This window comes from Condylostylus longicornis, unplaced genomic scaffold (assembly GCF_029603195.1).
Source record: "Condylostylus longicornis isolate FDR11 unplaced genomic scaffold, ASM2960319v2 ptg000038l, whole genome shotgun sequence".
Lineage (NCBI taxonomy): Eukaryota > Metazoa > Arthropoda > Insecta > Diptera > Dolichopodidae > Condylostylus > Condylostylus longicornis.
In genome coordinates, this window is record NW_026578007.1 from 14,432,314 (window position 1) to 14,576,492 (window position 144,179).

A 144,179-nucleotide genomic window follows, 5' to 3' on the forward strand; every position below is an offset into this window, starting at 1 on the left:
AAACACTGAGCAGGGAAGTCCGTAATCGATACACAAATAAATTGAAATTGGTAATGGTTAACACTCAACGCGATTTTTTGCTAATTTTTTGAAGAGAAGAGGGTGATTCAGTAATCAGTGACATATGCCATCGTCTAGAACCGTCGGCAAACTTTTATAAGTTATAAGCAAATATGTGAGTATAAGTATAGGCCACTCGAGTTTCTTACGCTACCTACTTATAAGATGAAGTGATATTTTAAATTTAAGAAGAAGTGACTTTATTGAATGTCTTGTTTTGACAAAAAATAAATTTGCATGAAGTTTTATAGCCCTATATATCTATATTATTAGCATTAAGTTCTTAAAATTTTTATAAAAATTCGGATCCATTTTTTCTAATAGAATGATGATGAATTTCTACATGCTCAAGTTGTTTTGCTTATAATTTACCTTTCGAAAAAGACAAAAGATTCAAACAAACCATGTGTGATATTTTTTTGAAGTTTTATTGTAAATATTAGTGAAATTGAAAGTGATTTTGTGCATAAATTATGCATTTATTTCAGTTTTTATATGGTAACACTATGTATATGAAAGAACAAAGGAACTAGATAAGATTAACTTTTTAACTCTATAATTGTATATAAAGAAACAAATTCAATAAACACATAATATGGAAGAGAAATTTTCGTGTCATGAAGAGGCGTTAAATAAGTATATAATCAGTATATAATAATATTAACATAAATAAACGAAACCATATTGGTATATATGAATTAATTAAATAAAATTCCTAGAATTAAATTCTATAAGTAATAATAGGGATAGTTAGTTTTGTTGAAAGAGAGAATATTTTCATATTATTTGACAAACTACTGACGTTTCTAATAAAAAACCAGTAATATTAAGGAATATTAATGTTAAGTATAATGGTAAGTCCTAAAATATGCAAAATTTATTTAAATAACAGCAATTGAAGATGTAATCCTATGGTTGGTTGAGATTATTCTAAAAATGCCTTGTTTTTCAAAATTTAAATACCTTAGTCAGTTTTTAGTATAAATATCAGTGGAGATACGTTTGAGATTCGGTTCAAAAATTGTATAATTTTGGTTTTAAACACATTCAATTTTAGATTTTAAATTTGACTCCGATTGAATTTCAATCACAAATTAAGCCTTATCTCTGTTTAATTTCGACTACATTAATTGAAAAACTTGAAAATTTCGCTCTCGGACTCTGAATTTAATAATCTTGAATGTGTTACTCTTAATAAAAAATAATTTTACGCATTAATCTTGATTCCTATTTAAGTACTTATATAAAATTATTACAAATTTTCATAAATTATGTTTTCATTCCAACCTATTGCTTAAAATCAATATGACGTTTATTAGAGCACAAAACATGATTAATTTGAAATTAACTTTAGAAATTTTATATACAAATTTGAATAAATGGAAAATTATTGGATTTTATATATGTATGTATATATATTTGTATTTCATATATTATGTAGATGTACGATAGATCCTTGAAAGAAGATCATATACAAATTATAATTGAATAAAAACAAAACCAAAAAGAGATTTAATTTATTTATTCAAACTTCTTAATGCAAAAAAAAATTATTCTTTTCGAATAACAAAATTATAAATTAATTTCTCATTTATATTTTGTTTGTATTAATACAATATATATACATACAAACATGTATACGCATATAGAATTGCAAAGATAATTAACCGGAGCGTTAAATGAGGATTACATAAATTTCTATATATGCATAAGGGGTGTACAATATTTAGGAAATTTGAAGGGAGACACTTGAGGAACGAAATAATATTTTACTTAATATTTACGACATTGATTTTCAACATGAATTTTCGGGGAACCTTATGGTATGTTGTAAAGTTAGAATTTAATCGTTCATTTACTTATTATTTTGTTACTAAGTGTGGCTTGATAATTTTCAATTTGGATCGCTAAAACTCAGCTATAAATTGATTTTGGGAGGGCTGACTAGTAGGAGCTCAATCGTATTGTTATAAAATCGAAATTAAGAAATGCAAATTATAGTTTGCAGCGTATCATTATTGCGTCTTAATTAAAACGTCAATGAAATATTCATAATAGAAAAATTTTTCAATGTAAATGTCGGGCAGGATGACATCAAGAGAGGAAGGTATATTTTTAACAATTTTAGACTATAATTTATTTATTATAATTTATTTGTTGTTTATATTCTTAGAGATGGACACGAATTTGTACAGAAATAATATTGTTAGAATGTATTCATACAACATTTCGTTGAAAATTAATTAAATTATTCCTGATTCGTTCACAATTCATTCGCAATCCTATATTATTGCTTTTGGAGAAGTGAATTAGGTTTTATTTTATTAATTACTTATACGTTAATCAGCATTTCGATGCCTTCTGATGAACTTTGTTTTAGGCTTAATTAAAAATAAAAGGTTGAGGAATTCTGATTTAAAGTATTTGCAAATTCGAAAAGTATTCATAAACGGATTTAAAATTTTTAATTGTATAGTGTGTTTCCTTTAGTACTTAAATTCTTTTTAATTGTTTAATTAATTTATAAGAAATTTGGATATCTTGTCTTTAAATAGAGATTTAAATGTAATGTAATAGAAAATGTAATATTTTTTTATACATGTAAATGAAAATGTAATATTTGTACTTACTTCTTTCGACACATTCTGTTCTTTTGTAAAATTCAAATTTGGTGCAATTTACTTAAAGATGTTAAAAATTTTTCTTGATATATAAAAATATAAAAATGTTCAAGACAAATGGAATATATTATGTTTAAGTATCTACATTAGCCCGGTTATAGCACTAAGTATATGCAAATTTTGGAATATTAGGTGTAGTTTTTGAATTTAATTCTATATTAAAATAATGAACTCTCTCTTAATTTCTAATTACCTAAATGATGTCCTTGTTTTAGCCTAAATTACAGAAAATGGCATTTAAATTTTAATAAAATTTTATATTATAATTCTTAAACGGAGTATTGAAATATGATTATTTAAGAAAAAATTGAGTTAACCGCTTTCACTTAAAAAAAATGCTTAATTTAAGTAGAACAAATGGAAAGCAAGAAAAACTGTTGAATTGGAAGTTGAACAGTTCCTTATTAATTAAAAAATATTTTATAAAACATAAGTATTCAATTCATTTTCATCTTTATATCTATACTTCTCTATACTATCTAAACAAATATTTATGGAGGAATATAGATTTTTTTTCTACGTTAGAATAGAAGGAGATTGAATGAAAAATAATCAAGAGAATTTTCCGCTAAAGTAAATTATTTCTCCTTTTTTTAATTTATTGGTATAAAAAAGCATTCTTAAAGTGATGAATTTATGCTCAAATAATTTTAATTGAGACAAAAGATTTAATATTTTGCCAAATTAATTATGGGTCTAAATTTTAATTCAAAATTAATTAGTTAACGAAAACAATTACACAAATTGTCCAAAACTAGATGGTAGAAAATGTTATTGGACAACATAGCATATAACACAAATGACGCACTAGGGATGCAAGTAGGAAAACTTCAAAAGCTTGAAAATAAAAGAACACAATGAGGGTTTTACTTATCATATTTCCTGAGGTATAAGCAAAAATGTAATTGGATGGTTTTTAAAAAACAAAATTTTATGGCCTCATAATTTGAGAAGTAGCACCAAAAAAGATAAATGCCGGTTAGTGTTTTTGTTCGTTTGAACCCAGAATACCACTAGAAGTGCACTACTAAGTGATCGTGCTTGAATATTAACAGGTGTAAGTTTTGAAATCATCAAATACATCATTGGGATATAATTTCAATTTTCACTTTTTAATCTTAAAATTCAGCGAATTGGGAACTTTTTTAATCACTACCCCAAAATATTTTCGTGTAAGTTAATATTACCCCATCGCGAAGAGCATGGCATAGTAATATAAGAACATATACATAACAAATTGAAACCCATTTGGGTACAATTGACATTTGGCAATTTAGGGTACTGTTACAAATTATTATAATAATAATGAAGGTATAAACAAAAATTAGAATTAAAAAAAATGGAATAATTGAAAACATTCGCGTTTTAGAGAAATGATGTTGTTTAATGTTCAAATTGGGACTTTTTGATGTAAGAGCGATTTGAATACAGTTTTCGGCGTTTAATCGATTTCTGTGTTTCGTTTTTAGATTCCTTAGAGTGGAAAAGCCTTGTTAGCATAAATTTGTTGTTCCAAATGGCAGCAATTTTTTAAACGCCTATTCGTGTGCAATTTTAAAAACTTTTGTGACAGATTTGGTTTACTCTCAAACTGAATACGTGCTTCAGTATTAGATCGAAGTTCAAGAATTGCTTCTGCCAAACATGAAGGTTCTTCTGGTAATATATCAATTTCACAATTAAAAGGATCTACAATCCAACTGATAAATTATCCCATTTGGGGTAATTTACCCCGGTTTCCCGACCGCTGTTCTAAGTGTTCTCCATGATATAGGTACAATTATTATAAATGAAATACCTATTTTATCTAGTATTAAAGTTCTATACAAAGAAAATAGGATTTATTCAAATAATTTCATAAATTTATTAACTTACGTAAATAATACTTAATCGATAATTAAATTATATTAAAAATATAGTTGTATATCTTCTGTTTCAACTTTTAAATGCCCGCGTTATAGTCTATCGAGTACACATACTTAAACTTTTTCCAACTTGTGAATTTTCAATATTTGTTTAAACTTATGTTTTAAAATTTATAATTAATTTTGTAAAAAATTTTCTAAAAGAAATTCAAAAAAAAATTCAAAGTTGCTTGAATTTTCTTTCAAAAAAAAAAAGGAATTCTTTTAAGGGTATAGACACGGCTAAATTGTTAAAATATTCCCAAAATACATAATATTCCTGAATATCTTCAAAACTAATAAAAATACAAGAAATTTTTGTGAAAAACAATGTTTTTAGATTAAAATTAAAATAAAAATGTCAAAAAAGCAATAAAGCTATTAAAACTTTTCTGAAATTTTTCAAAAAAAATAAAAAAATTCTTTTATAAAACTTAAAGATACGCTCTTATGTTTTTCCCCTTTTTTTAAGTTTAAAAATAAAAGACAAAATTACAAACTTGTTTATAAGAGAAACTTGACAGTTGTTCAATTTTATTATAGGATATTTTTAAAATAACTGGTTCCTATTCTCTTAAAACTATAGTTTATTTCTGCAAAAAATTCTTTCTGGCGATATAGATTTCAATTAATTTTTTGGGAGCTTTACATTTAATTTCGTATTCTCTTTCTATTAATGAATTCAACGAAAGGGACAATGTTTCTGCAGGAAAGAGAGTGAAATGTTATAGTTTTAACCCGTTTAATAATGTGAAAGATTAGATTAATTCAAGCAGATTAATTTGAATATTTTATGTGGTCTAATGAATTTTTTTGAGTTTAACTTAAAATTATTATAAATTACAAAACTTACCACCAAATGCTTGAACAATTTTAAAAATATCAAAACTAACTACTAGTACTACTGAAACTAGATTTCGTTTTTATAGATAAAATCAAGGAGACTTTAATTAGTGAGTATAATTACATTGTAATTTTTATAACACAATTTTTTTATTCATTGCTTAATTTAATACTATTATTTTATTATTATCTGATTAAAAAAATTAACTCAATTTTTTTTTACTTATCGACCTCAATATCATTTATGTATATACATACATATATGCTTCGAAATTAGGGCAGTTTAAAGTATTGATTTGATTTTCTAGAATTTTAAAGATTCTTAACATTTTTCTCATTTAAAACTGTTATACTTCGCATTTTATAATTGAAAATTCATCATTATATGTAAGAAAATATAAGAGCTCTGTACTATAATACATACTTGAAAATATAGAAAATTTTGTTTTTATATACAAAATTTTTACAGCGCTGTTTATAATATTAAATGAATAATAATTAGAATTACTTTTCATTCACACCCCTAGAATAATACTAAACCATATATATGTCAGAAACTTTAATTTTGAATATTTTTAAATATATAGAAATAAGAATTCATATTTTTTCAATTGAATAAACATTACCATATTTTGAGATATTGTTTGAAAATTATGAGTTTGTAGCAGTTATAGTAGGAAAAAAATTTTTTTATTTTTGAACTCTTGTTCATTACTTTCGAACTAAAGTTGATTGGGCATTGATCTGAATTCAAATTTTTGAAATTTAAATTAATACTAAATTCAAATTTTAATAAATTTTTACTTAATTCAGCTAAGAAAATTAAGTTTGTATTTTGAATTTAATTTTAAAAAACAATATTTGCAACTTTTTACTTGTTCGGTCAAAAAATTTGGATTTCATTTGTGTGCATTATGGAAATTTTTGCCAAAATATTATATTAAGCTATAATTAAATTCGAATTTGAAATAAAATGAAAAACCATCAAATTAGATTTGAACCGTTTTTAACATATTAATATACAGAAATATTTGGATCAAATTTATTATATAATGTATAGAAATATGTAAATAAATATATCGGAGAATAATAATAATAATATGGAAAATATTAAACGTATTCAAGGGCCCTTGATCTAAAAACCATTTAGACAATATTTCTTTTATGTACACATTGCAAGTATCGTTATTCATAATAACAATAAACACTCTATTATTGTAAGCAAATATAAGAGTTTATAAAATAAGTATATACTAAGAAATTCAACATAATAACCATATTTTAAAGTAAAATTTCTATATGTTTGTGCTATAATCTCCATGAAAAATCTACCAACAAAATCCTTATTATTATCTTTTATTGTTGTGGATTTTATAATAAGTTTATGGAAAATTGTCTTAAAAAAATGAAAGGGTTAAAATTCTAAATAAATTCTCTAATATTTTCAATGACAAAAAAAAAATCGTCTTAAATCTCATTTTTCTTTTCAGATTTTTACCATAATTTTTCTTTTATTTTTCTCTGGTTTTTCTTTTGTTTTAAAAGTGTCTAATTCTTTTCTATATACACGTATATGCACATAGGGAGGGAATGTGGAATGGTGGACCTTGTATTTATTTTTAGGCTTTTAATTTTATTATTCATAACTATTATTTTCTCTAATTTTCTTACATTATTTTTTGCTATACTTTTAGTTTTAAACTAATTTTCTTTGTTCGAACAAAAATTATTCTTTAGAATTACAAAAACAAGAAAAAGAAAAGAAAGAGAAAAATAAGTTTTAAGTGAAATGAAAGACAAAACTGAAAAGTGTCACTTTCTTTAACATCTATTAAAAAAATAACAAGAAAAACATAAGAACCAAAAAGAAAAATAAAAATAAGAAAAAGTTTTTCTACTTTAAAGTTTTTTATTTGACATGACAAGAAAAGTTTTTGTTTTGGTTTTAATTTTCTTTTTTATTCATTTTGGTTGATTACTTATTTGGTTCCCCTATGTCTCGACCCTCTGCTCATTTCATATTAAGAATCAGTTTTCCAAAAAAAAATTAAAATACCTAAAAAGCAAAGTAAACTTTTTAATAATTTTAATTTTTATTTTCTTTTTAATGAAATTTTTTTTCTGATATTAGAAAGTTCTTGTGAATCAAATGATATTTTTATTAAAAAAAAAAATTTGAGAAAAATTTAATTTTTCCTTACTCTTATACAATGATTTGCTCTTTTTATAAGCTCTTTTTTTACTTAAAATTCCTAAAATACAATAAAAATGAGAAAAAACGAAACCAATTTTAAACAAATTAAAATTTTCTTATTACTAAAATAAAAATGCTTTTTCGAAGAAAATAATTTTGAAAATTAAAAAAATAAAAAAAAAAATGTGAATAGCATGAGTGCATTTCACTCACTTGACATGCCTATTTGGTTTTTCTATTTGAAAAAATGAAAAAAAAAAAAGAAAAATAAGTCTGGGACAAGAAAAATGAAAAAAAAATTAAAAATCACAAACAATTTTTTCTCTTTTTTCTCAGTGTAGTACTAACCTTTATTAAACGTTTCTCTGATATTGGTATAGTAAAGCAGGGACGTCACGCATAAGGGTTAAATTTATTATTTAAATTGATTAAATACTATTTTCTTTATTGAATGCGTTCGAATCAGAAATTTCGAAATTTCGAAATTTAAATTAAGTAATTGTTACCTTTCTGCTTTGCTGTTTTTATGCAACTGCAGCTTTAGGTACCAGCTAAATAAATTTAATTTATCTAATGCTAGTCATTTTAAAATTTATTTTCGTTTGATACTCTCTGAACTTTAAATTTAAGCTAACGAAAACCGCTATAAGAAAAACTTTTGTTCTTATTCGTTTATATTTTCGATATTAAAACAATTAAATTACGAGTAATATTAGATTTCAGCAAAATAATTTATGTAATTTTAAAATTTTCTTTAAAATATAGGAAAACAATATAAATCTTATATAGGTTGTAATTTTGAGATTGTCTAAATTTAACACGTATTGAATAACTGTATTAAATCAAGGAAGATTTATTTCAAAAGTTAAGGACCCTGTTTGGTTGTCACTTTCATAATAAACGATTCTTAAATACGGCAGGCTAGTCACCTACCTAGTTAAACCCTATGACGCTATGAAACTAGTGCATGAGAAATCATGCACTAGCCCTATGCTCCTTCTAGGAGTGAACAAAGGAAAAAAAAATAAACAAATAACTGAGAATGAGATGTTCTAATTAATATTGGTTTGTACCTAATATGGCCTCAGGTCGACATGGAATTTTTAGTTTTTCAATTATTGTTTGATTGTAAAATTGTTGAGCGCACATCTAATCAATTAGGCTTTTGAGTCAATTCAAATTAATTGCGTTAACTATAAATTGAAACAATTTTCTTTTTTTAAATTATACAAACTGTTTGATTGCTTAATTCCTTGCGATTATACTGTTGCACGTGTGTGCGCTTGAATATTGAGTACAAAAAAGTAGTCAAACAGTTCCAAAACTTTAGTTTTTAGTCTGTCTGAGCCCTAATAACTATAGTGATTGTATTATCCAATTTCGAATATTTTAATAATTTTAATTATAACAATAATTTATACTAAAATTGTTACTTCCATAATTTTTGCATCATGTTACATCCCTGATAACTTGCAACCCTAAATTTAATTCGTTCAATACACACAAGTATGTAAGTAATTTTAAAATTATACTCTCTAACTAAAGAACGAAAAAAATGCTTTTTTAATAATTTGAGAATAAAAACAAGCAATAATTTTGTAATAATTTGTTTTCTTGCCTTTTATTAGGAAGAGAAAATTACACAATAAAAGAGAGAGAGAGAGAGAGAGAGAGAGAGAAAAGTAATTATGCATACAAGTAATACAAGAAGAATAAAACAAATTTTACAAAAACATGAAAACAAGTAAAAATTTAATTATGTATAACAATAGGTGGAAATGTTATTACATAAAAATAAGTACGTACATAATCACATATGTACAAACATATGTAGATATATATATGCATATCTACACAATGTTTATATCTAGTTGCGTTCACATACTATACAAACATACTTAATGAAATTTTTTTTTAACACAATAATGAGGAAAAATTATTGTTAAACTGAAAAAAAAAACGAATTTTTTTTTAACGGTATGCGGTGGGTAATATGAGATATTTAGGTTATAAGACCATAGTCTAAAAAATCGGTAAGTATTATTGAAAATAATAAGAAATAGAATAAAAAAAACACACATCATAAGCGTAAAATAAAGAATCATAAAAAAAAAATTGGAAAATTTTCTTTTGTTCTTTAAAAAATGACGACGACCTTACCCTCAATTTTTTCTTAAGTAAAAATTTCTTTAAAAAATCGAAAGAAAATTGAGTTCAAATTCATTTTTTTTTTTTTTTTTTAAATTTTATTTATTATCTTTGATTTGCTTAAGTATTTTTAAGATGGTGTCAATTTCTTTTGTTTTTTTTTTTGTATTTTTAGATTTGAAAATGTGGTAGATAAGTATGTTCTGATCTAATATGTGCACGTTACGATAATATCAATTTAATATCGTAATAAATTTATTGTTATCATGTCAAAATGGAAAAAAAATTATGTGCCTGTAAATGGGGGACTGATAAAATTGCTTAATACGTTGGGAGACGAAATTCTAAATCGAGGAAAAAATAAAATTTCCTTAACATTCATTTGAATAAGTTCCATCAGCGGAAAGCCAAGAATTATTTGGACTTAAAAAATTTTAAATGTCATTTGTAGCAGTTGTAACCACAAAATTTATATACGAAACGGAGAATGAAATTAAAATATTACCAAAATGCTATACTGTTAATATCACTAAAATCATTAAAATTTAGCAATAAGTAAATAACTAGGCTGCAAGAGGTGACACAAGAGTGTAATAGGATGCAACTAACTACTGATCATAATACGGTACACATTAACATTTTATAAAGATCCGGGGTCACAATATATGATTAATTAATGTGTTTCAGAAATATTATATAGAAAAATTTTTTTCAACTTTGTCAACCTTAAGATTCTTAACAGTAAATAACCATAATACAAATCTTAATCCATAATTTATTTATTATCGGTATTTGCATATTTTATAAAATGAAATGATAATAAATTTTGAAGAGAAGAATTTATTAGACACGTGTTGCAAGGCTTTCGATTTGAAGTAATTCTAACGAAGATTTTATCCCATACTTACGTTATTAACTTCAAGTCAAGTTTATTTTATTATACAAATTATATTAACAGAAACTCTAACATTTTCAAATAAGGTGACCTTGTTGTTATTGAATATTTGGTGGAAATTTTTTATAAAATTAAAAACGGCATGATATCCCTGATTTAAGCAGAATCATTCAATTATTTTAAAGTTGAATTCACAAAAGTAACCTGTCTAAATGAAAGTGCTCTTTGAAGTTGATTTTCTCTATAGCGAGGGAATAAAATCACAAGCAATTCAAGATAAAAACAATATTGAGACTTTGTGATGTTACCTTTACAATTTACACGGAATTAAAGAACAACACAGGAGTTTAAATTGTATATATACACATATATATTTGTAAGCCTAACGTAGTCATACTTAATAAATAATATACACATATACATTTGTCTATGTATATGTATAAATATTCATAAACAATTTTCAATTAAATCGCTGTTAATGATTGTAATTGAAAACGTCTTTAAAAATGAAATTTTAATTAATTGCTTTCATTTTCCTTCGTGACTTCTGTTCTGTCATTAAAAAAAATATTTTTCTTTAATAATTTTTCAAAGTTTTCCTTGTGATTTTTATGCGTTTCTTATTTTCAATTTTTTGTTTTGTTTTTTTTTTCTTTTTGGTTATTTATGAGAAAAAATTGTTACTTCTAAATTTTCCAAGATAAACAAGCAAAAACAGAAACAAAAAAAAAATAATTTATCTCGGTAATAAATTTTTTGTATATTCTTTTGACAGAATATCAGTGACAAAATATAAACAGGAATAAAAAATGTAAGTAAACAAGCAAAGAAAAATTTTATTCAAAAATTACAGAGTTGGCTTTAAGTGAAAACTTTTATTGTAAGTGAGGCAAACAATTTACAATTAAATTTTTGGAATTTTTTTTAAATTTTTATTATTTAATGTGATGAGTTGACTAATTCTATGAAAGGATCTATCACATACAGTAACTTTTAACGCTAAAAAAAAGAATGTGAAATTTAATGCTAGAATGCACGATTTCACCCGTGACATTTTATCTTATTACTTTCCATATTATTACATAAATTTAAGAATTTCTCTACTATTGCGGGTAATATTTAAAAAATATGAAATTCATTTGCTTAGCGTCGAATCTTAAATTGATTTAATCACGTCCGTCTCTCTCTACGGATGATTAAAATAGTCTCATCATTTCAATGTTATTTGTAATTTAGAGTCAAAAGAGAAAAAGCACAAAAACATATATGTAGGTTTACAAACAATTTTAAAGACTATTGAGGCGGCTCATGTAAAAAAAATTTAGGTTAAGAGATTTCTTAGTGAAAAATTACATTTTTGCACAACAAAGCTTCCAAAAATAATACGTAAATTAAAAACAATCAATGAATTTTTCCGACATCTATTAAAAAAATTAATCAAAATTTTTCGTAAATCACGTATACAACTCCGATTTTATGTAAATTAGAAAATAAAGAGTATAGTTTGTTTTTTTTTTAGTAAAAATAAAACATTTTACTTGGCTTCTTTATTTCTCAATACCTTCAGTCTATAATGGAAGAACTATGACTGTAACGATGATTTTAACAAGTTAGAGTTTGTATAAGTCCTTTTGGAATTTTCTATGCTCAAATTTTCATTGGTGCTGTTCAAATTTTCAATAAATGAATTTGGAAATTTGATGAATATTAGTACTAATTGTGTTAGTGTCGATTTGGTACTAATTCTGTATAGTACATGCATGTATTTACATTCCCTAAGGGCGAGTATTGACGCTAAACAGTAGTTTGCAAAATCATATATATTTTTAATTTGTTTTTGAATAAAATTTTTATTACTTCAAAATCATTGAAGTATTTCCACATTTCTAGAGTCAGTAATTCCAAATTTTTAGAACCAGTAATTTTGAGTTCTTCAGTCCTCAATAATTGTTAAATGAAGATGTTTTATTTACAATTTACAATCCTTAGAGCCGATCTAGTAAATTTTAAAAATAAAATAAAAAAAAAAATCCTGTGAAAATTTCTTGGGAAATGTTGTTTTTTTTCCTTTTCCCCCCTTATAAAAGAAAATTAACATTGAAAATTTCTCACCTATTTTTCACCAACACCCACAATTTTCGTTTTTGTTTTTCTTTTTACTGCTTTGGTTCAGTTAAAAGTGTATAAGTGTTTAATTTGATTCGTTAAAATTAACAATTTTTCTCCTTTATGAAAAAAAACCAAAACCGTAAAATAGTGTTAAAAAAAAATGTTGTTATAAAAATTGAGGTCAATTATTCTTTTTTTTTTTTATTAAAAAAAAAAATTATTATATTTTAACTTTCGTATTTGGTCGTTATGCTAGTTTAGATTTAAAATTTTCTCTTCTAATTTTTTTTTTATAATTGGTAAATGTTTCCTGAATTCCAGAGAGTAAGATGACAGCGCGTTCTATGTATGTATGTATGTATGTATGTATTTGAAATTCACATAGTTATGAGCAGTAATTATTGACATCGAGGTTATCATTTCTTTTTTTTTTTATTCTGAGGTATGGTGACAAACTAATTAAAAAGGACGATAGAAAAATAAAGTTTTTTTTTTTGAAAAAATGGGAAAATTTACTTTAAAATTAAAAAAAATTATTCAGGACACAATCACCACCTGTAATTATCATGAATATTGTATTGTGTATAAGGAAATGGTGTTGAATGTTGATGATAAAGTAAATGGGTAAATTGGGTCTTAAAAATTCATAATTTGTTTTTATTTTTTTTTTTCGTAATTACCTGTCACTAAGTTTTAAAAAGTAAATTTAGAATACTTAATTTTAAAAATAAAATTGTAATTGGAAAGAGTAAAAGAAGAAAGAAAATATTGTCATGCCATTGGTATGTTCAGGTTTAGGCCTGAACTTAGTATGGTTAGTTTGTAAATGTTTATGAAATGTGGATGAGAATTATAGCACGTTTTCGGTTGAATGTGAATGCGGAATTCTTTTTTTATTTGAAATTTTCGATATTATGCTAGAAAGTGCATATTTTAAGGTTCGAAGAGGGATTGCTTTGCGGATTTTCGTTTGAATCATATTTATAATAAAATTGAATTTTTATACCATAACTAAAAATTAAAATTATTAAAGGTCCTTAGAATGTAAATAATTTATTATTTTAATTTGTTAAATAAATTATATATAATTTTACTATCCTCAATGGTTTTTTGATTAAGAATAAAAAAAAATTGGTTTTTGAAATGAAATAAAGTTCTATATAGTCAAAACATAAAGACTTTCAATTACATCATGACTGAATATAGCTGCCTAACTCGTTTAAAGCATAAAAACACAGGTATCTCCTGGCCATTGAGACTGAATCATTTGAGTTAAATTCACATTTCAAATGACTTGAGTGAATATATACAAAATATTAGTGATGACCGAAATGCAGTTGGCTGTATGAGGCTTACTACATATACCAAAATGATTTGTCGTTTGTGTTGGTAAAGACATTCGAATTTTGTTTTGTTCAAAATTTTGCCCCGTTTTTGAGTTTTGATTTTATAATGATTGATTGATATTTTCTCTACTTACAATAAAATTTCACAATTTCTAAACCTTAACTAATTACAATTTTTATCCGAATTACTTTTTTGCGATTTGAACCAGAAAAAATTTGACTAAAAAGATTTTCGAGAAAAAGATCTAGTGCTCCAGATACAATAGTTTCTAACATTATAATATTTATTAAGTTTTGAATAGAAAAAGATTTAGGCAATTTCGGGTTATTTCGTGCTGTTTCGAGTTAATTTTCGAGCAAGCAATTTCAAACAAACTAGTTTTTCAAATGTGTTTTTTTTTTCATAATAAACTGTACCAAAATTTTTTCGTAATTTTATTAAGGCCGAGTCAATTGTTACCGCATTTATATACGGTTAACATTTACGTATACACAGATTTTTATTTGAACATATTCAAAATTAAAAAAAATTGAGCTAAAAAACTTAATTAGAACTCAAGTTTCAGAGATTTTTAAAAGCATTTATAAAAGTTTATTGAACTATATACCGAAATAATAGCTTAAATCTCAGGAAATTTTTCATTAGAAATCTTTCAAAGGATTGCTGCAGAAATCTTTAAAGGATTGTTGCAGTATTATGTTGGAAAAAAACGTATAATAGAAATGCAATAATTATAAAATATTAAAAAAAAAATTCCAATTATTCCTTTTTAAATTTGAGCACAAATACAAAATCTATGGAGAATCTTCAAATATTAATTGTTTGTTTTTCTAATAAGTGCTGTTATTGTGGTCTAATCTTCAAAGAAGTCCTGCAAGTAGAGTACCTACGTAATTAGCAAAAAAAAATTTTTTTATCTAAATAAAGCAGCCGCCTTTGTAATTTAAAATATTAAATTTTTTTTGTATAGCTTTTTCTAAAATTATATTACCTTCTTCTCTGTTAATGATTAAAAAGGACTGTAGAAGACAAAAATTTTGTTTGAAATATTTGGAGAGGGTACAGGTAATTTTTTATGATTAAAAACAAAATTTCTAATATTTTTTTTAATTAATTTGAAATTTTAAAAAAAGAAGACGCTTTTATCTTAAAAAAAAAATCTTTTTTCATTTTTCTCATTGTTTCACTCTTTTAAGTGTTCTCGGAATAAAAAATTCATTATAGCTTGGTATTGAAATTCGAAGATTTTTTTTGTTAAATTTTTGTTTTGCTAATAAAAGTTTTAAAGTACTTTTCTATCGTCAGATTATAAGAATTTTTGGTTTTTTTAATTTTTTAATAAATATTTTGTATTAGGTGGGCACATAGATATTATGCTAAGGAAATTGTTCTATTGATTAATCTAGCAGAAAAAATACTTTCAATTTAAGTGACCCATAGATTTTTAAATGTTAAATTTTTTATAGAGCTAACACAAGAAAAAACTACAGCAGGCTGATCGTCGTCTATCTAACATAATGAATCGCCTATTTTTGAAACTGAAGCTTGAGTTTAAAAAAATTAGGTGGAAGACTCTAAATGCTCCCAAATAAAATTGGGAAATAAAAAACAAATTATTATAGAGTTCAAAGTGAACACCAATAAGCGTTTTTGTAATTATGGATCTTTTCATCTTACAATGATTTCATAGTATGCTCTCAATCTCTGCGAGTGTCCTGTTTTGGGAGGGATCAAACTGGTCTCGTGAGGAAGAGCTAGAGTGACGGGTCTAGACGAGATATCGAAAATGGGCTTCGGAGATTTATATAGATTACTTTAGAGAACCAGGTAGTTTAGATAGGTCAATGACCCTATCGATTACGGGGTAGCTCATTTATGCTAATTGGAATGCGGTGAACCTGCTACACCGGCCACGTCAAACAACTAACTAACCATGAACTTTTGTTTTCTCAAAATTAAAATTTTTTTTAAATTAATTTTCCTTTTGAACAAGTGAGTTTTGAACAAATAGTTTGACTCTTAAACTAATAAGGACCTGAATTAGGAACATATATTTATAATTTAAAATAAATGAGCATTGGTGTTGTCACAAGGTTCTGTTCTCAAGTTGCCATAATAATCACATTTATTATAAAAAATTTTATTAAATTTTCTTAGCACGGTTTTTTCTTACTGATTTGGAAGAGATTTTGCGTTGAAAGAAATTGTGTTGCCAAATTAATTAGTGTGACAAAAACATTGTTTTCTTAATTTTCCCTATCTCCTATCATCCAACCTCCACAAATTCAATATCATTTTTCATAGCTTTGTTTTTACAGTTTAAATGTCAAAACAAGAATATTAAATAAAAATTTATTTGAAATTTTTTTTTTTTTGAATACCTCACAAATTTTTTTGTGTTTTGAAGGGACATATTCCGCATAAAAACAACTTAGAACAATAAAATCATTTAATTTCCAAATTTATACTTGATTGATTTCAAATTACGTAGATAAATTTATATAGAATTTAGAAGTGTAAGGGATTGGAAATATTCTTTGAATTTTAAAAATATTTTACAAGTTTGACCATGAACTTTATTTATAAAATTGGTTTTGTTTTTCATCTAATGTGATTTTAAGTAAAATTGTGGAAGACATTTGGCATATTTAATGAACTTGAAGAGAAGAATTTTATATGGAAGATTGGAAAATAAATTAAAAAGTAATTTTTTTCCGTATATTTTTTAAATAGAACTTTTGTTTTTGAAATTTACAATGTTATTCAAATTGTTTTGGAAAAATTAATTAACCCTATACTGGCGTTATTTTTTTTTATTAGAAAATCCAAATTTTTTTTTAGTTTTTATTGAGATTATTTTGTACTGTAGCAGGTCACATATTCATTTTATGTTATTTTTAATTGATTATACATTATATACCATACTAAGAATTTCACACTATTTAGGGGGATAACTAGAAGCAGAAACTTAGTAGATCTTCGGATGCTTGAATTTACGGATAAAATCTTCCTTAAATTCTCTTATATTTCCTTTACTTTTATGCTCTTTTCTCTTTCTTTTCTCATTATTCCTCTTTCAGTTTACTTTATTCCCTTTACCTTCCCATCTCTTTCAATCGTTCCTGTAACCCTTGCTTTCCATGTTTTATAACTAACAATATTTTTTGATCATAAATAAAATTTTTTAAATTTTTATTTTGAAATTGTTAAAATTTGAGTTAAAATTTAAATTATTTTACCTTAGTTAACTAAAAACTTTAGATTCATTTTGATTTTTATCTGGATCTTTTGAAAAATTGGGTTTGCTTAATGGTTATTATTTTTATGCTGTAATTTTTTCATCCAAAAAATATCACATTAATTACAATTAAAAGTGTTTAAAAAGACTTACCTGAAATGAAAAAGAAAATAAAAATATAAAAAATTAATTTTAATTTATTGTAATAAAATTTTATGTAAAGGTTAAAATTTTCTATAAATATTTTAACATTTTTAATAAAAAATTAAAGAAAAAATATTATGAAACTCACTACAATGAAATTTTCTTAAAATTTAATTGAGTACTAAATTCAATTTTAATTAAACCCAAAAACCAATTAGTGGGAAATCTTTTCCAAAAACCAAACCAAAAGAAATAAGAGTTCACTACTGTATATGTTAAGGTTTAATTTATAAAATTAATTTTGATAAATCATTAACAATAACTATTTGCGTTATTTGTTTGAATCACCGGTAACAATGTGCGTTGGAAAATGTTGGCTCTACGCACACAATATGTAAAAAAATTTATGTTCAACATTATTTGGGTTCATACTAATTTGCCAAAAATTACATAAAATGATTGAATAAAATTTGCAATTCGAAAATTTTAGGGACGACGAATATAAGCGGCAACATAGTGTACAGAACGTGATCTCTAGGGCAATTGTGAAAAATATTTTTAATTTAATTTAACTTTAACATGAATTGAAGATTGAAGTATACCCAATTACCGTCCCAATAATTACATTTGCATTGCGAATTTGATTCATCTGATTTATGAAATTTCCTAATAAAAGGAGCCAAAAACGTATTTTTAGATTAGAAAATTGGGGAAACAAATGTTTATAGCATTATTTTTCACAGAATTTTCAAGGTGTTTTCCGGATCGGATGTAGAATTCCAAATTTTTCAACCTCAGTTCTAAGAAATAAAGAAGCAGAGTTGTGCATAAACGAGCTTTTCAATTGGATTACTCTATCATTTCAGGAGGAAAAATTATAGAATTTTCTGGACAAACATTTTAAATTATTTACACACTTATCAATTTTAATTTTTTCGTTAAATTCCCTTTGATATAAAATAGAATTTTATCCAAGTCTTATACTAAACAATATTCAAATAATGTTAGAATTTAATTTTGGGTCAATATTTTTTTAAAAAAAATAAATTCCTAGAAAAACATGTTTACTTTGTCCGAATTAGGAAAATAATCTATTTTTATTATTATTTTTCCTTTATAAAGGACATTTTTTAATTTTCACTTCATTAATTTTGCAATTTTCTTCTCTCTGTGTTTTTTTTTTGGAAAGTATTGTCAATTTAGGAAGGAAATATACAATTTTATCTCTTATATAAATTACAATTACATATTTTATATGTTTGTCGGTTTATCGTTCGTATGTTTATGTATATATACAATATATACATATATCAATTTAATAAATATTAAAAGTCATTTACTTTCGATTATACAAATAAATTCAAAATCCTTGGAAAATATTTTCAAAAAATATTTACTAAAAACAGAATTTTTTAAAATTACATGCAACAAAATAAACTTTTTTTCACATAAAATTTAATTTCCTATAAATTTTATATTTAAAGTTTGATATTTCTCACATTTATTATAAGGAAAGTAGGAATCTTAAATGGAAATGTCAAGAATACTTCTTGGAATCAGGAGATATACATACATATTAACCCAATTTTTTTCTCAGTGTCTAATTTGCGCACAGGCTTTTAAGGTTGCATCCAACAATTGAGTGATCACTTTTTGAATCAATTTTGTTCAATGTAATTCTAAAAATCAGTTTTTTTTATTGATTGTTCTAAAATTTAAAATATAATTCCGTGAAACTTTAAGATATCTGTTCATTGAAGAGTTGAATTTTATTAAAAATATTTTGTAGGTGTCTTAGAAACTGAGGTCATTGTACGTATAATATGATGATAAGTCCTTTTCTTTCTTTACTTAATATTTTAATTATTTTAATATTTTGCAATATTGTCTAAAATAAAAATTTTGAATATCAATTGTAAAGCATTGGTCACAAAAATACAATATCGTGTAATGTAAATTATTTGGACATCTTTAAGGTTCACATATGTTAAAAATATCTGTGGCAGAAAGCCAACACTGCATTTTGTCGCCTTAGTACATAAAAGAAATATTTATATTACAATTTTTGAATTCTAGATGTTGAAATTTTCAATAAAGTAAAAATTTGTTCGAACCGGAGTATTAAACAGATAAAACAGTAATCTTTTGGGTAGGTAATAATTTTTTTGACATAGGGGTTCTATAAGGTATTAATCTCACAAGATATTTGCGTATTTATTCGAAGGACAGGTCGCGGAAAAATATTTTTAGCATCATCACTTCTGATACGTCTAATTGCAATACAGGGCCTATAATCTAATACATCTAAATCTGTAAGTGTTCCAAATTAAAGTATGATAAAAGCATCTCTTATAAAATATGACTTTAAATCTTAATTCACGATTTATAGAAGATTTTTCTTAATTGTCACATAATACACAAAATTTCAAAATTCGGACAACATTTCATATTCTTTGTCTTTTAAATGTTATGAAGGCATTAATTGATTTACAATTCACTTTGAATATTTGTTAAATCCATTTAGAACTATATGTACTTATAATTTATATATAGGGGCTTAAATTATGTGCGTCGTATTAAGAGAACCGGAAATTGAAAATATTGGGTAAGCCTTAACTTCCATACAAACAAACAGCAACAAATGTTGGAAATACTTGAATATCTACATTTATGGTGCATATTACATAATATGATCATATGCATGTAAATTGTACAATAACCATGTTTGTATCTACATACATATATAAAAATATGGAAGTAAAGGTAAACTAAATACATATAGGGATTTGAATTCATAAATATATTAGGAGAAGATAGTCTACTGCTGAATTACATGCTGAAGAATGAAATTCATATATAAAAATACAAACTATGTAGGTACTCGTATGTACATTGTACATAATAAAAATGCTCCTTCTCACCCCTATGTGTATGTAAAACATAACCTCCTTTATTATTGCTCAAAATTCGTAATCTAAATTAATATTTTGTTTTTCTTTTTCTCATATCCGTTTCTGATTATGTTTTAAAGAAAAAAAAAATTTTTTTTTTTTTGGTAGGTCTTATATAGGTGGAATTCCGAGTAAAATAAAAATATAGAATAAGTACAGGAAGAAATAACAATATGGATGAATTAAATTACACATCCTTGTACAATAATAAATTTATTTATATATATACTTAATTCTAATTTTGGTTACTGAATAATTGATAGGCTATAAATACAATAGGGAGAAAAAATAAAAATATAAGTAAATATGAAATTTTATTTTCATTTACATTTGGCACGCATATTATGTACAAAAATAAATCCTTATGAACTTAATATGATGATGGTCAGTTATATATATATATACTTATATATTTAGGACGTTGAAAATATATAATTTAATTTAGAGAGATCTAACACGAAAACAGTAAAATTACTAAATTTCAAATATGAATATTTCAAATAAATTTTAATTATAGGGATAGTGGCGAATTTGCCACTCAGAAATATTTTATAAGGACTAAGGCATTAATTTCGGCATTGACCTATTGTGAACATTATTGTGGAAAAAACCATATATTTAAAAATTTAATGTGATCAACATAATTAGAATCTACTGGCTTGTGTACTTTAACCGAGTAATACAAGTATGTAATACAAATCATAATTAATGAGGGTCTATGGCAGTAGATTCTCGCATGGCTAGGTAAAATTCTTGCATGGAGACAATGTTCACAGCTTAAAACCGCTCACTCTTGACTTTTTTCTTCTTATTTTTTGAAATTTAAACTATGATTCCAGCGTCCAATAGCTGCGTTATTAAATATGGTTTGATAACCCCAAAACAAATATCTCATAAACATTATTTATAATCAAAAAGTTTAATTTTTTTTTTGGGTATCGTAATATTGCAGCTTTCTCTATAAATTTAGTATACAATTTAGAGTGTTTTATATATTAATTATATTAAGGTATTTCTAATTTTAGTCTTTCGTAAAGCTGCAGATGTTCTTAACTTCTAAGAATATAAAGTAGTGATAATGGTAGACCTTCTTTCAAAACGCTATTGTCTTAAAATAATCTTACTCTGATATATTTTGGATATGGATCTGCCATATATCAAAAAATTTTCTAAAAATATTCATAAGAAAATGTCTATATACTCGTAAATTGATCTAATTTTTAAAATTGTTCGTCGGAATTAATGTCTCATGTATGTTTATCGTAATAAGCAATAAGGTAATGAAAAATTTCATTATGAATTTCTGGTTTCATATTCACAATGTTATTTAATTAATTATTTATCTATAATTATAATAATTATAATGTCAAATTTTTAATGTCTACCGTATTACCGTTTATTTACCGTATAGAAGCAATTTCTATTAAATACACAAGCTAATATAGGTTTACTTATCTTCCCCTTAAGTTATTGCTACCATTCAAATACAATGAGAGTTCCGGTGGTCTTCATTGTAGGTCGTTCTTTTTAGGTATATTATTATACCGTGCACTTCGTGAAGGGTATATTTACTTTGGTATGGAGTTTGTAACTACTTGAAGGAGTCATCTGCGGTATGGACATATATATATATATATTCTTGCTCAGCATAAAAATTCTGCGTTGATTAAGATATGTCCGTCCTTCCGTCCGATCGCACGATAACTCAAAAACGAATAATGCAATCGACACCAAACTTTCACAAGTTATTTCTTTTGTGCCAAGGACGAACCCTATTGTAATTGGACTAATTCGGACTACGGGTTCAGGTAGCTGCCATACAACTCAAAGAATTTATTTTAAGTATTTTAAAAGTAAGTATAAAGGTATAAATAAAAAATTATATTCTAAATATGCTCTAAAAATTTCAACGGGATAGCTATACCGGTTCGGGTGGCTGCCACACAACTCCAAAAGCAAATTTTTTATATTAGGAAAATAATAAAGTCAGATTCATGAAACTTGGCAGTTGTGTCCAGTTATTGGTCAGACATATCCATGAAGTTTCTATAGAACGGTTTCACAGGTTCGAGTAACTGCTATACAACAACGAAAGGTGCAGGGTATAATTCAATCGGGTTATATTGACTGAAAAGTTTTTACTTTTTAAAATTTATTTTTACTATACTTTGCGTTTTGTTATACTTGTGTTTTTCATAAATATTTAAATTTTCTATTACTTACACTTTAAAAATATGAAATTATTATATATGTATATATAGTATATATATTTCTGTATCTATATTGAGTAAGGACAAAAACTGAAATACTAATAATATAATGTCCTTAAAATAGAGAACAAAATTTTTTATTCCTATAGGTACACATAAAGTGTTAGAATCCTTAAACATGTTATACTGATTATATGAGTGTGTCTACTATACAGACTTTCATATTGTGAACGATTTACAAGGTTCAACAAATTTAGTTTCAAAACACGAAATTTTCATTTTTCTCTTTTTTTATAATTTGACCATTTCAAATTCTTTAAAATTGTAGTTTTGTTGTTACCATTACGTTTTATCAGGGCCAAAAAAAAAAAATTTTTTTTTTGATAATAAAAATTAATTTTTTTTATTATAGAGAAATTATTAAGGATTTCCTTTAGGCATTATTCTCATGGGGTCGTGATTATTTTATTTTTTAAAGTACATTTTGTGTAAAATTAGGAAAAAAATTTACTTATGTGTTTTATTGTTTTTGCTTATGTGCACTTTTGAGTAAAGTTTGGCCCGATTATTGATATTCGATTGCGACTATTAAAATTTTTCAAAAAATTTTTAAGAACTCAATCAATGATAAAATGCTACTTTTTCTTGTAAGGAGGAAATGTATAAGAAACTCGAGTGGGCCATCCCCGTACTCGCACAGTACGTATTTGCCTATAATCAACAAAATTTTGCCGACGGTAGGGTTCTGAAATCTTAGATAATTTAGATTATTAAAATGGGCTTCATAAATAATTCGTTTCGATTTTGTCAGAAAAAATTATTTTATTTTACCTTCCTCCTACTTCTGAATTCAAATTAAAGAAATTTCGATTTTTATTCAATTAACTCCCTAATTTCAACTTTCTACGGCTTTTGATTCTGTTTTCATTCTAATGGTATGCAATATTGCGTCGCTTAATTGTTTTACGCGCGATAAATTAACACTGAGTAAGAGAGCATAAAACAGTATCAGAAAGGAATATGACAGAGAATATGACAGTGTGAGAGAATAATATAAGGGAGTGATTACAAAAGAAAAAGCAGAAGGTTTAAAATAAAGTGGTTTTACTTAAAAATGTGCTGCTTTGCATACCTTTTGTTTGAATTTCGAACTCATTCGCTTTGGTTATAATTAAGTATTCCATGATTTGAATTCAGCGATTTACAAATGTAAATGTAAAATATTATCTTTTTGTAATTTAAATGCGAATATCAGAAACCTGTACACAAAATTTTCGCTTGTCATATTTCTGTTATATTGGTAAATTTTGTTAGAGTTTGCCATTATTTATGAAATCAAATCAAAGTTAAATGAGTTCCTTTTTAAATTTTTTTTTTGTTTTTGGAAAACGATTGTTTTAAACACGTACATACATATATAAAAATTTCAAATTTAAGAACAAGAACAAAGGAAGGTATAAAAATAATTTTTGGAAAGACCAAAATTGGAAAAAAAAGTTCACAAGAATAAAAAGGAAGGAAGAAAAGGATTTCACTAAAGGAATATTAAATTTTTAAGGATAAAAACGTACAAATTTTTTCTGTTAGTTTCAGATTTTTTTTTTGCTTTTTTCTTTTTATTTTATTCTTGCAATAAATCTTTTGTCATCATTTCATTCTTTTTGTTTTAATTTGAGTTTCTTTTTTTTTGGCTTTCTTTTCTCAAAATCAATCGATTAAAAAAGTTGATCGTATTTTTTTTTTCAAGTCTCTGAAAATAGTTCTCAATATTGTGTTCCAAAAATGGAAGAATGGAAAAATTTTGTAAAAAAAGAAAAAGTACAATGATAAATTTATTTTGGACGGGAAGAATATTCGATTTTTTATAATTGGATTTTATTCGAAATTTATTGTTATTTATTATCGTATTTTATACTCGATTTTAAGGTTATAAATTGTGTACATAGTATTTTAATAGTAAGTAAAAGGGATTAAGAATGAAACCAGACTAGAAAAGGGAAATTTTATGCAAGCATTACTGGTGTCACAATTTTGGTTACCTAATTATGGTCTTGCTTGATTTGATTTCAAAAATTCATTCAAATCAAACGACAAAGCCGCTAGTATAGTTACGCCAAAAAAAACATTTAAAAATTTTTAAAATTTTTCGTATCACGGACGGTAAGGTAAATGCATTAACAGAATATTAATATTTAATTTAAAATTTAAAAAAAATTACTTAAAAACGCTTCATTTCTTCTAGTCAAGTCGTAAAATGCATCTGAAAATATTGATCACTTAAAGCAAATTGTCTAAAATTAATTAAATCATAAAGGGCCAAAATTATTTTCAAAAATTTTTGTTTATTTGGTTTCGTTACTTTTCTTCGCAGTGAACTTATCATTTGAATTTATTTTAAGATATACATAACAGTAGTTCTACCCCTGAACTGGAAAAAAATTAAAAATTTTATGATTCGTTGCTAGAAATTATTAAACGGCAAAGATCTTAATATAAGACGACTCTTCTTACAATTAATGTATTTTGCTCAGAGTGTTGTCTTTCATGCTTTCTCAATACCTAACTCTATATAATTGGACTGCAATTATTTTTAGCACAGCAAAATAGAAAATTTGCAGCCTAAGTCTTTTTGTATATTTATTTATAATTCATTTGAAATGCAAGGTAAGATTAAGACTTCAAACATTGTTCATGCATTTTGTATGATGTGGTTTGATTGAATATTATTTTCATCTAATCAAACATACATTTTTCCCCCTAATCAAACATTTTATCAAATTTTAATCGAACCAAACATAGTGTTTGATCTAAAACCTTCTTTTAACAATTTGTTCACTAATATTCAAAAAATGAGAAAATGCACCTGGTCTAGTTCGATTTTAAAAATATGCGTACTCTGATTTCGCTTTATTTAATAGTTACGTAAGTATGCACGCGTTTTAATGGAACACTTAAGAAATTTTCACCTTTTTTTTTTTAAATAAATTTCCGCTTTTTTTGCTTAACTGAGTGATTCACAATACTTAAGGCACTTATCGTATACGAATCTAATTAAAATGTGTTACTTTTAAATAAAAATTTCATCTTTATACCTACTTCCTTTTAACTATTATCTTTTTGCAACCCCTCATATACGAGCAAACATAAATAAATTTTCGTATTTCATATTATGGAATATAATTGTCTGTCATGGGCACTTTATAATATACATACTTAAAAATAATCCTTAAAAAAAAATAAAATATACCAGGTGAACATAAAAAATGTATTTAAAAATGTTTTTCATACTATATTAAACTTTAATAATTTTTTTTTTACGATTAAATACGGTAAACACACACGTATGTACATAAAATGTGAGCGCGTATGAGGATTGTGTGTGTGATGGTGATGTCGAACATATTTATAAACATAAGATTTTATTTTTTGTATAGTGCGTGCTGTTTATATTCATCTGACATATTTCATTTAATTCGAATGAATCCATCACATACTTATATGATGGATTCATTAAGACAACAATATATGAAAAAATAAATTACAACAAAAAAAAATAGAAAAGATTTTTGATTTTGTTATTGTGGATTTTTTTTTTTTTTTGGCAGTGTAGCAGATGTTAACAATTTTTTCTTAAGGATCTCTAAATAAGGAATGCTGTAAGTCTACTCATATATATTTTGTATTTTTATATTTAATATGCACATTTCTCATATTTATAGTTTTATAGCCCATATGCTATATAAAATATTTCTTAATGCTTAAGATACCAAAAAAAAATTTCTTTTTTTGTTAAGTAAAGATATTTTTAGTTTTTTTTCTATTTATGAATTAATTTCGTTAAAAGAGATTTCTCATATATTGATTTTTAGTTAATCACTTCAATGGTATCAACTGTGTTTTGTGGAATACTTATATTCAAATCCAATGAACAGAATGAAGCAAAAACTTTCGAATCTGTAAATAGGAATTGTTGAATTTCTTTAATTTTATAAGAGAAAGTGTTATAATTTGAGCACATGAATTGCCGAGTAAGGCGTAGCAATGAGTTTTTCTTTGCTACCTTCAATATGATAAAACGCTTATGACGGAATTTGTTTCATGACTTCCTTTGTCAAACTGATTGAACGGATTTCATTTGAGAACTTTCGACAGTCGGCTTGGGATACGATACTGGGAATAATATTTGGAACAGCATGCATTTAAGCTTTAAAATTTTACAGTTTTTTCAAATTCATTCCTAATGATTTTCCTGATGAGACAGGAAACTTGTTCATTAATTAGCATTTAAGACTAGCTCATAATTTTTGGGGCCAACAGACAAATCGATGCACATAACTTAGTTGACTTAAAATTACATTCCAACCAAAATACTTAATGGTTTAAGAAACGCTTACTTTCTATTGTTATAAAGCATTTTGTATTGCCTAAATATAGAGTATTGCCTGGATATAACAAATAATCAGGTATAGGTTTAAAAATGAGACTAAAAAATATAGAGGTAAGCATTTTCGAAGCTCAAATTTAAAAAAAAATTTGTATATAAAAATATGAAACTGTTCTAAATCTTCCTTAATGAAAATTCCAATTTTCCATAGTACACCCTGACTATGGCTAGAAAGTAAATGTGAAACGCCTTTAATGTGGCTATAAGGTTTACATGCCATTCAATAATTCAATTAACTTTAAAAATCGCTAAAAATAACTTGACTATATACCTGTAGGTACAAAACATTTTGACTATATGCAGAATAAACAGGTAAATAACGTCAAAAATATTTACTTGTAACGAAAAAATTCGGTATTTTCCAAAATTTCTATAAATAACTTCTCTTACTACTGTTTTCTTAATTTTTACACTTCAGTTATTGTTCACAAAACTAAATACTTACAATAAGAAAAATTTTATACAAAAAATATTCAAATTATTTCTCTGTCATTAACATGAACTAAAATATGTGTTGGTTCATGTACCTACCTAGTATACGAGTATATATACAAAGGTACCTTGTAGTTTGCGTAATGTGAATGAAAATTCTAAGAATTTTTAAGCATATACTTTCTAAATTCATATAGTTTTATGTGAATACGTGAATACGTGTAAAAATTCTCATAAATCAAATTATTTAGATTTATTTTTTTGTTTCGTTTCTTCCGAATAGTTGGTAAATCTATTGAAAATTTGAAACCACTATAATATTTTGGATGTATTTCTCAATAAAAAAAAATTTATAATTTTATTACTTACAACATTGAGTTCAGAGTGTGAGAACTTTAACTAATAATATGCTAATACCGTACCGTAACATAACGAAATAATAATCTTGTTTTTTTTTTGGTATTTCATTCAAAATGAAAATTAATCATGTAGACTTGTGCAAAATTATAAATAAATAATAGATAGACAGAGCGAGAGAGAGAGAGAGACAAAGAGAGCATTATCATATTTTTTTTAAGAATAAAGGATATTTTATTAAAAATAAAGGATACGTGATTTACATTTTGGATTTGATTTTTTTTTTCTGCTCTTTTGGGTTTGTTTCCCCAGCCCCCTAGACCAAACTATATACCTTATGTGTTTTAATGTATTATTTAAGCATTTATTGATGAGTTATGAATTTTTTAAGTGAGTAATAAAAAAAAAAGAACAAATACACTTGGTTCTTTTTTTATGCGGTAGATGCGTTCCAGGGAAATCCGCATAAAAAAAAATCGCACAAAAAAAGACATACATTTATATGCAAAATGATGGATACGTTCCATTTATTCAAAAAATCGCATAAAACCCAAATAATGTTTTAAAATGCACCAGAAATCGCATAAAAAAAGATTTATAAATAATAAGATTTAATTTTTTTTCCATCATATTTTAATAAATGGCACATATGTATGTTAAAAACAAAAACAAAACTTAATATGTAACAAAAAACAAAAACAAAACTTCATTTAAAATCATATTAAGAATGTTTTCATCATTATTCGCTGTCCGATAATGTGCGAACCCGTTTGTGGATTGGTGCAAGCTCACTTTCATCACTTGAAGATAAAATTACGTCATCAGATCTACATGGTAATGCTTCTTCAGGAACTTCAGTGATTTTTTTTTCTTTGACAAGATAGTCAGTAATCAAACTCTGTGATGGTACTAGTTCTTTGTAGAGTTCTCTGTAGCCAGACATACAAAATTTCAGATCACGTTGGAATTTTAAGGCGAGTTCTACATCATTATCATTTTAAGTAAAAAAATTTTCCAATTTACCGGAAAGTTGAAGTCCTTCCCGAAGTAATTTTTCGTCCAGTGGAGTATTTTTATTCATTTTCAGAAAAAGTGAATCACCAAAAAGAATTAAATTCGAATAAAATTTTTTTTTTTCTTGCCATAAAAAAAACCGCATAACTCTAAAATCGCATAAAAAAAAACCGCATAAAAAGAGAACCAAGTGTATACAAAAAGATTGAAGGATTGGCCGACTTTCTTACATATGTTTATTATAAATTAGGATGAAAATATTTATAAATGTCGAGGCTTCTTTAGTCAGACATTTATTGGTCAATTTCATTTTAAGAAATATAGAGAGAACAAAAAAATATGACGTGGCTGCTGTTATAAATCAAATTTTTTTTTTATCTAGTAAGGGTTACACATGTATTGGGGGGGAGGGTTATGATATGAAACCAAAGTACGTTATATCTTTGAAATTTGTGTATTAATAAATTAGCAAAAAGGGTTTTTAGCTAAATAAAAATTGTATTTGGAATTGCTGAAAAAAAACTAAAGTTTTTTAGAAACTTACAGGATCTTTAATTTAATTGTTATAAAAAATGCTAGTTCCTATAAAGAATTTCATCAGCATGAATGTGTAGGAGCTATTTTTCATAGTGATTAAGATCGACCTTAGAATCATTCAAAATATATTTGAAGAATTTGAGTGATTCTCTATTATTCTAGAGAATTATAGCAGATGGGTCTTTGAAAAGTAAAAAAAAAATTTAAGTTTACGAACAAACAAATGGCAAAATTAATTAAAATGCATAAGTGTATTTAAAAAATTAACCAAAGGATATTATGCGGTACATGTCACGTATATGTTTTAATTTGTCTAAAATTTAAAAAAAAATTGTGTCAAAGCTAATAGAATATACAATTACTCTTAACAACACAATATTTACATATACTTAAATTTTAACATGATATTTTTAATATACACACTTAAGAACTTGATTTTAATATAAAAATACAAGGTTGGAATTTACTTTTAGTATGAGGACCTCCCTTTTTTTTTTGTGAAAAAATTCATGTTTACGCATATTAAAACGATCCTTGTATAACTAATAAAATATAAAAAATAAACTAGTAAAAGTATGTATTACAAGGTTTTCTTTTTATAAACCTACACTGAAAAAATTTTTTGTTAATTTTTAACTTAATTATTTTGAGAAGTTGGTTTGTTCTAAAACGTGATTTTGGACATCAGCAATAAAATATTTAAAAAAGAAAACTTTGTATAATTAAGAGAAAAATCCTCGCTAAAATCGTATATTATAATTTAAATCTCTATTATAGTACACTCAGAAAAAGCGATAAATGTTTAATTTTTAATTTTTTTAGTAAAACTTTTAAAATATTGAAGTGGGAATGCAAAACGATGATTTTGTTTCTTGTTCTCATTGGAATTTTGTGTCTTGTTCTTCAGCGGTTATTAAATAATCACCATTTAAAAAAAAATCAAATAATATTTTCTTAAACTCCAATTTCTAAATATTTTTAAATACCTCTGAATTTTTGCCGGAAAATTTATTTTTTTCAATAAGTATTTACGGAAGAAATCACAAAAATATCAAATTTTTAACCCATTTTTTAGATATTTTTTGCATATATTTGCCATTTTAATGATCAAATTTATAATTTTGTCAATATAATTCAAAAACAACATTCAAAACCTTACAACTATTTGAATATTGAACAAGCTTTTTACTATTATTTGGCAGTAATTGCAAAGTTTTTTTTTTACAGTGTATATGAAAAAGACATAAATGAAACTTTTTACCAGAGCAAACTCATAAAAGTTTATATTTATAATTAGGAAAAAGTTTTCCTTTTCAAAAATAATTTAATATAGAAAAAAAAGTAGTTCTGTTTTTTTTTAATAATTTCCAAAATTATCCTTTCAAAAAACATATTCATTTATAATAAGTAGTTTTTTTTGTTAACAAAATAGTATCCAAATATTTTATAAAAGATAAAAATGAGTAATTAATAAACTTAATCATATTAATACTCAAAGGACTTATAATGATTATCCTTAATATCAAAAGGACCCATGTACATAGACCCAAGAAAACAACAACTCATTTAACATATAAAAGGAAAAGGAAAACTTATTTTTCCTATTTTTTGCTTTTATTTTCTTCATTATTATAATTGATGACTATTTCCTTTTTCCTGTTTTATAAATATATTAAAAATAAATGTTGAGTTCCAGTTATGTGTACATAAAAAATTTTTACATGTTTCAACTTATAAGTATGAACAGCTACATACCAGCCCCCTAAAACATTGAACCTAAAATTATTATTATGAAAATTTTTCTGAATAAAAATATTTTTATTTTATTCTCGGATATATACTCTTAAATATGAAAAGACTAACACATAATAAAACAATACAAAAAAAAAAGGATATAAATTGATCTTTTATACCATAATATCATTGTTATCATTATCACCAAGAAATAAAAAAAAAATATACGAGATTATACAATAAACTCATTTTAATATTATAAAAATAGAAAGAAACTCGCTATTGAAGGGGGAAAAAAAAGGTCAACTTATTATAATTATATTTACAATTGTGTTTTTGGAAGGACTCCTTTTCTCTTCATTTTAATGAAATTTTTCTAAAGAATTAAAAAAATAGTAGAGAAATTAATTCTGTTTGCTCATTTATTTAAGACAATATCGTATATTGTCTGTTCTACATATTTTCATTTGAAACTTTTAATAAGTAAATTGAACAGAGAGAATTAGAAGAATTGCAATAATAGTGATTGCAATTTTATAACTTCTAGTCCAATATCATCAATCGTTCAGTTTAAGCAATTTTTTTTTCTCAGTGTATTTTGGTACATAATTTTAGGTTATACTGAAAAAAAACTGCTTCAAAACGCAATTCGGAGTGCGGTATTTTTTTTGATATACTTAATTTATAAGTCGGTAATATGAATACACTGTGAAAAACGGGTAAAATTTTACGATAATAGCATATATTTGAGAAAAATTAGTCTAATATCGTAGATTTGTATTTCACCGTATCGTATTAGTTTTGCTTTTTCATAAATCTCGTAATAGTTTTACAACAATGTACTCATTACAATTCTTTGTGCAGCCAGACTTCTCTATCTCGTACTCTTATATATGGAGAACGGTTTACTTAGCATTTTTTCATTTAAATACATATTTTAGTACGTCATTATATTTAAGTCGTTAAATTGTTGTATCGTAAAATTATTATGTTAATTTAGTGGCTCAGAAAAATCTGTATTTAAGGCATTTTTATGTGTCTGAGGAATAACGCTTAAAAACCAGCATAGAGAAATAGAAAAGTGAATATTCAATAATGATTTCAAATTAATTTCCAACTATAAATTTGACTAAATTATATAGTTTAACGTTTATATACACGTGCAATTAAAATGTCTAAAGTAAAAAACTGTTTAATTTATGAACAAAATGGCTCCCTATTTATTCTGCGACACCATAAGTATAATCACTTCTATTTAGAAAAAAGTCATAATAATAAATTTTGTTTAATTGTACAAAAATTTTTTTTAAGAACATGCAAAATATTTGATTTATTGTAGCCAAAAAATTTAAAAAAATAATAAAAATAAATTCTATATCGATTATATACAAGTAAATTTTTTTACGACAATAACAACACTATAGCTTTTCGTTTTTTAAATTGTAAAATTTTATGCGTTCAAAGCTGTAAATGGCAAGGTTATTTTTATTATTTACACACTTTAATAACAATAAATTAAGAATAAAATAGCGTGTTATTTCAAATAGTTTTTGTACCCTTACAGAACGTTAATGTTATAATTATTATGTTTAAAATAAATTAAGAAGAAGAAGTGAGGGAAGAGGGATGGGTTTCTTCTAAAGAACATTGTTGCCAATGTATAATTACTTTCATGTTACGTTCTCATAATTGCTTTCCGGTAAGCATGAATTAATTTCGAATGCGCTATAACTATATAAAATATTATTGATTATAATAGTTTTCTAATTTATTTTATAATTTCCTAAATTCTTTAGAAAGTTACAGAATTAAATTAAATATAATGAATTTTAGCCGCACATTTTTTAATATATCAGAGAGGAAATTTTATACTTTGAGCGTATACGTAACATATTTGCAAAATTTACAGTCCTTGTATACTAACAACATGAATGAAATTAAATCTATAGGATATATACCAATAGCTGAATTTAAAATTGCATTACACAAATTAAAGTAATTAATTTAGCTCACCTTATGCTGTTAATGGAATCCAAATTATTCTATTATTATGTAACTCTTTAATTAACTCACTAAATATTTGAAATTTGGTGAAGAAATATAAAATTGATCGTACTTTGAAGTTAATTAGAATTAAGAGTTTAATAGCCCTTTACTTTATATTGACGTATAATTCATATACAAGATATGCAAATAAAAAATTCTAAATTTAAAATTTTTGATAATTTGACTTACGATATAATATTGAACTTTCAATATTTTAACAATGAAATAATAATCTAATAAAAAATCATTAGTCATTATATAAATTATAATCTGGAATATAATTAAGTATATCCTTTAATTGGGTTATTACAAAAGTATATGAGTAAAGCTAAATCAACAAAATATTAATTCGAATTTTTGTATTTTTGTATTTGACTCCTATAGTTTTAATTTGTATGCTTTAATTAATGCTTTTATAGTGTAAATAGAATTGCGTTTGTTTTAGAATTATATGTACACTCTTGCTATCATAGGAGAAATGAGTGATCTTGTACAAATTTTGTAATTATAGACGGTTTTGTAAATTCAATTTTTAAACTGTACATTTGATAGAATTTCAGGTATATAAGACTGTAATAAAAAGCTACTTCAATAGAAAATTTATAGAGGTCTAATTGTACTATGGCTGTGTTATAATATTGAGATTTATATAAACAACAAATATATGTTTTCTGAAGCACGAAACTGCGCGAAATTTTTTCGAAAATTTCTGAATTTTATAAGGTAAGAGAATTATAGGGTCTATGACACGATTATAAGCTGCAGAAGGACTGTGGTCACCCAGAAGTCCAAATCCCAAAAAAATCTAGAGTTGATACTAAATTTATTCGAATCATTAAATTTTATGACGAATGAGTAAAAATCAACAGTTATCACCTCAACCTACAAGTGGAAGACATATTGGTTTTACATAAACAAATCTCTCTCTAATGTACAATTTCGGAGTTTAAAATATCTTATATTACTGAATAATTGCCGACAATCTCAATGTAATTCGTATATGTAATTTCCAAATTTTTGAACAATATTGATTTCCTTTCCTGCTGTGCCCTTATGCCTAAGTATTCATACAATATCAATTTATATTTATACAAACTTTTTTTTTGAATTTATTGTATATTAAGGGTAGAAGGCATTGATACGCATAAAATAACATTAAACTTGAATATACAAGGAAATAAGTTCCCCGCAAAAATCATAAGGTGATGATGGCATTTACATTTTTCCAATTCAGTTCAGCCGGTTAAATTCTCTCTGCTGTCAAAATGTGACATTGAAAGTTGAGAAATTAAAATGAAAATTTCATATTTCATTGCACACATTTCAAAGAAATAAAAATGGTGGTATTTTGTATGTAATACAAAATACCACCATTATATATTGTATGTAATACAAAATACCAACATGCTTTATATTTTGTATGTAAGTGTTAACAAATTTTTAAAAATATATGTACATAATCGAAAAATAGAGAAGGAAATCGACAGGAAAACTTGAAAATAAAGGATAATATTTTGTTTCTATGAATGTTGTGTATGAAAAAATAAAAAAATTAAATTCAATCGTTTGATTCCTTTTTCAATGGAAACCTAAAAGGGAAAATAAAATTGTTTACGAATAATGTTGTTTTTCCTCTTTTTAGGTTATCGAACCCTCTCTTTTTTTTAGATTTTATCTATAAAAGAAGCTTAAATATTACATAGATTGTATTTTATATAGAAGATATATAAGAAAATAAGTTTTTTAATGAGCATTTGAAATGTTTGTGTATGAGAATTCATTAGATATTAAAGCAATTTTCTTAACACTTATATAAAATTCATAAGAAATAGCAAAAATTGATTGAAAATTTGGTGTTGATGGGAGCTAAATGGAAAAAAAAGAAGAAGAAAATTCTCAATAGAATTGAAAAAATGGCATTCCCCATTCAACTCTATATTAAATATTTTCTCTATGTTTACTCAAATAATCACACAAAAGCATCTTTTCCTCATTAGTTTTTGTAATTTTATAATCGAATTGAGTATATTCTACATACATAGACAGAGACTAATAATGATTAATGAAGTGACAAGAGAATTACACACAAATACAAACTTGTTGTTATTATTATTTTAATATCGTAATCAAAAATACATAAATTTTAATGTAAGTATTTCAAAATATTATGAAGCATGTAAATATTTATAAATAAGTAGATTTTAATGTAATTTACAAAAATTTTCCAAAAAATTAATTTTAATTCCGTTTTGATGTTTTTTATATTATTAACGCTTCAATTAAATTCAATAATTGTATGAAATTAAAATTATTATCGCATGCATTTTTAAAAACTGTGGAATTTAAAGAGCTTTTTCAAAAAATATTTGGAGAAAGTTTTAAAATTAAAAAATATGGTAATGAAACAAAATTGTAAACAAGTACCGGGAATACAATTAACATTATGTATGTATATAGGGATGTCAACTTATATTCAAATGCATGTTATGCATATAATGCGGCCAGAATAATAAATTATTTATTAAATGAAATAACATCTAGCCAGTTATAAGGAGTTGAAAATGCCAACGGCTACGTAATAATATTATTTTGATATTTATTTAAATTTTATGCTTTATAATGCCTCATATAGCATTTGTAATAATGACAATGAATATTGAAAGATATGAGAGACGTTTAGTTATTTCAGTTTTTTTTGGCAGTGTAAAATTTAAATTAGAAATTTTAAAAATAGTTATGTGGCTATTGTGTAAGTTCATGACGTTGAAAGACATTTCTGTTTCTTTTTCTATGTACTGAATTTAAATTGAACTTAATTTGAAATTAGTTTCAAGAGCGTTTAAATTTTGAATTCATTTCAAGATTTTAAGGTTGCATTTAATAAAAAATTGCCGATTAAGTGTGTGCTAATTCGTACATTTATGTTTAACTTAGAATAGGTATATATATAGTTTTGACGAGTATGTGTAGATGTAATCAAAATATTTCAGAAAATTTGAATCAAAATAATAGAAATTTTATTAAAATTCATGAAAACGCATAGAATCTTTAATAAATCAACTTTTGCAGTATGGCAGTAGTATAATAATCTCTGCTGCCACCGAATCGATTTTCTTGTTTTTAAAATATTTAACAACGACCTGCTTCTCCGAAAAAATGCTGAAAACAAACATAATACAGCTGCAGCCCAGTTGTCTTTCGATGCCACCGAATCGAATTATCTTCGGTTATGAAGTAAAATCTTCGTCCTTCTCTGTAATCGTAGTCTAATTTTAATAATAGCATAAGTCTACCAGTTTGAATTTAACTTTTATGAAATTTTCAGGATATTTAATTTATAAATTTTTCTTATTAAGTACTTACATTTAATATTTTTGTGAATTCAAAAGAATTTTTAACCAAAATCAATTTTTTATAATAAGAAAAATGTTTTTCTAAAGTTTTCAAATTACTTATAAGAATGAAAATTCCCAGAATTTTACAGCTCTTTCTTTCGCTTACTAAATTTTTTATGAAAAACAAAAGAATATTAAAGAATTGCAAAAATAAACAACACATTAATTTTTTGCAATGGTTCCTTTTTTTTTTGCTTATTATTATTGTTGTTCATTTGTTTATTTTTCAATTTCGTGCCATTGCCCATCTTTATTATTAACAGATTGCGGTCTTTACTTTAAGAAAGTTAAAAATTATTTTAAAGAAAATAAAAAATATCCTTGTTAATTCTATTGAGTCTGTTTGTTCGGCTGACTTCTTACAAAATTAAATATGAATCGGCAACCAATGGATTTCTGATGAAAATAATGTGATCCCCCCAGTGGAAAAACTTAAAAATTAATGTTGCACAGAATTTGTTAATTTAAAATTATAAAATAAAATTCAGCTTATAAGTGGTAATTGCTGAATTGTGTATTGATACCAAATTATTGTATTGGTGATGTCAGAATTCTTTTATAAAGAAAAAAATTCGAATTTTTATCAGAAGTTCTTTTAATCTCTAACTTGTTTTCGGTTTTTTGTAATAACAAATTATATACGAAAATTATTTTTAAGAACAAATGAATGCTACAAGCCAAAAATACACGAAATTTTAATAAAAGAAAAAGAAAACCCAAAATCAAAATGAAAAAAATAAATGTAAGGACCTACGTGATATATTTAAAAATTTCACTCAATCTTTTCGCATTTGTACAAAATTTTTAAGAACTCTTAGTGTGTCTTTTCTTTTGCTCTGTTTTTTTTTGTTTTACCCTTGTTTTGTATTTTTCCGGCAAGCTAAAGGAAATGAAACTAAATAAGTATTAACATTTTCGCTTAGAATCAAATCAAATTGAATATTTTGCCATCTCAGTGGGATGTCATCGTTTCTTTGTTTATTTTTTTTGGTAAATGTTTGATTTAATCATAAAAAATACAAAGGTAATAACAGCAGTTTTCTGTTTATTACATTTAAGTTTCTTTGCTTGTTGTCTTTCTAGAGATCGTGGTCAAGTCATCAAACACTAAATGGTATCAATATCATTTTACATCTGATTCCAAAAAAAAAAAAAAACAAAATAAGAATAGTAAGGTAAATTGTTTTTCTTTTATGAAAAGTTGAAAAAAAAAAGAAAGACCACCCGTTTACGATTGATTATGATGTATCGTGCGCATATAAAAGGCAGTAGGTATTGAATAATCAGAAAATATCATAGTGGTTACTTTCAAGAACAATTGAAATGAATATTGCACAGAATTATTTGTATAGTTGGTCCGGTTTACTTTAAGTTTTTGTTTGATAAAATCAGTTCATTGGTTAGAAGTGGCCAGAATTGAACTATTTTGATTTATTTAGTAATTCATTTTGTAATTTTTATTTTGCTTATACTAAAACAATAAATTAGCTTAAAAAAATGCTGAATAAGATTTTATGCGCTGAATAAGTTAAATTAACGTTAGATTTAGATTTTGATGTTAGTCTACATTTTTATTACTATTTAAGTATCAAAAATTAAACATATTGAATTAAAGACAGTCAATTAATGGTAATTTTGAGTTTTTGATATTTAAACTGTAATCATGCCACATAATGACACAATTCAGCAATTAGAAGTTATAAGCTGAATAGTGCAGAATTTTAATAGTACTGCAATTGAAATATCAGATTATGCTGGAATACTTCCAGTTCGAAATATAGATGATTGTAAGCGAAAATTTTTCTCATCGGAATTTTGATGATAATTATGAACTGTTATAACTGAATTTAATTATTTTTGTATTATTATACAATTCAGCTTATAAGTTGCTATTGCTGAATTGTGTAATAATATAATATAATTAAAATTTTTAAGTCAGATGTTATAAAAAAATGCAACTTCAATTACATAACACATGTCCAATACTTATAAGAATAATATTTTAATAGATTTACAATTGTTATATTGTTTTCAGTTAGACACAAGTAAAATAAGTAAAATATGTAATAAACTCATGTCATCAATTGGTTTATTATCATTGAATAAGAAAATACAAAATGAAAAATCTATCATTTTTTTTTTCTTTAACAAATAATTCTATTTTTTTTTGTTTTTTGTTAACTTTTATAATCTGATGTGTTTTATTGTAAATAAAACTTAAATAGACTATAGAATGGGTCAAAGTAAGAAACGTGACAATTGAAAGGTTATTTAGATTGTTTTTATTCTCTTTGATAACTGCACACATAAAAACATAAAAAACATAAAATAAAATCCATTAAAAAAATCACTTTTTTTTTGTCTTTTGTTGACTTTTTCTTCGGAATTTTTAAAAAACCCAAAAAAAAATTGTGGAAATTAAAACTCTGTTACTCACTCTGTTAATATCGATTCAATATTTTATATTTGCTATACTGATATACAAGTAGGAAACAATTAAAATATTGTAAATTTTATTTTAATTTTTTATCTTTTTACAAATTAAGTAATACAAAAAAAAGCGTTTATATTTCAGGTTCGGTTCGGTATTGTTATTGCATTTATGACGTGATATTTCCGAAATATTTTGTTAAATGCAATTAAATAAAGGCAATGAACATTTTCAATAATACAAAAATGTTAAAAATAAAAAGCATTATACAAAATTATTTTAGGTACAATTTTTTTTTTTTAAATTTAATGAAAAATTATTCAATCGAATGCACACATCTGAATGAGAAGGTCATAAAATTTTAGAAATAAATCAATAAAAAAAATTTATGTTATTTTTGCTATTTTATTACAGTAAAGTTGCTCAACCAGAAATTTTTCTCAGTGTTATTCTTGATTTATAAAAAGGTTTAAATTGGAACCAGTTGAAAATTAGAAATTTATTGAGTAAGTATTTGGTATAATATGCTTTCTTTCTTTTCAAGAAATTGAGTGGTATTACCAAATAAATTTCTTAAAAATTTTAGGAACTTACAGGACATTTTCCATACTGCACAGAAAAAAATTATTGGAACATATCAGAAATAATTGTGTACTTAACTAAGTAAGAGTATTTATTGCTAAAATTATAACTTTTTGGAAACAACATGAATTACAAATATTTGCAAAGTTTTAGATATTTCATTGCTTTCACAGGAGAAGTGAATTTCTAGATAGCTTGTCTGAAGTGATTTCTGAACTTACATTGTGATTTTGCTTCGGGGCACAATATAATTTGCTTTATTATGGGACACAATGAATTATTGCAATAAGTAATAACAATATTTATTGCAAGGAATCGAATCCGAATTCGAAATAGTATTAAAAATTTTTCTACATGAATTTGAACGGAATACGTTTGCAGCCCACTTTTTCTATTTGATCAATTTAGATTAGTTTCGGAGAATACTTGTAATTCTTTAATATAACCTATTCAAAAACTGAAATACTTACGTGGATATAATGGTAACTAATTTAATAAATTATTATTTTTACATGCATATATCAATAAAAATAAAAATTTAGCACTTCCGTTCATATAAAATTTAACTTAATTTCTATCAGCTTTTAAAAAATTCAAAGACAATAACACTCTTACTTTTACGATTTCGATTTGAATTCAAAAACTTGTTGAAAATTTATCTTCAAAATATTGTATTAGAAGAGGCAAAAACAACAAAATTGTTCATATTAATTAGACACGGGGCTTTTTCACACTTCAAATTCTTTTTTGTCGATATTTGAGTTCTAATGTACTTATGTATACGTATATACATATGTATGTATGTTCATGTATGTCTCAAATAATCCATTAGTCATCGTAATTATTGTTATTTTAACGTTGCAGAAATTAAAAACAACAAAAAAAAATGAAAATAACATTTTTGATTAATAAAAGGCAGGCATAAGTAAAACCAATTTTTGTTTATTAAAAAAAAATATCGCAATGATAAACAGACAAGAAGAAAAAAAACAGAGATTTTTTGTAACGAGATTTCCCCCGTTTTCTATTGATAAAATCATCGTAAAAGAAATCAAACTTAAGATTAATAAAAATTTATGAGTGAGCCGGTGAAAATCAATGCCATATTATAACGTTTTGATTTAAAAAAAAATTTAGTATTATAAAAATTGTAAATATTAATAAAAAAAAAATGTGTGATGAGAACAGCACATGGTTGATCGATCACAATGTAAATAAATTTCCTGAATGAAAGTTCAAACAAATCTGGCATCTGCTGCTCAAAATAGTATGAGTTTAGCAGCTACTATCCAAGAACAATAACATCAAGGCCCGCCTTACCTTTTTATTGAATGCAATTTTTTATACAATATTAAAACTTATTCTATTGTCGTCAAATAGAGCTGAGATTTCAACAATATTTTCAGAAAATCAATTAATGATTGTGCTTAAGTAAGTTTTTAATAAAATTCTAGTTCTGAGTGCAAAAAAAGTATTTATTTCATTTTTCATCTCAACACAGGAGGATAAAATATAAAATTAAAAGAAAATCTACTAAATTCACCTGAATAATGTTCGTAAATATTGGATTGTTGGGTTATGGTAACAATAAAGTGTTTAAAATTGATCAATTCACATTAACACAAAAGAAATTCAAATACATGCATGAATTGTCATTAAAATCGAGTCAATCAAAGGCACAATTAATGAAACTCACCGGAGCATAGCAAAAGTGCTTGTATTTCACTTAAAATTTTAACATGCATAAAATTTAATAGGAAAACAATACCTCCCTATTATCGATGGCATACTAATAACATAACATAACACAATGCCTAAAGCAATTTGTAAGAAGTGAAAACTATTTAGAAGGAAAATGTTTTTGTTTTATAGACTTTTGTTAACACAAAAAACCACACGATTTTTTTAACATACTAACTCGCTTATGCATGTACGTATATAAAAAATATACACTTTTAATTTCATTATAATGTACGCATACATGCTTAAACAGCATTATAAAATAAGATGTCAAGAACAGGTGAAATTCCTACCGCAAGCATATAAGGAGAGAAAAAACATCGAAATTTTTTTTTTTGTGATTTTAATGCTCAACGCGAATGAGAATTACTTACATACTTACGATAACTCCAATTTTTGTTAATAATGGTAAGTGAAGTAATTTAGACGAGTGCTGAGGAATGGTGTGTGAACCACAGACCATAGTTGAATTGTAAAAAAAGAAACAGAACAGAAATTGCAGAAAAAAAAGTAAATTTGTAAAATTAAGGTTAGAAAAAATCACAGGAAATACTTATATACAATTAAAATGTAATTTTATTTGAATGTTCGTAAGTAAGGCAAAATTTCAAATAAATTTAGATTACTTGCTAACATTCAAATGCTTAAATCATAATTTACGATTTGATTTCTTATTAAATATAAATTAAGGTTCTTAATAAAAGTGTAAGTATAAATTTAATGTAAAGAGATTTGGAAAATTTGATTAAAATAATTTTTTGCTAGAATTTATACTCGGCTATTACTCAGCTACACCGCATTCAATGATATTCTGTAGTGGTGTGCGAATACTAACTATTCATTATTTCAATAATCGTTATTTCGAGAATTCGAATACGAGAAGTGGTTCCTCATAGATCAAGAATATTCGTTGCTCAATGCTCACACATAATTTTTCATATTACCACATCAAGTAATTTGGACTATTTTCGTTATATATAGTCAATAGGATAATCAGAATGATGCAGATTCGTATTAGAATTGATTCATTTGTTGTTGTTGTATGGGTGCGGTTATTACATTGTGATGTTAATATTACATTTAAATGTTGTACTTATAAGCGGATAGGATATTGGTTTTTTTTTTAGATTTGTGTACCGTTAATTATTAATATGCATGTAAATGCAAGTGTAAAATTAAAATTTAGTCACACTATAATTATGATTCAAAAAATTTATTTTGATAAAGAACTTTAATATGACCTTTGAGTGCCTAGTAACTATTAAAACGTAACGAGTACGGATTAGTGAAGTAATGAGTATTCATGGATACTACAAAGTAACTGCATAGTACATTCCTAATATTCTCTTAAAAATTTGTCAAAATCCTATAATGCCAATTTTTGATTAATCTTAATTGATAGTGGAAGGTTTTTGTTGAATTTTAATTGCAATTATTAAATAATTTGAAATTAGATCCATTTGAAGCACATTTTATTTTTAATTACTATATTATTATTACTCAGAACAGCTATCTATACAAGTGTCGAAATAATTTTGTTAAACCTCACAGTGTCTATAGGTTAATACAACCGTTTTCTGTAATATTTTCTTAAAAGCTGTAAGTCAACTTGAAAATGCCATTATTTTACAGTAATTTTGTTTGTTTAGCGCAAATTAAATCGAAAATGAAGTCATTTACATGAATATGAAAGTTTTGTACTCCATTACAACTCTTTTATTTTTTGGTATACATAAATTCGTTAACAACATCAAGTCATTGATCGTACGAAGTCATATATTGTTAATTATAAAATTGAAATTTTCAAGTGGCATTATCTGCGTATAGAAAATTATTAGAAATCTATGTAATTTAAGCTATGGTACATAATTACATTCAGATGTAAAAATTTTCCATATTGATTATATGACAAAAAATAATGTGATGCAATGAACTTAAATTGAAATGAACTGAAATTGAAGACGTCTTCCTCTTCATCTACAAAATCTCTTTATTTTTCTTGTCCCAAATATTAACCATCTGGTAAGGGATAACAAACTTAAAGAAACGAAAACAAATTACAAGATTCAGAACTTGAACATAAACAAAAACTTGAATATAGGAAAAACAGAAAAAAAAATCATGTCAGCGTGTAAATAAACTCATTTTACATGTTGACTTAATGAATTCTTATACGTTCATCAACTCAATACTCATATCACTTCCGTCATTTCCATATACCATATGTAACTTATTATAGCTCATTTAAGGAGGAAAATATGAAAAAAAAACGAAAATAAAATAAAAATCTCATAAATATCTGTTTTCATTAATAAACAGTTTTTTTTGTGTGTATATACCAAGATACCACCAAGTGTGTAAGGCGCTTTTAGTGAAAAATGTGCATTCTTATACTTGTGTATGCTCACTTCACTCATTACTAATGCCTATGAATTCCTTTTGTTTTTTTTTAAGAATTTTTGTTTTAATTTTTATTTTCTTTTTTGTTTTATTCTTTATTTTCGTAAATTACAATCTGCATTATAACAATTGTTATACGTATGTATAACAATAATTTACCGTATGAAAAATAAATATGACATAATATTTTTAATATAACAATGACACCTACATTGCATATTATATTCTTGCATCGTATTTCTGATTTTGAGTACAAAGTTTGGCCCAAAAATTTAAAGTGACATTTTAATATGCGGGGACCAATCAAAGGGTTCATTTTAAATTAATTTACATACAAGTTGTAGAAAAATTTTTTTAATAACCTTGGGTAAAATTCTTTTTTTTTTTTTTAGTTTTCCTTTGTGAATTGTTGTATATTGATTGCAATTATTGGCTGAGACCGCACAATTCATCTTTCTTCAACAAAGTTTTTATTCTTGAATCTACTTTATTTCCATAGTGTTCATCAAAAATTGGATTCTTTTTTGTATTTATGGGTAATATGAAAAATTTTGCTTTACTCGCTGTAAGCTAAAGAATTTATTGGAGCTTGTTAGTTTAATAGAATTTACAGAGCTAAAAGTCAAAGTAAAATTATAGCAAGAAATTAAGAAAAAATTTGTGAAAACGCAAAATTTTCTATTAATAAGAAATTGAAAATAAAAAATAAATACTAAAATTTGAATTTCTTTTAACTATAATTTCATTTTACTTAATTCGGATTAGTGATTAGTTCTTGTTGCGGTCGTCTTCTCTCAATTCTACTCCTATCCTTTCTTATAGTAGCCTTTCAATAACAAATAAACAGCTTTTGTTTAGTAAGAGTCAAATTTTTAAAAACAGTATTTTAAGGGTACTCGTAACATACATGAGACAAAATAGTTAATTATTTACATTACTCACATGTAATCTACTTAATCAACAAATTGACCAACTTTTTCACCATACCACACTGATAGACTTTAAAATTGCATTGTTTTCCGTTTTTTCTCTTTTCTAATAACTTTATTTTTCAATTTATCGTGTCCATATATTATTAAAAACATCAAAAAGCACAAGGAAGAGAAAAAAAAATAAAAAGAGAAAAATAGAAATTCATTCATGATCATTTAGTTATTGTCATTATTATTCTCATAATATCATTATTGTTGGATGTTCATACTCTCAGTACTGATATTTGATGATGGTTGGTGCAAAAAAAAAAAAACTTTTTGCATTATAATAATAACAAGAAAATAAATAAAAAAGAATACCACCATCAAAGTTTTCATCAACACCATACACCTAGCTATATAAAGAGTCAGTCCGTGTTACCATCATCATTATTATCATTTATCATCAATCACATCAACATTTTCATGTTGTCATTCTTCTTGTCATTCATTGTCTTCTTCATTTGCATCAAGCGATTATTATTTCTGGTATGTTATATGATTTTTTTTTTCAACTAAATAATAGCAGAAATATACTCATATTATGTATATATATATATATATATATGTATATATGACTTTATGTGTAAGGAAAACGGCTATATTTCGACCCTTTCTATTCGGTCGATCCTATGGATATAATTCGATCCTAATACGGTTTTCTCAAACCATATATACTATAAGTTCGGTCCTATGTTTGGGCTTAAGAAAATATGTAGTTAAGGGGTTAAGCAAATATAATAAAAAAAATTTAGGACCGTCTTAGATACATACATTCAATTTGAACCATGTTAGGAACAATCGGCATGAAACAAAGAAACGTGTTATTTTAAATATTTTCTTGAAATTTTTTTGCAAGAATGTTATCAAAATATTAGAAACAAGAAAATTATATTAAACAAGAAAGTATAAAGATTGTAACATTTCATATTTGGGCTTCTTAATCACAACAAATTATTATTATACAAATGATTTGTGTCTATAATAATTCTCCGAATAACTTTATACTTACAGCATATTTACGAATCGAATAAAGTATACTATTAGGACCGAATTAGGAACACACAAATTTTTTGCGGACCGAATCAGATATTTCACATACTTATGCATTTGAAAATTAATAATTTTAATTAAAAATTTATTTAAAAGTGATCGAAACCGAAGTATAATAATAATGGAAAGAGTTCAAACTTTTACTGGGTCTAATCTTTAAAGCGTTGAAGATATTGTGTATTTTATGTTAGAGGTGTACAAAATATGCCAGAATCATAGCCGTTTACCCTATATATATATATGGATTTTAAAGAATGAAATAACTTGTGAGGAAGAAAATTTTATTTTTTTTATCTGTACTACAATGGCAAATCATCACTATTAAAATATGAAAATATAATAAGTATTAGACTTTGTTTTTATACTTTTTATATACACAAAGCACATTAACACATTGCTTAGATCTTACAAATAAAGGGATGTTGTTTTTGTTTATGGAGTACATTACAAAATAGCATATAAATACGGAATACAGGCACCAACTGTATAGGTATTATACTGTTTTACCTATATACTTAGTACCCGTATAGAAAGAAGTCATTGTATGAACAGATAAATTTGAAAAAAAAGAGAAGGAATAACAAGAAACAACGTTTTTTTTCATAACACTTCACAGCTTCCTTTTTCTCAATTTCATAAAAACAAACAAATAAAATTGGAATATAAGACGACACTAAACCATAGTGGTTGTTGTATACATATATATTCACAGATTATGTAGTTATATATGAATAACAAATCATAGTATATGACACTAGTTATTCAATGAGTTCAGAGTGCTGCTGCCATCTATGTAAGTATAATATAAACAAAATAATATAGTTGAAAAGAGAAAAAAAACAGTAGGTACTAAAGTTTAAAATGAAGACAAGAGAAAATTTTTCTCTTTTTTTCGTTTTTTTTTTTGAAATTTGAGATTTTAGGGATGCTATAGGGGAACTTTTATTTCTTTTTTTAATTTTTATTTATTCTTCTTATGTTTCTTTATTTATTTTTCAGATCCTTGCACACTAAAAGAAGGAATTGCTTTTTTTTTTTTTGAAATTAAAAACTTTTAAATATTTTATAAAGCAAAATCTCTACTTTTATAACAGGGAAAACTTCTTAATTTTAGTAGCTTCCGTTTTAAATTGTAAGTGTTTATATTGGTTACGGTTATACTATGTTCTATATGTATATATATATACAGAAATATAGTTGCTTTAAACTATAGAAATTGAATCGTCCTGAGAATGAAAATCTATATATAGTTTATACACTTGTAGTTAGTTAGCCTTAATTTTAAGGAATGTCAAATAAAATAAAAATGTCATGTACTTATATATAGGACATTGCAACAGAAATATAGTTTGTAATTTAAGTCTTATGAACCCAGAATATTAAAATTAAAGAACGTACATGAATTTGTATATGAACCCATTATTAACCCTTGTGAGGTCACGAATGATTCGATTTATAATAATATTTTTAAATTTAAAATGTAATAGAATTTGAAAAAAAAAAAAATACTTGGTACTTGATGAGTCAAATAGAAAATTGTAAATCCGTCAAGTGCTTCAGTAAAAAGAATTTATTGAATTCAGAACATAATGATGTTTTCATGTTTTTTTTTTGTGCTTCGTAGTTTCCGAACAAATTTTTTCATTTTTTGACTACGATAGATGAGTCCGATAATCTCTTCGAATATTTGTTCAAATTCTATTTTTACTGCGAACAAACCTAATTTTGTTTCGTAACTTTAGTTTCAAATCAAATTTTTATTGAAACCGATTCTTCGATTCGGACATTTGCATTTAAAGTTCGACTCCTAATTAATATTCAAATTTAACTCCCACTTTGAATCTGAACTCCGGTCTACAATTCAACACTGAAATTCGCAGTTGCATTCGCATAATACATTTCTTAAGAATGGAAATTTTGTAGCATGTACAAGTTCTTAACAGTAAAATTTGTAATGTACAAATGTTAATATAACAAAAATATCAAATCAATATGAACAAATTTAATTCTAATCTCAACTTTTTAAAGAATTTGAGTTTGACAGAATTAACAATTATTTCTGAAAACAAAATTTTATTGAAAGACCCTGTGTACTTGTATATAGGTAATTTATGAAGATGTTATATAATAGAACAGTTACAATATAATTCAATAGCTGTTATTTAGCATAGCATGAAAATTATAAAATGCATTTTTATTTAAAAAGAATGATAAAAACAAACAGAAGAAATTTCCTTCCGATTTGGCAAGAACAATTTTCTTTTTTGTTTATTTGTGTTTTTTGTTTAAGAATCAAAAGAAAGATGCCGTCAGAATAGTTTTGATTTTTTGTTTTTTTAATTTTTGCTGCCACAGAATAATATCTTTCTTTACATCCGTAATTTTTTTTTAAAGGATAAAGAACGGAAAAACAAATAAATGTACAAACACATGTAAATACATAAAATGAAAGAAGTAGTGAAAAAAACGTGCTTGCAGAGCCACAGTAGAATTAAGCAAATAGAAATTTCTTCTTCTATGTATAACTATTATATAAATATTGCATGTTTTCTATTTTTGGCGTCAGTAAAATAAATTTCAGTTCTAATTTAAGATATTTTTACCTAGACTATTATATTAAATTTTTTTTTTAATAAGGAAAACAACCTCTGAAGAATAAAAACAAATAAGAGCGAAGAACTGAGGGCAAAAGAAAAAAAAAATTACAAAATAAAAACAGTTTTTCTCCTTGTATAGAGAATTAGTAAGAAACTTTTAAATTATTATTGTGAATTCTATAATGTTCTAACTGTACTTTGACTTCAAAAAAAAATTTGCTAGAATTTCTTAATTGAAAAGTCTATAATCCTTGTGGTTAAATTACTATTGTTCGTTTCTATTTTTATATTCTCTTATTATACTTATAGAAAAGAAAGAGTAATAAAATTCTGTGTTGGCTTACAAAACTATATTTGTCTTGTTTTATATAGTAGGAGTCAAGAGATTTGTTTTTGTTTTTTAATATTATATAATTCAAAGGGGAAAAAATATAACTTTTATACGTAATTCTACATAAAGAATAAGAAAATAAGGAAATGAACATAGAGAAATTATGTATTATTATAAAAAAATATCAAAAATGTAAAACAAAGAGAAAGAGAGAGAGAGAGTGAGAGAGGAAAAATAATATTTTTTAAGAAATTAAAAAATTTAATTTCAAAAAGAACAACAAAAAAACCTTGTAAAATAAAAAGTAATTTAACATGAATAAAGAACAAATCTGTAGAGATTCTTGTTGACGGGGTCGATTAATTTTTTGTTTTATTTTTAGAAAAAAAGGATAATAATAATTGAAATACAACAAATAATTAAGTAGGGCAAATACAAAATAGAAACAATTTAATCGATTTCAAAAAATTGCAATAAAAATATAAATAAAATTTGAAATATTTGGATTTGATTTAGAATTTAAGAGCATTAAATTTCTAAGAATAGAATTTGATTAGGGTAAAACGTGAAAATAGCATTGAGTTTTCATTAAAATTTTTTGAATATTTTAACCCTCCCGTGGCCACATAATATAATTATGCAACAAATTAATTGTATATCTATTAAGTACCCCAACAAGTTCTTAGTAATTTACAATTGGGCGTTATTTTGAGAATGCCACATTATTTTTAAGCTTCAGTCTTGAAAGACAACCTAAGATATTCGACGTCTATTAAGTTATTTTGGGAAAGCTGAACAAGCAAGTATGATAACTTAGTCATGCCTCTTACAATCTCTCAATTTCGTGAATATTTTCAATTTTTGCATACCATTAAATCCTGTATTAAAGTTAAATCGAATATTTAGTTAATACTCTTAAAAATATATAAAAAATAATTTTCACATTTCAATTATTATTCAATTAAATTTTGAATAAAATTTATAAATACCAATTAGAGAAAAGTTAGTAAAAAAAAAATTTAAAAATTTTTCGATTTCTACTTGAATGTGAAACAAGATTCTTTTGTTTTTTGTCAAAACCAATTAAAATTAAAATATTCATACGTGTATAGGGAATTAAATCAAAAATTCAAATTTTATTCTAAAAGCAAAAAAAAACTGTATTTTTCTATATTGTCCTAGTAAATTCTAATTCTCCTGGTAAAGGGTGATTTTTTTTCAATGTTTGGTTTTTCGTGATTTTGCTTATTGTTATTTAATTATTAGAGTTTTCAAAGTTAATAAGTAACAAAGAGTAAATTTAATTTTCCATTTCACATTGGATTAACTGGCGCCCGAACACTGCTTTCAAATTATTTAATTATTCAATTACTTTCGGCTAGTACCTAATTCATTGCACGTTTCTATGTTAACACTTATTAGTACCTAATTCATTGCCTGTCCATGTTAACACTTTCTTCGTCATACGTTACAGCTTTCAAGTGTTACACCGATTCAATTTAGTTCTTTACGGAGGAACTGGCACCCGAACATTTTCTTCCAAACTATTTATTAACAAATACTAAATAATTAATTACCGGTTCACCGTTCAACGAAATTGTGGGATTTTACACCTCTATACTATTTTTCTTTTTGAAAGTACATGACAATTCCTAATGACAATTGAATTGAAATAAATATTAATTTTAATTTTCCTAGTATTTTTCCAAATTGCTCAAAAAAATCACCCCTTATAAAGGCGCTCGAGTGCGATTTCATGAATATTTTAAATTATTAAATCTAAAATAAATTTTTATTTTCTGTACAGAATCAACTTTTCTCAATATCGTTAGATAAATAGCAAGTGCTTTTATAAATTTTTTTATTTTTATAGAAATTTTTAAAGTTTGTCAAGTTTAAAATACAATTTTATTTTTATACAAAAGAATAAATTAAACACAATTTGAAATGCTTAGTATTTAAAAATGAATTTTAAATACATTCTTATTGTTAGTTAGAATAGACATTTTTCCTTGAAATCATTATAGTATACATTTAAGCAACTGAACCATAAAACCGCATCACCTTCAATCATTTTGCTTTGTATTCTATCTCAATCTATATGTCCTCTTTACATAGGTATGTAAAAAAATTAGAATGTTTACATGTAATAAGCTCCTATGTATGTTGAATTTTTAAAATTTCAAAAATGCAAAAAAAAACAAAACAAAAACAAAAATATTTATGTAAACTCCTTTTTTTTTGCTTTATTTATTTTTCGTTTTACTTGTTTCTTTTTATTGTACTTACATAAGTAAGTAATGTTTAAACTAGGTAAACAACATTTAGGTTAGTATAAATTTGGGATTGTATAATAAAGAATCCTTGATAATATTTTTATCAGTAAGTGTACAATAACTAAGTCGAAAGAGGAAAGAAGAAAAAAAAAAAATTAAAAATAAACAAATTTGGCCTTCAGGAATTGAAATTATGTGATGCACTATAATGTGAGTAGAATATGAAAAAAAAGGATGTGTAAGGATGTTTCTCTTTTCATAATATTAAGGTAGTTTAATGGTGTATATAGTTTAAATATAGACGTTATACTTAGATAAAGGTATGCTTTCATACATATAAGTAGGAAGAAGGCTGGTAAAGATGTAATATTGCAATATGAGGAAAATATCAACGTGAGATTTTTTATTAATATTTTAGTTAAAAGTTGAAATTTTCACATTTTCCGCTCTCTTATTCTCTTCGCTCTTATTGTTCATTCTTTACTATCAAAAAAATGGTGTAACATCACCTTATTTATATGAAATTATTAGTGAAATGAAAATGTTATACAAAAAAAGTGAAAAAGACATTCAAAATAAAAATTTTTTTTTGCTGTGTTCATACATTTATAATGAAGTTGACATACTCAAATGCCATCACATATGGAACAGACGGTAATTTATTTATAATCATGTTGCAGAACATGTAGCAGTACATATGTACATACTCACACATAGACTCGTTAGATACACAAGTTAGGAGAGGAATGAATATGCTAAGAACGAGTAAGTATTTGACTTAATTTTAATATTTAACAGTTTTAGTTTAACAATAAATTGAAAATTTTTTGTTTTTTTAATTTTTGAATTCATAAAAGATTTTTAAATGAAAGTTTTTAAATGTAAACCATGTGTTAGAATTATAGAGAAAATTGGCTTTGAAAATTTCTGCTCAATTAAGTTTTGAAGCCTTATTAAACAATTATAAAAATCTTAAATCAAAAATTATTTTAAAAAATTTTCTAAATTTTTTAAAATAATTTTTGATATAAGACTTATTATTTTAAATTAATAAGTCTTATATTATTAGCCAAATAAAAAAATGCCACGAATTAATTAAACAAAAAAAAAAAAATATGAAAAAATTAATTTATTTTTTTCCCCAGTGTTTTGTTATACAAATTTTCAATTTGCATTGTATTTAATTGCTTTTATCAAGACAAATTCCTTCAAATTCAAATTGCTTTTTCAAGCATAATATAGGTTGTAGTATTTACTAATAATTTTATAGAGCGTGCAGAGGTTTAGGATCGAAATACATCCAATATTATTTTGTTTTTAAGAGTTCACTATTTTCCAAACAGTAGAGCTTACGATAGAGGCCCTATTGTGCAACAAATTTTTTTTTTCTTGCTAACGAAGATCTGCAGGTTACTAGAATTAGAATTATATTCCATATAATTCATATGGAACCCTCTGTATACTAAAAGAAACATTTCGTTTATTATGCATTTGTACTAAGCGAAATTTGTTTTTGAATTTTAATTAATTTATTAGAAATATTGTAATTTTTAGCTTTAGCTAATATTCCATACTTTACTTAAAATTCTGAAAACAGATCAAATAGAATAAAATTTACAGATTCGAAAAAATAGAAAATTTGATTGCTAAGTGAAGCGGTAATAGGATAAAGGGGTTACCTTACATTTTCAACTTAACACTTTTTTTCATTAACAAAGTGTAAAAATATTAACGTTATTATTATTTAACTGCTATGTGCACTGTAAATCTCGTTTTCTATTAAGTTTCTAGCTATAAAAGTAATCACAATTGAAAATATACAAAATTTAATGTTGTTCTATCCGAACAGCTCGATTTTCGTCAAAATGTTAGTTAATCCCCTTGTCCACTTACCTTTTCAATTGCAATAACTATAGATTTCAACCAACAATTCGAATTAAGTTATTTTTAATTTATTACTTACTACAAAATATTCAGAACATACTTGTATTTTAAAATGCTAGACTGTAATATTATATCTGTACTACACCTGTATATGTAAAAGTATTCTGATTTATTTTTATGAAAACGTGTACATAAGTATATACTCGTATTTATTTAAAATGTTGTAAAAAAAAATCAAAATTTTTGAAAATTTCAAATTATAAATTTATAAAAATTTTTTTTTTTCTTTTTTACTTTTATAAAATTAAGCAATGAATTAATAATAAGGATAATACGCTCAATACATAAATAATATTATTATTCAAAAAAGTAAATATACACATAAGTACAAGCCCCTATAGTACTTATATATATATATATAAGAATGTATAAGAATGATGCTTAACTTTATCCCGAAAAATTATCATATTTATTTTTATTGCCGAGCACTACTCAAATATATACGCACACGTAATACCTAAGAGAAAATTTCAAAAAAAAAAAAAAGAAAAAAATGGAATGGCACACAAAAATAAATTTTGAATCCTGTTTACCTTAATTTTTAATGAATGGAAGGAAAAAAGGATGAAAATTTTTTTTTTATTTTGATATCTCGTAAGTACCAATAAATGACAATGAATAACTGGAAAAGTAAATTTTATGTAAAATAAGTATGTACTTTTTTTTTTTTTGTTTTTTTCATAAGAAGGATGAAAAAATTTATCATAATAATTTTTATAAACTTTAAGTATATCAAAAACTTTTATATTATTATATTTACTGCATAGCTTTAGTATAGGAATACAACTATAGTATAACTTAATATTAAATGGGTTTTAGTGGTAGGCAACTTAAATTTCCGCTATTAAAATGAAACTACGAAATAAATAATCGATCTATAGGAAATAGCTTCATTTGAGAGGTAATTTCATGCAACCCAAGGATTAAGGACATTAGACGCATTGACAGAGAAATGAGTGATTATATGATATATGGTTTGTTAAAATTTCAAATATCACACCCTATATCTATATTAATTCAAGTATCAATAAATAGAAAAATTGGCATTCTATTAATTCTAACACCAATTAATAGAGTAATAAAAAAAAGGGAATTTTAATTGCTCATTAACATTCTTAACTCCTAATTGTATTGATCACACAGAATTCACTTTGAAAAATGTATAAAAAGAAATAACACTGCCAGGCAACCAAAGATCTGGAATTTCGAAGATCTACTGAACAGCCTCTTCTTTAAAATAATTTGTAGAAACAAATTTGTTTAAAAAAAGAAAAATATATAGCGAAAAAAAATATCCTGAATCACTGAATGAAATTTTTTTTATTTTTTCCTCAATAATATTAAAATAATAAAATGCAGACTTCATATTTATGCTACATACATATATAAGATCATTTTCCATTCTTCATGTCACTTCAAATTAGAATAAAATTAGAATAAATAAGTAAATACAGTTAAATACAGGGATTAATGTTGTCAAGATTGAAATTATAATAAAATTTTGATTTAAATTTAAAGATTTCAAATTTTTTCATCTAAAAAGCATATTTATACTTAAAAGGAAACACAGTGAAAATCTTTTAGAAAATTTATATTTTTTAAAATAAATAATAAAAATAATGTTGTATTGAAACTCTTACCACTCAAATAATAAGTCGAGTTAACAAAATTTTATTGTTAGGGTAACCGTATTGGCAATTGGCACAATATATAATTTGTAAAATATGAGTGTAATTTTGTTCAATATCCGCCCCAATATTAATATACGGCGAAAAAAAAATAATTAAATTATTTTTCAATAGAGTTGAAAGTACGCAGTTTCCAAAATTTTTATTAATCTCAAAATTTTAATAAAATTTTTTGAAAACTTTTAGTTAAATTTTTTTTTTTAGAAGAAATTTCGTTTAATAATTTTATATAAAAAAAATCATTTTGAATAAAATAATTAATATTTGATAAACTTTAATTTTTCAATATTTCTTGTGACATTGAAGAATTCTAATTGTTTACAAATCTCAATGACTAATCTCAATATTCAATGTCACATTTTTTTGCATTCATTTGAAATACATTTATTTAAATTCGCAACATGTGCTTTATTCTTAGTCCTAATAGTTCTTATGTAGTTAAAATTTGTCTTTTTAAAACAAAGAATGGCTTATACTTGGAAAATTGTGTTAGATAAGCTTAAAAACTTTACCATTTATTCCTAACTTTCAATATTTAATCAAGTGTTATACGTGTATGCATTTTATTTATTTAAAATAAATATTTTTTTTTAAAGATTTCAGTATTAAATATTGGCTTTTTAAAATCCTTGAGACACAAAATCTATTATTAATGAAAAGTAAATTTAATAAAATATTCATAGTATATAAAATAACCATACTTAAATATTTGAATTTTACAAAAAATTCTCTCTGAATAAGTATATTTACTTATAAATATGAAAAATAAGAATAAGTATAAAAGATTTTTGTTTTAAATTATTCTTTAATTTTGATTTTATTTTAGATTTATTAAAATAATGTAAGGACTATTTAAAAAAGTTTAATTAGGTAAGTGTTATACACTCCATAACGTCAAAAGAGAGAAAACGTATACTTAACAGTTTGCAAGTGAAATACTAATTTTGTTATAAGTATATGCACTGATTTTGTTTTACTTGCAAATTTTTAATACCACCAAAAATTTCACATTTAATTTTAATTAACTTGAAATATTATCGAGCTATCACTCACTATACTCTTCTTAGACTATATATTGAGACAGATTGCATTTAAAAATGGGCATCTACTGAAATGCAGATCAAGTTGACTTACTCAGCAATAATATTTTAGTTGCTGATCTTATTTAATTGTTGTTCAATTTGCATTTTGGTGAACCACAAGTAAGTTCTGCTATAGATCTACTTTTTAATACTTAAATATCGTCGAGAAATGGTTCATTCCACGATAAAATTTGAGTACCATATATTTAAGTAAATATAAGAACGAATTATGATTTTCCCCATGTCACAAATTTCGAATTTCTACTGTTAATCTAACTCTAATAATAAATGCATTAAAAAAGTATATAATCAAATTCGGTTTTTCTTCAAATTTCTTATAGAATTTTGTACCTACATAATATACTTATAGTTAAAAATAAAAAATTTTCTGATAATTGTTTTTTTATTATAATTTCATATACTTACAAAAATTATCCTTATTTCTCATTTTCCAAGAAAAATAACTGAATTCTTAATAATAAGTATATAACGGTAAATATGTAAGTAAGCATATATAACTGGAAAATTATATTATTCAAGTGACATTATCAAAATATTTTCGTCAAATAAGTAAAGCAGAATCTTTATCTATATGTAAGTAGAATGAAAGCATTTATAATTAAATATGTATATATATATCTATGTGTATGGATGTGAATCCTTGTAAATTTGTACACAGCCATACATTTCGTATAAGGGCTTACTTTTATAAGAATTCTTATGGATTACATGGTAATAAGTATATATATATAGAGAATAATATCAAGTTTTAATGGATAGGCATTAAGAATTTGACATTTTTGCATTAAAATTTAATAAAAAAAAATATTCTTTTTTTGTTTTTTTTTGTATTAAAACATTGAAATATGTAGGTAACATTCAACAAAATTTTATATTTTATGTTAGTATGAACACAAGTTAATACATCAAATTTTTATGATACATACAGAAATGTAGATACAGACGTACATGTTTTGAGAAATTATAAAATATTTTAATAAAATACTTAAATAAGTAGGTATTTATGTGTTATACCACAGACATATTTATATAGGATGCAATATGTACATTATAGAAGTTTATGGTTATACTTAAGTAATAAAAGTATAGCAAGAGCAACCATGTATGTATACCACATATAATTTCTCTTTTAAATAAAAAATATTTTTAAGGTTTTTCCTTGATAGTGTGTAGGTGGTTATTTTGCTTCTTTTTATTATCAAAATGTAAACAGATGATGTTTCGAGAAAGGAATAAAAATAAAAAAATAAGAAAATGGATTGAAACAAAAAAACAGACACTTACCTAAGTGAGAAATAAATATTTTCACTTTTGGTTTACATTAAAATAATAAATATAATAAGAAAAGAAAAGAACAGAAGAAAAAAAAAAACAACAAAAGGAGAAAAATGAAAATTGATAATGTATTCAATTTCAATTTAAAAATTCCGCGCCAATGGCAAGGATAATTGATTTCTTCTCCTTTTATTATTTTCTCTTTTTTTTTGTTTTTCTTCACATTACATTTTTTCCTCTCTAAGTATTATTCTGTTTTTCTTTTGTTTTTCTTTTCCTCTTAAATTGAAATTGAAGGACAACATGAATAAAAACTTAACAATAAAATGAGAGTAAAAAAAAAAATTTTTATATCAATGTACATACAGAAAATGTACATTTTAAACAAACCAATAGAATTTCTGTATGTATATACGTAAGTATAAAGAAAACAAACAATGGTATCATGCCAAAAATATGGAATTTTTTTTTCATTCACTTATATTATACTTAAATATTGTATTGATTTAATGAAGTGAAATGTAAAGAGGATTTAAAGATCAAGGTTGCTAAATTAAATTATTATACAAATATATGAAGTAAGTATAATATGTATTGTCTTAAAATCGGAGTAATTCAATATTAATATGCAATTCAGCAATTATAATTTATCAGCTGAATTGTGTATTAATTTCGTATTATCGTAATTTTAAAGTCAGGGTATAAAATAACTAAATTAACTAAATGCAATTAAAAAATTAAAATCTATTCTCGAATTAGTCACACTAAATTTAATTAATGAATTATGTTTAATATATTAATTAGGATTTTATTTAGTCATTTAATTGTAGTATAACGTCCGGATTACTGTAATTGTGTTAAGTAATAAGAAAAAGGAATTGAGTTACACAATTCAGCAATATATATAAATATCGATTATAAATTGAAATTGTAAAATGTTGTTAAAGAAAATACTTAGTTGAAAAGTGATTGGATTTTTTTATTATAACACAATTTTCTGTTTAATCGAATCAATATAAATTATTTTCAAAATATTTTAGCTTCCATAAGCTATTTTAGTGACTAAAATAGCATCTGGAAGTTAAGTATTGCAGTAATGCTCATACTTACTGCACGGTAGCTATATATCAATTCAGCAATAATAAGTTATATGCTGAATTGTATTGCAGTAATGGTTATACTTGCTGCAGAGCAGTTATTTAGCAATTCAGCAATAATAGCTTGTAAGCTGAATTGTGTTTGAATAGCCTTTAAATACAAGGGTCTTTTTTCTAGTCGCGTTAAATGTACTCAACATCACTTACGATTACGTTTAATCTGGCAACCTACATATTAGAGATTTTTTCAGATAAATGAAATGCAAAAGAAAGAGAAGAAGCCAGAAAAAAAAGAAGACAATAAAAAAAAAATTTAAAATTGAAATTTTCAATTCTATTTTTTTCTTCAGTTTTATTTTTAGTATTTTCTATGATAAAATGTGGTTGTTTTTAAGAAAGCTTTTAACTATAAAATACACAAGTTTGTAACATTGTATATGAAAACATACATATACCTATTGATACATACATATACATAAATTTTAAATATAGATTGATTGTTATCAAATCGATAGCTTTCCGTTTTCATTTTAATTTTAGAATTTTTTTTCTTCTGATTACAATTTCTTGCCTTCTGCATTTAAGGATTTCAATTATAAATGTAGATTTGAAAAGATTGAGATAAGATTTAAGAAAAAAAAAGTAGCTTATTGCTTTGTTAAGTATATTGAAGGATTTTTCAGAGGTAAAATGAAAATTAATTTGGATTATTGATAACAAATAAGAAATTGTATTGTTTTTGTAAAATTTAATAGAAAAATTTGATTTCAGATATTTTGATCTTGTAATGTTAATCAACGAAGGATTTATTTAAAAAATAAATCAGAATATTTAAGTATATTTTTAAATAACCAAAGTTCTCAAGACTTTTCATGTACACAAATGTACTTGAAAGAATGACTTTGATTGATAACTTGACTAGATATTAATTACAATTAGAATTCAATTATAAAAGCATATTGTAATATTTCTAAGTAAGTTGATCTGATAGCCTGTTGAAAATATAATTTTATTAAATATCAACAAGTAATGATTGCATTCTATATTCGGAGAATATTTCGAAGTAACTGGGATAATTTTAAGACTGAAGAATTTTCTGGTATGAACCCAAGAGAAAAAAAAACTAACACATAAATGTCAATAATAAAAATTTGACATTTATTATGTAGGCAAAACATTTAAGCCATGTCACCTGCCGGAATAAATATGCATTATTAAATATTTTTTTTAATTACTCTTTTATGCAGGCTACTTTTGTGCCCAAGATACACAGTTGACAGTGAATGTATTTTGAATAAATTTAAATCAGAAATGAATAAATTAGAGTAAAATCAACGAATCTGTACGGATTAAAATAAATAAATTTCTATAATGAATTCTTTATACCATACTAACAAAGCTAAAACACGTATCGAAACAGGTTTTGAAACACAAGAACATTACCGTAATTAAATACAAATATTGACATTCGAGTTTAAATTATATTTTATTGCTGCAGAATTTAGTTTATTACAGCTATAAATACGTAAAATATTTAGGAATAAAATATTACCGTAATTGTGATGTCAGCGAAATTAATTCTGTTTTATTAATAAATCAGTTTTATTTGATTATTCTAAGTAAATTCTTATATTCTCTACCTCAATATAATTAAAATACCTATAAGTTTTAATTAATAATTTCATACTATTTAAGCATAAGAAAATGAAATTCTTAAATAATCAAATACTGATCACAACAATTTAATAATAAATTACTTTAATTGAGAAAATTAAGAAATGAAAACTGGTTAAGTAACTTCTTTTATGTATACATACATATATGCATATTATGTACATATATGTATGCATGTATGTATTTAACATTATACGCATGTCTTTTATATACCAAACAAAACAAAGAACAAAGTTTGTACTTATTTGAATAAAATTGAATAAAATAAGTAAAAAAAAAATAAAAATCTTGCTTGACCAGGTATCATTTGATCCGATCAGCTGCGGATTACAAAAAAAAAAATTCTGTTTTAATTCAAATAAGCAGAATTCTAATACTTGAAGATTGAAAAGATGCAAGAAAAAAAAATGAAGAAAAATTAGATACTTAATAAGACAAATAATTTATAATTTAAATAACTAGTAGATAACTAGTATTAAATCGATTGGATAAGGAAAAATATACAAAATTAAATTTATTAAGTATGTATTTAACGATACGTGCATGATAAATCAATTTAATCAGTATGCAATATAGAGGGAATAGATAAATGGTTACTGGTTTCTACGGTTTTCAGTTAATAAAAATTTAAACATGATTTATTAACTTAAGTATATTATATTTTAATCAATTAATTAAATTATAAATATTTTTTTATTGATTATTAATTTTTCAAGGATTTCATCTTAAATATCTTGCTAGGATTTTATAAATCTATGGAATTCAAGTTAAAAATTTAGTTTTAATGCTTTGGTAATAAAATAAGCGAATATTTAATAAGAAAGTAATATTTTTATATACATAAGTATAACATCGTATTTATATACACGCAGTTCAACTCAAATATTACACATTACATTGAGTGAATGTAACCGGAATTTAATGTTCAAATTGCATTATTATACATAATTTTTCAGTAAATTAGTTTTGATACAGTGCGTCAAATCAAATTGATAAAGTGTGTATATAGACGACAAAATACATAATATGTTATACTTAGTGGTTTTCATTAGTACTAAAAGAAATTATTACTTTTGACATAATTAGTTAGCTACAATCCCTGTTGTCATTGTCACAAAAAATATATGAAAAGTCACTCATTTTACTTTTCCTATATTTTTTTCTGTGCCAATAAATAGCCCATTAAAATCATTAATTTTTTTAATAATAGCACCGAATGCATATATTTTTGATAGTTGAATTTTTAATTATAACACAAAAAATAAATGAGTAAAGTTCACAAAAATGTGAATGATATAGGTAATGATTGCAAACCCCTAAGTATAATTATATACTTACTCAAAAATTAAAAATTGATTTTTCGGTAAATCTTAAATTTTATTAATTCTATTAATATTCTTATAAATTTCAAATTGATCAATTTAATAAATTTATATTAAACAAGATTAAATGCTTAATAAATTCAATTATTGAATTTATTTTTTTATACTGGCCTGTTACAGCTATATTATATTATATAATATAATAATAGTTTAAGTACAATAAAGTAAGTATACAATTTAGGGATTAAGTAGGTAAGAGTAGCAAATTCAATATTATATTAGACATAAATTTGAAATTTATAAATTCCGGGATCTAATTCAGCTTAATAATTATGTAATTGTTATTTAAATAATTTTAAAATACTCAATTACATACGTATACAAGTAGGGGTCTCAAAATTAATACTACACAATTAAGTATGTAGTTATCAAAACCAAATTTACAAGGGTTTCCTTTTGTATTCACAATATTATAAGACACGTAAATAGTATTTGCTACCATATTCCAAAAACAAATAAAAAGTCATCGATATTACGTACCTAGGTGAATATACTAAAATTTCATTCTTTTTTCTATCTATTATGCAAAAAAATATTCAAGTATGTATATACAAATATGCAATCAGTATTGAATAGAAAAATTTTATTTGCCCTATTTACAATATTATTAAAATGATTTTTTCATTTCATTAAATTTTTATAATATACTTAATCTTAACTAAATATAAATTTCGATCATGATTTTTTTAATAATCTACTTTTTATTAGACCTACATATCTACCTATACATATTTGCCTACTTACATAATAATAATATATTCATACTGTTCTATATTTATAATTTTTAAAAAGATTACATAAAAATTCTACAATATAATATTAAACGTTTACATTCCTTTATAATAAAAATAAAAAATTTTTTTTGAATTGAAACACTAAATAATAAAATCAAAAATGTCTAAGTCCTACTTATGTAAGTAAGTATATATACTTATAAAAATTCTATTTAATCAATGTACACATTCTAAATATTCTTCCACTCCAATGGTAGGCATACACATAACACACACACACATAATAACTATTGCATAATCTCAATAATTTTTTTTTTCCTTTTTGCAAAAATCATAAATTTTTCTGTAATAAAAATAAGTAAGGATGCAAAGTAAGTAGGCAGGCAGGCAGGCAGGCAGTCATTGCAAAATAAAAAAATTATAATTAAAAAAAATCAGGAAAAAAAATTTAACCAAAACCAGAATAATAAAAATTAAAATTTTTAAAATGGAATGGAAAATGAATGAGTTTTTGGAAAAATAAAAAGTAGAAAAAAAAAATTGTGTATATTTTGCTGAACTTACAGATTTAAATAGCAATCCTGTATATGCCAAGTATGTCGTTTTTTATCCTTTTTTATATAATTTAAATCCTTTTCATTTTTATTTGCTTTATTTGCATCTGTCTCCATTGCATTCAATCTTTTATTATTATTTCTTTTTTTTTTCTATGTTTCTAAAAAATAAATAATTTTTTTTTTTTGCTTGTTGTGCTTGTTTTGCTTCTTTTTTTTTGCTTTCGTCAGATTTTACTCTTGATTGTATACAAAAAAAATATTTTTTTTTTAATATTTATTTTTGACTTTGTTGCTTTGTTTTTTTTTTTTTTATTTCAAATTTTCTTCTTAAACAGATGCAAAAAAGAAATTAACTTAATGGATTGGTTGATGACTTTAAAATTATAATAATAATAAAATAACAAAAAAAACAACCAAAAATAATAAAACACAAACAAAAAAAAAATTAACACATATGTAAAATTTTATAAGCAGTGTTGCTGTAGTGCTGTTGCTAATGTTTTGTAGGTAAATTTTTTTTATTTATATATACCTATATAATATTACCTTGCCTTGCAATTGCAATATGAATGCAAAAATTTACGCAAAAATTATACTCGATTGCATGAGTATTACAAAATTATATTTTATTTATTCAAAATTCAAATGTAAAGAATTGTAAAAATGAAAAAAATAATTTTAAATTATTTAAAATCATAAACGAAAAACAAAAAAAAAAAAAAACACTTTTAAGTATACATAACCAAAAAAAGAATTTTAATTGTAATTTCAATTTACTAGCTCATTTATTTTAGGCTTTATAAATCTTCATTAAAAGAAAAAACACAACTGAATTAAATTTAAACAACTTCCTTGTCCTTACACAATTTTTAAAATATTAAGAGAGCCTCAAGCATAGCTACATACATACAAAATTTTCCTAAAAAAAAAATTTTTTAATTAAATTTTTTACACAAATTGTAAAATACAAACAATTTTTGAAGTTGAATGATGTAGTCGTGGTTATAAAACAGTACCCTTGGCTTTTGATGTCCCTGATTTTTTTTTTTTTTTACTTAATTTTTATTGTAAATTTTCTTATTTTAAAATTATTTGTAAAAAATATTTTTTGGCTTTTTTAATTATTCTTAACACTCACATTCCATTTGACCATTATTTGACGATGGTAAATTTTTTTCTTGTATTCTTTTTCTTCTTTTTCTTTTTTGCTTCAAGAATTAAAAAAAAAAAAACAAATGACGTTCTTCTTTAAAATTTTTTTATCTGTTATACGAGATTTTTATATATATTTTTTTTTTTATATACATATATGTATGTGTGTGTATGGTGGTAGTGCTTTTTTAAGTATAAAAGAAATTCTTTTTTTCTTTCAATTTTTATTGTTGCTGTTGTTGCTTTTAATAACAATATTGCCTTGCCACTGCACACAATTTTGTTAAAATTATAAAAAATTTCTTTTGAATTTTTTTTTTCTTTATTATATAATAAATTTAGGAAAAAAACACAATATACTTTTTATATTTGATAATAGAAAAGAAAAATATTCACACAAACACTTTACAAATTAAAATAAGAAGAAGAAAAAAAAAATTGAAATTCATCATTAAAGAAAGATGCACTTTGTTTAAAATTTGGCGCGTCCGTTATTTTATGGTTTTACTTTTATTACAATTTTTCTCTAGTCAATACAACCGACACTGTTGAATGCTCAAACGAAAATAAAAATTTTTTAAATATTTCAACTTTTTCTTCTTTCTTTTTCTCTCTTTCTTTCATTCTTTTGTTGTCTTTTTTATTTTTAATTTGTTTTTTTTTTGTCATTTTTCTGAATTGTCACAATTTTTCAGTTCAGCTATTGCTAAATTCTGGCGCTGACAAAAATATTTGAAAAAAAAAAACAACAAATTTCAGATTTTATTGTTTTTGTTTTGTTGGTATTCTTTGGCAGACTGCACATTATACACACTAATATTACAGAAACAGACAGATTTGAAAGAAAAACGAAAAAGTAAACGCAAAATAGTGAACACAAATTAGTACTGCCGTCATGGATTTTTCTTTTTGAAATGTAGTAAAATTTTAAATTGTGTTCATGGTAATTGGTAATTCACGGGAATGTTTCTTTTAGTGGCTATTTAGTGTATAAAATCTCATACTGTATATGTAAAGAAGTTACATAGATTTTATCTGATAGATGGCTTTGTATATTTATATTTTATTTTTAGCTATTCAAATTCTACTTCTAGTTAGATCAGAAACAGTTTACGGTAATTATATATTTTTAAAGGAAAGGCGTACCATTTGTAAACGGGAGTATTACTTTTAACAAAAATTTATATTTGGACGTAATTCAGTGTAGTCTTTAAAACAAACCTGATGTTTCCTAAATATTGAAGATTTGACGTTTGTATTATATGACAAAATGTGAAGACATCTATTAGAAATTTTTTTTTTAGTTGAGTATAATATAATGTATATGATATATAGTAGAATTTACTCTTTTTTTAAAATGTAATTACCGATAATACAGTTTGCAGACTGCATTAATAAAAATATATTATAAATAAAAACAAAATGTGTAAAAGAAAGAGAAAATAAGATTGAGTTGAGTTTTGGGTTGTATATGCATTTTTTCTTATTGTTTTTTCTTTTCATTTGTTGATTAAACTGTAAATTTTGTTTGAAAAATCTGTAATGTGGTCGGTCAACCAGTATAGTTGAATCTTTTATAAAAAGAAATGTTAAAATTCAATTACCTATGTAGGTATTCTTTTTTGTGAATAAAATGTACTAAAATTGTGTTCAAATCTACAAAAACATTTTTAATAAAATAATAATTTAAATAAAATAAGTAACTCATTAAAAAATTAATAAGTACCTATGTATATAATTATATGAGTTTGTATGTATGTACATTGGATAAATAAATAACTGATAAAATTAGCAGTGTCTTTATACCCTATCAAAATGCTGCGCTTTCAATAATACAAACAATATATTCTGACCTAGTGGTTTCGCCAATAAATTATTTAAAATTAATCAATTTGTAAAAAATAAATTTTCAAAATATTTTATTACAAAATAAAAATTAAAAAGAAAAATATGTACATACATACATATGTATATTTATAATTTCGATGAAAACTTCAAGCATTCATAAATTGTGAATATTTTGAGTGGCAGAAACAGAGAAAATAAAAGATATTATAACAGTTTAATATGAACATAAAACAAATAACACTCAATTTATCGTAGTTCACAATCAAAAAAGTTTTGAAAATAAAAAGTCGTTTTACAGTTTGACTTATTTAAATAACACGTGCCATAGAAATAATACGTAATGTGTGTACTGAATAAGCTATCGCAGCGCGGAATAAATTTTTAAAAGCAAGTATTTTTTATATTGCGGAATATTTTAAATAATATGATTGTGAATTTAATTTAAGTTTTAAAAGGTTTGTGACTTTACTAAAAAAATTGTAAATACTTTTCGGATTTAAATATGAATATTATTTCTTATTTTGTATAACAGTTTTTTATATATTTTATTTTTGCACTGAAATTATAAAATAGTACTTTTATATTATTGTTAATTTAAAAATTTTGTTTTTAGTTTTTAAACAGTAAAATTAATTGATAAATTTAGAATGAAATGGAAAAATAACAGTTTAATCTCACAATTTAGAATATTAAGAAGGTTTATAACGAAAATTTTTCAAGAAATTCACTAATATCAAAATGTCAATTCAAATAAAATTCTTGCAGCATTTTTGTTTTTAAATTTGATGAATGCATTTTATGTAAGTACTATTAATTCCTAATTTCGTACAAATTATTAATCAAATTTATTAATTTTTATCTTTAATTTTTAGTCATAAATTATTGGAATATTAAAATGTAAACTTGATCGTCAGGTCAATGGTATCATGTTAAATATACATTATGTACATTATGTACATAGCATTATCACAGTTTTGAAAAGAAACAACTGATAAAGAGCGACGTTTTCAACCCAGGAAAAGCTTAAGTTCCCTTTATAATTCATAATATGTTAACTAATTGTGGTAACAGGTATCTACGAATATGACTGTATTACCAGCTTGAATTGTAGGCAGAGTTTATTACAGGTAAATATAGAAAAAAAAGTTTCAGTAAATATTTCGTTTTTATAAAAATATTATTGGTATTACTTATCGATTCCAAAAAGAAATTAGATCTTACAATTTTATTAAATGTTCAACGGCATATAATTAGAATTACAATTAATTGCAGTTAGTAACCATAACCTATAAATTATATAAAAGCTTTCACTGCTTGGGTATTTTATTAAAGATATTTGTGTTTTAGTTGATTTTATTTTTAGGTAAACATCTGAAATCTGATAGATAAATCTGAAAATATGGGACACTCCATTATGTATATCTATACAGTACCAATTATGAGTGATTATTAAAATTAAATTAAAGCAAATAATATTGATGAAATTGCCAGAGAAAGCTGTGCAATTAAAGCTGTTTGATATATTTTTACCAGGTTATTTTTAAAAAGCGTCTTTAATAAAAGTACGATACACTTTAAAAGACTCTAATATATAAATAAATAAATCTATTATATTTAAGGTCGACATTCGTGATAAGAGAAAATTAACTTTCGCCCCGTTATTTGATTAAAATTTTCCAATAGTAGACATTCATAATCGTGGTATTTGTACTTCAATTAAGTTAGCAAATTTAGTCTTTTGTAATTTAAATTTCTCGTTTACTTTTCAATACCCCCTCTAATACACTGTCTTTTGATTACAACATTATTGTATATAGTTTATAAACATTCGGTAAATAAGTTTATGATATTTAAATTTTAAATATACTTAAATATAGAAATTATGTACAAAATTTAAAAGTATTTTCAAGGTTCAATAAAAAAGAATTTTGAAAATCGATTAGCTACGTTTCAGAAAATAACCATTCAAATGTGAATATTTTACAAATTTATATAAGAAAAGAATAAAAAAACGATAAAAAGATCGAAAGGGGTTACAAAATAAGCAAAGAAATGGACTGAGACAGAGAATGGGATAGATAGATAGCGAGAGAGATAAAAAGAGGGAGGGAGAAAGTAAAAGGAATTATTGCCAAGGACATAATCACATAATATTCGACCTCATAAAAATATATAAAAAAAAATTACGAATAAATTTTTTTTTTATTTAATTTTTCATTAAAAGGATTTTTTCTTATTTTTGGGAGAGTCCTTTTATAAAAGGCAAAATAAAAAATGTTTTAATCAAAAAATGAAAGTTTAGTGATTTCATTTTTTTTTTTTCAAATAATAATAACAAAAATGGCAGTAAAAAACAATAAAAACAAAAACAATATGTACAACCTGTCCTCTGAAGTCCTTATTCACCTGGACTTCAATAAATTCATTGATGTTCTTTTTTTCTCTTTTATAATACTAATTTATTATTAAGATTTTAATGTGATCTCTTCCTTTTCTTTTTTGTTTTTCCTCTTATTTTAAATAAAGGATATCTGATCCATTGCTCTTTTATACAAGAATATTAGCTTAAAAATTATAGAAATAAACAGAAAAATATATTTTTTTTTTATAAGTGAAAATAAGAATATAAAATTGGTTTAACAGGAGCGTCTATAAGATACCATAAATGATTTTATAAAATTTCTATATGTAAAGATTATGGAAGTTAAGTTGAATTATAACGCTTATTGTTATAAATTATTTTTAAGATTGAAATGGGCTCTAATTGACGATTTAATTATGAATAGAGAATATTTTAAATGCTAGTAGTTAAACAATTTTCAATTTTTAAACTAAAAGAGTCAACTATAAATTATGACTGAGCTCGCCAAATGAGTTTTAGATCTTATAGTTTGAACGATATTGTAGACAGTAGATTTGTAAAACCGGGGTAGCAGTGCAATTTTTAAGTGCAGGACATAGCCCTACGGCACCCACTGGAGATCCACTGCCCTAATGTACTCGAGCAACTTGTTAGGCGCGGAGGAATGCAACTCTATCACCGTGAGAGCATAGTCCAATAGTATTTCTTTTTTCCTGCGAGAGCAATACACTTGCCCAGAAAGTGTATTGAGGTCTTCCCCATCTTCTCCACAGAACCTGCAATTGTCATTGCTTACTAGACCCAGCTTATTGAGGTGCTCCCTCATGTTTGCGGTGACCGTACAAGATCCCGGTGAAAGTTCTCACCTCATACTTGCCCACCCCAATAATCAACTAAAATCTCTTCTAGTCATAGTCTCGCAGAAACTCCTTGGCCTGCAGCAGCCCCGGAGGACTTCTCTAACGCCCCAAAAACTCGGATTCCTTTCATAGTTCCCAACGAACGGAAAAATTGTACTGCAATGGAAAGATTAACGTTTCGGAAACATTTCCAAATTGTTTGAACTGACCGGGGTTTGAACCCATTTATAATATATTTTCTATGTTTACATATTCTTTTTCCTCACGATAACCAATTTTCTTTCAATTATAAATTTTGATTTTTGCCACTTATTTTCCAATAATAATAAAAATTTCATATAAAAATTTCAAAAAATTTTATCATCTTATCCTTAATTCCTTTAACTTTATTTTCGAAATCCTTTGAAAATCCTTATTGAGATAAACGATTATATTTTAAGAGAAATATTATAGTATACAAACATTATTCAAATTAAATGGACAACAAGTAATAAAATCTATAAGTTTTGATTAAAACTGAATAAAAATGGTGAATTTTTCAGATGATTTCGTAAAAATATACGGGGAAAATTGAATTTTATATCGAAAAAATTTTACATTAGCATGACAAAAGAAATAAACATATGTGTGTGTGTGTTCTCGTTTCAAAAATCCCCTTATAATCTGAATATCAAAAAAACAGTTTTTTTTTGCTAAAAGTAAAAATAAACAAACAATAAGAAATATAAAAAGTAGTAAAAATCCATTTATTAACAAAGAGAATAAAAAAAATATATAGAAGGACTTGAATTAACATTATTTGGGTCATAGTTAAAAACAACAACAACAAAAATTATAAAAACAAAACAAAGAAAAGTCTTTTATTAAATAGCTTCCTGAATTTTTATCTTTATACATTTCCATTTTCTATTCATCATTGAATTTATATCCTGGATTATTATAAGATTTTAAATATAAGTATAAACAAAATATGCATTATGGAACATATGCGCTTATGAGTGCAAAAGTATAAATGTGTATGAGTGCATATGAATACAATATTATTATCGTTATTGGGGGAGAGTGTATTATTCATTTTCTTTTCTATATTTCTCCCTTTTCTCATATTTTATATACTTATTCTCATACGTTATATGAGTATGTTTTAAGTATCAGAGAGACTATTATGAATTTGTCGTTCTTTTTAATTGCAGAGAGTTCAAATTAGAATTTTTTTTTAGGTTTCAATCTCGTTTTATCGTTTTCAGTCATCCGTTTCGTGTCACTTTTTGAAGTAAAATTCACCACTCCTCAGTTATCTTTATATTTTGTTCACATTTGATTCCAACTTAATTTTTGGAAATTAATTTGCCTTTTATTTTTCTATGTATTTGGTCGTAATTTTGGAAATAAGTGCGGAATAAATTTATCAAATTTTAATATCAAATCAAATTTTAATAACTGTGATGAACTCGTTGATAACTAACTGTTGTTAATTGGTTTTTATTACGTTGATTTGGCGTATGATTTTTCTTCAAAACGGTAAATCCTAACTAATACAGATTACAGGTATCAATAAATATTTCAATTTATTAGGGCATATATGAAGTATTGTTTTCTATATTTTTCTCTTCTATTCAAAGTTGACAACAAAATTTATGTAAAGTAAATATGCAAGCTCCTAATTTCAAAATTACGGTATCAATACGCAAATTTATCTTAAGCAGTTTCAATTCAATTTTAAAATTGTAATTAAGTGAATATGTAGTGTACGTATACAATCAGTGCCGGATTCGCCACAAATATTGAAAACATGAGTGTCAAAGAAGTCAGGACCGGAACGGTATATAACATTACTTCAATTTCAAAGTTACGCGTAATTAATAACCTTATCTTGTTTTCTTCTCTTACATTTGTATGACCTCAAAATTCGGAAGTTTGCTTGTGAAATTTTTAAAAGAAAAAGGTATTTTTTATATATACCATTGGTTTGATCTATTGCATATTTTCAACATAAACGCCATTTTCGGATATTGCTGTAGAAATAATATATATATACTCGTATATAGTTTTTAGCAACTACAAAAGAATTTATTTGAAATTCAGTTTAAATCATAGAGATATTTAATATTTTTTCTTACTACTCTAAAATTGTGGTAATAAACGGTATAAATAACACAATTCAGCTCCAATTCAGCTCTAATTCAGCTCCAATATGAGTTCTAATATTATTATTACTGTAATTTTGAAGTCACAGTATCTTGTTTTTTTCGTAGATTTTTGAGGCAACCGAATAGAGCAGGAGGACTCCCCCGAGCCACCGTAGTCATTCCTGACTCATTTTAGCCTTACAGTATCTTAGAGTGTTATGAATGATTTATGATTTATAGAAAATTTTGAATTGTTTTTTTTTATTTTTAAAATAAAATAATTTAAAAATAATATCCAACTTGTTGTATTAAGAACTAAGATGCACTATATAGTATCAACTCTCTACTCAGACATACAAACATAATAAATAAAATATGGAAAAGGTCTTTTGAAATTTTTCAGTTCAGAGATTTAAAATTGTCACTTAAAATCACTTTTATATCTTGCGTTGTAAAACACTTTTTATTCACATACTATAACATTTTACAATTCAACAATTAGGTGTATGCTGCACATGTGAGTCAAAGAAAAAAAGAATAAAAATGTTATTTTAATGAAAGGACATGATTTTATATAATAAGTGTATAAAAGAATTATTTTTTTTTTTGAAAAAAGTTATGATTATGCACTTAAAACGTTTTATAACATAAGCAATTAATTTTGAAATGTGAAAAAGAAAAAATTAAAAAGCTAAAAAGATATGGCAAGAGAGTATTAGAGGGGATGAGTACCGCGCTCTTTTAACAATGATGGTCAAAGAATACACAAAAATATTTTAGAATATTAAAAAGAACGAGAAAAAATAGCGTTGACCTTGTCAACTCTGTGATACCCGTACGAATTTGTTATCCTATGTGCGAATAAATTTGCCATAACTGACTATGGTATAGACTATGACTTTAAGTTGCCGTATTACTATATTAATTTATGCAAAATTTCAGTACTGTATTTTTCAAAATACTGTGTGTGCCAAACTACTATTGAAGTTGTATGGCAGCTACCAGAAAGAGCCAAGAAATTTTACCGAATTTTATCAAACACATCGGCTAATAATATATTCACTTGTGTGAAATTTATAATAGAATACCACAGCCTTTATAGTTTCTGAGATATAGCCAAATAAATTTTGAAGTTGTATGGCAGCTACCCGATCCGGTACCCCGATCATGTCCAATTTAAATAGGGGTCTGGCACTTACTGCAATAAATCATTAGTGAAAATTTGGTGAACTTAGCACAATTAGTTTTTGAGTTATCGGTGGGGCAGACGGACGGACAAACAAAGTTAAATCAACTCAGAATTCGCCGCTGATCAAATACATACACTTGAGTCTATATCTGTGACCGTTATTTCTTAGCGTTACAAACGATAATGCAAATTTAGTATACCCTTCGAACATACGTTCGTACGGGTATAAAAAGGGTTTAACAAAAAGAAAACTTAACAAAAAAAGGATCATTTTGTGTTGTAATTTTGTTACTGCGTGTTTATTAAAAAAAAAGTCTCAAGGATTAACACGTTTATATGACAATTTTAAATTTTTTATAATTTGAATTAAATTCAATTTAAAATATTTCATTGTTAATTGAATTTTAAGGACTAAATTGTAAAATTTCGGTTTTATGTGATAATAAAAATTTTTTTAAAATCAGTTGAACAATTGATATACGAGTAGAACAGTATCATAATTTGTTTTCGGTTAAAAATTACAAGAAAATTGTGAATATATATAAAAGATATCTATAGATTTGGAAAACTCTTACAATATAACAATATTATTGCAGTATAACCGTTTTTGTATACAAAATCTTTTGTAACAAACATAATGGAATTATTTCTATAAGTTTGTGTTTCTTTAGTTTTGTGGCTGACCATCGTATCTTCTTACTTTAATACTGTCTATGTAGTACAATTTGAGTGTTATTTTAGTTTTCTTAAGCTTGTGTAAATATTAAAATACTTCAAATAATTTATGGCATTTCTTATTATTCTTATTATTATTTTGGCATTAATTTCGTATTGTCACAGTTCCAAATTACCTCAATTTCCAAATTAAAATTTAACTTCCCATAACGATTTATCAATTTATAGAAAGAATTTGAACCTACAAACTTTGACAACTAAATTTTTCATCTATTCCAAAGAAAGTAATTGGATTTTACATATTCTTGTTACTTAAAAATTACATTATATACGTGCGTATCCTTTTCAACTCATTGAATAATTTCGTTTGATTCACTAATATAAATTAAATTATTTCACTTATAGAATAATATATTATTACCACCATACAGATGAAAAGTGATACAATTAAAATTACTTTCTAACTGGATGTTTATGCGTTGATATGTGAAAATCATATATGGGTTTATGGCTTACAAATTGGTTCAATTTTCCATAAATTACTTTCTATATTTTTCCAATTGGAATTACCATTATTTGACGTTGTTACCCATATCTTTACCCTTATAATTGTCACAATTCGGAATATTCCAATCAGTAAAAATGTGAATATAATATAAAAAATATTGAGCTTTCATCTACTTTATTTTAAATTATTCGGAGTAATTTTACTATACAAATGGCTATTTATGGATTTGTAAAATAATTTCTTCAACTATTTTTTGTATAAGTTGTACATTATCTTGTTTTCGATCATTTGAAAACTTTTGTTCACAATTATGTAAGTAGTAAATTCTAGAGCCTTAAAATGGTTTGCTTTTAATTAAAAAGGAGCCTTATTTCAAAATTGTAATAGAATTGAAAATATCGTAAAGAAAATTAGTAAAATTTTTTAATTTAAAAATTTAAAAGTTCAAATTTTTGAAATACGCCAGTCTCATTCTATTGGTAAGTTATAAGTGCATTTAAAATTCTCGTGGCTTTCAAATTTTTTCATATAACCTTTTTTTTTTTTTTACTTTATGAAATTTAAAAAAAAAATAGAAAAAGAAAACCAATACCAACATTGAAAAAAAAAAACCATAACTCCCCATTACACAAATAATTTTTCATCGTTAAGTGCATTTTCTGTGGAAATTTTTGAAAATATTAAAAAAAAGAAGAAAACAAAGGAAATAATAAAAGTAACCAACTTTTATTGTTTCATATATCCTTGGTTTTGAAACATTAATGTAAATTTTACCAACTTCATCATCATAATTCCAATGATTCGCTTACCATCTATATGTATATTAAGTGTACGAGTATAAGTTAATTTGGTTTTTTTTTATTTTTAGATATACCCAAAAGATTTTTATATATATGAATGGCATATTATAATAAAATTTTGTTAGAATAACCACGTAAACACACACACATAAGAAGAATGAAAATTATGATATTTTTGTTATATGAAAAATTGCAAATTATAAATTTTATATTATTTCTTTGATATACGGCTCGGTTCACTTACATTCACACACATAATATATAGTCAAGTCAGTTTAGAGATTGTTCTGGACAATTGGAATTTTTTGTTTCTCAGTATGTATTTCTTTTCAGGGCTGTACTTTCATATAAGTCCTTATGATTATGTGAAAATTAATTATTTTATTATAATTTAATTTTGGACAATTTCTAAACGAATTCTGATAGTTCATGTAGTTCGAAATCGGAATTAATGGTCTTGAAGGTATTATGTAATTTCAGAAGAGTAAGGACTAATACGTTGCCTAATTAAGTACTTATAACTTTTGTTAACCTCATATACTAGTACATTGAACTCTTAAAATTTTGAGAAATATTAAAAAACGATACAGGTGCGGTATCATAAATGGCCTGATAGACTTAGGTATCATAATGTGCCTAAGTCTATCTTTAGATGGTTGCGTCAACCTAAGCCTAAACGTAAATCTAGGTTTCTTCAATTATAATAAAGATTTTCTATTAATTAAAATTTCATAAACTTTAAAGCAATTTTCCTGAAAATGTGGTCTTTAAGATTTTTTCGAAACAAGTACTGAACTGAAACTACCCATATATATAGTAGTTTCTCTATAAATATTTATATTTCAGAATTTATTATTAATGAAGAAGAAAAATTGATAAAGTACAGTTCATACATTCATACGTACATATTTATAATATGCATATAAATAGCATATATGTGTATATGAATATGAAAGTCTATTTTATATAAAAGCCAATTTATAAAATAACTTAATAAGGATAATTTATATAATAAGAGTGAAAAGAGAGAAAGCAAAAACAAAAATAATATTTGTAATTTGATGTATGACCAGTTGCGAAGACAAGTAGTTTGAATTTTTGGTGCTATATAAAGAATATTACATTTGGAAATTTAATCAATCAGATCCAATTTAAGGAACGTGCAGTTTATTCTTTAATTTTTAAAGAACAATATTAAGCACTTAAAATGAAAGAACGAATATGAAAGACGATTTATTTATTAAAAAATTTAAAAAGGATTTTATTAAATTTGTAATATTGAAGGAAATCTCTATGTATGACACTTATATTTTAAAATTCACTTTGTTTGTGAAATGAGATTATAATTCTTAACTATATGACTAGACGTTGAATAGTAAAGGAACCTGAAACTAAGCAAGATCGTTAATAACAAGTAAAACAAGTATCAGGTACATAAATAATTATGGAGCTTTTAAAGCTTTGCTAATAAACTCATTTCTCAGAAAATAATAGTAATGTTCCCATTGTTTTATGTTCTTAACATAGCCTATCCTAAGTTTTGTATTTGTGACATAAAACTTTCTTCTCAAATGAACGGCTTATATTCAGATTCTTCAGATTTACTATAAATTCTAGTAAACGCGTAACATTTTTTTGCCACATCGATTTTTTTTTGTATACTACTGTATGCGAAATGTGACGTGACAGAAGAAGCGAGACTCGAATTTTTTTTTTATGTTAAAAGGTTAGAAATTTGTTTTTACTAAAGTTTTAATAACAAATAAAGTGATCAAGAAAATCATAAAAATGAATTTGTTATTTTTACACTGGAGTTAATAAAAATACACAATTTTCTGCATTTTCTTTAAATTTTGTTCTACAGCAATTTTTATACCTCTGTCGACAACAAAATATATACGAAAAAATGCGACAAAAAAATTTGGTAATTTTCAAAAATACGTCTAGCAGAATAATATTGTGGGCGCTTTTTGTGATGCGCGTCTAGTAAAATTGCAAATTTTTTAGGTCATACATTTTTATATGCAACGCGTCTAGTGGAATAAGGCTATATAAATATAACAGGTAGAATAAGATTATATAAGTATAACAGTTCTGTATATAATACGAATAAGATTTCAAATTTAGAATTTTTTTTCAAGGATTTACTCCTCTAGAGGAACAAAATACCAAAAAAATAGAAATGAAAAATTATTTTTCTGATTTGAGTACATTAATGGACCCATAATAAGCATTGAAACCTTTGCGGTTTTCTATGTAATGGTCGCAAGTTTATTATACATAATGAAGATTTTCCAAAAAAAAAAATAGATGCCGATATTAAAACCTATATGAATATTCGTTGGTTTCAATAGTTTATTACCATTTTTTCCTATTTACACAAAATTGATTAGGAATGTTAGTGTGTATTTAGTCAAGGTTAATTCGCTAATGAAAAATATTGGTAAATATTTGGAATTAAAATACATAAAAATTCCAGAAAAATATTTGGGTTTTAAAACTGTGAAATTGTGAACAAATTTCCATTTATTGCGGTTTATTATCATGAGAACGTATACACAAATTTAGATTTGTAGAGAATGGCTGTTTTTAAAACCAAAAAACTTTATAGGTATCGTTGATATTTTAAAAGGATTATTGATTTTTTTATAAAATTTTGTATTATAGGAAAATAGAATTTAAAATGAAATATTTCTGGTTCTTGTAGTGTAGGCAAGGTATTTTTAAATTATAAAATTAAATTTTCATTTTAAAATTGAAATTTTTTAAGTAGGCATACCGCGAATTTTATGTTCGTTTTTAGGTCGTTTTGTTTTGTATAATGTTCGACATAAATTATGAAATTTTAATTACTTTTATGTTGAATTGTAGTTGATTACTCTTTTAAAATAAGAGTGCCAGTGGGATTTTACTATATGCACATATGAAAGCCAAAAATACTTGAAAATTTATTGCGGTGCTTCCTGTTGTACAAGATATTTTATTATTACATCAGACATGATAGGAAATTTTCAGTTTCCAAAACTTATAAATTGTATAAGTAGCTAAAATGCCCAAAATTTCTCGGAAAATTCAGAGCTGTATGAGAAACAAAGTAGATTTTCTGCGAGAATAAATTAAAACTTTGTTTTAATTTGAATTAGATTTCATGATTGAGCCGGAGAAATCGGAACACATATTCGCGTTGAGTTTACAAAAAAATTTTCAATGTTTTTCCTGATGTTTGATCATCACAGTTCAGATTTTTTCAGAAAAAAAAATAGTGTGTTTTTAGTGTTTAAGAATTGGTGTAAGGTAACTAGAGCGTCGGGTCTGCGATTAAGACCAGAAAAGTTGAGCAATAATTGAGTATAAAATAGATTTTCAGAGAAAGAACTACTAATTTCCAAAAATAAAAATTATTTGAAATGGATGGAGTCGTGTTTTAAATTCTTATGAGCTAATCGGAACTTATTCATACTTATGTGTGTATCAATGTATCAATGTGCATTTCATTAAAAATTAGTCGTCATTCTAGTCTTCAATAACTGGATTTATTAGAACCGACTCTAATGGACTTACAAAATATTAATTTTTTTTTTGTGATTTTAAAAAGTCACGTTTTCTAATCGATTTGATTTTCCGATTTCCTTCGGGATTACTGACTTATATTCGAATTTTTTTCTTTTGGAATTTGATCAATATCCAAGTATAGATGAAAATATTACAACAATATCTAAAAACAAAGAACATTTTTTTTTTACTTTTGTATTTTATTAAGTGTCCTTGAAAAATTTTCAAATATCCTTAAGTATTCTTAGAGTTCTCTTATAATGGATGTGACAATATTTTTCAATTTTTATAATTTTATTCTCATTTATTTCAATTCTCTTTTGTTTAAATAATAAATTTTTTGCTCGTGTTAGTATAAAGCAGAAACATATGTACATACGAGTACATAAGAGAAGAAATAATTAATAATAAATTTATTTTGGATAATTTTTTTCTGATACATTGACATCACTATTCAATTAATTGAAAATCCATTGAATTAATTATTACAATATTGAGGATACATATGAGAATATAAGTATAATATAAGTTGTCGGGTACTATGTAATTATTTGTATATGGTATAAGAAACTGGTTGTATCGGAATAAGAATAAATTTATAAAGTTAAAAAAAAACTTGATTTATTTTCAAGGAGTCTTTATTATTTTCAATCTTCATTAAGAAAGTTTTAAAATGTGGTGGAGAATTTCAAAAATAAGGAGGTAGTTTAAGGTTTCAGAAACTGATCATATCCAAAGCAATAACTACCAAATTTTTATTGAAAATTCATATATAAAATCAACTTTTTAGGAGAGTACATGTTAAAGTTTTTTATGAACTAGAATTGGAGCTTTAATTTTCTGGTACTCTAGATGTATCCAAAATTAGTAAAAGCCGCAACGCAACAACAGTTTAAAAATTTCCATTTTTTTAAAAATCAAAAATAAAAAATTCATTCTTATTTTAAATTTAAAAGCTATGTGATTCCGAAATTTAAAAGAATTGTAAATTAACATAGATATTTAAGATGTCTTAGTTGAGCTACTCGTATGATCATTGTTAAGTCATAAAAATTTTATTTACTCCCCACAAGGCTCTATTCAAATGGTGTAGGGTTGTTAACCCGGTACAATAATATTTTTAGAACTTTATTTAAAATAATTTTTTGAAGATTCATACGTGAATGTACAAAGTTCATGAAATTTTGGAATAAGTTAATAGCTGTACTCACTTGTACAATTTTTCCGCTGGACTATCAAATTGGAATTAAGGAAATTTATAATAATATTTACCAACATAATTCGGATTAAATTGAAATTGAGGTGGGTTTTGTGATCGATTTCAAAATGCATAATATTGAATAACTTTAAAGAGAATTTAAACGTCTGAGCTAAGTAATTCTGATTTCATTTGATTTTGGATTTTTGAACAATAAATTTTGTGCAAAATCCTTATATTTTTTTCATGAAAACGGAAATTTTCTCATATATAAATTCAGAAATATTTCCCCTTAAAGATGAATAAAAAAATTTTTTAAATGAATGCTCACTTAATGTCATCGATTTAAAAATTTCCTCTTTCAAAATGCTAAGCTTCTTTTTTGCTTCTCTTAATATAAGAAGTATCAGAAATTCTGATTCTTTTTTTTTTTTTTTGAAAACGTTAAATTTCAATTAATATTTCAATAAGAATATATTCAAGGTGGATTTTATCATAATTTTCAGATTTCACTTCTTCAATTTCTGTAATAATGTATAAGAAATATTTTTTTAAAAAAAAATGATGAAAATTCAAAAAATCTTAATTGAATTGATTTATGAGCATATAAGAGACTTATAAGAATTGCAAAGATAATTGAAAATTTGACCGTGTTTGTATTTTGTGGTTTAATTTTTCAAAATGTTTCCCAGAGTTTTTAATGAATTATACCAGAATACGCGAGAGGGATTGGTCGCCCTGCAGGGGCTACTGTGACATGGAAGAAGAGGAGGCGATGGCCCATCTCGTTTATTGATGCCTGGCTTTGGCAGGAAAAAGACGAGGATGTTTCGGTCATTTTTTTTTACGGATTACGTATCTGGCGAATTTAAATTCCAGAGACCTTAGACGGTTTCTAAAAAGCTCCAACCTGTTCTCGTGAGCTCGAAAAATTTTGTGGATCCGGTAGTATAACAAAGGGTCATACTAGCTTATACTTATCTTACAGCAGTCGACGCGGGAATAATAGAAACTATTATTTTGGATGAAGATTGTAAACTGAATTGATTAATACTAACTTGCAACAGAAAAAATGGAAAAAAATAATCAAAATAATTGCAGTAAATTTCACAGAGTAGAGTTTGACAAATAAATGTTAAAATTTCTTTTATTATAATTAAAAAATTGCTTAAATCAAGCAATTAACAATCTCATCACAAACTAATCCAATTTTGAATGCTTTCCTTCATATATCATCTTAGGCAGATCACCATCATAGATTAATTTTTAATCTATGATGGTGATCTGCCTAATTTCAATCTTCTGACATAAAGAATTAGAACCTACCCTAAAATTATAATTGAATGTAAGAGTGTTTTATTGTACCTTCAAATTAACTGCGTTATAATCATTAAATTTAAATCCTTCCTCCGCTTATTTTTGGTGAATAATTTATCTTTCCAAAACGACTGTTCAAATGACATAACAATTTTGAGAGTTTATAATAAATAAAAATATTTTATTTTATTAGAACAAAATTTCTTTTCTCACTATTCAAATTATTATTCCAATCCGTCATATTTCCAATCTTTTTTGTTTTTTAACACCAATAAACTCCATCGAAGTTCCACTAATGTAAGAATGTTACAATAAGCGTATTTTTATCCAAAAATCCTAACTAAAATAATTTTTAAGTCCTAACTAAAATAATTGTTGACAATGAAAAATCAAGTTTTTTCAAATTTTTATGTTGAAATTGCTCCTAACAATATGCAATACAATATTGTAATATAAGAGAATTATAGGTATTTAACCCTTTTGATCCGGTTTTTGAATAGCTTAATAGTAGATACGTGTATCAGCTGGGCCGAAAGACTCTGTGTTGCTCTCATTATTTTAAACAAAACATGTATGTGTTAATACAATTGCCATGCAATTGTTTCACTGTTAATTATTACATTAAAATGTATTACTTAACAAGTATTTATTCCTCCTCCTATGTATATGCAATATGTTATTGAATTAAAAAAAATATTATAAAAGAATATTAATTTCATTATTTTATTAGACTAAGACTTAAATTACTTAAGTTCAGACAGAACTTGTCAAAGAACAATATGCTATTTTACAAATCAAGGAGTTGATCGACTGCATTCCTTTTGATAACAAACCCTTTCTTTTCTAACAAACTTTAAATTCTTAATTGAATTTCTTTATAATGAATTTTTCCATTAAATTTTTCTAATTATACAAGAATTAAGTGTTTTTGTTTTTCTTCACTTTTTTCAATATAATTTTCTTCGTATATAATATTGGTAAAATATATTTATTAAAAAAAAAGTAAAAATTTAAAAAAATTAATAAACTTACCTAGAACAAATTTATATCCTTCACCGTTATGATTCCTTATTTATTGCAATTTTGTTTTATATTGTTAGTAAAAAATAAGTAGTAAAAGAAAGAGAGAAAAAAACACAATTTTTGTTTTTGTTTTTTTTTTTTTTTTTTTTTATAAAAATAAGTAGAAAAATTAATGAAAAACTTTTTAATATTTTAGAAAAAAAAAAATCAGAAATAAAAATATTTGTTTTCAAATGAGTTCTCGGTATGAAAAATTTTCTTTAGAGGAAATTGAAGTACACACTAAATGAATTTTCTCATTTCATATATTTCTCTCTCTTTTCCCCCTTTCTTTATTTTTGTATATTTTCCTCATTCTTTCAATTTTATCTTTTAATATCCTTACATCTACATATATAACATATATTAAATTGCAATAATAAATAAAGAGAAATAGAAAAGCGAAAAACCCATAAAATATAAATAAGAAAAAAAAAAAAAATAATACTATGATAAAGGATAAAGGATTCTGATTATATTTTTAAATAAATCATATAAAAAGTAATAAAATATATTATACTATTCAAATATAAAGGGAAAAGAAAAAGAAGAAGGAAAAAAAACAAACAAAGAATTTGCAACATAAAGGATAATAGAAAGAAATAAATAAATGCATGTAATAAGGGGTGATTTTTTTTTTTTTGCTTTTCGATTTATACCGTCAATTTATGTGAAATGCACAAATTTTTGAATATACCAGAAATAAAATTCATTTTTAGAGATCCAATATAGATGTATTACAATAAGGAATAGCCGTCTGCGTTGGATCATTTAAAAAATTACTTAATATTTTTTTTAGAAATGAAATTTTAAACACTGAAATTTTGTACAACTCCAAAGCTATAGTGTTTCACAAAAATTAGAAAAATTGTGCTTAATTCATGCATTTGATTTTTAGACACGAAACAAGAGTTGACTTTGATTGATAATGAGATCATCTTGTTTATTAAATTTTCCGAAAAATTCAGATTACAGAATGTGGATTTCTATAATATTAAGATCCAGTACTAGATATATTTTACATGTGTTTAATTTTTGATATCTCAGGAGTGATGAAGAACCACGAATAAAGCTTACAAAATATTTTTATTAAAAGGAGTTCAATGATATATTAATTTTGCACTTTTAACTGGTTATTTGATACCTCTCATCATAACACCTCTTAATTATTTTCTGTATGAATAATTATATGAACACTGTTATTGATATTCTGGTTGAAATATTTGTTAAAAATGGGCCAAATTCGAGAAAATTTAAGAGAAAAATTTAAGAGAAAATTACAATGCACATCTGTAATTTTTCTCTTATATAAGTAAAATTTTTTTGAAATTAAAAATCAAATGCTTAAAAAATCACCTTAAACAAGTAAAAAATATAACAATAAAAATTAAAAATGAAATAAAAATAAATAAAAAAAAAAAAAAAATTAAAGGATAATGAAGTGTTGGAATTTTTCTTTTTTGTTTTGCTTTCTCAAACCAAACGAAGAGGTTTTAAAATACTTTTTTTTTTCAAGTTGAAAATGGATGCATTATTGAATTTTTAATGGTTATGGTAATAAATCATTTAAGAAAATTACTTTTTCTTCTTTGTTATGTACACGGAGTACGAATAATAAATAATAGGTTTTTTTTTGAAAATTTGATTGATTCGATTGCATATCAATTAAATTTAAAATTGTAAATGTGTATTGGTGTACTTGTTGTTTAATTATTGGTGTATTTAAATTAAAATACAATTGCATTTTAAAAAGTAATATGCCATTGGCGTAAATTTCATTCAAGTTTCAAATTGATTGAAATTCTTGGGTTTGTTTATAAAGAACTCTTAATAGCACAGTAATTTGGCACAATTTATGGAGGATCTCAATAGCACAGAAATTTGTATTTCAACAAAATTCAATGGCAATGAGTGTGAATTCTTTTAAATTTTCGCCCTGAATTCTATTCAATAAAAAATTTAAATTTTATAGCCACATACTAAATAATTGAATTTGACTATATTCAATATTAAAATTTTAATCATATTGAAATATTAAAGCAAAATTACTGGTTTTGCAGGTTTTAAAGGAAAATTACAGTCCTGTAATTGTCACGTTTTCATAAAATATTGTTTTTTTTTACAGAAATGTCATGTATTTTTAAATTTTGACAATAATTGCAATAAATATTATATGATAATAGAAAAATTCTAGGTTAAAATAAAATTTTCTAAATTTAATTTCCTATATTTTTCAAATATTTTTTGTAATAAATTTTAAAATTTAAATTGAGTATACATGTGTTTGTAATCGTCTATTTATATAAAAAAAATTTATAAGTAAAATAAGACAGTATATGTATATATGTATATAACTATTATAATATGCTTAAATAGACAATAATTAGTTTAATAAAATATTACTTGTATGTACAAAACTGTCTACAAACTCAACTTGAATTTGTGCTATGAAAGTTTTAATCATACGAAAACATGTTGTATACATATAGTATTTTTAGCTCGATTTATATTTGATTAAATTTGTGTATTGTAAATTGGGTTTTTGTGTGCACATTTGATATTCATTAAGAAAGTATGCACATAAATATAATATTAATGTGTTTAAATAGAAAATAATTAGCCTAACAAGTCAATACTCTTAGTAATACTCTTAGTAATATTCTGCATTACAACTTTCAATCATACAAGAACATGTTGTAAAGTACCTTTACATTGATTGATATTAAATATAAGTTGTGTGTTCTAATTTTATTTTGTTGTATGTATATATGTGTATGTGTGAACTATATGTACTCGTATCATTAATTTGAATTTATTTTGGAATTGTTGTTCAATGATATTAGACTCGGGTTTGATTACATATTTTTTCGATTTATTTGATATGCAATTAATTTTGTGTTAATGTGTAAAATGTTAATGATTATAATGAAATGTGTTAATTATTTAAAATTAAAATTAATATTTTTTTTAAAATTTTTAATAAAATTTTTTTATAATTACAATAAAAATCAATTTTAATGATAGGATCGGTTCTAGTAAATTTTATATATTTTTAAATTCATGAAACTACGTTTATAATTTAGATAAATAAAAATAAATTTTAAAAGTATATCGTTACAATTTGTTGAGAGCGTGTATAAAATTCTTTATTATTTAATGAAATTAAGTGAATTTGTGATATTATTAAAGTAGATAAGAAATTTACGGTTGTATTCTTTATGATCATATAACAGTTTTTACTGTAAAATCACTCTGTATTGAATTAAATGAACAAAATAATTAATATTTTTACAAGTATACATAATATTAATGTAAAACTTTTAATTTTTGAATTTTTAAATATTAATTTTAGTTTTTTGTATATCAAAATTTTTATATATACGTATGTAAATTAAATTTATAAAAAAAATATTTCTATTTAAAATTCATATTTCCAAATGTTAACAATAATTTTTCAAATGTATAAATGAAACGCAATAATTGTTGCTTGGTCAATAGTTAGTAGGGAAATTCTGTTATACGGAAGTAAAAACTAAACAATTAATGAAAACTAAAAATTAATGAAAAAAAAAATTTCTTTTCAACATAATCAATTAGTTCTTCTCATAGGCTAATATATGGGTTGATGTAATTAAGAATCTTACATGTATGAAGTGTTATATGTTTAGAAGACGAAACTAGGATGTTATACGCGTAGAAGACGGAACACCATTGAAAAAGAAACGAATGTATTTTTATCTTCCATTTTGTTGCATTACGAATATTTTGCATTAAAGCTTGATTAACTTTTAAATTGTAATTAAATTGTATAACAAATTTTCATTTTTGATCTAGGAATTTGTACAATTTCTTTCCAATTTCAAAAATAAATTTTTCTTTAAATGAGTCCAATTTACAGAACCGATCCTATAGTTTTAATTTTATTATTAAAATATTGTGCTTTAAATGGTTATATTTTTTTTTTTGTTATATTGAACTTAAAATAATATATACATTACGTAATTAGTGTTATACTAGGTGTATTAATACTATTTTAGTATTAACTCTACAACTACATTTTTAATTATTGTGTGTACAGTTTGGTTTTTTTAATTTCTAAATTTTACAATTTGAACAAAACTTACTTTGTTTCAAGAAATATATTCGGCAAGGATATACTTCGTTTTTTACCAAACTGATGTATATTACTGTCCAATAATTTAGTTTTTGGTCGTTCACCGGAAAACCTTTAGAAAAATAAAATTGTTTTTGTTTTGGTTTATGTTTTTCTGTTTTCAATTTTTTTTTTTTTTGTTAATTGTTAAATTTTTTATAATGTTTAGTTTTTTTTTTTTTTTCATCAAATTCTAAATAGCATTCCAACTATATACATGTATATGTATGTACATATATAGCCATTATAATGCATGTTTAATGTATGAATGTGTTTTAAATTAAAAAAAAAGGAGATGATATTTTTTTTATAACATTTTTTTTTTTTCATATTTATAATGGGATTATTGTGAATAAACTATTGTGATTTAATGTGAATATTATCTATGTTTAGTATAACTAAAGTTTTTCTATTAATTTACATATTATTATTATTTAGTATATACAGTCGAATGTCAGTTATAATGGACAAAGTGTATAAAAGAGATTTATAAGAAAGATTAAAAATATAACAATATTTTTGTTATTGAAATAATAAAGAATTATGTGTACTACTTTAGTAGCATGCACATTGAAAAATGTATATTTAATGAAAAAATTAGTAGTTTCCTAGAAAATTATAAAATAATTCGAAATGTTTAACAGTTCGATATTCAATGATACATACACTAATATCATATTTAAGTTAAAATATTCTATTTTTATATTCTATACTATAAAGTGAAACATTTATAATACATGTATTGTGTGTTAATGTATGATTCACTGTTTACATATTCCATGTATAATCAAAGAAAACATAAAATCTAAAGAAAAGCGCTACACTATTTTACAAATTAAATATTGATAATTAAAGAAACTGTTATACTGAAATTAATAATATAAAATTAATTATAGGTGATTTGCCAGACCAACCGTTCAATTTGATTTTGAATTGAATATAGAGCAGTTTCAATAAAGTAAGAAACATATTCTTTCAAAAGTTAAACAATATGTTATATTTCCTGTTAATTTGCTGCTTTTTATCATTTTATGTATACTAACCGCCTAAAAGTCGATAATGTTGATTAAAAGTTTAACCGCCTAAAAGTCAATAACGTAGATTAAAAGTTTTTCGGTTTAAATCAAATTGATTTGTCCCAACAATTTAACTATAACCCGTTGCTTTGTGTAAAATTATGACGTGTTATCTTACTGAAATTAATTATTTGGTTTTCGATTTGTTTTAAGATTTTCTTTTTGGCCTCAGACGCCAAAAATGCCTTAAATTCTAATTGCTACGCAAGTTTAAATTAACAATTCTAAGAATTTAATGTGATTGTAGAATCAAATGTTTTAATATTTCATTTAAAATTTTTTTTTTATATAAAACATAAAATTAATTGAAATATGCAATTTGTGGCCCTATATTCTCTTCTAAATTATTTCAAGAGGAAATTAAGAAAACTTTTAATCTATTATGGATTAAATCTTAAAAAAATATCCCTATAAGTATGCAATTTAAATGACTATCCAATCATTTAACATTTTATTTGAATTTGTGAGTGAAATTTAAAAATTCGACTGTATATCATTTCTAAATTATAATAATAAATTTTGTTTTTTTTTTTTATGAAATGAATAATAATATTTATATAATGTATATATATATGTATGAGAAAAATAAAAATAGAATAAAACATTTAGAGACAGAGAGAGAGAGAGAGAGACAGAAAGAAATGAACAGAAAAATAAAATAAAATCAAAATGCTAAAAGCTCTATTAAAAGACGAAATGCTATTTTTTTTATTTTCATATAAATTTTATGTTATTATGCAAGTATATATATATATGGGAGTGTAAGTAATTGCGAGTACGTGTGTGAATACTTATATAATGTGATGATATGTGTATATATATTAATATTAGAATGAAAGGATAACAAAAAAGAGAAAAGGATGAATATTTGAATGCTTTCTAAAAAAAAAAAAATTCAAAAAATAAAATTTTTTTTTATTTTTATTGTTTTTTTTTTTTATTTTTCTAGTCGATATTATTACCATTATTATTCAATCATTCAAATTTTTTTTTAGGATTATTTAATGGCAGTTTTATGTACATATGTACAAATATAAAATTTAATAAATGTCAATGTCAAATAATTGTTTTTATTATTTTTTTTGGTTTTCAATTATTATGAATTTTTATTTAAATTTTCATTTTCAAATTGAAATGAGGTTATGTTAATGTTTTCATTTAGAATTTTTCTTTTTTTCTATTAAACAATATTTATTTAATTTTAATATTTTTGGTTTTAGAAGAGAAATGAAATTCATGACAAATGTATGCAAATTATATAAGAAAATAAAAATAAAATTTAATGCAATTAAATTGAACTAAAAAAATACTTTTTTTTTTGAAATTTTACAAAATGGGGGAAAAAATTAATTTTATTGCTTTAATTGTTTTAATAGTTACTGATTTCCAAATTAATAACAAGTAATTTTTTCATAATATTAGATAGAATTGAAAATTTATTTTCTGTAATTATCAAAATTTTCAAATAATATTTTTAATAATTGCTTATTGGGTATAGAAATAATTTTGTTCTATTAATGTTTGTTGGGATCTAATGTATATGGTAGCGCAATGTTTTTACAAAATTTTCATTTTTCAAGGTGAGTATTCAATTATATTTTAATTTTAATTCAATTTTTGAATTTTTTTGCGCAATTTGATACAATTTTTTGAATACGCCCTTAAAGTTTGCCTTTGAAAATCATAAATTTTATACACAATTTTTAGTTTATTAAAATTATTCTGTTATACAAATATTAATTTAATTTTACATTACAGAAAATTATAAAATTTATTTTGAACTTGAAGATTTTCAATATTTCGAATGTTTAGTATTTTTGATAATTATTCCAAACTGATAAAATTAATAAGGTTTAATTGAATTCCGTTATTATTCTTTGTCATAATTTACCTCATCATTTGTGGTATCGTTCAAACTAAAATTGTTGGGGTTGATACACATTGAATTCGTAAAAAATTTTTTGATGCGCATTGAATAGATGCAAAAAATTCCAAATTTTGTTGTTTGGGTTTCGATTAACTTTTAATTAAATTTAAATTAATTAGATTTATATTTTGACTGTATAAAAAATTTTCTATGTACCACAGTCAGAGTTTTGATAATTATATTTTTATTTTTATGTACTAAAATATTTTCAAATATTTCTGGATTATGGTGCATATTTTAATAACGTTCATAACAAATTTCAGAGGAAAATTAGTTGGTACATTGAATGGAAAATTTAATGGTACAATTTTTATTGGAGATAAATTGTTGTGTTGGATTTATATTTCTCATAATGTTGAATTTGCATTATTTGATTAAGGGTAACGGGAGAGTATTACACGAGATTTAAGATTTGATAATAAGGATTAGGTTTGATAATAAGGAATACATTGCTTCCATATTTAATATTACACAAAATTTCAAATTAAAGAATTTTTTTTTTTTATTTAGATCTTATACTTTACCTGATAACCTTACTTTTTTTTGCTATTCATATACATACTTTTGTACTTTTAAAAATTTTACTTATCACCGTTATGTTAATGAACCTCTTAAATATAATTAAAATAAAATTAAAATTAATGATTCTTTTTATAAAAAGAACAAAATAAAAAAAAAAAATGTAGCATTTTTCAAACTTACTTTTATATGATTTTTTTTTTTTAAATGAATCAACTTAATCTGTTTTTGTTTTAGATGGATGCAATTAAGGATTCAACGCATATAAATTATATAGATGATAGGAGGATTAATAAAAAGCAGTTTTAATTTTTTTTCTTTTTTGTATATTCAAGTGCAATTCATCATCATGCATTATTCAAAGGGGACATAAGGTAATCTAAATTTTTATTTCTATTATACTATAAAAAAATTATTCTATTTACTAATTGCAAGCAATTCATATTATTGTTATCATTGTTATTGTGTTCTTTTCCATGATTCTATATTATATTATAAAAGCATATCCATATATATTTATTCAAAATATAAGCTGAAATGATGAATGAGCTCTACTCTTTACTTGCTGTATTTTATATTATATATAATCATTCCATAATTGCATTTAAAATACTATATATAACCATTAGCCTCAAGAAAAAAAATTCAAAAAAAAAAAAAAAAAAAGAAAAGATTCTCACCTCATAGATTTTCCACAATATCCAGAATATTCTAAACTTTTAGCACCACTTTCATATTCAATAGGATTATTACGATTATTTCCAATACCAGTTGTTGTAATACCACCACCAATATTAAAACCACTGCTTGTATTACAACCGCTTATTCCACTGCTACAACCAACGCCACTACTGCCACTATTATTAATTTTATTATTATAATTTGAATTATTTATTCCACTTGTATTATAAAAATGTTGTTGTTGTTGTGTTGGTATAGCTGTTGGTGATGATGTTATACTACTAATTGGTGTTGAATCACGTGTAACTGGCATTTCACGATCACCAAAAAATATTATTGTTGATGCTAATGTTGTTGGTGATAATTTATAATCAGTTTTAAAATATTTTGGTGAATTTCCAGTTGAATTACATTTTGGTTGTATTATATGATTATTATTGTTATAATTATTATTATTATTATTATTAATAATATTATTAGTATTATTATTAATACCACCAATATTATAATTAATTGATGGTTTTATTTTAATTGATCCTATTAAATTATTTTTTGGTGATAATTTCTTATTTTGTTGTTTTAGTTGTTGTGTTTGTTGATTTTCATCAATTATCATTGTTGTTGGCATATTTTTTTTATTTAATTTTGGACTAGGTTTAATTTTATTATTACCATTATTAATATTTTTATTAAGAACAATTGGTGATTTTTGTTGTTTTTGATTATTTATAATATCTTCAGTTATATGTAATGATATATTTGTATTAATACGATTTTTTAAATCATGATATATTTGTTTTTGTTTATTATTAAAATCACCAATACTATTATAATGTTCATTATTACTAGAATTATGTTGTTGTTGTTGATATTGTTGTATAATTGGTATTGATGATACTGATGATTTTTTTAAACGTGCATTCATTTTTTTATTAATATTCATATATAATTGTTCATCATCACTATTTATTTGTAAAAGATCATTAACTGATGATGATACATGAATCCGACGATTATTTCTATTATAATTAATATTATTATTATTAATATTGCTATTATTATTATTATTGTTATTATTTATATTATCATTATATAAATTATTTTTTCGTTGTGATAAATTTCGATGTAAATATTTATTGGATTTCGAACGTGTATGTTTAATATTTGGTATTTTTGAACGTAATTTTAAGCTACCACTGTTATTAATAGAGCCACAATTTGGATAAAATTCACATAAGGTTTTAATATTATTTGTATTGGTGGTGGTATTATTGGTGTTGTTGATATTGTTGCTAATGTTGTAACTGCAATTATAAATTTTTTTTTCACGTGGAAGAGTACAAAAGAATAGAAGAAAAACAAAAAATACGAATATTTATATAAAAATAAAAAAATACAATGAAAGAAATATATAAAAATTTTAAAAATAAAAAATTAGTGAAAAATGCCGGAAAAAAAAAAAAAAAAACAAAAATAATATGAAATTTAAATTTTTTTTTTTCTTATCTTGCATGAACAATTTTTCATTTTTCAACTACAAAATGTTCCAAATCGAATGATAACTTCTTATCATACAAAAATTTAATGATGATCGAACAAGTTCTAAGGCAAACAAAAATTCACTTTTCTGCTAAAAATTTTCGTTCCAATGATATTAATGATTTTACTTTAAAAACATTTTCATTCATATTTTCCAAAATGTAAGTACATAAATGCAAGTATATTTACATCGTTTCGAATTAACGAACAAAATTTGTCGGACTATCATATTTTTAAAAATATTATTGAGCTGATAGATCTCGAAGCTAGTGTTTTTTTCTGTATTACCATTAAATTTAATACAAAAATATAATTGAAAACAGTAGATTTTTTCAAAAATGAGATGCCTGTTTTAGGTCAAAGATCATATGAAATACGAAAAAAAAAATAAGAGTATTTTAAATATGAATCGAACATGTTTTAAGTATGAATCAAACCTGTTTTAAGAATAAATCGAACATGTTTTAAGAATAAATCGAATATGTTTTAAGTATAAATTGAATATGTAAAGTAAAAATTAAAATATTATAGAAGATCAAAAAAAATTTAACATTAATATTTCGTCGTTCAGGTTTTCATTTATCAAATATTGTTCATGGATGTATTGAATGTTTGATGTATAAACATTCATAGAATTTGTTTGATGGCAAAAATTAGGAAACTATTTTATAATAACCATATTAATAATATTAATCAGAATTGAATCAATCAAAATATCATCGATTAGTTTTGTGTCCAGTATAAATAATGTCGCGTGCAGTAATCGGAAAACTATGCAATCATACAAAAAATAAATATGAATGAACAATGTTCAATACTCAGACCATTCGATTTGGAACATGTTTGAATGTTTTAACATGTTTGAATATAGTCGTTTGTGCAAAACTAAATTAAAAATGAGTGGAAAAAAACTTGAAATTAAAGCAAATTCTAAACAACCATTTTGTTTTTTTTTTTTATTTTTTCTTGTATTTTTTTTTCATCTTTTTTAATTTGAGTAACTCTATTTTTATTTAAAATTTACTTATAAATCTTTTATTGTTATTCAATTTTTTCTTAATTTTTTTTTGCTATTTTTTGTTTTTTTTTTTAAATATTTTTAATTATTTTTAATATTTTGAATATTTTTTTTTTATTTTTTCAGTTTTGATTTGGATATTTTTATTGCTCTTATTTATTATTTCTTGTTTTTCTTTTGCTTCTTTATTTTTTTTTGCTGCTAAATGTTAGCTTTGAATTATTTCTGACCATTATTGTTTTTTTTTTTTTAATTTTTTTTTTGTTTTGATAATAATAGTAAACAATTAATTTTTTTTAACTAACAACTTTAAAAACTATAAAAATTGTTTTTTTTTTTTTTTTTTTTTTTTTGGGGGTGAAACTATTGCATGGTTCCCATAACAAATGAAAGGAGTAAAAATTTTTTTGCGTGCTATAGTGAATTTGTATATGTATATATACAATACGTAATTAATTAAAAGCTGCAAAAGGTTTGGTTTTTTTTTCTGTGTTTAATGATGATTCTAATAAATGAATACAATATGTAGAATTAATGTATGTATGTGATATAATATAAGTGATTGATGCATATTCCTACATGACAAGTAGGTTTAGACATGCATTCAATATAGTATTTGAAAATGTGTAATAAAATTATAACTATATATAGTGCTTCTGTGACAATTTTTCGGGTAACTGCTCTAATAATATTGCAAAAATATTATTAATAGAAATCGTAGAATATTGAGAAAAAATCATTGAGTTCTTGTTATATTGAAATATTTCTTTTGATTTTAGTATGATTTCATGGGACGATTGGCATTTTTTAATATTACACTCAACTCATTGACTGGTTCGAATTCAAAACAACTGATTGACACAGCTTTAAATTTTCTGTACAAGCATTATATTAATTTGAGGAATTTTTCATTTTTATATTGCTATTTACTAATTACTAAGAATAATATTTGGTAATAAAATCTAAAAATTTACATTTAAAATTCTCATTGAACAGCTGAGCGTTTATAAAATAGAGAGATAAAAGAAAAATTACCATATTGAATTAAATGCTTCTCTCACACTCTTTTGCTCTTATACAAAATCTGACTGTTCCAAAATAGTTTTTTCCTTATTTTACTTTTCTTTTCGAGTGTTAAATGCCATGTTGAGTTGAGATTATCTTTTATGTAATTTACTTTTACAAATAATTATTTCGCTGTGGTGGGTTACAAGCGCAAACTGTTTAAGTTGAGTTCTCAATTTTTATTTAAATTCAGATTATTACTAGATTAATATGTGTATATAACATCCTGACCAAAACATGTATATTACAGCTAAATTTTAAGTTTGAATTTAGTTGAAACTTGAAAAGAATTTTTTTGAAAAAAAGTTTTCTTAAAACCACAGATTTGAATAAAGATTATAGTTATTAGAGCAGTGTAGTAATTGGCACAGGTTCGAGTTTTTAGTAATTCATTTTGTTTCTGAAATTATTGTAAACTTGTTTCTTATTCATTAATAGTTTAAATATTATTTAATTTCAGTTTTATAATCGTTTCAGTGCTGTACCTTTTAAATAAATTTCTTTGTACTACGCTATGAACGAAATTTTTTTTTAAGAATCAATTTCTCGCCTTAAATTGTTTAATTTTTCCAAAAAAAAAAAAAAAAATCCTGACTTATGTAAGAAAGGTATAACGATAATAATTTAGGAATTCATTGTTTGTTTAATCTCAAAACTTTAAAGTGTAATACTAATTAAAGTTTTTGTATAATTAAAATTTACTATTAATAGGTTTGTTGTGTCTTAATCAGCAAAAAACTAGCTAACGCAAGCCTCAATTTCCTCTTCTAGCAAATTCTTAACGTAGATATGGTTAAAAAATGTTAATGCTTTCAGTGAGCTTACACAAAATATTTAAAAGCCAAAGCACTGGTTTGTTTCTGTTGAAATTTTATTAAATGTAACACACATTATTGTATCCTGAGCACATTTATTCAAAATATTTGTTTTTTTTTTGTTTTAAATTTCTAATCAAATCCTATATATGAAAAAAATTTAGTGTCCTTTTTTGGACTATAAGTATTTAACTATAATATGTATGTGGTTTTCTCCTCTAAATTGGTTAATATTTTATTTTGTTATTTTTTGGGTTGAACAAAAATAAATCCCTATGTACTATTTTCTTTTACTTATTTACTTATTTATTGGGTAATTTTCTTCTTATTATTGCATGTCATTGAAAAGTATTTTTTTAAGGAATTTTCTTTCTCATTTTATTGATTTTTTTAAATAATTATTTTGTATACTAGTATAACTTTTTTCTATTTTTAACTATTTTTTTTTTTCTGAATATTTGCTTTTGAGTTGGGAATGAAATATTTTTTTTTTTTTCAAATTTTTATAATAATTTAAATTTTTATCGATACTATCTATATAATTATGATATATATATGTATATATATATATGATATAATTAATTATTATAGTAGCTAGTAGTATCAATACCTTCCTCTTGATGTTAAAGCTGTCGTATTACCAGATAATCCACTACTACCGCTTATTAGATTTCCACCAGCGCTATTACTACGATCTTGACCACTTAAACGTTGTGATTGTTGTCTATATATAATACTGCCATATTCAGAACGTAAACGATCTTCTGTTGAATCTGGTGTTATACTATCACGTGATGCATGTAAACGATCTATTGAATATAGTGAATCACTTGGTGAATGATTTAAACGTTTTGATGTTTTTGTTAAATTCATTCCATGATCATAAATTCGATCACTTGTAAAATTTAATTCACTATTACCACCAGCATTAATTGTTTCACGATTAATCATTGATTGTGGTATATCATAATCTGGGCCACCAACAATATTACTACCACTAACACGTCCACTAAAATCCATAATAGGTGATCGATCTAATGTTCGCCTTAACATATCATATGTCATTTCATGATCACACAATCTAGTACCATAATTTTGTGGACTTGTTTGTTGATGTAATTGTTGTTGACTACCGCTACCACCACTACCACCACCACCACCGGTACCACCGAGACCACCGCCACCACAACTGCTGCTACTACCACTGCCACCAGCACTACGATTACCACTTTTTAATAAATTTCCTAAAACACCGGTGCTTCCGCCACCAGATATTGTTTCACTTGTTAAATATGATTTAACTAGATTATTACTTTGTTCCCTGTAATCTTCATCAAATGAACGGCTTTTATCAAAATCTAAACGTCCACCAGTAATATGCTGATTAATGCTGTTAACACTACTACTAACAATAACACCGCCACTATTTCCAACACTTCCAACATTATAATCAAAATCAAATGATCGACTTTTATCAATATTATCATTTGGATTACGAATTGTTGCTGAATTTGTTCGACTATTAATACTAATGATTGTTGCGTTTGTATTCATTGGATCTGATATTATTTGGCTTGGTCTAATAGTTGGCGGGAAATTTGCGTTACGAATTTGCTGTGATGGTCGTATTATATTAATTGACTGATGATTGCCATTACGTTGAATTTGACGATTTGGTGAACGTTCTGTCAATTGCAGTGACCTAAAAAAATTTAAAAAAGGAGTATTGAGAAATAAGAATCAAGGTGAGCAATTAGTTTTTTAAGTTTAAGTAATAAAGAATGGAAGTTGTATTTTTTTATTTAGTTTTCCTACCTAGATCGTCTAATTCGATATTCTTCTGGCGCTTTTGCATTTCGTATTGTTGAACGACGGTGTGTTGGAAGCAATTCATTATGATCACCACCGCTATAACTAGAACTGGTTGATGAGCTTCGTGATGCACTCAAAGATTTGTCATCATATTTTCCCTTACGCTCTAAAGTATTGCTTCTAGAACTAGAATTTTGTCTTGAGCTTAGAGATGCTTGAGATCCTTTCTTTCGTCGTTCCTCTGGTGTTAAAGAACGATTTTCTGGTGTTAAGGATCTCTGTTTTCGTAGACTACATTGTGATCCTTGCGAATCATATTTGTCTGGTGTTAAAGAACGTTGCTTTTGTTGTCTAAAATTTGACTGAGATTGATAGGCTGCTGTTAAAAATTCTGATGAATTGTCTTCTTCATTATCAAGCTCATCATTAGAAAGATCTAAAGTTTACAGGAAAAAGTTAAAATGAATAAAAGTGTTTAATACAATTTATAAAATAACAAACCTGATCTAGCTCCACTATCACAGGAATTTAATCTAGCATTAATATTTTGATCAAAGCTACGAAATCTTGACACAGGCATTGTGGCAGTCTGATTGTAACGTGTAAATTGTGCGCGTCTTGATCTTCCATTACGATCAAAGCTATAAGTTTTTGGTTTTTCTATTTTTCTAGGTATAATATTACTACTGTTGTATGGCGGTAATTCTTTGGTATGTGATACAACTAAAGTTTTTGATTGTGCTATTGGATTTATATAACCAATTTGTTGATATTTTGGGGAATTATCACGACTTTGTTGATTGCTTATATTTGACTGAGAACTTTCTTTTTTGGTTAAATAATTAGGTGAATTACCAGTTAATGTACTAAAATTAGGTGAACGGTCCCTATGAATTGCACCAATAATGCCTGAAGGTTTTGTATCCGATAAATTACTATCAAAACTTTTTGAAAAAACTTCTGCGTAATCCGATGTTGGTTTTCTTGTTTCATACTCAAAACTTCTTGAAAATACCATACCTTTACTACCACTTGTGCTATTACCATTTGTTCTTAATGGCTGATGATGAACAGTTATTTGTGATGGATGATAAATTTGCTTAGATAAACTAGAATTAATTTGTGCTTTAATTTGATTTTGTTTCTCATTACGATATTTTGATTTTGTATCCTGAAAAGCAGGCGGTGGTGATAGTATTGGTGTAACAGGTGGTGGCGATTCTGTTTCCATAAATGTTTTAACTGGAAGAAAACCTGGACGTTCATTTAATATCGTAGCTAATTGTGAATCAACAATTTTACAACCTGATTTTAAATATCCGGTACGTTGAAGTTGTGTATTATTACGTCTTGCTTCACTTCTTGATATTAATTCTTCAATTTTACTCCCGGCAATTTTTGGTACTGAATAAACAGGTTGTTTATCTCGTGTTGCATTATCAATTTGTATAACACGAACAGTATTTTTAAAATGTGGTATTGTATTTGAGGAACCAATACCATTTTGATGACTATAATAATTTTCTTCCTCTAAACGTTTCGAATTAACTTGTACCCAACCGGATTTATTTAAATAGATTTCATCACTAACAACACTACCAATAATATTAGATTTTTTTGGATTTGTTGTTAAATGATTTGGATTCGTTGTCGTATAACATTTTTCACCAAATAGATAAGTTGGTTTCGAGGAATTTGCTGTAGCTGATGAATGCCTCATATGTCCCATATTGTGAAAGTGCATTTTTCGTGCTTCTAATTTCTCATTGAAATTTCTTGCTGATATTTCTAAACTTTCACGTCTTTTAGCTATAAATTGAGCTTTGGGATCTAATAGATTTTCAAATGAACTATGCCTTGAACTATGTTGTATTTGTTGCTGTTGTGGTTGACCTTTTGTTGATTGTGAATGTGTAAAATTTGCGTCTCTATAACTTCTTGATTTACTACGTCGTTTCTTTGGTGGTAATGCTGGTAATGGTAAATCAGAAATATCAATTTTATCTGTTGATGAGAAATCATTAGAACTTTTTGCTGTTGATGTTTTTGTTAAATGACTTTCATCAGTTGATAATTCACTTGTATCTAATGTTCCAAAATCACCGGTTGTTGATTTTAAATCTTTTGGATGTGAATTAACTGATTCTTGGCTTTGTTGATCTCTGCAATTACAAAAAAATTTTTTGAAATATAAAAATTTGGTATAGAGGTTTTTCTACGAATTACTATGCGTAACTCAAAATTTCATATTTTTATTAAAATATTTTTCGTTTTATAGGAATTTTCTTTTGAGTTTCTTCAATTAAGGAAAAAAGAAATTCTTTATTTAATCATTAAATATTATTAAGAATATCAATACTTCTCAAATTATTTCAAAGCCAGCTATAAAAAGTAAAAAAATTTGAATGGTAAGCATATGTGGGTGTGAGTTAAATACCACACATATTTCTCTTTTGTTCTGTCATTTTAATTTCCAAATTAAATTTAATTCAATTTTAATTTCAAGGATAACATAATAAGATAATATAAGAATTTGATGTTATACACATAAACATAATAATCCAAGGATGCTTTTTTAGGAATTATTATGAAATTTCTTTCTACAGAAAATAATCCTTATTTCATATCACATGTACTTAATAATAATGCTTTAGTCAGAAATGTAAGATGAAAAGTGGTAATGAAATGTGGTTACGCGAAAAATAGGCTGGTATCCGATTAACTCTGTGCTAGTCGGTAAGATTTTATGATAATATTTGTGATTTAAGTTATTTAAAATATAGAATGATAAAAAAGCACAAATAATTACCGGCAGAAAATTAAAAAAGAAACAGGGATCAATAGGCTATCAGGATAATTGTATTTTATTTTTCTTAAAGTACATACGGCTCAGATCGTCAGAATACTAATTTGAGTTTTTCACTATGTTTAATTTTCCAAAATGTACCTTATCTTGCTGTCACGAATCGTGTCGTGTGTACGCGAAATTAAAATTTTTGTAATTTTAGATCCAGAATCACAATTCAATTATAAATTAACACGTAAAAAGACTTGCGGAGGAGGACAAACTTGTTTATATTTGCAAATGTTCTTTAAACACCTGTAAAGTTTCACTTACACTGTACACTAAAATTATTTATTTATTCTTGTTTATTTTAAAAATATAGCAAAATATTGAGTCAACACAATTATCAAGTCCACATAACGCAGTTTACTATACATCATTTAATGTTCAAAACTTATTCTTAAAAGTCTATTGTCTATTTAATTCGTAGAAGTCTAGAGGAAAAATTTACATATTATAATTGTTGCCAAATAGAAGAACAAACACAAAAAATATTTAAATTTCTCGACGTATACCATTTTATAAATTTGTTTACTTTTATAATTTGCAAATTTAAAAATTTCCTATACAAACAATTTAAAAGTTCTTATATTAAAATATTCCATAATCTTATATTTGTATACCAACACACACACATTCTTGTATAACAAAATTATTTTTACAATTTTCTGTTTTTTTACAATTTTTTGCAAAAATTGAATTGGAAAATTTTAATAACGTCGGAGTAAAACGTTTTTCCACTTTTTCATTCTCTTTACTTTTTAATTTTTCAAAGAATTCGGATTTGTGGTGATAATGCTCCCCCGCTAATTTCTTTTTCATTTCCATTTTGTTTTTTTTTTTTTTTTTTTTGGCTTGACTTACATTTTTCACAAATCTGAAATTTCTTTGAAATGAAAATAGGATTAAAATTGATATCGGATTTTTGTTTCTATAACAACAACCATTTTCTATGGGGAATCTGTTTAAAAGTATATTTTTGGGAGAAAATGTATTAGATTTTGTAATTTAAATAAAATTGAATTGAATTGAATTGAATTGTATTAGTGAGAACGCGAAGATGCAGAACAATATTTGGTCAATTGAATGAATATCTGGAATATTTGGTTTGGGAATTATGTGGCAATTTCATTTTTATTGTTGTTATTATAGGGTATGGCTTGCATTTTCGATTGAATTACTTTTGAAGGTACGGTGGTTACATTGGTACGATGATATGATTATAGGGTTTAGATAGAATTATTCCATTTAAAGAAAAAAAAATATGGATCTTATGATATATTGATCAAAAAGGGTTGAATTCAAGGCACTCAATGTCCTAAATTACAATTTTTTTTTAAAACTTCAGCACACTGAAATTTCATCGAATTTTACATACAAATTATTAATCGATATTAGAATTTTGCCGTCTGGGATCATATGGGACTTCGAGAGCAAATCGATATCAGAGCTCAGGGCGGTTTTGAAAATTTGAAAATTTTTAATGATAAATAAAGCTATTAACAGTTAGCATTGAATTTAATTAAACAGAGAGCTTTTTTTAACATTTCATAAAGAACATCTCATATACCATTTTCGAATTTACTGAAATTTTCTCCTGTAGTAGACTATAAATTAATTTTAAAACTTTATTCATTTTTTTTTTTCATAAGTATTAAATTGAATCGTTATTATTATGTAAGAATGACAAAATTTAAATAGAAAAATTAAAATTGATTTTCACCTGCGTATACCTATGACATTGGAGTATTAAAATGGATTTTTCATTTTGTCAGAAAATTAAAACCCTTTTGTTAAAAGAGCAATTTTTTTTTTTTTGAAAAATTAATTGTTGCTGTAACAATAAAATCCGCGTAAATTAATTAATTTAAAGAATTCAGTACAAAAAAAATATATCATCAATCATAAAAATTGTTATACGAAGAAAAAAAAATTTTGTGTTATGAGATAAGATCAAATGAAGGTGTGTTTTTAAGTCGATTATGGAAAAATTGAAAATATTATTAAAAATAAAAATTTTAAAATCAGAAATTTTATTAATATTCAATTTAATTCTCTTAAATTTAATTAATTCTTTCTTGTATTACTGAAATAAATTATAATTGTAGATGAAGTTTATGAATGCAGTTAAGATCCAATTAAAGTATGGGTTGAATTCATCTACTTATAGTGTATATGGGTAAAATTCCGAAACTTTATTTAATGTGATAGCCATTTTTAAACATGAATCGTTAATTTACATTTGGATGTTACCGCACAAGTAATAATACCATGCTAATATAATCCCTTAGATTTTCGATTAAGTTGCTTCTGAAGCTGAAACTGTTAACATTATTTCTCTAGATATAGGACATTGTTATTCCTTTATTTTTGCTTACATAATTAGTTTAGTTTTTTACTGAATCCATTTGCTTTCACAATTGGCGGTCTTTGAACCCAATATACTTCATAATGACAGGACTGCATAAGCTGGGGAAATCGGACTCTCTCTTCTACAGATTTGGTGGGGGTGGTGACGAAATCGCCGCCGAGCGTTTGGGAACTGCTGTCCAATTTCCTTCGGAGTATCTCGAGTTTTATATTGGTAACAGGGATATTGTAAGAGGAGGCTACAATAAGTTGCGAAAGACTGCGGTGGCGCGGAGGATATATCCTGTTGTCCCGCTGGGTTTATTATATCCTGTACTCAACATTCTGTACTATAACTATCAATTATTTTTTATAACCTGTATCTTCGTGAAAGGTATATTAACTTTGGTATAAAGTTTGTATACGCTTGAAGAGGTCTGTTTGCGGTATGAATGTCTATATATATATTCTTGCTCAACATAAAAATCTGTGTTGATTTAGTCATGTTTGTCCATCCGTTCGTCTGATCGCACAATATCTTATCAAATACGAATAATGTCATCGACAACAAATTTTCGCAAGTTGTTTCTTTTAGACCAAGGAGGGGTGCTATTGTAGTTGGACCAATTCAAATAACGGGTTCGGGGAGCTACCATACAATTTCAGAAGTTAATTAATAAATATTTAGAAAATATATTAGGAAATACAATAAAGTATGTTCAATTATTAGTCAAACATATCCGTGATGTTTTTATTTGACAGGTTCAAGTAATTGTCATACAACAATGAAACAAGCTTCAAAAACAAATTTTTAAACCGTTTTATACCGACTGTAACGTTTTTATTTGTTTGTAAAAATTTTTTTTTTCCGACTTTATTTCCTTAGACCATATGGTATGGCATCCCAATTTATATATAACGAAACTAGCTTCTGTTCATGAAGTAGAAACAAACGTTTCTCTTTTAATAATTAATAATTAATTTTATTTTTAATTAAATAGAGTATAGAGTTATGCAACAAGTTACAAAGTCTTTAACAAAAATAATTGACAAATTTGAAAATAAAGCAAAATTTCAGAAATTCTTTAATACTTGAAAATTTTTTAAATATTTCACATACAGAATATTTCAACAAAGACTTGAAAATATTTGTTATTTTCGCCATCAAGAATATGCTTAATAAATTTTCTTTTAATTACAAAGTTAAAACCACATTGCATTTTTCTAAATTTTCATAAATTTCTTTAACCAATTCACTATTATACAGGAATTTTGAAATTTCTCAAAATTTTAACAAATCTTTAAAAGTCGCCTTTTAAGAATTTTCACAAGTGTATATAATTTGAGTTTAACAAGAAAATGAATTTAAAAAAAAAGTATTAAAAAATTTGAAAATATTTTTAATATCTTAACTATTAAAAATACTTTAATAAAGTATTTTTCTCCCTTTTCTCTCTCTCTCACTCACCCTCTTATTCTGTTTTGATATAAAAGTATCAGAGAATCAAAGGATCAAAAATGTCACTGTTTGCGATATGAATTGCCTCTTACTTTACTCGTCTGTATACCATAAATTAAATTCAATTTAAGACACACGCACATACAGTCTTTCACAGAAAAACAAAAACCAAAACAAAAAACACAGAGAAAAAAAGTTATTTTATTTTTAAGCAATTTTCATTTTTGCATCAGTTATGAACAAAAACTATGTTTTAATAAAAAAAAAAAAAAAACACTCATAATAACTCTTTTTTGATGATTGAAATTTTAAACTTTTAATTGAAAAATGTTTTAAGTTTTCTCTTTATTTTTTTTTTTTAGTTTTTTAATCGAATTACAAGAAAAATATGAAAAAAAATGGAAAAACTTGAAAAAAAATTTTTTTTTTGTTTTTTTTTTTTTTTTTTTCAAAGTATTTTTATTATTAATAATTTTGTTTCTTTTTTGCCTTCTTGTTTATTGTTTTTCAAAATTTTATAAGAATTAAGAAATCCTTGAGGAAACCAATAAAGAAATTGGAATAGTTATAGCAACAGTTCAACTAAAACTTAAGTAAAAAGAAATAGTGTCCTTAAGGAAAAGAAAAAGAAAAACTAAACTGTTTTGTGGTTTCCAAGTATACATTTTAACTGTCATATAGTTTTCTTGTGTCACATAATTGTGAAATGCAAGAAAATTAGGCGAAACAAAAAATAAAACGTAATATAAAAGAATAACTGAGTTGAGAGAAAAAAACATTTTATATGAAATGTGAATTGAAAAATGGTTCCTATTTAATAATGTGCGAGGTTTAGAAAAATTTATTAATTAATAAAAGTGTGTGTGGAATTTCAAAAAAAAAAAAAAACTATGCATTTAGATTAAAAATAAAAGTTTTTAGATTAAATTAAACAAATTTTTAAAATTAAATTAAAAATTTCGTTCAAATTTAAGATTTATATTTCATATAGCTTTTCTCTAAAACATATTTCTTGTAAAAAGTGTGAGTCTGTTTCTTCATCGCCATGTTTATGTTCATTCATTTTTATCGCAATCTTTGTGTCCATTCGCATGAGAAGCGAGACTAAATAGTTCTTTAAAATTATCTGAATTAATCAAATCGTTTCGAAATATTCCCTTCTATATTCCCCCCGTATTCTTAGAAAAATATTCCCTTCTATATTCCCCCCTTCGCAACTTAAGAAATTTTAAGTTTTCGTCAATTTGTTTTTTTTGTAATTCTAGCTTTGTACGATAATGGTAAATATTTTCCGATTTTTATAAAATTGTAGAATTGGGTGGTTCAATAGAATAAACTAATAGTTTTGTTTAACCGTTATATTAGAAGTTTTTAAAAAAAAAAATTGGTTTTCATCCTTGCAATATGCAATAACCAGTTTCAACAACTCAAGATTGTGTTGTAAGAAGATTATAGGGTTGGGCAAGAATTAAGTGAGACTAATTTTTTACAGGGGTCTTGTCAGGTCACTTCAGACTCACCTCAACACCTCAACAGGCTGAAATATATAAGTAAAGTACATAAAGAAAACTGTGATGCCTGTCAGTTTGAGAGTGCTTTCAAATTTTTTTTTTATTAATTTTGGTGTTAAATTAATCCTTTAATTATTTAGTAATGAAATCTATTAAATATTTTTTAGTAAAACCTATTAAAATTGCTTTTGGTTAGAGATATTTTCTTTAAATTGTTAATTTAATTTATTAAATTAATAATAGCAAATTTAAGTCGAATTTTTGTAGAAAATTTTTCAATTACAGTATCATGACCTTTAATTTTACGATACTTCAATCAAAAAAGGACCTTAAATTTCAATAGATTAGTGGTAAAACTTGTACAATAGTCATGTGAAAATTAATCAGGCTAAAATTAAGTTTTTCATTTCAATTTAATTTAATACTCATGAACCGACCATCCCATTAAATTCCATATTGTGCCTCTATGCGTAATTACAATGAAATGAGCCTAAAATAGCCCTACCGTTTTCCACTATAGAAAAACACTATTATATTTTCTCATATTTTTCTTTATTACATTGTTTTCTCCTCTTCTCATTTTGTTCTTAGTCCTTTCTCTTCTTCTATATACACGGTCATTAATTTTATTTTTGGTAATTTTCAAAACTTTGTATATGTAATAATATTGAACTTCACTTAAATATTGAAAAATAAATTATGTATATATCCTCCATGTGTATGTATATAGAAATGTTAAAATTTACAATGAAACCTACGAAATGCGAAGTTATGATGTTCTCTCTATATAACAATTATTTTGTATAGATGTAGGTAGATGCCGTGAGCAGAAACGAAATACCGTGAATCATTGAACTAAAATTTTCATCAAACTATATTTTCTACTTTCAATATAATAATTTCATTTGAAATAAGCAATAAAAGAAATAAAATGAAAAACAGCAGGAAATATTCTTGCATATATAACATTGTTTTCAATATAATATATTTTTTGAATTTCAAGGATTTTTAAAACAGGATTCAGAGAAGGAAGATAAGTAAGAGCGGATGAGAAAGTTATAGGAAAAAATATGGTCATGGCATCAGTTGGTCTAGTAATAATATTTTTGTTATTATTTTTTTACTCTTGTTTTTTTAATATAATTTTCTTACTTTGTTCCTGTCAGTCCCTAATTCCATGTATATGCAAAGTAATATAAAAAGAAATTCAGATTTTCTTTATCAATTTGAATAATTTGTTGTTTTATTGTTTTTATCAGTTGTAAGAACGTAATTTTCTCTCAAATTTTCTATAAAAATGCCGTTTCAAATTTATTTTAGTTGTAAAATTGTTATGTTCCCTAATAGTATGTAATGATTTGCTTAATAATTTTTGACATTAAACGCCAAAAACAAGACGTAATGTGTTGGCGCTTTTAATTTAAGTTCAATAAAATTTAATTGGTTGTGATTTTGTTTTTTGTAAGTTTTTCATTTTAAGTTTAAGATAGATTATGGTTATAGAAGTAAATTAAATTTCTTTAAGTGAAATAATATTTTTCATTAAACGATAATGGGACTAAAATAGGCGTCATAGGTTTTTAATGTTAGTCGATTGAAATATAATTAGTAAAACCCGGATAAATTCTCAAAAAATTTTAATGAATTTACAATACGACTGAAATCAGTGTTATGAATTATAGATTAGATTAGATTAGATTTGTAAACTAGCAGGTTTCAACCCAAGACCAGGTCACTGCAGTCCCAAAGACTTATAGTAACCTCCAACCTGTAATAGCTAAGCCTATAATTCTCGCGTAATCACGTTATGAAGTATATATGCAGTTGTACTTCATTTATCGAGCGTCTGTGATAATCAGTACTCTATTCGTACATATACAATATAAATTTCTCTATATACTCGTAATATATATTTTCTTGATATTCACTGTAAGAATTTGTATCCTGCACATTGAGTACTGTGGTGGGTTTTCTTATTGATCGAATAGTATTTGATTTCTAGCATAAAAAATGAAGATTTCTCAGAAAACACTATTGCCAATTAAGTGAACAATATTCAAAAACTTTAGTGATATAAGTGAAAATATAGCGAACGGTTTGTCCGCCATAAGAAAATTAAACAAATTTCATTTTCATTTTCGATATGATTACTGCAAGAGTATAGATGTATAAGTTAAGGTTGATTCGTTCTTATAACTCAAAAAGTTTTTCTGTAATATTGATTACAAATGGTGTTAAAAATTCCTAAAAATGGTTTTGCACCTTGTTGAAATTTAAAATTATTCTTTTCAAAAAATAGTAAAAGCATATGCAAATCACATAGGTATTATGTTTGTTATGAATTAAATTTATTAAAATTGCCTAATTGAAATAATTTTTTAATTTAATAAAATTCAAATAGTTTAACAGAAATTTAATATTGTCCTGAAAATTAAAATTATTATTTTACGATAAGAGAAACGCATAACGTGTAGGGTAAAATGAATTTAAAATCGTAAAAGTTTTATGAGAAAATTTTAAATTTTACCCCTAAATGTATGCAATTTTATTGCAATAACCGATTTTCATGTAGACATTTAAAATCACTACCAATTTTTGTTGTTTTTAAGATTTTTTGAAACAAAAGTTTGCCAATTTATAATTTTGAGATTTCTTTTCATATTTATTAAAAATATTACCCAGAATTTGTGACCACCTGATCGGTTCCATATCTTTAAATTTATAGAATAAAATTTCGAAATTTTAAAAAAAAAAATTCTCAAATATTCTTCGGAAAATTTAAAACCAAAAATAATTACAGGTGATGTTCTATAATAATGAAATTTGAACGAAAAAAAAAAATAGAAAAAAAAATAGAAAAAAGAAGAAGAATCATTAATTTTCTTGTTTTGTGTCTTTAAATATCCCTGAATAAAGGCTCCTTTTACTTTCTTTATATAAAAAAATAAAAATTGAAAATTGAAATTCTTGAATATTTTAAATTAAAAAATAATTCATTGTGGTAACAATACTGTTATACAATCATTTATACACCAAGTTATATCAAGTATAAGAATAGATTTTAAGAAAGGAACAAAATGGAAGGCGAAAGAAGAGTAAGAAAAAAATTATCTTGAGAAACATTTTATAGGAAACTTATTTTTAATCTATATATATATTTAGGAAACTTGTAGAACAAAAAAAGGATATGAAATGAAAGATAAAGAAAAAAAGGATATACGTATATAATCCTTTTTTGGTTTTCTTTGTGTGTTTTCTAATTCTGTATTCATTGGTTTTATATACTTATACAGATTTTTATTTTTTGTTATACTAAAGTATAATAATTACTTAAAATGTTATTAATTACTTTGGTCTAACGGGGATTAAATATTTTCGTGTTGCATAATATTAAAGGTATATTAATACAATTAACATATTATTTATAGATTTAATTGATTATATTTATGTGTATAACTAGAAAATTAAGGTTGCCATCTTTAATAATATTTTATACGATTTGAGAATTAATTTCATATCAAGTCGTAAGTGGTTAATTTAATGGAGATAATTAAAATGATTCATAAAATCTTCAAATTATTTTTATATTAGAAAAGTTCATATATTTTCAGGAAAAAGAACTCCAATCAGATTTTTTATTTTCTTCTTTAAATGTGAGTATGAAACATTTTGTTGATTGTTTTATACTTTTAATCCTTTTCGTCCTGAAAAATCAAAACGTTCTGAAACTGCGTTCTAAAATTAATTTTTTTTATTAAACAAAAGGAATTTCGGGACCTTCAGTGAATGAAACCAATGAACAATTCGTCTGATTTCAGGAAATAAATCGAGAGAAGGAGGTGCCAGAACTGTAGCGGAACTGCTCGGGGATATGACACTATAAGAAATTTCTGCTCGACTATAACCCACAAACGTGGCCAATGCCAGTTCAGAGAAAATTTTCATTAATTAGGTCGGGAGAGCGATGGCACCACCGGTAGATTCCTAGAAGAGGAGGAAGAAATTTTGATGCATTATATTTTGGAATGTGTATCTTTTGTGCACAGTAGAACAGAGTTGCTGGGATACTTTGTTTCGAGCAGCAAAGGAACGGCAATGATTTAAACCAACCAAGATGCTCGAATTTATTGAAAGGATAGGTTTCGGGGGGATACTCTCGATGTCGAGAAAAATCGTTACCCCATTCTTGCAATCTACAATCTATAATATTGTTATTTTTTTTAGATTTTAATTCCACACCAGATTGCTTTGAATTTATTGAAATTATAGGTTTTGAACGAGAATTTTAGACGCCATGACTTTACTCAGTGGCGGGACACAATAGATCCAAAATCGATGTCGAGGAACATCGGTACCCTATCGCTTTTACGTTGCTACCAAAGAGCTTTTTAAAACTAGTTACATAGTTTTAATGAGCAGGCTTGAATGAGTTAAAATTTGATATTAAATTATTAATAAAATCACTAAACTGTTATATTAAATGGTAACCTTTTAAATGATTATATTGGGAAATAATATTATAATTGGTAAATAATTGAAAATTTTTATATATATAAATAATAAGCATTGGATGAATAATAAATGAGAGATGGAAATAAATCTAATGAGCTGCAATAAATCTTTAATGGTCTCAAAAATAAAAATAGAAAAAAATTTAAGAAAAGTTGCAAATATTATATGGAATTATAATATTTTTTTTTTAGAAATTTTGTAAGCCTATAGAAATATATTTATGTATATATATTTCACTTAGCATAGTAGGTATAAATTTTGATAGGAGAATATAGAAAATGAAGATATTTATTTTGAGATTGAAATTTGGTATCGTAAATTAAAAAAATAATTCAATTATTTTACGTATTTTTATTAATTTAGTTATTGTGTAGTACAGTGAGAATGTTATATACTCGTATATTCGAACAATAATTAAATTGCAATATCACAATAATTAAATAAATAATTAATTATTAATTATATTGTACAAAATTTTAATTCACTCTAGAAAATAATTTTTGTTTTAGTAATAATATTTAATAACAATGTAAATGCTATGTAACCTCATCAGGATAAAGAAACTCAGCTAATTTTATTCCTTCTTAAATGTGGAAGTAAATCTGTAAGCTATATCTTCGAATTCTTACTCGAAATGTGGCTAATATAAATGGTCGAAATGATCTCTGGTCATTAGAAAATTGAAGAGTAATCATCACAAGGGAAATGAGAATTAAGAAAAACTTATTGTAAGGTGTCGAAGAATGAACACGGAAATTCACCTAATGGCATTTGGGAATGAATTTAAATGATTATTCGTGTTATTAGTTTAGTAAAAAATTACCAGGACAGATGAACTCAGCGAATTTTATTCCTTCTTAAATGTGAAAGTAAGTCTGGATGTCTTACTTTCACATTTAAGAAGAAAATGGTTATTATATAGGATATGGTCTTCTGTCGCCCGAAGAGGAATCCTACTAAGAGAGGCGAAACATTTTGCTTTCAAAATATTCTTATTTAACAACAGATGACAAACTAATGAGAATTTCAATTGTATTATAGAACCTGATATATTAGAATACTTTAGAAATAACGAAAAACATTAATGTATTCTTATTGTCATATTCACTCTCAAACAAAAAAAAAAAATAGAAATAACAATAAGAACAACACAATTATATTAAAATTAAACACTTAAGCACCATAAAATATTCTCTTAGATATTATAAGAAGTTCTTTTGTTTTTCTAAAGTTCATTGAAACTATAAAAGTACACTACTTAAAAAATGGGGGGTTGAATAAATAGAAGACAAATACTTTTAATATAAAGAATGCAAATGATTCAAAAAAGGATAAAAGAAAATGTGTAGAGAAAATGCAAAAAAAAAAAATTACAAGGAAATAAAAAGTTGATAAAATAGAAAATAAGCGTGTTATTTATTTTTCTACATTTTTTACAACAAGATAAAAAAATTTTTTTTTTCGTATTTAAAAGAAGATTTCTTGTTCTTCAAAGGATTTTATAATTCTAAAGAATTTACGCATGGCTAGACTTTGTTCAACCTGCAATTTATAAAATGAAAAAAATTTTAATGAAAAGTGAAAAGTATTTATCATTTTAGGATGCAACAACTTTATATGCATTCGAAAAGAGAATTAATTAATTGTAAAAGAACTTAAAAATTTTTGACTGTGTTTGCAAAAATACCATATTTGTATAATATAGGAGGAATTCAGGTTTTTTGCTCGTATATAATAAGCTTATTGTAAATTATTTTTTATTCCAGTCGAGAATTTCATGGAGTTACATTTAATTGTAGAAGAAATTAGCAAAAAAATTTGTATAGGAGGTTTATATAATAATATAAGCAAAAAAATATATATAGAAGCTTTTAGACACTAATAAATGCTTCATTTTGTTAGAAGAAAATTTTTTTCCATCTCCACCCCCTCTCAAGTTATCGCCTCTTGAATTTTGTAAAATTTGAATTTTTGACGCCTTGTATTTCCGAAACCGCAAAAAGCTAATGGTAAATTCCATGACATTAAAAAATATAATTATTTTTCTTAACTCATACAATTAGCAATTAAAATCGAGCATTATGTTAACCCCACTTTATACTAATTTTTGCTTTATTTCAAAGACTGCATAAATTGTTCATCCTAAATATATGCAATCCTAGAAATATGAATGAAAATAATTTTAATAGTGTGGTGGATATACATAGACTATATTTAAAAGCAGTATTTTCACTTGTTGAAGGGAAAGGTGCCACAATATAGACTATTGGTTTGACCCAACTTTATTTAATTAGAATTTCAATAATAATGGAAACGTTCTGATTGAAATTGAACACTTTAATTAACGGTAATCGTTAAATCGGTGAAAAATTTGAAGCATTGGTGAAAATTCTAAAATAACATACAAGATCGGGATATCATTTTTTTTGCTCTATTTGTGCTTGTAAATTTATTTTTATTAAATTAAATATGTTAGCCAAGACATTATTCAAATGAATATTATTACTTTGAAGCTTTTATACGAGTATACCGTAAATTTTATGATATATCGTAACATACCGTAATTTTTATTCTTCTAATTACTTATTCTTTCGATTTCTAATATCGTAATATCGTAATTTCTTATATCGTAATTTCTTATACCGTAATTGTTAGATTAACAAATGATTAATATACTACAATACTGTAACATATTTATGCTAATATAGCAACTCCAATTAGAGACTTTGTATAATAATTATCGTAAATTATAATACAGTAAATTTGTTTTATAAAGCTATGTTTATAAAAAAAAATTAAAATATTGAGAAAATTTAATTTTCAATTATTATAATTTTTACCAACATACATCGGCTCTTTTTTTAGCCTATACACACATTATAATATATTAAAAGTCTGAATCTATATTATAAATCTAAATTTGTATACACGTAAACAAATAGGTAAGAATATACATAAATTTTTGTTTCAAATATTAAATATGAAACTATATAGATTATGTTTAAGTGACATTTTGAATTTGTTATAACGTACGTAATGCATGAATTTAAAATTTTTGAAATTAGTATTTGTAGTATATGTGCCAACTGTTTTCAGTTTTCAATATTTTTGATTAAACATGCTATTTAAATTAATTTTTTATATTTAAATTTAAAATTCAAGTATATTATTAAGATATATTGTGTTGAAAGTGTCCAGCTTTTGTATGCGTTCCAATTAAGGCTTCGGCTTTGATTCTTATATTTAATATCTTCGACTACGAGGTCAATTACGAAAATTTAAATCAACTCCAAACTTTTTGTATAAATCTTAAAATTTATAATTAGTAAAGCAATTTTCTTTTTTTTTAATTTCATATACGAGTACAACCCCAACTTCGACCATCACCGCCACTTTTCATATAATATAAAAATTTTTATCTTCGAAGACATTTTTGTCTCCGCCCTTTTTGAACATATATCATAATATAATTTTCATATCAATATTAAGTTTCTTTGTTATATTTTTTAGGTTTATGAGGGTTAAGACAACAAATTTTAAATTTAATTTCATTTTATGTCATACAATTTATATATTGTATGTACATTATATTCGATTCAATATTTTATCAAAATTAAATATCCTTTATTTATGTATAAAATTAAAAATATTACCTTGATCATTTATTATTTTGTATCCCTACTTATCCCACTCCCCTCCAATCTCTTCCCTTGCTTTTAGTAGATACTTTTTCATTTAACAGCCAGCTATTGTTGTTCTTTTTCAATTTTGTTTCAAAGAATTTTTTTTCTTAATACAAAACAATTTTAAGTTTTATTTGTTGGGGTAGCTTTTCCATTTACGGAAGAGCGGGGGGAGTACATTCAAATTCAAAGAATTTATTCATACATGCGTATACATATATACTGTACGTTTAAATATATAAAATTATAATAACATTATTGCAGTCACACACTTGCTTTTGTCTAAAAAAAGGAAACAAAATAGCACATCAAAAAAAAACCATCATAATATCCTTTTTTGTACTCAGTTTATCATATATCCTTTTAAAATGTAATATTTCTATAGAAATATGTAAATATGTATGTATATTTATATGCAAATTTTAATATAATTTTGACATTTTTTCCGAGTTCTTTAAGAACAATTGAAAAACAAATTGATTTTTTGGTGTTAACTATGAAAATTTTTCCAGAATTTTTATCATAAGAAATTGTTTTAAATATCTTCATTTTTAGCATATAGCATAACTTGCCGTCAATCATTTTTAGTCTAAATACAAGGAGCATTGTTTTCAAATTCAAATGGCAAATTGAATATACTAGTAAAACCAGCACAAAATTAGAGTTATTAACAAATAAAATTTGGTTTAGGGTAGGTGTGACTGTGTGAGTTACAAGCGTTAGAGAGGAAACTTACTACAAGACCACAATTTGTTAAATTCAAGCATAATCCCGAATTTCTTGGCAATATCTTGGTCTAAGTTGAGATTTATATTTTGTTTGCTGAACAAAACATCACTCTAAAAATTAAATTACTTTCTACACTATAAGAAATTTTAGTTCAAAATTACTACAATAAATGTAAAACGCTTGACAACTTTATTAATAGTAGTGGAAAATTCGTAATAAAAGTAAATAATTTTACGATATGTAATGAGAGAATAATTTTTTTTTACTTAATTGCGAAGTAAATTTATTACAAAATGTTTTCTAAATGAAATTTACTTGAACGAGAAATTCGAGAAAAGAGTAGCATAACAAAATGAAAAATGGGGAACTGATATCTGCCAGGTTATTATTCTCATTTCGTCTAACTTTACTCTTGAAATACTAATTTAATTTTTTTTTTTCAGTAAAACCGGAAATTGTCAGTTTTTTTTACATATTTATTATTAATTTACCTTTTCATTGAGTAAATTTTTAAATTTGCCATCGAATCTAGAAAAATTCAGGTTATTGTAAAGTATGCCATAAAATGTAGTTCGAATTATAATTTCGATTGGTACTTGGAAGCATTTACATTCTCAAAAAAGGTCCTTAATAAGGTGTTAACGCTAAAGTTATTATTTCTTTCTGTGTAACTGTGAATATCTTGCTTTTCTAAATACAGTGAAACATAATTTTTCTATAAGTATTAGATATTAATTTAGAAATAGGGAAAGTATAAATGTAGTATCTATAGAATAGAATAAAGTTAACTTTTAGTCACTAAAAATAAGTTAAATAAAAGAAAAAAAGAATTTTTTAGATATGAGGGATGTTCGAATAAAAAGTGTTTTACTGTAAATGCAGAGTGTCTCATAACAAAGTGCACTGCGCTATGCCATTGTATAGGTCCTCATGAATAGACATAGACGATGAGTAGACTTTTGTATATAGACGATGCTTACAGGTCAACAGGTTTTGGTTTACAGGGGATTAAAGTCAATTTCTAGTTTTTTTTTTATTTTTTGAAATGGAATGGAATATAGCAATGTACTTTGTTACAATCCACTCTGTATATTATTGTAAAAATAGTTATAAAATGTTTACTTTCATATCTCTTTATATACGTACACATAACGTACATATTATTTTCTGAAATATATTTGTATATTATATAATATGCGTGCGGGATATCTTTTTCCTATATCATCAAAAGGATGCCAATTTTATCAGAATTCGTTTTCCATATAATATAATATTTTTATACATGCCAATACATTTATAAATATATTATATACCCATACAACAAATACATTTTTTGCACATTATGTACAAATATCTGAACATGTAACATAAAGTACATAAGTAATAATGCGTATTAGATATAGTAAATACCACAATAATATATAAAGCTAATATTCAGAAATAATAGAACAGAAAAATTTTGATCTAATTCATAATATGTAAGGTATATGCATCTACGAAATAAAATTGTAAAATAGATATGAGATCAAGGAATTTCCTTTGAAACAAAAATATTGTATAAGGTGTAGAAGAGAATAAGAGTAGGTATGTGGGTTACTCGATGGTACAAGAGAGCTCTAATATATACAATTGATTTTGATATATATGCATATTATATTTATGTCTCAAAATATATTCAATAAACATTATTAAATATCATTCATATATTATGCATATAGACATATATATTATCGTATTTTATACTGTTATACGTTATTTATTAAAGTGAAAAAAAAAATTTTTACAAAAGTAAATGTATGAGAATTGAAAAGGACTTTTATATTCTTAGTATTTGTTATATTTGCGTATATGAATATTTGAATTCATTTTATTTAATATACGCACAATATTCTGTTCTATATATTATACATATACATATAACACAAATAATTTCCCTAAATAATAAATACCATACAATATTTTTTTGAAATTAAGATAAAATGCAGGTTATATGTTTTCATTCATTTATTAAATATATTGTATGTGTAAATATGTATATGTATATTAAAATCTTACTAAATTCGAAAATATGATACAAGATTTCTATAATGTTGCCTTATAACATAGGTTTTCAAATTTTGTTTTTGGATGCCTTGGTAAAAGTAACTTTAGTGCCTGCCATATAACACGGAGAGGAGAGGCGGCAGCTTTAACTCTGCCACCCAGGACTAGGCCAGCAGAAGGCCCATCGGTGTTCCTCAACAGTACACACCATCTTGCTAAATCCATTGTATTTCCTTGAAAAAGCCCAGCAGATCAGTCATAGAAACCTCTGATAGTTATTCCAATAGAACCGATATCCTCCCAGAAAGCGCTCTTTCCTCTCTCAATATCTTGGCATCCCCGGCAAGTATTCGATAAGAAAATGCCCAGTCTCCTAGCTATATTTCCCAATGAACAGCATCCGGTCAAGATGCCTATCGCAATACCGAGATCCCCCTGCTCAAAGCCAGCAGCTCCCTAATTTTGCACTGCTTACTTTCGGTCATAGTGCCCTTGTCGTTGCACAAGTTCGTCTTCCATTACCCCTATGTAAAAATGATATTAAAGGATCCCTTTTTCATTATCACACAGAGAAACTTTCATATGCACATATATAAAACTTTTGAAATGCTCTAATTTTCTCTCATCTCGATTGTTATTTTTAAAATTAGAGTGTATGTAACTTAAAATACTTACGTTGTATTTTATTTTTGTGTGGTTACACAATCTGGATATTATAGCCCATCATTTCTATTATTATAAGAGATTTGTTTTTTTTTTTTAGATTCTTTTCTGTTTGTTTTCATTTTTCTTTTCTCTCTTATTTTTTTTAAGGATATATGTGTATATATCCGGGGCTCATATATATAATCAACTACTTTTTCAATATCCGTATCTATGGAAATATAATCGATTTGCATAAATTGAGGTTATTTTTTCCTTTTTATATTTTGATTTTCTTGGTATCATAAATGAGAATATGCTTTGGTTTTTAACAAATAACATATTTGAGAAAGGAAATTTAATTTTTCTCTTCTCAATTTCATATATGTATTAAGTAGTGTTAATATTAAATAATTTTAATATTTTTAAATATTAATTATAAAGGAAATAGTTTTGGTATAAGTGGGAAAACGTGAACACTTAAGATAAAGTCACAATTATAGTCCCTTTTTTTTATTAAATGTAATTGTATATAGCTATATGAGTTTCCTTTTTATATTAATTTTTCATTTAGTAAATTTTCTATAGTTGGTTAAATGGTTCATATACTTTGATATTAAATTAATTTGGTAGAGTAATGATAAGGTTTATATAGGAATTAATTTTGCAAGAAATTCAATTTTAAAAATTTAATTTTAATTTTATATGGAAGGGAAAGAGACATGAAATCAAGAAATTAAACGAAATATTAGTAAGGTGGAGCACGAATTCAATATTCTTAAATCAAAATATTCGACTTTAATTTTTAAATGACATTTCAGTGGTATTTTAAATTATGTATTTTTAGTTTTTGAGTTTCAATTAATATATAATAATATTTTATAGGATAATTTTGAAAATAAGAGAATTCTAAAGGTAAAAGAGGTTTGGAGGATCCAGAATAATTATATAATTTGCTCACAAAAATTGGTAATAAATGGGAACCAATTTCACAGCTAGGACACAGAACTACAGGGTTCTCATAACAGGGATTTAAGACACAGGGTTGTTAAGGTTTACAATGTTATAGACTTCTTAAAATGTGAGACTTCCATATTACATATCAACATGTCATTTACTATTATGCAAAAGAATACCACGTATAGTAAAAGAAAATATCATACGATAATATTTTGTAGAAGAAGTCCGAAATGAGCTATGAAATTAGCTAGATGTGATAAATAAATATAAATATAATAAATAGAATTTTTGAACGAAGGTCATGTGCAGTTTTATTTTAAAAGCTAGAACACATTACATGTCGCTGTTGACCATATATACATTACAAAGTTTATAATATATACATATTATTCAAAATATACACTTTTGTATATTGTAACTTTTATACGGCCAAGATAATAACAATATAATGCAAGGTAGTGCAATAATATTCATTGATTCAGATAGAAATTTTCCATTCCCAAACAAATGGATTAATTAGGGGCAGTTTGTAATTGAAAGGTTTTTTTTTTTGTATTAAAATTCTATTACTTGTGATTAAAAATTAATTTATACATTTAAGACACTTAATTTTCGTCTAAATATGTGAAGCCAATAAATGCTTGTAAATTATAATGTAAAGTTGGGAGTGTTATACACTTTAGAGGATTATAAATTCTTAGAGTAGTGTTTAAAATATTGTGCTATTAAATGGAATATTATAAATGAAAATCTTTTTGAAAATCTAAAAATTATTAGAAAAAAGGTATTTTTTTTTTGATTAAATGGTAGCTGTAATGTAGTAGGCTCAACTGTACCATGTAGAATAAATTTTGTTGTATGTTTATTTTTAATATTAAAATTTTGTTAATAAATAACATAATATCAATTTTTCTTGTTGTTGTTATCGTAAAAACGTTAGATTAATTAATTAATAATCAAAAAATTTATGTAAATTATTATTTTTTTTTATTAAAGCTATTGCATTTGTAATATATGAGCCCAAAATAATAATGAAAAAAATTTAAATAAATATTAACAATAAAAAATAATAACAAAGAAGCAATTTAATTATGATATTAATTGAAATTTAAATTGAAATTGTGTTAATTCGACCATAATTTTTTTTTTTAATAATTATGTAAATTCTGGAAAAATAATTTGGCTCTACAAACATAGTATATGGTGTGCATGTGTATAAGTATAAGTAATTCAAAATTAAATTTCAATGCTAAAATATTTTTTTCACATATTTCTGATATTAAATTTAATCTATTGATTCATTTAAGGAGAGAAATAAGGAATTTGAAATAGGGATGGAAATTATATTAAATTTAATTGAAAAATTTTCAAAAAAATCATTTGATTTTTTTCATTAAAAATTGGAAAATTGAGTTTTTTTTCTATTTCTGGCACTATTATTAAATAATTTGTGATATATGCGGTAACACAGTACTGGTAGTTAAAGACATACATGCTATATTTGCTTCAGAATTATACTAAGTGTTTATTTAATACTAGACTCAATTATTGGAATTCAAGATGTAATAATTTGAGTCTGAAGGGATTCAAGGAAAAAATTTTATAAAACTTATTATTTTAAGAATGTGTAAATAACTCAGAAACTTAAAATAATATCAAAATAAAAAAAATCGTATCAAAATGGTGAAATAAAAAAAATTGCATGCATTTAGGCGTAACATTTTTTTTTTTTTTTAACAAGTGATTTTACTTATCGATGGTGAAGAGCACATGTATGCTAAGTAGGGAATTTTTCAAAATGCGTTTTTTTGTGCACCAACACTAATTTCGAACTGGCCCTTTTTCTATATGGTATAGGTTTCAGTGATGTACACATATAAATTACCGAAATCGACGTGGTACAAATAAATTGTTTGAAAGAACGAAATAATAAATTCTTAGTGCATATTTCTATTACATAAACTGATGTAGTGATGGAACAGTAATATGTTAAGCAGTTGGTATACTAGCAATTTTAACACTATATGATATTTTATGTTAAGTGCCCGACTTTTTGTGCAAAAATTTAAATTTTATATAAATAATTTTTTCTAAGTCGAAAACTAATTTAAGTAGTTTAGTTAGAAGGAAACAAAGAATAAAAATTTAATTATGCAATGTTATTCTAAATTAACTGGCTAATTTTACGCAAAATTGCAAAATTTCAACTAGTTTAAAGTCAATACTGGTAATTTAAAGAACACATTTTAAAAAAATTTTGAAAAATGTTAGTCTATTTATAAAAATTCTGAAAGCTAATAGAACGTACGTACGAGTATTTCGAAAATGATTTCTCTAGAATGAAATTCTCTCCAAACTCTTCTACTCTTTATATTTAAGCAATTTTATAGTCTTGCAAATTTAAATACTTGCAATCTTTTTGTGTCGAAATCATAAGATATGTGAACGTTTTTTTTTTATTTCTTCTATCGGTTTTTGTGAATTCGCTTCATTGTATATGCTTTTAGCTTAAATTTTCCAAGAAAATGTGCTACTTTATGATTAACTTTTGATTAGAGTGCAATTTTGAAAATAGCTTATGATAATTAATTTAAAATATTAAAAAAAAAATGTTGATTTGTAGTTCAAGTTATCAAGCAATTATAATTATTTTCGTATGTACTATATAGTTTGAAAATTTCTGTTAGTGGACGGAAATTTAAAATTTTCCAGGGTCGCTTTTGAAATAAAATAACTACAGAAACGTGAGAGAGTCTATATGAAAATATATTATCCATTTATTCTTGAAAACTTTCTTGTTTTCCGCATAATTACTAGAAAATTTTCTCTAACCAACTTTAATGAATAGTAAACTTTTGTATTTTAAACTTAAAAAAAAAAATTTTATTTTTAATACAAATTCCTTGTTTTTTAGAATTTTTCTTTAAGTAAAACTTTTATTTTCTTTTAAATTAAATCCTTTATAATTATATTTAAGAATAAATGCTTTACCTATGAGTATATAATTGCTCTTGTTTATGGTGTTGTTAGGGTAAAAACAATTATAAAGCATTTTAGAGATTCCAAGAAGAAGGAGAAGAAGAAGAAGAAGAATTTATAATTTAATTTCCTTCTTAAGAAAATTTAATCAATAATAAAAAATTATTTTCATATATAAAAGAAAAATTCCTATTGGGAATTTTTATTTCATCTAGATTTTGGCGTTCCTGATAATGATGCATTTAATGTTGAATTTAGTTTAAATTTTTAAACTAGATAGAATTTTTCAAAGCCAAATATTTTCATTACTGTTTTCAAAAAAAGGAAATTACAAAATTAAGAAAATAAAATAAATTTATTTAATCAAGTAAAAATTTAATGAAAATTTTATTATTTTACTTGAAAACCAGGACATTATTGTAAAAATTTAAATGGTATTAATCCTAGTGAAATTTTAAGGATTATTTTAATTGAAAAACTAAGTAAATCTTATACCTTTTAACAATTAAATAACAATAAAATTTCCAATTAATTATTTTATATATGTATTAAAAATGAATTAAATATTTAATTAATGAATTGAATAAAAATACTTGAAAATAAATATTTTTAATGCCTTTGTCTTTGATTAACTACTCTTTAAGGATTAAATTCTTGCACATTCTATGTAGTTGCATACAGAAGAAATTCAATTATGGATTTTATTTTTGATTATTTTATTGAAATGATTGGATTTATTGAAGTATAAATTTCAAAATTTAATTGTGTTTCATTTAGAATTTCATATACATGTTGCTTGAATTTAATATACATGAGCTGCTAATTCTACCAATGTATTTGAAAATAAGCTGATTATAGTATGTTCTGATATGAATCGAACTTTATGTTTAAGGTTCATTTAATTTCAAATAATCATTATAAATTTTGTTAAATTGATTTTGTAAATTTTTAAAGTTTATTAGATCTTTTGTGAATTTTTTTAATTCGGTGAATATATTTGAAAGATTTCAAAGAGTTGTTATTGATAGTTCTAAAATAATATCAATTTTGAAGTTGGGATATTAGTTCTGTAATAATTTTAATAAAAAGACATGATTTATTTATAAATTGAAGCTTGTCTAATACTTTGTACCAATTATAATCATGTAAACAATACTTAGTATACACGTAGATTACAGTTTAAATCAATATGAAGAACGACTAGTAATTTCCTGATGCTGCTGTAGCTCAGTTAGTATAGAACGTTCGCTTAGAAAGCGATATGTCACCGATTCGAGTCCAGCGTTCCTTTGATTACGTTATCCATCTATCCTGCAGAAATATATGAAGAAATTTTAATTAGTTGTTCTTAAAATACTTGTTTTTGTACAACGAAACTTGGTATTTGTTAAAAATACGGCATAACTGAAGTAATTAGAATTTTAAGTTAATGTATGAAACGACTGCGAGATTTTTGATTTTCCTGCTTCCAAAACTCTTGAATCAATCTCAAAATATGTTGAACGTATTCTTGTGATTTTTCAGGCACATTAAAAAATTTATTTATTTGTTTATCTATTTATTACCCTTTTAACTCAAACATTTTACAATAGATATCGTAATTATTTTAGTTAAAAAAATAAACAATATCGCTAATCGATTTAAACTGAAAGGAAGTTAAACAAAAAAATGTTTTCATCGTCTATTTTGACGATATGAAATCAAGTGTATTCTTGTATCTGCCATATAAATTATGCATTCTTCTAATATAATAATTAGAAAAAGATCAGGAGAACAGGATCTTGCACTATAAATTATTAAGATTTTGTTTAAGATGTCGGGAAAGATTAAAATATAAGTTGAAGAGTAAAAATTACATCCACAAGCTCCTACCTTTTCCGTAACATAGGTTAGTCAACCAATTAAACAGGATGTAAAATTAAAAAAATCCTATCAAGAAAGAAGATGTCGCAGAAATTTAAAAAATTTCTTTCGAATTGATTCAATCCTGTTAATATGAACATTATAATATGGCGAATATACTTGTGAAGCCTATTCGAGATGGGAACAAACAAGAGAAAAGTACAATGATTTTAAAATGTACTGGTCATTAAAATCTTTCGATCCACATTCAATAATTTCGAGATTTCTTTGCAATCATTCTGTCAGTTTAAAATTAGTTTTAGTTTTTGAAAATTTCAAAATTTTTACTGTATGTACAAAAAAATTGCATATCTTAAGGGGCCTTATTATTACAAAATTCAATTTTTCCACACCGTTTCTTTCAATATTAACGTGTTTATATAACAATATTCTTGTACTAACACTATTTAAATTCATTTTGTAAATCTTTGATTCTCTCAATGAATTAACTTAAATAATAGCTATTATAAAAATTTTTTCTTATAATTTTATTAAAAAATTTAAATCTCTTAAGGTTTATGAAAGAAATTTATATATGTGATTACATTAATAACGAGTTTTAATCATTTAATTACGTCTTAAGATGCTACTACACAATTTCTTTATAAAATAGAAAAAAAACCAAAGGGTTTATATACGAGCAATAGATTTTTATTTTTTTTTTTAAATTTTTATAATAATTTCATTTTAAATTTAATAATAATGTCTGTGTGTATGTGCACCTTAAATATTTCTAAAACAATAGAGATTTTCTGTTTTTTTTTTCTCATTTCAATAAATGTTTATTTTTATGAGCTTATTGTTAGTTTTAATGCCACATTAACCACCATAATGTATAATCTAGTTACAGGTCATAATATTAAAATTTATGTATATACTTGATTTTCAAATTAACAAGAACAACAGAATATAATAACATTTACGACGTCAATGTATGTAAATATGTATGCAATGAGGACAGATGTCGGATTGTATATGTGTTCGCAACTGTTTAGAGAGAATCGAGAATGAAAGTTTCATTTAAAGTGGGTGTCAAAAACTTCAATTGTTTCTAAGTAAAAGGAATTATGGATTTAAAGAAAAAAAGAAAGATAGATATAGTTGACCGTGTCAACTTTGTAATACCCTGACGAATTAATAATTTTAAATGTGAAAGAAAATATTGACATACAGTTTCATATGGGCTTTTTATATGTCTAGTCCTATGTTATACATACATGGCACTTTCCATAATTAAACTCACACAATCTAAAAGAGTTTTACTGAAAATAATGGCCGCATAACCTTATTCCATTGCTTAACATATCAGCTTTGAAACTTCAAAAATTTCAGGGCTATTCAAAAGTTTCTGGACAAACAGCTTATGAAGTTTTATGTCAGCTATCACAGTCGGTCGAGAAATTTTACTTTTATTAAACATAACCACTCTAACAATATATTTGCTTGTGCAAATTTTCAAAACTATGCACGCTGAATAATATCTGAGCCAAATAAATTTTGAGGTTTTATCGCAACTGCCCGTAGCTCGATCATATTAAATTTAAATAGGGTTTTGACATTTACTGCCATAAAAATTTGGTGAGTTCAACTCAATTAGTTTTTGTGTTATCGATGGCGCAGACAAACGGACAAATTTAGTCAAATTAACTCAGAACTTAACACTGATTAAAAACCATATCTCAAACCCATATTTTAAACCATAACTTTTTAGCGTTACGATGAGGCAAATTTAATGTGCCCTTCGAATATTCGTTCTCACAGGTAACAAAGTGAGTCTTGTTGTAACACCTTTTTAGTTTAACCTCATATATATACGGCAAAGCTGTAGCTATTAAAACAGAATGAATAAGTGAAATTTTCATGACATTTTCTGTAAACTCCCATAAGTCGGAAAATGTTGAGCTGGGTGACCTATTTTTAAAGAAACATTTTATCTAATCTCAGTTCTCTAATCATATTTCTTAAAATTTTGTATAGCACATACTACGAGTATATTATTAATAACGGAATTACCCTGTATAATTATAAGAAATTTTTTATTTTATTTTATTTTTATTCTATTATTTTTTATATTGCTATTAAAACTTGTTAAACTCTTCTTATTTTTATAAATATTAAGTTCATTATCTCAGTTAATATTCTTTTTAATATAACAACATGCCCACATATAGTTGGAAAACAGATGGTAGGTCTTAGAGACTATACAATGAATATTATGAATGAAGAAAGAGAGATTCTATTATATTTTTACAATATTTCTTAATCTTATATAAAATTAATTACCCATTTTATTTTATTTTTTTTTTTTAAGGATATGGACATTTAGTCGTTTAAAGTCTTGATTTTATATTAAGGAGAAGCGAATAATAAATTGTGGTTTTCATGATAATTTTCAATATTTAAAATATATTTTGATCATAAAATACTGGTTTCCTATTAAATTTGGAGAATTATAAAAGAGAAATATGTGATAAATATGCCCACATTTCTTAATAATAATGATTGATTTTGTATTTTGTATTAACAAGCATTAAATGAAAGGGATTATTTAATGTTATTAGAAGAATGAGAAATTTAAGGTAAAGATGTTAGTACTAAGCTCTGAAAGACTGCAATTTTTCATTAATTTTTATAGTCAAAAATTAATTTTTCTTTACCAGTTCACGAAATCAAGAAGAAATTTATGAAAAAATACAATCGAAGATTAATTAAATTGATTTTTACAGGTTTTGAAGAGCGCTTAGAAAATCTTCATTATCTAGAAGAAAAAATTCGCATACGTAACGTGGTCTCTCGTCGTAATAAAGTACAAGCTGAAAAATCAGCAAATACAAATTGGACAAGCTACTATAGAGTATTGAGTCGATTATTGAGTTAATTTCCATTGAAATTAAAATAAGTCGTAGCAAAAATTTAGGATTTTTTAAACTAATTGTTGTCTTAAACCGGAATTTTTTTAATTTTCCAATTTTAATATTTACATTTTAAGTAAATATTTTATTTTATTATAACTATGCTATACTAGCCTCTTTTTTTAAATTATTATTTAAAATTAATCCTAAACATATGCAATATGATATATTAATATAAGAGGATCATTTAAGTAGAACATGTTTTTTTTTTATTATTTAGAAGTAAATCTGCAATATTTTACAATGTACAGGCGGCCGTTTAAACACGTTCTTGGATAATAGATTTCCTTCTTGTTTAGTGACAAATATACAATTTGTTTAGCAAAAAATTTAGTAATAAATGAACAATTGTGCTATTTCTTTTATTAGGATATTCCCTTATTTCCTTATGTTATTCATTATTTTTATTATATGCTATTGTATTTATTTTTGAAGATTAAAGATTATGAATTTTTGAAAATAAATTACCACATTTAATAACATTTATTGAAATATGTTTTTAAAACCATACTCTTATGATAAATAGAACAAGACCTGTTAACCAAGCTATTAAATTATTATTTAATTCAATTTTGTATTACCCAGATAATGAAATGAAGATTAAGTTCACACAATTAATGGGGTTTTGTAAATGAGATTGCCCGAACCAAAACCTACTTTCTACATAAATATTTTTTGAAATAATCCAAATAAAATCTTTTTGAATTTTTTACGTGTATTGCAGGCATATCACATTGGAAATTTTTACATACATGACTATCGTCTTATACACGTATAAGCATTTATTATTATAATTTAAGTTGATTAACATACATTCATGTAAATAAAATTTAATTTTTATAGAATTATATAAAAATTATTTTACTATTAAGTAATAATATAATAATAAAATGTTAGTCATAACAATTAAAATCATTTTCATCTCATATAATTTTCTTTTAACAATACTACCTACCTACCTTATCTGCTTGCCTATATACAATCAACCTTACTATTCCTTCTATTATCCATTATTTTGTACTTGTAATGTATATGTATATGGACAAGACATTATTGTTTATGGGAATATTCAAATGTATTGTATACTATAATTTATGACTATAGGGTAAAATAATAGTTACATTACAACAGCAATAATAATAATAACAATAACAATAGTAAAAATGAAGATAACAGAAATCTGTTATGTTCAAAATATATAAATCCCTTGACGGATAATATGTAAGTTACTGAAAGGAAGAATGAGCAAAAAAAAAACAAAAAATGAAAGAAAAATGAGACAAAAAGACATTTAAGAAATGAGAAAATCTAAATAAATGGAACACGTGACATAAAAACATTAGTTTTCTTACAAATTTTTTGTTTTTGTTTTTTTTTTACTATTATTAAGAATCGTTCGACTTTAACAAGAACTTAATTTAAGTCATGGGAGTAAAACATTACAATTACAGCAATAACAAAACATGTAACATTAATTTTTGGACAGGAAATATTTTTTTTCCTCTCTCTCGTTTTCTTTGATTTTTTCTCTCAATATGTACAACATTGAATATTTTTCATGAATTTATTGTATACATAAAATATATTTTTTTTTTTTACATAGAGTGGGAGTAATTTTGATGTATGAGAAAAAAATTGAGTAAAATTTTATAAAAAAAAAAAGTATGTAACCTTAATAGTGTTATACTTGAAATATGTTTTATTACAATTTTTGAATTGAAAATTTCGTACTTTAAGCTTTGTATATATTTGACAATAAGTAATACAATATTGAAGATTTTGAAAATATTAAAAACAAGTATGGCGATTACTTGAACTAGATTAAGAAAAAGATGAAGAGGAAAATGATATAATTAAAATATTTATTTGGAAAATTGAATATGAGCTGTAGAAAAAATAAGGAGTTGTAAAAGAAATCTTAAGAAGCTTCAACAAAAAAAAAATTCAAGAAATTGTGGAAGATGCTTAGTAATATTTCGAGGGATTAAAATTAGTTTGATATCAATCTTAAAGGGATACTGGTCTGAATGGGAATATGCGACCAGATTTGAACTGTTTTTAGATTTTCTATATTATTTGTTATGTTATTACGATTATGAATAATGTAAAATTTACACACTTCTTGAGATAAATTCAATTAGAAAAGTCGTATTGGAAGTCGTTAACTGAAAAAATTGGAAATTTACATCAGTTTTTAATGCAAATTGAGTCATGTACTTTAAAAAAATTTGGAAGAATACTGAATATTTCTTTTTATGTGCTGTAAGTAAAATATTTTTTATAATGTACATATAGGTACAGTGCTCGATTTTATCACGAGGATGGCTCTCGAGGGGGTATTGTAGAGGCTTCTCCCACATCTAGTTGGTGGTACAAAAGACTTATTATCCTGGTCGCGGAGCACTGTTAACCCCTTCCTTATAATCTAAAATCTACAATAGGTGAAAAGGAAAACTCTGCCAATATTTTTGCAAATTACCCGGCTATATGTTGTGCTGGGATGTTATTGTTTTGACGTTATTTGGAACATTATATTATTCTCATCCTGTACATTTGAAATGGAATGAATTGTTTTTTTTTTTTTTGTTTTACACTCGTGTTGTAGATGTCTAGTCATTAAATACATTTGGAAAACATGTTCACAAAGGATGAAAATCTACATTGTATGTATAAGTAAACTAAGTAATGTAATTGTTATATCCAACAGTTGTTTCTACTCATTTCTATTTTGTTATACAATTTTTTTGTTTTTATATTAATTGTGTGTTCATATTTTTGTTTCTGTATTTAAAATATTGTATTTTTGTTAAAAATTTTTGTTTTAAAATTTACATTTTAACTTGTATTCCTTTTGTTTCTTTTTTGTTTTTGTTATTGCGAAAGTTTTTTTTTAAATTGATTTGAATTGGACACATCCTATGATGCTTCCTAGGTTCTATTGACTTACCATATAGTGAGAGTATCATTAAAATGTATTTTAATATTTGTAAATGTATTTTGATATTTAAAATTAATGGTATAAATTTTTTGTATTAATAAGTTTTTGACTTTCATCTCTTAATATAGGAAAAGTCTTAACTTACAACATAGGATGCCGGGTTTGACTAATCAGTAGTTTAGGATAATTATACATCAAAACCACAACAATCAATTAGGATAATTTCTCATAGTCATCTTATGATTCTAATTTTTCAAAGACAAAAATACTTTATGTGATATGGGAATTCCTTAAATAGCAGTAAAATTCTGATAATTGACTGGGTACGAGTACCTTTGGGATTTACGATTAGATTCACACATATCAAAACTGAATTTAGAATTATTATTATTAAAATTGATAAATTTTGAAAAATAGCAAAAATTGGCAGAAGCTTCTTTGAAATCATATATTTGGCGACCAAGAACAGTCTTTGTGTTAACTGTGGCAAGAAGATTCACTAGAAGAAGTCATATGCCAAATTTCGATAATGTCGCCACCGTAATCTAATATTTTAAATTTCCAACAATAAAGTAAATATGGTATTCTACAAAAGTTAAATTTTTATCCTACAGTTGCTTGCAACAACTGACTTAATTTTTTTTGCCTTCATTTCAAATAAATTTATTACGATATTTTATAAATAGGTTGAGTTTTTGTGACAACTTTATATTTATCATTATATTGAAAATTTGTTAGGAGTCGAAAACTAAAATTATTTCATTTTGTTTTTATGTTGGCCTTACATTTGTTATGTAATTGTGTGTGCAACAATTAGGACACATCATTTGTTATTTTTTTCATTTTTACTTAAAATGTTTTGTAAAATATTTCATGTTTGATGTTGAGAATTGAATTAAACAAAATATTTTTTTTGTGTTAAATAAATTCTTTTAAGGATTTGAAAAAAAAAAAAAAACGAATAGAAAATCAAGGAAGACAAATTGTTTAACTTGATTGATAGATGCTATTTTATGGTGGATTGGATATAGGATAAGATTAGAAGGTATAGAGAGTAATAGGAATAAAAGTAGAATAAACGAAACATCTATAAGTCAATTTAAGTATTTCCTACTTGGAAACTTTTAATTCATTTGTGAAACTATGAAAATTTATAATTTTTAGGATGAATGTGAGTGGAAAACAGCACATTCGGGTAAATTTCTTTCGAATTCGGAGATCTGTGAGTGAAATTCGCTAAAAATAGTTATATTGTCCTGGATTGAAAATGTGTTGATGAGCTTTGTAACTATTGTTTAAGAAGTTTTCTTAAAATTAGCGCCTGAACATGGGTTCAAATAAAGATCATCGCTTTCATTGAAAAGAAATTGAAAAGCTTTGTAACTATTGTTTAAGAAGTTTTCTTAAAATTAGCGCCTGAACATGGTTTCAAGTAAAAATCATCGTTACCATTGAAAAAATATTGAAAAGCTTTGTAACTATTGTTTAAGAAGTTTTCTTAAAATTGGCGCCTGAACATGGGTTCAAGTAAAGATCATCGTTACCATTGAAAAGATATTGAAGACCTTTGTAACTATTGTTTGCGAATTATTCTTAAAATTGGCGCCTGAACATGGGTTTAAGTAAATGTCATCGCAAACAAAAGCATAACTTTATTGCAAATGTTCGCCAATTATTATTTTGCAACTTTCACAATTTTCATTCGACAATAGCCTCTGTTTCACTAATGGCAAAAACTTATATAGTGTTTCCCAAACTTACAATTATAGCTAATTCTATTTAGAATTAAAATTATTTGAGTTTTGTTAACAATTTTAGGTTATTGATCTTTTCTTTGGATTTCTGTTTTGGAAAACATTTATTTAAGTTAAAATAATGGCAGTATAATTAAAATTGTTTTAAGAATTAGGTCGAAAATCTTTTAAATTTTTATTTTAAAATTATTTAAGAAATAATTATTTAAAACTGGATTAACATATATGCACACTCTAACAAGATTAATACGAAATTTAAAAAAAAAAAAATTTTAATAATATTTTGAAATATTTTCTCTAATCACCAGTGTGATTCGAAACACTTTAAAAAATGCGTGCATATTTTTGATTACAGCCAAAATTCTTTTTATTTTCTTATGATTTGTTGACACAATTTTTGTTAAAAATTAATTGAAAGTTACCTTTAAAGCATTTCTTAATTGCCATTAATTGTTATTATTACCCGTATGTAACTAGTGCTTGTAATTTGTAACTTGTTGATTTTTCTCTTAAAATGTAGAGAGAGGCACGTTATTTATTCATAATTAACTTTGAAAATATCGCAAGATTTTTTAAATTTCAAATTCATTACATTTACTATACCTATAATTAATGCATATACCATGCGTACAAATAAATTTAAAATTAATTTTTGATATTAATACTTTAATCTGTTTAGCGTATCGTGACACTAAGTGGTTTAATTTAAAATTTTTCTTAAATAAAATATTTTAATAGCAGGTTAACAACTTGTTTTATGTTGTAAAATGTTAAGATTGTATATATATTGTGTCTCTACATTATGTATCGTGCAATATTTATGTGTTTATATATCGTAAGTGATTTTACGCATAGAGTTGAAATAATTTTGATGTAAAACCAGTTATAATTGCTCTAATTTCATAAATTTTTCTAAACATATTTGAAATTTTAATCATAACAAATTGATTAAAAAAAATTGTTCTATTAAAATTATAGTTTGTAAATTGAAATTTTTTTTTGAAATTAGTAACATGATAGAGCTATTTAATACATAATACATATTTTTTGTTAGATATTTACAAATTCTGACAAAAAGTATTTAAAATTTTTTTAAAGAGTTGAAAAACATATAACAGTTTTTGAAAATGTATGTCGTATTTATAGAGTAGATTTTGTAGATTAGAGTTACCGCACATAGGTCACAATAGGTGACCTTCTATGAGTGCGGACATGCCCTAATAACACAAACTCTAGACCTATTCATTTGATAAACTGGAGTAGTTTATAAGGCAAAGAAGATCGTACGACATCATGAGAATAAAGTTTCCCAGTACATACTCGTATTTCCCTTCTTCCATAAGAGAGAGAGCATCACACTTTCCCCTGCACTGTACTGAGAAAGTGCGTAGAGTAAATTTCTGTAAATGAGATAATAATGAGTGTTCGGAATGATTATCAGTAAACTGTTACTATATTAGCCTTTACTAGCACACATCTTATTAAAAAACCAAATTTTTTAAAAACCAAAAATTAAAATGACCCCTCGTAAAGAATCGTCCGTTTTTGTGTCGTGTATGTTTATCCCTTATGGTATCTATTATGGTAAGATGAAAGGGTATAAAATGTAGGGAATAAAATTTGTTGTTTTTTAAAAAATATGTTTTTTTACTAAGATATTATAAGAAAGGTATAATTAATTTAAGTTTTGATAATAAATCGGTAAAAGAAATCACATGTATGTGTCTTGGTTGTTACACGTGGACAAAAATTAATTCCTTAGGTTTTTTTTTTGTCATGTTTTACAAAATTGCTAAAGGTATTTGTACGGATTCCTTTGTAGGCCTTTTTTTAAATATTTGTTTTAATCTGCTATATTCGGATATGTAGGGTTGATAGATATAGGGATATGTTACCATGTATGTAATTAATGGTAATACATGGTTTATTATAGTAAACTTAATGTTTTTAAGAGAATAATTCATCTTATCGTACTAAATGAAAACATATATAGAATATGTATACGCCTGTAATAAGAACACCATCGTTGAATTTTAGGAGAATTTATGTTAAATTAAAATAAGAATGGAAAAAAAACCTTAAAGATACTTTCTTTTCGAAATTTTTTTGATTTTCTTTTCACATTTAAAAAAATTTCCAATGACAATTAAAATCTCCTGTTTTCTAATTGTGGAAATAAACAAGTGTGTACGTTTTAAATTGAAATGATCGGCAAAAGTGCAAAAATTGGATTTCAGATTACAGCACCTCTTAAATTTATGTGTGTAAATAGTTTGGCGCGACAACACCAGTAGCTCATATAGTGTAAAACTTTTTTATTTTTCAATGAATATGATAATATAAATTTTTCATTATATGGACAAGAGATTGTTGTGGAAATTCATTTAAAAGATTTTTGAATTGCTTATAATTGTTGTGAATGTTGTTTGTAAGATATCGAAGAAGATTGCCGTTCGGTACGGTGTTCGATGTCAAAATTGCATTGAAAACTTCAGTAATCCTGGTTTTAATCCAAATGATAATTAGACTATTAGTGCAATTGCAACAATATTTCAAGCATTTTCTTTCTACTCAATTATAATATGCAAGTATTAAAAGAGAATAGTGATATTATTGTTATAAAGAATAACATGAAAGAAAAATTGGCACGGGTCATGAAACAATTTTCAAATATCGATCTTCAGTACTTGGATTAATTGACAACTTGCACGTTTCGCAATTAAACGGGTGTAGTGAAAGGGCATAATATTGAAGATGATATTAATTAATTAAAAATAAAGTGTTTTACAGAATTATTTTTTTACCTTATTCTTTTTGTAAATTTGATTAATAATTTTTTTTCTTTTTAATATTTTCAAGCTGTGAATAAAATGATACACGTGTATTACATACTAAGCTTTTGATCGAAAAGAAAAAAATGGAGTCCTTCAATAAACCTATAATACTCGTATAAGAAGAATTTTATACCCGTTGGGAGTTTTCTTTTCATTAACAATTCGATGTTAATGTTAAAAAAAAAAAATTAAAAAACAACAATAATGCTTTTTTGGTTTAACGGCAATTTCTTTAACAGTTTTTGTTTTTTTTTTAATAAAAATATTTTCATTGAAAATTCACTTTTCTTGTATAACGCCATTTTATTTCATTTTCTTATTTTTCCCTTATATTTTGTTATTGTTTTTATATAAAACAAAAGAAGAAAAAAAAAATTAATTTTATATTATGATTGTGTGTGTACAAAATAAATGAAAAAACAATTATTTTAATAATTTTAATTCCCAAAATAATTTCTTATTAAAATTTTCCTTCAAAGAAAACCCTCAAAAAGCAAAAAAAATAAAACAAGAAATCATAAAGCAAAAATTAATGACAATTTACTAGAAGGTCAGATTGTTTTCCTTTATAAGGACCTTTTGTCATTTCCAGATTAAAAATTTTTTTGTTTTTAATGGTATTGTATAATTTTGTGTTTTTTTTCGAATTGTTATTTTTAGGGATAGTATAGAGACAAACTGCAGGTAATTTCCTTGTAATTTTTTTTTTCTCTCGATAGTCTTGGCGTCATAATATGATCTATAAATAGGATCAATCTTAGAAAAGCCTAGAAAATTTGTAATAATTTTAAAAATTATTTGATTCGATGAAAAAATTTGATAAAATTTACAAAAATGTTTAGAAAGATTTAAATTAGTAGAGCTTTTTTCTAAGAGTATAAATTTTGAATTAGAAAACAATTTAGAGTGATTCATGTTGATTTCCTTGGATTCAATTAATTTTTGCACGAATTGTGGGTTGCTGTTTCAATTTTCCCATTATTTTTTGATCTTGCATATTGGGAATGAAATATTAGTTATAATTTTAAGTTATTAAGGCAACAATTACAAGCGGTTGTACGAAATAACACAATAAGGACATACTTAAAATAAAGGACAATAGTATAAATTACTTGATTTGAAGAATTTATTACTGACTTTCAGTTGAAATAAATCTTTTAAATTGGAATTAAAATTAAGCCACCATGTCGTAATACAAAAATGAAGGCATAGAAATATGGTTATAAGAAATACTGGTGTAGAGTATTGCTTATGAAGGCAACATTAAAAAAAAAGAATATAGAAAATAATTGCCAGAGTGCGGGATACAAAAACAACATTGAAAATATAATCGTGAAAAGGTTGAATAAAAAAATCTGCATATTATATAAAGTCAAGCAAAGAGAATTTTATTTTTGTCGTAAATAAGGAAGAGTATGAATCGAAAGGTCTTGGATGAACTAAATAACAGACTAAATTTCAGGAAAATCGCAAGAAACCCAATTTAAACGAGTGTAAAAGCATTTCTGGAATATTGTATCCCCTGATTTGGTTATTATTCATGGAACTCTTCATATTGATTTCTCAATTCTTTGAAACGACTGTATGATGCCGAAATATGCGGTCCTGAAGCTACTACACTTGTTCAAAATTTACCCCCTCCCAGAGAAAATGTAACATGAAATGAGGGCTGCATTTTCTGTGGGAAATTTTTAAATTAGCTGAATCTTGAAGAAAAAATTTAAAAACCGATGTTTCTATGAATAATAATAAGATAATTTAAAACATTATTGAACTATAGATAGTGTAGAAGGGAACTGGGTGACCAGAGTATTACAAATTAACACAAGGTTTCTTTTGAGAATTATATCAATTACTCCATTCAATTTCTCAATTCAAATCAATTTCAAAAAGATTTTAATTCAATATTATTTTAATAAATTGAAGAATTAATTAAAATATTGCGTTAATTTTAAAAGTTTATAACTGCACGGGAAAATTATGTGTGCAATTCAAATTCTTTTACTTTTATTTATGTATACTTGTGGATTTTAAAAATTAAAGCAATGAGAATCTTATTAATATTACAAGGATCTTTGTTCTTTTGTTTATGTATTATAATACGTTTTGGAAAAAATTTTATAAGAATTAAAACAACAAATTGTTTTCCTTTTATTTTTTCTTTGAAATTTTCTGAAAATTTTTATTAATCTATATTTTCCAATCATTTCTCTCTGCATGTATCTGCAATAATACTATCGATATTATTATAATAGAGGATAAAATAAAATTCCTAGAAAAAGGACATAAAATAATTTTCGATGCGTTTAATATTATAATGTGATGAAATTTGGCGTATATATACATGAAATTCTACTTAGTTTATGTGTTTTATGAGAAATGTAATAAATTTGATGGAAAAAAAAAGAAGATCCTTGTTGGTCAACCTATGCTTTGAATGAATAAATTTTCTATAAAATTTAAATATTAATATTAGACATCTTAGCTAGTCTGCTGTTTTATTCACTTATTCATCCTGGTGTTACAAAAATAGTGTTTGTGATATTATGATTGAAATAAAGATTTAATTGTTAAAGTCGTAAGGTTAATTGAATTAATGATGGTGAAAAATCAAAGGTATTTAAAAAAAATATTTTAGTTTTGTTGTTATTTTGAGAAACAGTCCTTGTTATTTAGTTTTTAATTTTATTATGATAAAAAAAATATTCATATATGAAAAACTTCACACTAAATTGAGAATAGATTATGTTTTAGCTAGAGGAATTTCGATTTAATTATACGTCTTGTATCTTAGAATTTTTGCAAACCTTCATATTTCTAAGAATAATATTCCTATTCTATTAAACATTACTAAAAATCTGGTGCAGTAATACGAGTATATTTTTAATATTAGTAAAATTTAATCCGATTTTCCAAATAAGTTCGTCAGGTAGTTGAAATTGTGATACACATACAGTGTACATACAGCGCAAGGTTTCGCCTCTAAAATTCTGTTTGCCTGAAGATTCTGTCTTTTTTGGATCGAAAGTTACAAGCCAAACAAATTAGGTATATTAAAATTTCACTAAATTTTTCTTAAAATACGTGTAACTCCGAAACGGTTTCGATTTGACACAATGAACAAAAAGTTTTGTCATTTTCGACAGGTATCCACGATTTTATATGGCTCTTAACTTGTTGATGAATCACCCTGTATAGAATGTTAATATTACTTAACAAATTTCAATGGCACCAAATTTCGGGATATCGAGTTTACGGCGGAAATGTGTTTCTCAATACTAGGGAAGCGTAAATAAAATAATTTTCGGGAGATTTATTTCTGTCTGTCTGTGTGTCAGTTTGTCTGTGCGGAACAGTATTTCAAGTTTTGGCTGAATCGATTTTCATGGAAAATTATATCTAAGTTCACTTTGAAGATGCAACGGTTTGCTCAACTTTTGGGGATATGTAAGGTCTGTGAAACTGGATCTTTAATACCGGACGATTTTACATATTTTACTATATTAAGAACATAATCAGCGTATACTCCTGATATTTTATATTTAGGCACCGTTTGACAATAAAACATGTCACCTAAATTTTTGAGGAAATCAGGTGCTTGCAAGTGGATTTCTACTATGGGGCGAATTATCATTTTTGATCATTTAGAGAGAAATAATCCACAAATTTACTTGAAATTTTATATTTAATATCTGGATATTAAAACCGTGAACGACTAAATTTTGCAGGAATATCAGGGCTCAGAAATAGAACTCTCACTTATGGCCGATTTTACTTTTTTGATCATATTTCGGGAATTAATTGAAAGAATTTCTTAAAGCTTAATATTTGAGTTCTAGCTCTTAATGAATTTAATGTTTAAAAAGCAAAATTTTTGATTTAAGCAAATTCAAACAAAAAATTTTCTTAAAGTGTTATACTACTCGTATATATTAACCAAAAGTATTTGAGCACTCTATGCCATTAACTAAAATTAAGGATGAAATTTTGAAATTGAAAATTTATAACTAATTATAGAAATTGTTTTTAATTTCCTGATTGATTTTCATTTTATGTAGAATATCTAGGTTGTAATTTAAGGCACGTGCATTTTTCATTGTCAAAAAATTAAAACAAAAAAAAAAAAAAAAATTCTTAAAATCTTTAAAATTTTCTCAATTGAAAAGTTTCTTTCCTAGAATTTGATTTTGGAAATATTTCAATTTTTCTTTAAAGGAAATTCATTTGATTTTCACGATTATTTCCTCAGTTTTCATTCAATCGTACCTATCTCGATATTCTTACTCCTACAGACACACATAAATTCATTTTTTTCTGGTTCAATTTTTTTTTCAAATGGTTATCTATTTTAGGTCTGTATGTATATTTGATTTGCCGTAATTTAGGTACAATTTTCTGTTTTTTTTTTCTGGTATCCTTGAGTTGACAAGATTATTATACATTTTTTCGGATTTATTTAAATATCAATTTTTACATTGTTGCCTAATTTAATTTTGTAGGTGTATATATGTTGATATAGGAACATTGAATAAATTATAATAGACGTTTGCATCAGGTATTTTTTACAAGTTCATATGCATGTGTAAAACTTTTTTTTTGGGCGTAATCTTCTGTATGTTGATGAAATTGTTAAACAATCAAAAAAGAAAAAAAAATGTGTATAGCTTCATTTCGAATAATTTAACAAAGAATATTTCAAGAGAACAAGTAAAAATGTTCCACCGATCCCGTTCCACTGAACCGATCTTAATCCACCGAACTATACCCTACGCCTACATAATCTAAACAATAAAAACTAGTTTTTGAAGTATTTAATGCAATAATGTACAATGTTCCATATTCACCTCTAAATGTTCACAGTAAGTTGAATATGAAAACAGAAAGAGCGATTAGGTTTGTTGATAATTTTGTCAATGTTTTGAAAAATGTCAATGGTTTCATCACGGAGAATCTTATAATTTCGTCACGGAGAAAAATCTTATAATTTCATCACGGAGAAGAAAGAAAAATTCTCCCTTTTACAAAGGCAATGACAAGATTGTAATATTTGAGTTTATTATTTAATTAATATAAACATTCCCTTGCAGGAACATTTTCTTGTATTGAGAGGGAAGCTGGTGCCACTTTAGTCGAAGGAATAGAATTCATTAGAGGCGTCTAAAATTGTAAACTTTTAGTATTAGATTTTCAATACGTTATTGTTCATTCAAACATATTCCCCGAGCTGGTTTCGTTGAGAGGACTAACGGATAAAAAGTTCCTAAGCAATTTATTGTAACGCTATTGCATGACAACTATTCGAATTTGTGAAGTAATTCCAGTGAAAACTTCAAAAATATGTCTAAATCGTAATAATGATAACTAAAAATAGTCGATCTATGGCAGCTAACCTATAATGTATAACAGTTATCCGAACCTATTTTGTTTTATCTGATCCAATTATAATAGCAGTCATCTTTGAGAGAAAATAAACTATTCCTGAAAAGTTGGTTGTATTTGTTGTACTAATTTTGTTGAGTTATCGTGCAATTAGATCAAGTCTATATCAACAGACATTACGAACTCTATACCAAAGTTAATAATAAACCCTTCCATATAGGGTATAAAAAAATGTGTGTGCACAGGTAATATAAGAAAGTACACACATATACGTTCATATATACCACATATGAAATGGAAGAAGTTGGAAAATTGTATATAAATGTATCATAAATATAATATAATACACACATAAATATATATGCAGGAGGATATCCTGTTAAAAATTTATCAACCAGTTGAATATGTTATATGCAAAAATGTTACGGTTTTATAACGAAAATATTAACTCTTGATAAAATTCTTTTCTTTGTTAAAAGTTTTGAGGAAAATTTTTACAATTTAATTATGAATTGCTGTATACGATATCTAGGTATACAGCATTCCGCAAATAAATTTTTCATTCACATGTTGTTATTATGTTCCGAGAATATGAACCTAGCTTATTCGAACAATAAGATTCGAAAAATTTGTAAAAGAATTCAAAGGCAAACCTAATTCATATTATTATTTTTGGGTAATTTTCATGAAAAATTACCTTTGGTACATTTACGGTCTTCATAAAAGAAAAAGAATTGAGGTATCAAAAGTTCTCTTTGGTCATTTTATTTCCAAATAAAATCAGACACGTGTAAAATTTCAATTGAAAATTGTTGTAGAATTTTAAAAACACCTGGCATATTTGTAAAAAAATTTATTGGGAAAATTTCCGTGAAAAAAAAAATATTTCATACACCCAAGAAGTTTTAAGTATTGGAAAATTATTGTTAAGTATTGGTAACATCTTGAACTCGTGCAATAAATTCCAGTTGTGGTTATTTTAATAATAAATAAGAAAAATTTTCCTGGATTGATAGATAGAACATAATTCATTTTTAGTAAAATGATTTATTAATCTTTAGTTTGAAACTGAATCTACAAATTTTAAGCAGATGAAAGAGGAGTGGTGGTGATTCTGGGAACGAAACTAAATTTCCAATTCAGGCTTTTTGGAGTAGATTTTTAAAATTTTCAACTTAGCAGTTATGCAAAATTCTTCTTTGTAGATATATTTCGGGTTAGAACTGATATAGTCTACTTTAGATCATTAAAATTAAATTCGAAATTATTTTCACTTCATAGAACGTACATGTCATCTGGTTGTAACAAGAAATGAAATTATTATGGAATTCTTTTTAAATTTTATAATTATTTAAATTTTTTATGATAACTAAAACATTTTCGACATTTTATATTAACTTTAACTTCTATATTATTATGGTTTATAAAAATTCAGACATTTTTACTCCTCGTTTAGTTTATGCATATTTTAACATTTTGTTATATAAAAAAAAATTTATTTCATTTTTAGAGCTTTTCCCAAAAAGAAAAGTTTGAAAACATAAAATTCTTATTTATTTCAATTTGTCCGTCTGTACGTCCGTTATCTGCTTGTCCGCGTATCTGTTTACAAAACTTTAATAAGTTTTGAAATAGAAAGCTCAAATTTTCTACACAAATTGATTTTTAGTAGCAACTTGTTTCTGTAGAAAATTTTTATTACAATTCTGCAGACTCCCGCTCTAAAATTTATAGCCCAGCTCAAAATCCTAAAATTTGCATTTTCTGACTATTTAGTGTATCGAAACAACAAACATTTTTTAGCTATATGCTTTTTCTCTTTTTCACAGTATAATCGATTATTGAACAAACAATTAAGGCCGTTCAAATCAACCGCTAGCTCAGACATTTTCTTTTCAAATTCTTATGGTATCGTTTTTCTCTTTTTGACAGAAACTTGTAAGAGTTTGAACTTTTAACAGACAATAATAATTTATTTTGCCAAAAAATTTTTTTTTGTCCCTCCATCCGCTCTCAAATTGTCGCAGCTCAAAATTAAAAAAAAAACGAATTTTCGCCGTCTTATGTTTTCGAACCACAAGCTTTTCGAATTTTTTAACAACGATAAATGTCATGCCATCAAAAAGTATAATTATTTTTTCTGAATCACTTACTTAACTGTCAAATTCGATCATGTTTTTCCTTTTGCTTATCCTAAATGTATGCAATATTTATCATATTTTGGTTTTTTATTGAATAGCAAATTGTTATATGAAAATAGTGCTACCAGATTGTTAAAACTGAAACCATTTTTGTTCTGGTTCATTTGGAAAAGTGCTCCCTTACAAATTGCTTGCTTAATTCGAATTTATTTTCTTCTTCTCGTTGTTTTTTTTTGTTGAAATTTATTAAAATGTTGTATAATGATACTGTCGTCATTGTTGCGTTATTTTTTTGAAAATATTTTCTCATCCCTTTGTATTTACATACACATACAAGTACTTACTTAAGTATAATCGAGTATACTAATATAAAACCTTTTTCAATATGTATAACACATTTATATATATTTTTTTGTTGCTATAAAGTATAAAATTTTTGATGGATTTGTTATCAATATCGATCGAAAAAAAAAAAAAAATAACAAAAACCAAATATGAAGAAAGGAAAAAAAATTAAATTAAGTGAAAAAATTCAACTGCGATACTTGATGTTTTTTTTTTCACTTATACATATTTAATTTATGTATGTATATATATATAAAGGTAGGTGTATTTATGACTTTAATGTATAATATAAATGACTTTATTATTAAGGTATTGTTTACAAAGAGTTTTTTTTTTGTCTTGCATTAGAAATTAAAATTCTTTAAGCAAAAGTTTTAAATTATAAAAAAAATTTTTTAATAAAATTTTAATACTACATATGTATTTGATTGACAGACGACTACTGACTTGTATGAAGCAAGAATGAAAATTATTTAATTAATTTTTTTAATTTAGAATTCATACATTCATATATGTACACATGAAATTGAATTAATTTACGAATTTTGAAATTTTTTATAAAAATTTTTCTTATACAAAATTAATTTGGAATAATTTTTAAAGATTTATAGAATTCTCATTTGTATTTATATTGAAATAATTTTATTTAATTAAATAATTATACTAATTGTAAATTTTTATTATTTAAAATACAATTTTTGTCTTACAATGGCTTAATTGGCTACCAAATGTTGTACATATTTTAGTAATATGAATCGTATTCAATGTTTTACACATATGAATCAAAATATGTATGAGTAATATCAAAACTTGTATGAACAACCATTGTACATCTTTCTCTTCTGTTGTATGCATATGACTAAAATTTTTAATTAAATTGAAATTATGGGAGTAATTTTAAGTATGAATGAATAATTTCTATTAAAAATTTATTTAAATTTATAAAATTTTTATATTTTATTAAAAATTATGAAAAAAAAAAAATAGTTTGTAGATCATACTTTCTGTATGATCATCAAAAAATAATTTAATTCAGATCATACAGAAACAACAAATTTATATTATAAATTTTTCAAAATTTGAATAACAAATTTTTTTTCCAAAATCCCTTTTATTTAAATTAAATCCCTCAAATAATTCTTAGAAATTAGATTTTGACTGCATTCAAAAAATATTTGAAAATAATATTAAAAAATTTTTTAATTGTATAATTTAATCAGGTGTTTATGACATGATATAAGAACGTACAAACTAATTCGCAACAATTTGTTTCAGTAAAACCGCCTGTTATATTAAAAACATACAAAGAGAGACAATTTAAGAAAGAGAGTGAGAAAAGTGATTTTTATTTTCTTTTTCTTCAATATTTTTTTTTTGTTGCTATTTTCTCTTCATATTAAGAGCTTAGGCAGAAAATTTTACAATTATTGATTTATTTTAGAACCATTGCGCGCACTTCTAATCAACTAAACTATTGCATCAATTCAAATCAATCGCGTTAACTAATAATTGTAATGAGTTTATAAAAAATGATAAAATTGTTTGATTGCTTAATTGTATGCGATCATACAGTTGTATTGATAGGCGTTTGAGTATATAAATTTATAGAATACAAATAAGTAATCAAACAATTGGAAAACTAAAAATTTCAAGTCTGCCTGAGCCTGAACTACTAATGGAATGAACAACCTTCTGTATGATACAATAGAAAAAACATGCATGATATTTTTTGTATGATCGTTTTTGTATGATCGTTTATGGGGATAACTTAAAGCATTTATATTCATTTTAAATCATATTTAATTGTTTATTCCAATTAATTTTATTGTATTTCTGGTTGTCAATGAATTAGAATATTAATTAGAATAAAGAGAGTGCTATAATTTCTTCAAATTAAGTAACAACATAGCTGCTACAGAACAACAAAATGAAAAACCAGAAAAATTAATAATTTTTTTTTTTTCTACCCTAATTACTTGCGATTATTAATTAAAAACAAAAGAAAAATTATTATTAATATTTAAAAAATTTTTTCTGTTTTCGAATTTCTCGAAATCGTTCATATTTTTATAAATTGTGGGTGAAAATGAATTTTGTATAAGAACAAAAAAACTTTTATTTATTATTTAAAGGTGGTGAAAAATTGTTAATGACATTTTTTCCATTTTCTAAAATGATAATTTTAATTAAAAGTATTTTTTTTGGGGTTCAATTTACAAAATTTCATTTAAATTTAAGGTTAAAAAATTTAAGGTGTTCAAACCTTGAGAAAATTTTCCTTTAAAAATAAATGTTTATTTCTGCATGAATTTAATAATAATTTTTTCCATTTAATTCCCTTATTTTTTTTTTTGAAGTAGTTTAATAAGAAATTTTTAAAAGATGGGATTGCCCTTTTAATTTTTCTATATAAATTAAAGTAGAATATAAGATTTTGACATTTTATTATTCAAAAATTATATCGTAAATTTTCTGTTTTTTCAAGAAAATTCAAAGATCACATAAATAATCTTTTGAAGTTCGAATGTTAAAAAAAAAAAGGAAAATATTATGGAAATTTTTCATTTAAATACAAAAAAAAAATTTATTTTATTTGCTCTTTATTGTGGTAGTGGTAGAAAAATTAAACATTTAATTTTTTTTTTTCAATTTACAATTTAAAATAATAAATAGAAAATGTTTTCAGTTCACCTATGTTGAAATTTCTAGGAAAATTTCTTTTTTTAACTTAGCAATTTTAAGGAATACTTAAAGTTCCTATAAATTTATAAAAGATTATAAGAAATTTTTATCTTATTTGTTTAATTTTTGAACATACCTAGTTCATAGTGGGTATCAAAGAAATTTAAAAAAAAAAATTTTAATGAAAAATTAAAAAAAAAAATTTTTTTTAAATTCTAATTTTTCTATTTTCAAAATATTTTTAATAAGTTTCTTATAAAAAAAAAAGTTGCTGCTTAAATTTTGAAATTTTTGTGTACGCATGAAGAATTCTTTAAAAGAAAAAATTAAATAAAATTGAAAAATAAAATATTGGTTTTGTAAAAATATCAAAAAATTAAAATAAATGCAGTCATTCAAGCCCATAATTTACAAAATAGCCTATATTATTCCCTTTTAACAATATTTAAGATTTTGGTTTTATATAGCTTTAACTTTGTATGTAATAGAAAACGAAATTTTTATTGAAATAAATTCCTCATTATATCATATTGCATAGTTTTAGGGGACATATTTCAAAGCTAAAATTATTACTTGAGAGAGTAAAGAAAAACTTTCTGTCAGTGCTGCCAATATATGGGAAATTTCCCGTTTTTCTGGAAATCAAATTACCTTGCGGAACCATCGGGTAATTTCGAGAAATTTTGGGGAAATGCAATTGTAAATTTATTAAATTTTTTTATACAACAAAAAAAATTTTGCAAGAGTAAAAAAAAATAAAAAAAAAAAGATCCTTAAAAGCACAGGTGAAAAGAAATGCAAAAGCTGGCTATTAAATTACTCAAATTAATTTTGTATTTATGTTTAATAATATTAAAGAAAATTTTGACATTAATGCATATTTATTACAAGAGTTAGTGTAAACGATGATTTGAAGCTTAATATAGTGCCATCTATTGGGAAATGAAATTTTATAAAATATTTTACTTTTAAAATAACAGAAGTATTTTTGATTGCTCTAGTGTCTAGGCTCTGCATTCTTATTTTCGATGAGTTAATTTGGAAAATTCTTCACAAGCCTTCTGTTTTCCATTTCTCAGGAAATTAACCGATTTCCGATTAGCATTACTGTTCTTATGCTAATAAAGGAGCAATTATGCTTATTAAGGTAAGTATTGAATTACATTGGTAAATATTTGAATTAAGGCATAAGGGAATTAAGGCATTTTTACATAATTATGATAATTATTGATTTTATATGAGCATAATGCTTGTGTATATAGAAGTTTTATAAGCTTATATACTGAGAAAAGCTGTGAACCGAGAAATTTTTTCATTTTGAAAAATTTGACAGAAATTAAGCAAAGAGCATGAAAAATTAGAAAGAGTTTTCATTGTAACAATTGATATCTATAAAATACTGAAATTTCAGGCTCTTTTGTCTTAAAAATCTCTTCATTTTGTGTTGCGGGGCTTTCCAATAAATTGATTGGAAAATATTTAAAAAAAAAAAGTTATTAATTTAGTGGTTTGGAAGGAGCTTTCTCAGTTTTCTATATTCGAGATTATGTAAATTGATTTTTTAATATTGAACTTCATAAAAATATGCATAAGTGGGTAGATAGAGTAAAATTATTTAGGAAATATGCTTAAAATGGGTCATGAAATGTTGCAAAAAAAAAAATTATTTTCGTTTCTGATATTTTTATGATTTTATTGTAATGGTGAAAGTATGAATGATAGCAGAAAACTTTTATTTTATTAAATTTATTTTAATTGTTTCTTAAAAACCTAAAAAAACAAAACTGTATTTATTTAAATGCCCA

The 144,179-nt window shown here is 24.6% G+C and overlaps 1 protein-coding gene across 1 annotated transcript; it reads right to left on the minus strand.

Moving 5' to 3' along the window:
- Positions 1 to 17,322: 17,322 nt before the first annotated feature.
- On the minus strand, positions 17,323 to 115,425 carry LOC129608948 (putative uncharacterized protein DDB_G0277255). Its single transcript, XM_055520754.1, has 7 exons — positions 115,382 to 115,425; positions 96,277 to 97,937; positions 95,779 to 96,211; positions 94,574 to 95,665; positions 89,526 to 90,830; positions 85,295 to 85,396; positions 17,323 to 17,572 (listed from the first exon to the last, which is right to left on the minus strand). The coding sequence occupies exons 1-7, from the start codon at positions 115,423 to 115,425 to the stop codon at positions 17,569 to 17,571; spliced, it is 4,641 nt and encodes a 1,546-aa protein (XP_055376729.1). The 3' UTR covers positions 17,323 to 17,568.
- Between the last annotated feature and the right edge of the window lie 28,754 nt (positions 115,426 to 144,179).

Bases quoted from the DNA above. Each gene is read 5' to 3' on its own strand.
- LOC129608948 (XM_055520754.1), bottom strand. From the start codon at position 115,425: ATGGAAGACGAACTTGTGCAACGACAAGGGCACTATGACCGAAA. The intron at 97,938-115,381 runs GTAAGCAGTGCA...TTGTAATTGCAG, and splicing joins CAAGGGCACTATGACCGAAA to AGATCAACAAAGCCAAGAAT. The intron at 90,831-94,573 runs GTATTGATACTA...TTATAATTGCAG, and splicing joins GCTTTAACATCAAGAGGAAG to TTACAACATTAGCAACAATA.